The sequence below is a fragment of the Psammomys obesus genome, unplaced genomic scaffold, assembly GCF_907164565.1.
Source record: "Psammomys obesus unplaced genomic scaffold, mPsaObe1.curated_primary_1811, whole genome shotgun sequence".
Lineage (NCBI taxonomy): Eukaryota > Metazoa > Chordata > Mammalia > Rodentia > Muridae > Psammomys > Psammomys obesus.
This window is the reverse complement of record NW_026585644.1, coordinates 48,309,720-48,412,588: the sequence shown is the minus strand read 5'-3', so window position 1 is coordinate 48,412,588 and position 102,869 is coordinate 48,309,720. Positions and strand designations below refer to the sequence as shown.

Sequence of the window (102,869 nt, the reverse complement as noted above, 5' to 3'; positions counted from 1 at the left end):
GCTTCTGCTGAGTGAGGCTTGAAGAACTCCCAGCGGCATAGGTGCCCGCCATCCTGGAATGCACTTACCGTGCACCCCAGGAACAAAGCGGTTCGAGGAAGCTGGGGATGGGAGACACAAACCACCCTCCCCTGGTTAGTCCTGAGCTCGAACACACACCTTTTAGGTCTCCATTCCCATCCTTATCGCTGTCCTTAAAAGACCTCGGGTAGATCTGGTACATGGGACCTGCCTGCCACCAGTCAAGGCATTTTGGAGAGATGGCGATGATGGCTATGGTGGCTCCAATGAGCAGGAACACAGAAACCACGGTGAGCCAGAAGAGGATTTCCCGGGGCACCCGGTAGCGAGCCTGGCCGGAGAACTGGAACAGCACCTCCTTGGGCATCCCTGCATAGGGCCGCACGGCCTCCTGGTGGGGCTCCTCCGGAGCAGGGAAACTAATGGAGTTGGGCTGTGAGGTGTCCCCGGAGCCTGGGTCTGGGTCCTGCTCCAGGATGTCCTCATTTTGGACAAACCCATTATTCGTCCGGCATCCTTTCATACTCATCTGGATGGAGTCTCTCTTGCTCTTGTCCTCATCCATGTCTGCCCTGTGCAGCTCTTCCTGGTGCTTTCTAGCAGGACAGACGTGGAAAAGTGGCTTGCTGAGTGCTGTGGTTTCTTAATGAGCTCTGAATGGTTTATAAATAATCTGGGCTGGACTTTGTCCAACCAAGGATGAAAGGGTAAAGGTAAAGGGGGTCGGGGTGGTGTAAAAATTATCTTTACACAGGGTGACTGACTCAGCTACAGTAATAACACATGGGGGAGGAGATTGGGGAGAAGAGTAGAGACAGGGTTCCAATCGCTGCAAGATGCTACTTGTGTAAGTACCAACTGCCTGTAGCAATACTATCCATAAAACTATAAAGGGGGGAGATGACCCAGAGAAATGGGCAAACAAAATATGAAATGAATATACAGGAGAATATTATTCAGCCTGAAACAAAGTCTGATACTACACCATGGAAAGAACATTATGCTGAGTGGAAATGACCATATCAGAAGACAAAACAGTGGTTGGGACTTTGGGAGGAATTTGAGAAGTTGTTGGTGAATGGGAATAGAATTGCACCTGGAAATTTTGAAGAGTTTTGGAGATGGACAATGGTGGTTGTACAACGATGCAGATGTCCTGAGCCAGATATTAAAGAAATGGGTATAGTGGCAAATGTTAATTAAGCCTGTTTTACAATGTTGGAAACAACGTTTTCTTTCTTTGGCTAGGTCTAAAAATGATACTAAAACTTAGTAAGGGGAAACTGGCTGTCCTTTCTGTTTGAAGTTTTTCCTACAGATCCACCCAGAAGAGCCTCTGGAGGTAGGGAAGCTCACCAGTTTTTATTTAAGTTCATTTTATCTCAGCTCAGGCTGACTCCAGACAGCCCATGCGTATAAGCTCTGTATGTGTGCTCAGCTCAACCTCGGGTCCTTAGATCTTGATTTCATAAAAGAATGTGGCTTGGCATTCTTGTAAGCACTTCCCAGCAGTGTGGGAGAGGGAGTCTAAGCCTTGCAAGTTCAAGTGTTTTACTACAGCCAAATAGTCCTTCATACTGGCACTAAACAGTTGTTTAATCATTGACAAGTGCAGATCACATTTACAAGTCCTGAGAACTGCTGAAAGGCTGGAACACTCAGAGATTCCCCAAGCCTTGAGGGATGAGATGATCAGCTGCCCTTTTGAGGACCTGTTTGATTAGATAGGAGACATTCTATTTTGTTTATTATTGTGCATAGTGTGTGAGGGGGTCGTGTGCACACGAGGTGGCCAGAGGACAACACTGTGACCTTGGTTATCTCCTTCCACCTTCACCTGGGCTCTGGGGTTACACTCAGTAGCAGCCCCCTCCACGTCTCCGCTGCCTTTGCTTTCTTTTAAAAGAGGGAAGTTGTCTGGATGCCTAACATTGCAGGGGCTTCTGTAGAATGACTTGGTGGAGAGGAATGAACTATGTAATCTTGCCTAATATATTCCAATAGTACATTATTAATTATACATGAAACTTCTTTGTAATGAAAGTAGTTTTGTGCTGTTGTTTTGACAAAATCTCCCTATGTGTCCTTGGCTGGCCTTAAATTCAGAGGTGGCTAATGAAGAGTTTAATTTTCATGTTTTAATATTCCTTTATTTGCCAAGTACATAATGACCATTTTCAATACTTTTTTTCCGAGACAGGGTTTCTGTGTAGTTTTGGCTGTCCTGGACTCTGTAGATTGGCCTGCCTCTGCCTCCCCAAGTGCTGGGATTACAGGCATGTCCCACCACGCCTGTTTTGTTTTTTTTTTCAATGCCAAGCCTCTTAACCAGGGTGCAGGGATAAGAACTCAGGCCCTCGTGCTTGCTGACGAAGTATTCCGATCCAGAGAGCCATGTCTCCAGCCCCTTGGCACACAATCTTAAAGGTTCCAGTCTGTGCCGGCCAGTTTTATGGCAACTTGACATAAACTGGAGTCATTTGGGAAGAGGGAACCTTAACTGAGAAAATACCCTTGCCAGAAATGCCTGTGGCGCGTTTTCTTGATAACGGATGTGGAAGGGCTCAGCCATTGTGAGTGGTAGCATCCCTAGGCTAGTGGTCCTGAGTGCTGTCAGAAGGCCACTGTGGTAGAGGATGTGCTCAGTCCTGATACTTCATGTGCTGGGATGGGGAGGGGATGGGGCTCCCCTTTTCTGAGGAGGAAGGGAGTGGGGATACAAGAAGGGAGAGTAGGACCAGGAAGAGGTAGGGGGCTTCGATTGGGATGTACAGTGAACAAATGAAGAATGAAAAAGGAAGGCAGGCAGGAAGGAAAGAAAAAAGTAGGCTGAGCAAGCCAGTAAGTAGCACTACCCCATGGCTTACATTAGCTTCTGCCGTTAGGTTCCTGCCTTAAGTTCCTGCTCCAACTTCCTCAGCAATGGAGTGTGACCTCAGAGTTGTAAAATGAAATAAATCCTTTCCTTTCCAGCTTATAGCCATGGTGCTTTATTACAGCAATAGAAAACTTAAGACACAGTATGGAGCCAATCAGCTCACTGTTTAGTCCTGTGGGGAAACAGCACACACTTTTGGCAGAAGACTTCAGGAGTCAGAAATCAAGAGACAGGAAGGACCAGTATGTCCAAAACAATTCTTGAAATTCAATTACTAGTGGGGGAAGGGGCACTGTGAAGAAATATGGCTTATCTTCCTTCCTCTGCTTCGTAAATTTAGGATTACAGACATTATCACACTGGGCTTAAAATAAATGATGAAAAGTTATTAACACTAAATCTCAGTGTATAATCACAAAAACAGAAAGCTTGATGTCACAGCATTTGCTTCCACCACACAAACACCCGCTTCACCCTCTCTGCATTGTGACTGAGACAACAGCCACAGCCCTTGAGTGTGAAGTATGTGTGAACTGGACTAAATGGCTGGGTCTGGACTGGAGAGCACTTTTAACAATAAAATAAATGATGAGCACACTGCTTGCTTGACCTATTGGCTAATGCCTTTCACAAGGCATAGTCACTGACAGCAAAAGTTGAGGGAAATGCTGACAACAAATACACCAAAGTACTTAACCTTTAAGATGAAAGGATGTATATTCTGGTAGATTTTATGTATATGTACGTATTATGGAATTTCACACTATCAGTTTAAACATTAAATGTCAGCAAAAATGTGGAAAGAGTTTAAATGGTCATTTCACACAGAATGGTTCATTACATCAAAGAATAACCTAACATTTTCCTATCACACTAGCAAACAATTATTGTAAAAAAATAGTCTTTCAGACAAGGGTACAATGTAATTTGACAATATAAGCTTTGACATTTTTCAGGGTAATGAGGCTAGTCCTACTATATTTTGAAAGAGAAACTACACAAAAATAAAGAGTTGGGACTGAGACAAAAGATGTAAAAACAATTGGAATCATTATTATGTGATTATATGTACATATATACATGTATATAAAGTATAAAAGAGGTTCAAGTATAGAAAGACAACATTCAAAACAGAGACAAGAGATTAATAAGTAATGTTGGACCATTTGCTATATATATAAAAAAAAAAGCTATGTAGCTGACCTTATTCCTTAGAACAAAATAATTTATATGTACATAGACTTAAAAAATTTATGTATTTTTAAGAATACACAAAAAGAATCCTGGAATTTAAAAGCTTTCCTAAATACAACATGAAATATAAATCCTAGAGCCTATAAAGGAAAAGTTTTACTTCTTCACAAATAAGATAGCAACATCAAAAAAAAGCACACACCTAGAGAAAAACATTTACTGTAATGCTTCTGACATGTGACATGTAGAAATCTGCAGTACAAATTAACACAGAAAGGTAGAAAAAGAAACAAAAGCAATGAGCAGACAGAGCAGGGAACAAACAACAAGTGGTTAAAAATTTCACTCAAAACTAACAGCTAGACACCTAAGTTAAAAGGTTCGGTCTCTGAGATGCCATAGAGAGCCGTCAGTAACATGCCAGGCAAGAACCTGGACCACATCTCAAGTCCCATTACTCATATATTCTAAAGGTTTGTTTTCTATCTTTCATTTCATGGGTGTTTTGTCCGCACCATGGGCATGTCTGGTACTCATGGAGGACAGGACAGCACGAGAGAGCATCGGATCCTCTGGGACTGGAGTTACTGATGGTTGTAAGCAACCATGTGAGTGCTGGAATTAGAACCATTAGAGCAGCTAGTGGGGTTTTGGACCTTCTTGGTATATGTTTTGAGACAAGGTTTCTCTGTGTAGCTCTGGCTATTCTGGAACTTGCTCTGTAGACGAGGCTAGCCTGTCTCTGCCTCCAGAATGCTGGGACTAAAGGCATGTACCACCACTGCCCAGCTCTAAAATCTTTAAATTACATTAACTATGTGTTGGGTATGCTTGTGTACAAGTGCACCACAGAGCACTGTTGACAAAGGCTAACTTACAGGACTCAGTTCTCACTTTCTACCACATGGGTCCTAGGGATCAAACAGATCAAGATTGGTGAGAGGCAACTTTACCTGTGCCCAATCTTGCTGAGCTTAAAATTAACTGACAAGAAGCATACACAGACTGGCATTACACATGACACCTACAGCTTTACAGTTTCCATTTGACTTTTTCACTGGCTATTTTTGAGCCCTGATAGCTGAAGTAAACCACATTTTTTTTTTTAAAGGAATCCTTTTTCAAAACTTATTTTATACAGCCACCTTGACAACATTTGGCTATAGTGGCTTTATGCTTTTGGCTACCTCTTCCATTCTGAAACATGAAAGGCAGCTAATTCTGATTCTATTTCTGTTTTACTTAAAAGCTGTATCTGGGCACACCAATCAACCAGACTTTCTTGCACTTTTGATCTTGAGAATTCCATCTCTCGGAAAGGGAGGATTATGCTGGGAGTACAACTGTTTACCACCCCCTTACTATAAAGCACACTGAAATGAAATTGTGACAAATGGTATAAGGGAAATATGGGTGTGTTCAGTGGTAGAATGGCTTGCCTAGCACACATGAAGCCTTAGGTTTGAACCCTGATACAATGAAGTGTAAGAGAAAGTTTGGCCATTGTAGACCATTTGCAAGTATACCTACAACACATAACTTGATTGCACAAGCAAATCTCTATTTCTTGCATTCCTCAATACAGGACTTTAATCCTAAAAGGGTCTAAAGTGAAGATTGGTTTTCATATACAAACCTCTTGCTTTCATGTTAAATACAAACACTACCTCCTTTTAAGAGAGAGCTAGGAATGGTTAAAGAAAAAGTCACAAGATGTGTTTCCCTGGTTTGAAAGGTGCATGGGGTGGGGAAGTGAGGGAAGGAAATGGGAATGACAGATTAAAATTTTTACCACTATAGTCCCAGGAATAAAACCACAAATGCTACCAAGAAGCCACAAGAATTTATTGCATGAACATGAAAAAGCAAGGTTTTAAAAGACAAGGTGGGAACTCTCCTTCGCCTTCTCCGATGGGCTAGATTAAAGCTCTTAGCAGAAAAGATACTGTAATGACGTAACGCTGGACTTATTTTTTCTTTCAAGTTTACAAAAACAAAACTTTTGTTCTTCTTTGTAGTTCTGGGCTCTTGGTAGGTTGATCAGCCACTGCTTTGTCACAAGAGTTCTCAGCTGAGTTTACAAATGGACGTGCCCAAGACTGCCATCTGGTGGAAATGATAGACATTGAGACCATATGCTTTTAAGTGACTAATGGCTAAGCCCTATGTTAGGGATAGGAGGATAATCACTGATAACAGCACTAAGGAATATAAAATAAGGAACTGATTTAAGAAAGTAGTCCAGATAAAGGAAGCTGAAACTATGGGGAAGGGGATTGTAAACACTTCCATAACCAGAAAGATGTAGCATCTTTCTGAAATGGACCTTATCTCTGCTCAAAGTATTACCAGCCAGCATTTAAAAACAGCCCACAGGAAAATGTTGCCCAATATCCAAAGCTCATCCTGAGGAGTACACACACTCAACTATTTTTTTTTTTTTGTAAAAGTAGAATGAGGGGCACAGATAATCAACTCTGTAATAAAGCTGATATTCAACATGACACGAAATTGCTACAGTAGAGTGACACAGAATGTCCATAAAATACAACCAAATGCAACAGTAAATATACAGAATGGGAAAAGGCTGGCTTCTGCAACAGCTGGAACCAGTGGGTAATGGAAGCGTTATAGGAATGCTGTATTAGATTACGATCCTTATGTTCCATTTGCATTAAATGTTTGTACCTGTATTTACTAAAAGGGCAAAGTCATAAAGGAAAAACTGCATTTACTTACTCATAATATGAATACATTGTCAGTGTATGCAATTGAAGGCTTGTAAAACTGTTGAAGAAAATGATAACATTCTAAAACTTTTGAATGTAAATGACTCCTTAAAGTTCATCAAGTTTAACATATAAGATCTTTGCAGTTCATGTAAACCACTTCAAAAACTTTACAGTGAAACCAAAGAAACATCAATCAGGCTGTGAGTTTAAAAATCGTATCTCAAGGGTAAGCTTTTGATCATTAAGAATGCTAGAGGACTGTTTAGACCCAAGCCTCCTAGCTCTCTGTAGTACATGTCCCATTACAGCTAAAAGCCCTTAGTCTGCCTGAAGGAAAGCTATCTCCTAGAAGAAAAGCACAGCGTGATCTAAGGATTAGAGGATGCAGCAACACCGTGCTGATTTTAGGAATCCAGTTACTCCTGAATAAGGTAACCTTTGCTCTTAATCCCACCCTCAATACCTAGCACTGACAAACAACAAACCATAAACAGCATCACAGAGGAGGAAATAATTCATGAATACGTAAGACTAATGGTTAATTTCCTAAATGTAAAGAGAAATGAACATTAATCGACTATATAAGCAAACTTTAATAAAAGCTATACTTGGACAAATGAGACTAAAAGTTGACACACTATATAATTAATAACTGGGAATTAAACCAGAAAAAATACCTTGTGATATTCACTCACCAAGCTGGTAAAATAACAAAGTGGAAAAAAATGGGTATTCTTCTATACTACAGGTATATAAATTGACACCATCACTGGAAGACAATTCAGAACCATTTAACTGATTTTCTTTCTATATTTTTTCATTCAAGCCTTATTTAAAAAATTTCAGTACATGGCCAGAAAATTAGATCAAGTTTAAATGAACTGGAGATCTCCCCCCATAGAACTGGGCATCAACAAAGTACAAACTTCTATTGGTAAGTTTCCCAAGGATTTACTGGTACTTGGTTAAAACAGATACCTGACAACATTATATTGAATACATTGTCCCTTCAGTATAAAGCCAGGTAATGGCAACTTGGACTTTTATAATAGAAGTGAAAGGAGTTTTGAAGTAAAAAAAAAAAATTACAGAAAACAACATTCACTCTTTATAATTGCTACCAAAATCTCATAGGTGTTAAATGTTTTAACAACTTCATATATATATATATATATATATATATATATATATATATATATATATACTGGAAAAATTAAAACCTTATTTTCCCCCAATGCCTTTCAAGGAGTAATCACTCTTCTAGCTGGGTCTGGTGGCATACGCCTTAAATTCCAAAACACTGGAGACTGAGGTACAGGTTAAAGATACACAGCAAGTCTGTCTCAAGCAAAGTAGCCAGTCTTCTAAAGTTCACATGCACTGCTTTTGTAGTTATGTACTGTTTTAATGTCCACATAATATACCCAGAGGCTGCACATATACTTCAATGCTAAGACTGCACGTATTCTCTTGTTGTGCATCATAAAGAATAATGACAAATCAACCACAGAACAAGGCTTTACTAAAATTCACTTCATACTATTGTAGGTGTTTTCCACGCCTTAGACTTTCCCTTACATGCTAAATCATGGTAGTCCTCCAGGAATAATTTTAAACAGTTCTTGACTGTAATAAATGTAGTCCGAACAGTCAATAGCACAGTTATGAACTAGAGTAAAAACAAGCCTGGCCAAGTAAGCACTGTACCATTATGCCATGACAGCTTTGCCAATGACAGTTAAAATGCTACTAACAGACGATGCTTCAAAAATTCAGATTATAGAATACTTAAAAAAAAAAAAAGCTTGTATTAAATTTAAGCTTTTAAATAAAAGATACCATTTAATAACATGTTTCTCTCACCTCACCAGCCCTCTACAATCTGGAGAAGCACAGCATTCTGACTGCTTTAACCCAGCCCTAACTCCTCTCAGCTACTCAAGGTCAGTGCTGGAGATATTAGTGTACTACAGAGTTATTCTTCCTTGGTAACATCTGCCTTAAATTAGAAAAGTCTAGAGAAAGTCACTTCAAAGGAACTGACGTATGTATCAACTGCAGTTAGGTGGAACACTTGACCTGAAGACAAGGGGTGGGAATTCAATGCATTAATAGGGATAGTTTTTAAAAGTATAATAAAAAGTCAGAACTTTGAATAATTATTAAGACTGAATTTCCCCTTTGCCCCAGGTTTTAACACAGCCTGGCATGGAATTACTGCTGAGCCTGCATCAGGAAAAAAAAGGGGTCCAGGGGTAGATAAAGTTGAGTGAGTAATATAGCACACTACAGCTCAAAAATGCACAACAGAGGGGCTGGCAAAATGGCTCAGCAGGTAAACAGAAGCTTAAGACTGACAACTTGAGTTTGATCCTGGGACCCACATGGTAAAAGAAGAAAACTTGCTTCTGCATGCTGTCCTGATTTCCTTGTGTATTCTGTGGCATGCAAGCCCATACACATATACACACAAAATAACATATACAAGAGAAACATAGTTATCTTAAAGTACCCATTTTTAGATTAAAAATGGACCTATTAAGAGAGAATACAAATTAATTCCATCTTTATGAAGAACTAAATTCAAGTAAAATGGAGACAACACATGCTGCCAGGAACTGGCCCTCGAAGCTTTAGTAACCAACAGTGTGGTGTTTGTACAAGTTTAGACAAAAGGCAACAGAAATGCCCACATACGGCTGGGTAAACACAACAGCTACATGTCCTTCTACAATCCACTTTCTCATTGTGGTACCCAAGGCTGACTAGAGCAACAGTGACACATGGAGTGAAGCCCTGACCACAGGGAGTACAGGCTGCCCATTCTTGTCACAGAGTGTATCTCTGAAAGCTTATGTGTTAAAACTATGCAATATTCAAGAGCTCGGCAAGCAGTCTACATATCCCCAGCACTTGGGAGGGCTAAGAACTGTTAGGAGCTTGACAATAGCCTGGGCTACAAAGTTCAGTTCTAGACCCACAAAGTAAAACTATGCCTCAACAAACAAAAACCCAACCAAACAATAAAAACATAAAAAACAAACAAAACATTAGAAGTTACACGTGGGATTATTTCACAGAAACTATAAAGGAAAATGTTAAATAAGAGATTCAATGCACAAAGTAATAGACAAAGAAAAAGACCGGAAGAGTTTGAGCTCACAGAACAAAGATTAGTAACCATATTAAAAAGGCAAACGGAAGACGTTGACTCAAAAGAACAATAGCGTGAAAAATGCAAGAACTGAATTCGAGAAGAAACTGAGAAGGCCGACCCATATTTTCATGTTATGAGAAACCCAAACTGCATGAGGTTCTGCAGAATTATCTGGCTCACTGGCAACAAGCTGCACAATCCTGAGACCGGATGAGGACAGGGTGGGGTAGAGACATTCCGAGGCTGCGGTACCTATCTCTGTGTCTTTAGTATCATGCCTGGCACCAACTTGGAGAGGTGAATGCCCAATGACCCAGTCATCTTACTTCTAGAAGCACCAATCTAGAACAATATTAGCACATGCTCAAAGGGCATACATAGGATGCCTGTCACCGCACATTTCAGGATGCTGCAAGTAACTGTTACTTGAATGGGCAAGGTGCTAAATACACTGGTACAGTCACAAAACTAAGCAGTATAGGCCTGTGTTTACTGCTACTTAACCACTCACTTTCTAGAAAAGGAGGACATAGAAGAAGCAAACATTTAAACCTGAGGCTAGGAAGCACTATTTCTTACTATTTCCTCTCCATAATATATATAAACAAGACATGGTGGGTGGATCTACGGGGAAGGAAACGGTTCTGTGTTTGACACAGAGTCTCAACTATGTAGCTCAAGCTGAATTCAAACACTACCAAGCCCAGCAGTGATGGCGTGTGATCATCACTTTCAAGAACTCCGCTCTTCTTTCAACACTTCTATGTACAAGTAAATCACAAGAAACAATCAGGCAAATCAGGGACAGCTCACAATTCAAGCAAGTGCTTTTCCCAAGTGTCTTTCTTATGAGAGTAACCATCTAGTTTCATTGCATAGTCATAACTACTTTCTTAATAGGTCTTTATTCACTTTAATGCTAACTTTCAGCAAAGAGAAGAAAGTGGATCTCTAGTTTGAGGCCAGCCAGGGCTACATAGTGAGACTCAAATAGGAAAAAGCAGAAGCACTCTGTAAGAATGTGTACCCATGAAACATTTTGTGGATGTTTTAACACACTTGGGAAAGTGTGAGCTTATATCTATATCACACTGACATAAACAAATCATCAAAAAGAAGGCAGGGACACAAAAACTGAGCACTAGCTAAAGGAGTAAGCAAGCAGTACAGGTCTTTGTTGTCACACTGAAGACAGTATATAAAAGCAAATAACAAAAAAACCAAAATGCTTACCTCGTCTTTTCTTGTGGGCACAAACAAACAAACAAACAAAAAAAAAAAAAACAACAACTCCAAAAGTAGAATGGGAGAAAAGCCCATAGACACTGAAATAAAATCACTTAAATCCCAGTGCTAATGATCACCACAGGGTCTACCACTGAACTACAAGGCATTTTCTGCATACCTAGGGATCACCTAGTTCCTAAACACCAGTCAGCTCCCTCCACCAAATCTAGCAAATACCTTCTTCTTTAACTAGCATAACTTCAAAATACATTAATGTGGCTTGGTATGGCGTTTTATGCCCGTAATCTCAAATACTTGGGAGGCTGAGGCAAAAAGATTACAGGTTTGAGACCAGCCTGGACTACATTGAGATCTTGTCGCAAGATCTATATAACAACAACTACATAACACAAAAGCAAAAAACTATTTAGATTAAAAGTTATGCTTTTTCCAACTGACTAGTATAATGGCACATGTCTGTAATTACAGCATAGGGTATGGGGAGGAGGCTAAATTTGGGGCCAATCTAGGCTACCTAACAAGATCACCTAAAAACAAAATAACTTCTATTTTTAAGTGTGTATCTTTTTAAAATCTTGTGTGATGAAATGGTTAGTCCTGTGTCCTGAACTACTAAACTAGATAGCCACTTTTCATGAGAAAAACAAAAACAAAAAACCCTTATTAATGTGAAAGAATGACTGACAGGCTATGATTATTCTGGAGACATTTCCTCCACAATAGAAGAAGCAAACACGTCACTTAAGGAAAACTGACAGTTATTTGTTGCCAATGATAAAATTTCACCTTTCAAAAGACTATAAAAATTCTGAAAAATCCCTTCCCATCTCAATGAACTTGATAGCTTCTCCATACTTAAAAAAAAAAATCAACTTTATTGACAAATAAATTTTAACCACTAAATAATACAAATTTCAGCACTCAAAAGAATTATGCAATTCAGCGAACTAGTATTTTCCAAATATGCACAGGTAGAAATCTGACTAAAACAGGAGACACACCCAAATGACTTCACATTAACAGTACACACATAATCTTCTCAAAAGAAAGGCTTTCAACTTCACATTCTTTCTTAGCTAGGTCTGTGTAAGGCGAGATTTCAACAAGCATGTCAAAATGTGACCAACTGTATGCAAAAGAAAAAAGGCATAAAAACAGAAAAATCCAGCCCAATGCTGAAAATGAAAATTAGTGACACATTTTGTCTTTTTTGTTTTCATTTGACAAATTAATTTTCATAAACCTACGTTATGTTTGCTAGCATGAGGTTTTAAAGTTACAGACAAAAATGCCTGCTTTAAATTCTAATGCAATAAATATCAATAGAATCCAAAAAACCAAAAGTTCTTTGGGATATTGAAAATTACAAGTGGGTCCTGAGATCAAATTTTGTACATAACCAGACCGCAAAGTTCACAAGAATAAACAAACATTAAACATGGATTTCACTTGTGAGGTTATAAACACACAGTATTTCTACTTCAAGAGTTGTTTTTCTCAAGTAGTATTAACAGGTGACTTTAGAGCAGAGGAGAGTGTAGTACTGTCTTACATGGTCTGGCTGATACCTCTTTAGAATTAGAATTCATCTATGTTCATATCAATATTTTCACAAGTATGCCAATGTACATATTTAAAACCAATAACCAAAGTTGCATTTTTATTTCTGAAAGTCACACCAAAGAGTAATATATCACACTGATTTAAAATCGATTCTTTATTTAGGTAACAAGGTGGTTCTGCTCACTGCATAGTATGAAACATCACAATACCATACTGGAAAGGTACTATCAGTACAGGGTCAGATCAGAGTGGACAGGTTAAACAATAAATTCTTCATTCCCCATCTTTTTAACAACCCCCCAAACTCCGATAAAGAGACAAGTAGCTTTTAACACCATCATGTAAAGCACTTTAACTTACAAGGCTAAAATCTAAAGAATAAATAAAATATCTTGTGGCAGTAATTCCTTTTAGAGCAAAAATCAGGTGCACAAAAAAAAAAAAAAAAAATCAAGTGATCAGGAAAGCTGTCTATATTCAAATATGTGGCTCCCCAGAAACAGCCTTAGGAAAGCAACACAGTAGAAATACCGTGAGTTCCATTTCACATAGGACCAGATAATGACTCATTTTTAACTACACACAAGGGCAACTACAACCTGCTGGAACACAATTAAAACATATAGGAATATGTTTACAAAGCATCTACATTCATTACTTTTTGGAACTCCAGAAACCTCCTTTTGATAAATATTTTACTCTTCATGTTCAGCACTGAATTTAATACATGCAAAACTTAAAAAAAAAAAAAACAAGAATTCAGAAATTAAGTACCTATGTGACATCCACTCTGTACCGTGCCAAATGCTATAAAATGAAAGATTACTAAACCCATGAAAATATCTCTGTATTTCCTTAGATCTAAAATAGATACTTTTAAATGTATTTATAGTATTTTGATGTGATATTCTAAGCTTTAAAAATAACATGAACAGTTAAAAATTATACCAAATTACATAAAACTTGTATCTTGAAAACTGAAAAAAATTAAAACTACAGAAATCCACATATAAAACAAAAAGAAAATCACAATTTACACTATAAAAGCAAATCTCAATTAAAATAATTCGTAGGAAGATGAAAAAGCAAATTATAAATAGCCATAAATTAATTCATTTGGTTTCAAATATATTCTAATAAGAGTTGAAGGATGGAGTAGACACATGCATAAAATTTCTAAGGGCTTACACTATTGCCAAACACCTTATCTTAAAACAAGGCAACATTACAACGTGAACATTACTGGAGAACCCAGTTTGGTAATACAAGTAAATTGGAAAAAATTTAAATAACAATAATAAATAACATAGCCTATAGTAAATTGCTCAAATGAAATTCCAAGCCATAGAACTACAAAAGGTTTCCAACTTGGTACACTGAAAAATCAGAACTTTTCTTACAATTCTTTATTCTTACATGCTTATATGTTGTGTTTTGTTTTGCTTTAAGAAAAAAAAAATCTCGTACTGTATCTTCAGAGTATAGCTACCTATATTCCCATGCACCTCAGGCGTATTTGTTGATTTGTGGTAAGATATTTCCATTTTTTCCTCTAGGGTCAAAAATTCAATACAGTTGTAACCAGATGCCTAGGTAGGCAAAAAACACTGTAGAGTACAGGCAATGCTTTGAGTGGGAAATACTAGGAAATACAAATATGAACAAATGATAGGAAATGCTAATGGTTTTCTGCTCATATCACAAAACAGTGGTAATCCACAAGAATATTTTCCCTTGTATTGAAGAAAGTGTGAATAAAAGTTTTCCCCCAATTTTCAGAATCAAAAGCATTTTAGAAGGTTATAAGGCTACCAATGAGTCTTCTAGATCTCCAGCGCCCTACAAGAAGAGAAAAGGAAGAATATTGTTATTATGTACCTGTACTACTTCCAAGGTGGAGTGAATTTCAAAAGAAAACAAATTCAGGTGAACAAATTACCTTCCTTCCTTCGTTTGAAAAGGGCATTTTACCAGAGAGGTGTGTGTACTGTATAATGTGTGCATACACGTGTATGTAACATAGACAGCAGCTGAGGTGTTCTCCCTCCCTTGCCGCCTACTGGCCTTCCTTTCTCAAAAACACTTTAAAATATTCTGTCTTGGGAAAAAATGTATCAAAACAAAAAATATCAGCTACAACATCTGAAGATTCCCAACTTTTAAATTATGGTTCCTTAAGCAATTTGAAACACATAATATATAAATATAAGTTAATGTACAGCAAAAAAAACCAACCAACCAAAAACAAACAAACAAACAAACAAAAAAAAACCCCACAACAACAAAACTCCAAAACCAAAAAATTTAAAATTTTCTTGAGTACTTATACCACTCTTCATTTAAAATATCTATTTTAAGAAAGGCAAAAACTCAAAATCTATTTTTAAAATAGCTTAGGATTCTTACACTTGTTAATACCTGATGAATACTTACAACGAATGCTTGTGGGATAACTTTCTCAGATAGCTACATGTGCCTGAAGATGAGTGCTTTGTGAGTAAGCAAGACATATCTTTTTTAATTAAAATTTTTTTCTTTTTTGTTGATGAAAAACAGTTGAGCTGAAGTGTGCCAAATTAATAGGACTATAAATGAACTTTAATGAGTTTTCCAGTATCCCAAACTTGATTGTTAAAATAAGTAAAAACTAAAAAAAGTACAACATGCATAATTATTCCACATCACATGCTTTATTTGGACTTAAACACTGATAATTTCATTCTAAACACTTGGTTGACATACATTTTATAGTATAGTGTATAGTAAGCTATACAGAATATACAAATGAAAGCTTTATCAATAATACACAGTTCTTTAAAAATGTTTCATAAAGAATACAGAGAAAGGAAAATTAACCACACATCCAGTATATCTCAATAATTTCTAAAAATAAAACTACAGAGATGTAAAATATAAACAAATTAAACAGCATATAGATTATCAACTCTGAAAGAAAAGTTACAGGCCAGCACCAGCCATTCTGACTAAAATAATAAGTAAACACAAATGTATTACAAAGCTAACTATGCATGTATGAGAATATAAAATAAGCAGTGTTAAAATTCTATATTAACAAGTTTTTTTTACACAATGTATAGCTGTCTTTCCAATCAGTAAATTCTAATCCTAGCTATTAAGAAACTACTAAATTGAGTAACGACAACCTATTTTCTGGCATACAATGTGAAATGACATATTACTTCATTAAATTCAAAGTACTATAAATAGTCAATCTTAAACTATCATAAAGGTGTATGCAAAGGCCTTTTAAAAAAGCAAGGCTATAGGAATATAAGAAAACTAGTTCTCCAAGATTTCAAATAACAAAATTAGTTATATAAATGCACACATTATACTTCCTAAGTAAAAACTGTCAAATCAAGATCACAAAAATATTACCGAAAAAGGTCATATTTTTTCACCACTCATTTTTGTCCCTGCATCTTCATTACGGCTGTCTAATTCAGCAAGACCACTTTCTGATTCAGTGTGTCTTTCCTGCATTGCCACTGGGTTTCCAGCATCACTGTTCGAAGAAGCAGATGCAGCAGCTGGGTCAGCCGGGCTTTCTTCTCCCTCTACTTTAGCTAGCCTGTAACTAGTCAGCATCTCCTCCAGAAGTTGTCGGTAGTTTCCCCTATGGTTAACTCTCATTTGCCTGAGAGCTTCCACCAATTTCCCCTGGGATCCACCTTCCTCTGCTTCATCGGAGGCCTTTTTTTAAGATTCAAGACCCCAGTGTCAGTAGACAAACTAGGATATCACATGGATTTCATAACACATCACATAAAGCACTACCTTTTCTACCACAAGCAACACAGTTAATAGAACATTTTAAATATCAGTTCTTACCTGTGCAGATTAATGGTAACATCAAGTTATATTTACCCAATTGCCATGAGCTAGTTTATGTCTTATTCCAATTACCATTTGAACTTTAATCTAAAACTTACTTTGCTTTAAAAATTCAACAAGAATATAAACATTTCCTAAAATAATCTACTTTAAAAAATTGCTGGCTAAAATTATTTAGTTCAAAGGGAAAACAGTTATTTTAAAGCGAGGCAAAGGACAGAAGAGCAGCCATCACAATGTTAGTTTCTTCACTTCGGCTAAACCGTGAGTAGGAAAAAAGATACAAATGTAAAACTACAAAAATTTATACTGGATTCTTTCAGAGATTAAAAAACTTTTGAAAGTAATTTTAACTTTGCCTTAAAATACACATTTTAATAAAACCATCGCTAGATTAAACATATTACTTTAAATACTAAATACTAGAGAAATTCCATGGGTTTCTGAAATCATGTCTACTTAAGCTTCTCAGCAGAGAGGATCTCATGATCTGTGCAGAGTTAAGCTGATGAACTGAACTCCAGCCTTACACGGGTGCCCCCTCATGTATACCATCATGATAGCCTTACATATGTGCCTTCAAGTGCACAATCATGACAGGCCTACAAATACTCCCTCACATGCACCATCATGATGGCTTTCTACATACATGCCCTTTACCGTCATGGCAGCCTAACATACACGTCCCCTTTATGTACACCATCATAAATGAGTCACGGCATGCATTCTTTCCAAAATGTGTAATAGGAACCAAATAGCACTGATTCCCTATGTACCAGAAAACAGGGATGAAGATTAAGCTAAAGGACCTCTGAGAAAACAATCACACAAATCTAAGAAGTAGGCTGGATTACAGGAAAGCTGGCTAAGGCTTGTCAAAGTTGGTATCCGGTACAAGAAAATGCAGGCTTGATTACAGTCATGTTCAAGGTACCTGACTAGATTGTTTGAAAAAAACAGTATAGTTATTTCAGGAACAAATAAGAATATGTAAATTTGGTTATTTCACGGCATTATGAAACATTCATTTTTCTAGATATGATTAAGGTATTATTGACATAAAAAAAGATGTTCTTATTCTAAACTCAGCCATGCTCCAAAATGTTAACCTATAAAACATTGTGATATCTTTACTTGTTTTCAAAGGGTAACAAAAATATTTGATATCTGGTTTATTTATGCATAGACATTAAAATAGACAAAGCAACCAGAAAAAAAAGGTAAACAACTGTAATCTCTATAGTTCTCATCCCCAACCATTAGGAAAAAAAAAAAAAAAAATAGGCTATTGATAGAAGTTCTAAGTCCCAATTATCTTTAGAGACATAACATTTAATAAATTTATTTTATTATAATAAATTGTAGTGTTCATGAGAAAAGAAAACAGATATGAGTGCTTAAAAAGTGTCCATATGTCAAGAAGGAATTCTTTATGTGTTTTAGGTTATTTATTTTTATATATTTAAAATGCCAGAAGAGAGGCAAGAGAGATGGATGGCTCATAGGAACACTGACTGTCCACCCAGAGGACTCGGGTCAATTCCCAGAACCCACATGACTGCTCAATATAGCTCCATCCCCAGGAGATCCGAAACCCTCTTAGGCTCCTTACGCACCAAGAAAATAAGTAATGCACAGACATATCTTTTGAAAAAGCATCCATTCACATGAAATAAAAATAATTAAGAGCCAAGTGTGGTAGTGCATGGCTTTAATCCCCGAAGTAGGGAGGCAGAGTTCAAGGACAGCCTGGTTCTATAGGTTCTACAAAGAGAGTCCAGGACAGCCAGACCTAAAACAGAGAAACTCTGTCTCGAAAAACAATACAGAATAATGGGTAGCGGAGTTATGCTTTATTTCTTTCAATTTTCCTATTTTCTACAATCATATTAACTGTTAAATTAACTTTATTCTGCAGAGTAAGTTTTACACAAGATTTTCTTGTATATATTTTTCCCTTTCCCCTTTTACTAAAGAAAGTGTTCCCCTAAGGTTCCCCATCTATCTGTGTCTAGGAAGGGCTATGAATGAATAATATATGTGCATTCCACTCACTGTCAGTCTTTAACCAGATCTTTCAGAAAAGAAATGTTCCATTTAATGGGACACCACAATGACCTTGTCAAAGACCTCACCCTAAAATTCCTAATAAACAAAAGACTTGACAATTATTTTAAAAAATAAATTGCAGGACATCAATAAAACCCTGTTTCAAGTCGGAAACCGACATGCAGAGCAGCTACTCCGGCTGCACTGCACAATCATCTGCAAAGCTTTTCAATTACATAGACGCCAAAGCGGTATGCCAAGATCCATGGGCTCACAGGCTCTAGGTATTTTATAATCTATTTTGTAAAGCTGATATACAGCCACGGCTAACTAAACCCACCTCAAACTGGACTGTAGTAAGGCTGTACTGAAGGCTGTTCTATCTGAGTCCACTGTGCTGGGTTAAAGCATGTCCTTTGCCCTGGCTGTCCAAGAACTGGCTCTGTAGACTAGGGTAGCCTCTGCCTCCCAAGAGCTAGATTAAAGGCATGCACCAACCCTGCCTAGCAAAGGAGTAGTTATCCTCTCAGAAATACAGTAAACCAAACCAGTATATAAAAAACATGACTGCCAGGCAGGCAGGAGTGGCGTACACCTTTAATCTCAATGCTCTGGAGGCAGAAGCATGTGGATCTCTGTGAGTTCAAGGCCGGCCTGGCCTAGACAGTAAGTTCCAGAATAGCCAGGACTACACAGAGAAACCATGTCTCAAAACAAAAACAAAAACAAAAAACAAACAACAAACAAACATAAAGAAAACCAATTAAACAACAAATAGGATATCTGTCATCACAAAGTCAACAAACTAAAATAATGAGTATGTTTAAAAAAATTTAACCATATTTAAAAATCATTTAGTCAGGATGTAAAGTAAACAAATTAATTAATTAAAAATCATTTTATCTGATGAAAAATTTTATGATCCCATTGTTCTGAATAGATGGGCAGCTGAAACATCTTCCCCAGTAGTTAGTTTTCAAAATACTATTATGCCTTTGCTCCTGTCACAAGAAGCTATTACCGAGGTTCTATTTTCTTTACTGGAACTTTGAAAAGTTCATACAGTACACCTATAATGTGCCTATTATAATAATAATCAACTCCACCTTACAGGCTTCCCAAGTCTGATTAGAATAGACTCCCTGCCCCTACTGTTTGCTATAGCCTTCACACCACTCAGGACGAAAAATCAACATCTGTGCCAGGAACTTTATAAGGCACCCTCTGAACTAATACTGTAACAAATGAAGAGATCTGTCCTTTGTGTTAATGATGGGTAGAATTCAGATCTATGCCCACATATACCCAATATCAATCTGAATGTTCCAGGGAATACATTATGGTGAATTAACAGCTTTACATCAAAAATGTCTGATATATCTAGAATATTTAGAATAGATATTTAAGAGGCTGGAGAAATAGCTCAACAGTTAAAGGGAACTGGCTGTTCTTCCAAAGAACTCGGGTTCAATTCCTAGCATCCACATAGAGGCTAATAACCATTTGTAGCTCCAGTCCCCGGAGAGCCAATGTCTTCTTTGGCCTCCTCAGGTACCAGCCATGCATGTGATGCAAAGACATACATGCAGACTAAACATCCATGATTTAAATTTTTAAAAATGTTTAAAATTATTGTTTACAGGGATCTGGAGAAGCAGCTTGGCAGTTAAGAGTAACTGTTATTCTTGCAGAGGGCTGGCATTAAGTTCCTAGCAACCACATGGAGGCTCAGAACCATCTGGAGGTCCAGCTTCAGAGGCTCTGATCTTCTGTTTTTAGAAGAGGTGCACTTACTACACATGCAGGCAAACATCATATACATAAATAAGAGTGAATAAATCTTTATAAAAATTTTATTCTATGCAAAAAATTTAAGACATTGTGAGACAAGAATTAACTTCTCTTAATGGCTGTGTCATCTAGACTAATATAGCTTAATAATCAAATAAATAGTTTAGTGCAAAAAAACATCTTTGGCACTGGAAAGGGCTGAGTGAGTAAGAGCACTAGGTGCTCAGGCCTGATAACCTGAATTCAGATTCCAGTATCCACAGTAGAATATGGCCATGTGCATGTCTGTAACCCCAATGCTGTGACAAGCAGAGAAAGGAAGATAGCTCAGGCTTTTGTTGCCTACCAAGCTAGTCGCTGGATTCATTAGGACACCCTGTTTCAAAGGAACTGACATACTCCTCTGGCTTCTATGAGTACAAACACAAAACATGTGACACCCCCATACTCTTTTCATATCAAATAAAAAATAGTATAAGTAAATCAGTTAAAGCACAAATATGACAATGAAATCTAAGCACATTAAGAATATTTACTGACAGGCTGCTGAGCTGGCTCACTGTTAGGTAGAGGCATTGGCTACAGAGTCTGTCATCCTTTTTCAATCGCCAGAACCTTCACAAAAGGACATGTCTATAATACCAGTGCACCTTTGGAAACGAAAGGCAAAGACTGGAGAACTGCCGGAAGGCTACAGGCCAACTAGCCTGGCACAAATAGTGGAGAGCACAGAGAACTTGTCTCAAACGTGAAAGGCAATGAACACCTGAAGTTGTTCTTTGACTTCCATGTGCCCACATTCTCATTCTTTCATATTCTCCTTCCTTCCCTTACCCTCTACACACCATACACACTCAAGAGAGACTCTCATGTACCCCAGCTCACTATGCAGCCCAGGATCACCTTGAACTTGTAGTCCTCCTGCATCTACCTGCTGAGTGCTGGAATTTCAGTCATGTGACACTGTACCATGTTTATGTGGCAAAAGGGACAGAACCCAGAGATTCAGGCATGCTAGGCAAGTACTCTATCAATTTAGCTATACCCCTCACTCCTTAAAATAAATATTTGAAAAAAAAAAAAAAAACTGGTTAGAGTGCTGGATTGAATATTGAATTTCAGTTACTTTATAAAATATCCTTCCTTAAACTACTGAGAAAATGAAACATGAGATTTATGTAATAATGAAAATGATTTGTCTTTTCCATTTAATGATTTGAATTTTCCAAACAGAAGCAAAACACCTGTAATTTCTAACTATCTGAGAGAGGCATCAAGGGATACACATTAAGTATTAGTCAGTTTCTTTTACTGTGTGCTTCTCAGCTTATATAAAAAGAATAATGTGAAGAATACTTACAACATAAATGCATAATTTGGCACAAGAACTGAGAAATTCAAATTAATACTTCGCTCTTGAAAAATCAATTTAAATAGCTATCTTGGTCAATAGTATACTAATGAACTTTTTTTTAGGAAAGAGCATATAACACTTCTTGTACACAAATAGGAAATTTGGAAAACTACAGACTGAGGAAATGGCTCAATCAGTAATGTATCTGCTGAGCAAACACAAGTACCTGAGTTTGAATCCTCAGAACCCATGTAAAAAGTTGAACATGCTTGATGGGTCTAGCAGGGACATAGATGGATGGACATGGACGGACGGGGACACACACACACACACACACACACACACACACACACACACCCCGACACAAGTGAATTCCTGAAGCTCAATGGCCAGTCAATCTAACCAAATTAAGGTTTAGTGAAAGACTTAAATTTTAAAAGTCTCAAAAAGTAAAGGTGGAAAGCAATTGAGCAAAGTTACCTAAGCACCAACCTTGAGTCTACACAGTATGTACACATATGTATGCACAACTGCACATACCCAAATTAACAAATACATATATCACACACCAATACACAGAAAATATATAATTTAATGTGAATTAGCAATCTTCTTGACATTTTGACTGAGAGCCTGGCCTTTAATTCCTTAACTGTCTCTCTAGCCCAGAAATCTTTCTTGTTGTTGTTGCTGTTGTAGCTTTGTGCAAGACAGAGGTCAACTGCTTGTGTCACTGCTCAGATGCTGTCACTTTATTTAGAAAGGATTTGTCACTTGAACCTGAGACTCACAGGCTATGCTATGCTGGCTAGCTAGTGAGTCCCAGTCATCTTATCTCCAACTCCCCAGGTGTTAGGATTAGAAGCCTGTGACACCACAACTGGATTTTTACACGAATGTTGGGGACTGAACTCAGGTCCTCATGCTTCCGTGGCAATCACTGTACTAACTAAGCTAGCACCTAGCACCTATTATCTCATTATTTTATAAATTTTTTATTTGCATATCTATATCTATATATATGTATGCTTACAGGTAGAAGTCAATACAGCATTTTCTGCAACAACCCTCCACTTAGTTTTTAATCTCTCAATGAAAACAGAGCTCATTAACAGGCTAGTAAGCTCCACGGACCTTCAGGTCTCCACCTCTGTCCCACAGATCAGAACTTAGTTCCTCAGACTCGAATGGCAAGCACTTTACTGGTTAAGCCATTTATCCCAACTAATTTGTAAAGGTTATTTTAAGGAATTTTAAATAGTTAGAAATGAACAAGGCTTTGCCCTACTCAAGAAGGAATTTTGTTGTTATTTATCATGCTGGGGATTGGGGGGGGGGGCTACATACATCCACCAACAAGCATGTACTGAGCTTTTGTTACTGACTGCAGTGGGTGCTGGTTCTAGTCAGAATAACTTAGACTAAGCCCAAATCCTGCAAAAGAAAAAGAAAGGGGGTATACTCTCGGGCCTTGGCTACTTCAAGTACAACTAATACTAAAACGCAGTGTTACATCCAGATTTTATGGTCTAAGGAAGAATCCTTTAGACAATTATTTATGAGGGGATGGGGACACTGGCTCCTTTGAGTAACTGATGAAAACCCCACATATATTCATTAACAAAGAATGTATACATATACAAACATTTTCAAAACTCTGTGCGTATTTGCAAAGCCCCTGATTAGCAGATTCTTTCACATATTTTTGTTTTGGTCAGGAAATTATCAATATTGTGTGTACTAAGACTGAAAAAACTCTGAAACACGGAACTGAAAGAATACCATTTGCAAACAATTTAAGACCCTGTTAAGCCTTCATTAAGCTTTCTGGGTATTTTTAACTTGTTACATTTCTGGCTGTTAACTGGGCTTTTGTACATACACTTACCTATCTTTTAAAACATAACAAAAATGTAGTAAGGTATGATTGTACATGGCTACAGTCCTAGCACTTAGGAGATGAAGAAGGCAGGCAAAATGATCAGAGGCAGCCTCAACTAAACATTTGAGACCAGCCTGGACTACATAAGACCCTGTTACAAATAACAAAAACAAGATAGAAACAAATAAACAAAAACCCAGCCTATATTTTATATTTACACACACACACACACACACACACACACACACACACACACACACACACGGAATCAACACTCATTTCTAACGGTTCTATTTTAAGTTTAAAAAAAAAAACAAACTTAACTCTGAATATCATTCTTTTAACTATAAACATTTTTTTTTACTATTCTAAAAAAAAGAGCTTATCCTTTAAAATAATTTCAAACACACTCTTCTGTATCTCTACAAGACTCTTGCTCCTCTGCATCCTGTCAACATTTTCTACATTTGCAGAGGTCTCAGAAGCATTTATGGAACACAACTGTGCCTACCTGCTGACCGTAATTCAATAATTTCAGGGCTAAAGAGAAATCAAATGCTTAGATTTTGCTTCTCTTTTGCTTCTCTGATCTTTCAGTACCATTTCTAACAGTGGCAACTTGCTCAACACAGGTGTGACTATTCTGAAAAAGTATGGTAAAGTTTTCAAAATTAAGATTCTAGCCTGCAAAGTCAGTTTTTATAGTGAATGAGAAAGTTTCTCTACTCTAATATCTACTAATAATGAGTTCAAAGTAATTATCTTATGTATAAAATTATTTTATAACTATGTGACTCCTAGACTCTACAATCTACTACAGTAAACATTCAAATGACAGAACTGCCACAGATGACCTAAGAATACAGTTCAGTGTTAGAGCTAGGCAGTGGTGGTGCATGCCTTTTCCAGCATTCAGGAGACAGAGTTCTACAAAGTGAGTTCCAAGACAGCCAAGGCTACATAGAGAGACCTTGTCACACTTTAACAACAACAACAACAAAAACAAACAAACCAAAAAACACAAAAACACAGGTTCAGTGTTAAAACCCATACCTAGCATGTATAAATAAAGTTCAAATTCAATATCCAGCACAGGGGTGGAGTGTTTACAGGTAATGGTTTTAGTGTCTCATGCTTGGACTCCTAACATATACTATATTTCTTCACTCAACAGTTCAGTTCAAAAAGCCATGCTATCAACAAGAGTTCTGCAACCATTCCCTTTGCTATTTCTCTTCATAGCAGTTCTCTGTTCTAGCTGATTAAAGCTCATAGGAAACCACCCCCACCCATTTAAAAAACCTTCTACTTTGACCTTGCCTATCTTCTCCATGAGAAATGCCACATTCCTCATCTCATGTTTTCGTGTGTGTGTGTGTGTGTTTCCCCTTCTCCAACTTTTTGAGTATTGGAGACAGAATTCAGAGCCTAACATGTATTAAGTAAAAAAGTTCTTCCCTAGGATTACAGTCCTAGCCTATAAAAATCTGCACTTAAATAGTTATGTAATACTAAATTTATATAGCCATGCAGAATCTTACTAAAGTATTACTGCTTATACATCTACTCTTAAACTCAACGTTCTGTTGCCTATTTATTTATTTTGAAGTAGCTATCATGTATAGTTACTCTTTAAAGATTCAAGCCACCTCTGGAATACGTTAAAAAGAAATGTAGAGATTAACATTTTCCAACACTTATTTGGAGTAAAAGATTTCTTAAGGAATTAAAAAATTCACAATGCAGCCATTCCTGATGAGACCTGATAGGCTAGGGTCAGATGGTTGGGGAGGAAGACCTCCCCTATCAGTGAATTTGGGAAGGGGCATGGGAGGAGATAAGGGAGGGAGGTTAGGATTGGGAGGGGCCAAGAGAGGGAGCTACAGCTGGGAAACAAAGTGAATAAACTGTAATTAATAAAAATAAATAATTTTTAAAAAATTAAAAAAAGAAAATAACAAAAAAATTCAGAAGGATAAAAAAAAAATTTTTAAGGACTTCCCACCAAAGTCACACTCTGAAATACCTGAGAAAATAGGAGTATGTTTATGGCTAACAGTCAGTGACTGAATTCTGAAGGCTTATTTCTGACATTGGTGGATGAATACATACGTTATAGCTGTCACCTCTCAGATACAGCAGACTTTACGCTGTCAACATCCTTTACATACTAGTCTGCGGTTTCTCTGAATTTCTCACATCTGTATTTTTACATTAAGGCTCACTGTTTTGGCTATAATTCTTTAATACTATAAGGTAGCCACAAAAGACAGTCTTAGAATCACTATTACAGAATAAGTATACTTTGTCGTTAACAATGCTGCTTTTATTCAACTCACTAAAACCGCATTAACAGTGAAATATTTTATTACTATTTGTTTTGGTTTTGTTTAGATACAGAGCCTCACCATGTAGCTCTGGCTGGCCTCAAACTCACAGAGATCATCCATTTGCCTCTGCCTCCTGAGTGCTGGGATTTAAGGCATATGCTACTACACTTGATATATTTATTAAGGCACTGTATTTATTCAATAATGAATTCTAGGATAGCAATGCAATGAAAGTAAAAAAAAAAAAATTCTATGTGCTAGCTACTCTCTCTAGATTTACCAAGTGAAGCTACAAATATGGAGGTGATCTGAGTCTATTCTCAAGAAGCTGCATTACCAAGTATGGCTCCCTGAAAGCTTGGAAATACATGTTTTAAATAAAACTAACACCATTCAATTTTAGATAACCCCGATATTGGAAAAAAAAACCTATCAGAAAATATTTTTATTTGATTAACTAGCTTTTATCAGAAAATATTTATATCTGGTTAACTAGCTTTAACATTGAGTCCACTTTTGAGAGGGGGAATGCTTCTTCTTCTGCTCTGAGTAGTAGAAGTTCTGCAGAGCATAGCTGCAACTAGTCATTTCTAGGGCCAGCAGAGTAAGAAGTAAAGGAGTGCAGCTCAGTTCTTCATTCACAGGCCAAAATGCACCGTTATTAGACAAAAACACCTTTCAAATACCTCACCTGGGCACAAAAGCACTGAGAGAATAACTTACTAACCTCTGGTGTTGGTAGCTGGGAGAAAAAAGGTTATTTGAAAGCACATTCTTGCTTCAAAATGAAGGTATGAGGGAGAAAGGAAGAAAGACAGACACATTCAGAGAAAGCAGAGATAGCCCAAACAAAAAAAAAAAAGATCTAACACAAAGATAAATGACAACAAACCTATCCATAAAACAGAATTTTATGTCTCTGCTTTAATGTATTTTTTAGAACTTTAACTGACTCTTGAAAATGGAAAACAGTAGTCAGTTATATAGAGACATCATTATGTGAATTATTCAGTATTATAAAATTACTTAAAATATTTAGGAAATAAACTAAAACTTACCGCGTCACTGTCTCTGTGTGGATTCAGCCTACTATAAACAGCTTCAATAACATTGCGCCTAAAAAGATAGGTTTTTTTTATTATAAACAATTTTAAGCTCATATTTCAAATACTTTGTCCTGACTACAGAAAAAAATTGTTACACTAAATACTTGCAGAGAAAAATTTCCACATTGTACTCATAATAATTTTTTTTTGTTTTGTTTTGTTTTTTTGTTTTTTGAGACAGGGTTTTTCTGTGTAGCCTTGGCTGTCCTAGACTCATTTTTGTAGAACAGGCTGGCCTGGAACTCAGAGATCTGCCTACCTCTCTGAGTGCTGGGATTACAGGTGTATACCACCACACCTGGCTCATAATAATTTTTTTGATCTTACAAAATCCACTTATTCTTATCAAGCAAAAGACTTATCTTCAAGGAATGTATTTCCTTAACTAAAAAAAAAAAAAAATCCTGGGCTAGTGAGATGACTCAGTGGACAAAAGTGCTCTGTGCCAAGTCTGAAGATATGAGTTCAACACCTACAACTCACAGGATGTAAGGAAATACCATTTCTGCCAAGTTTGTGCTGACATACACATAAATGGCCGCACCCAAACCCTGTACAAAATCCCATCTTTTCAGATGTAGTGTTTCACCTCTAGGTAACTGATCTACTCCTGACCTGTTTTCAAATGATTTAATTACTAATTTAAAGTGAATTAAAAATTAGCTCTTTTTGTTCTACTTACTTGCCAGCAAGACCTCCCCCAGGAGGTAAATTTGGGATATTTTCTGCAGACAAAACGCGCATGACATGGGCAAGATCAGGCATTCCATCTTCCCCAGACTTCTCCATAATTTCTGTAAATTTAGGAATAAGACATTAAAAAAAAAAAATCAATGATATAAACATGTTCATTCTAACATTTCCATAAAATATAAACTAGAATTAAATGTGTAATGACAAAAGAACAGTAAATAAAAATAAAGTCAATGAGTGAACTGGTTTATAATCCCAAGAAATGGTTCTCACCAACATAGTAACACATGGAGGAACACTGCGGAGTGTGCAGGGTGTATGCACACAGCCCAGTTTCTTCCTTGATTACTCTCTACCTTATTTTCTGAGCCAAGGTTTTTCATTGAACCTGCCCTCTGTTCTTTCTATTGCTGAGATGCACCACCATGCCTGGCTTTTACATGGGTGCAGGAGGACTTGAACTCAAATCCTTATGTTTTTTGTGATAGGTATATGACCAAATAAGCAATTTTTTCCATCTGAAAATTTTTTAAATTTTACATAAAAATAATATAATGCAATAATACAAGCAGAGAACAGTGGTAAATGCCCAAACACCCAACAGTCAGGAGGCAGTGGAAGGAGAATCAGGATAAAGGCCGAGACTACAAAATGGGTTTCTGACAGCCAGAGCTACAGTGAGGCTTTTGTCTAAAGCCATTAGAGGAAAACAAAAACAATGGTTGTATAAGAATCATGAAAGAGCCAGGTGGCGGTAGCTCACGCCTTTAATCCCAGCATTTTTGGGAGGCAGAGGCAGGCAGATCTTGGTGAGTTTGAGGGCAGCCTGGTCTACAGAGCAAGTTCCAGGACAGCCAGGACTTCATAGAGAAACCCTGTCTAGAAAAAACTGATATAAAAAATTTAACTATTTTATATACATTTATACTTATACACTTATGTTCTATAGCAATTTAAAGAAAATGAATCATGGTAGTTATAAAATGAAACTTTACATTCTCCATTTCTGTATCTAACAGAACAGAACACTTTAAAGCAGATGTGTATGCATGCATGTGCGTGTTTGTATGTGTGGGAGAATATGTACAATGAAGTGTTCTGTAGTTTTGGGAGGGAGTATAGAGGATGGAGAGTAAGAGTAGGACTCTCAGCTGAGCATGAGCCAGCTGATATTGCTAGTCCTGCTGGTTAACTTGCAGGGGAGAGCTCTATCCTGGGGTCACTGGTAGGTAGCCATACACACCCATGCTTCTGAAGCTGAAACATTTAACTGCAGACCCCATTTTCTCAACCCTACTTCTTTTTTTTTTAATCTCTCTTACCCTCCCTCCCTTCCTCTTTCTCTCCCCCCTTTTCTTTCTAGAACTCTTGTTTGTAGCTCAGTCTGTCCTCAAACTTCAAGTAAATCCTCCTGCCTCTGCTCACAGTGATGAGGTCATAGTCTAAGACAAAAGCAAAGTGTCTACACAGGTTATCCACATAGAAGACAAGCTCTGTAGCACTGAGCCACACCCCCAGCTCCAGTAACTCAAAGTATTTAAAGTTCATTTAAAAGATTTTTATTGTGCATGTATGAGTGTCTTACCTCCTGTCCAGAGGTCAGAAAAGGGTGCCAGATCCCCTGGAACAGGAGCTACTTACTGGAAGTTGTGAGCTACCAGGTGGGTCCTGGAAGCTGAACCCAGGCAGGTCCTCTGAAAGAGCAGCAAGTGCACTCAAGTGCTAAGTCACCTTTCCAGACTGTTTATTCTATCCTAAATCACACATGTCCACATGTGGGCACTACTTTTAACACAAGAACCCAGCAACCTACGCAGCCTCTCCAGGTACACATACCACTTTTACAGCATATCACAGATTCTGGCTTTGGTTTCAGCATCTACCACTCCCTTTTAACCTCACCATGACTCCCTGACTTCTACGTCAATCAAACACATTCTCTGCCACCAGCTCTTCACATGTACTCTCTCCTGCAGTTTGAAATGCTTTTCCTGCCAATCCTATTCATGCTGTAGTTGCAACATCAATGTTACCTTTTAAATCCTTCCTTGACCTATACCTTGAATAGCTGAGTGGGTTATCAGAGAGTGATATCTAACTGGAGGAAGCATGACACATGAGGACATACTTTTGAAGGATAAATCTTTCGCTTGGTATACCTGGCCCCCTGCACCCTTGCTTTACAGTCCATAGAAGCATGTTTCTACTTCCCTGACATTCTGCCTTGCTTCATTCAGGTCCAATGGAGCCAGTGGGCCATGGATCAATCCTCCTGAAATTGAACTAAAATATGTATTTTCTTTCTTAAATTGTTTATCTCAGGCATCTTTAGGGAAAAAAAAACAAGCAAACAAACAAAAAACAACCAACTGCTTTTATTCTGGACCAGGCAATTTTGGTTGTGGGACAGTCCTGGGCGCTAGGATAAAAAGTGGTGTCCCCGATCTCTTATGCATTAGATGTCTTTAACACTGCCACATGTTATGTGGAGACAAATCTCCCCAAATGAGAAATGTAGTCTGGTACATTATCAATCAGTTTCCACACCGTCTACTAATGTCACTTCAGTCCAATTCACCACTACTATTTGGCAGTGCATTAATAACACAATAAATAATGAAAATGTCTGTGTGAAGGGAGAGAAGGGATGACAAGAAGATTATTTCAGGTCTATAAGCAGGGCTTACTTTTCTTACAATGAAGAAATTGTACACTGGTTTCCATCCCCTAAACATCTTTAAACATACTGTTTTGAGTATATATCCAGACAGTTACAAGGGCAGGAAACTCATTCTCCTCACAGTGACAACTGATCCAAGAATACTTTCTTTCCTTCCTGGAGAAAACAAAAACAAAACAAAACAAACCTGCCTTACCTTCAACCCGTGATTCCAAGTGCTTATCCAACTCTGAATCTTTTTTCACTGCTTCATCTGACACCTTGGGGGCATTTGAAAAGCAAACTAATACAATACTCATGTTATCTCGACTTCCCTGCATATTAAAGAAAAGAAAAAGGAAAATTTTTTCTATTGTTCAACAATTGTCTATTATTTAGTTCCAGAGTTACTTTAAGCAATTAAAGTTTATTTAGTCATCCAGAATGTATACCTTAGATATTCCTATTTCAAAGAATTATTTAAAATATAACCCTAAAGAACAAGGTGTCTACATATAAGTATAAACGGAGTTATTCTTGGACTTTAAATCTGTGTAACTATTTTTACCCACCAGTTCACAGCCTGAGAGATGAAGACAACTTTATACTTGTTATAGCTTCTAAACAGTTTTTCATTCAAAATTACACAATCCTAAGAGTAACTTAAGCCTAAAACATACTTTTAAACATCTGGAGAAATTTCATGCTAAACAACATAACTCCACTCAACTCTGCTGAAAATTATTGTCATGAACTTAAAAAGCTACATGGTAGAAGGTAAGAGTCATCTCCCAAAAGTTATCCTTTGACATCCCACACACACTCTCTCACAATAAATGAAAATGTAAAAATTTGATGGACATTTTATGTGAAAAAGAAATTCATGTTTTAAATGGTTCATTAAGTTACATTAAACAGTGGGATTTGCTCAGATTGCCAAATTATAAACTTTACCTGGAAACAGGTTTCTTCTCTCTCTCTTTTTAGAAACGGTCTCAAGGATTGCCTTACAATCCTCCTGCCTCAGCCTAAGAAGTGCTGAGATTGTAGGCATGTGCCACCTGGGTTAATACGGACAACTTTTAATTCCAGGGTCTTTGGAGAGCAGTTAAAACAGCTTGTTTTGCTGGGTGGTGGTGCATGCCTTTAATTCCAGCACTCAGCAGGCAGAGGTAGGCAGATCTTTAAGCTCAAGGCCAGCCTGGTCTACAGCACAAGTTCCAGGACATTCATGGCTATACAGAGAAACAGTGTCTTGAAAAACCAAAACAAACAAAACCAGTTTGTTATACATAAGTATAAATTTTACTTGTCCTTTTAATTATGGCCTTACAAATTATATTAAAAAGAAAGTACAGAATACACTATAAATGCCATGACTGGGCAATAAATTAAAATGTTCTAACTTTTCTTTAGGTGTATAAGTATTTTAACATATGAAATTGTTAGAACTGCTTCCATTTTTGACAGTATCAAGCCTTTTGTGTTTTCTCTGAGATGGCCTCACCATGTGATATAGTCTAAGCTGGCCATGCAACTCATGCTCCTCTGCCTCTCCTTCACAAGTGCTGAAGTAACAGGAATGTGCTAAGTCTAAGAAATACTTTCTTTTAAGCTTTTCCCTCCACTTCAGCATTCACCAAGACTCATCAAGGGTGGTTATAGGTTTTGTTTGAGAATGAGGTTTGCCCAGTGAAGTGAAAAAAAGTCAAGGTTACATCCACTGCATACTTCTCAGTGGGTCTGGCCAGAATGTACACTGGCCTTTATGCAGCCCAGACCTGCCACCTTCTGAGAATCCACATGCTATGACCAAAAAGACAGGCAAGCCTTAGAGAATAACTGCTTCTACCTTCCAACGTAAAGAGCAAGTTGGAAGGAGTGAAAGGTCTTTGCTAGACTTTACATTCTCTCTACAGAGTCCTGAGATTTGGTAGATGTGTAACCAGATGCTAAAGTGTCTAGAAAACCGGGGCTCTAATACTAGCCAAAGTAATTTAATTACTTAATGAAACCTACCAACTTTTATGACTATTGAAAATGCTGCATTTGGTTATATGACTATACATTCAACTATAGCATATGAATATAGTTAAAGCAAAAAATTTTAATCTAAAAGATAAACTATAAAATATATTCAAATTAAATATGACTGATTTTTTAAAACAATTTTATGAACAGATGGAAGAGTTGGCAGACACTTAGAATCTTCTAATCATATCCTATTTTGTAACACTAAGAACATTATTTAACAATTCCTAAATAGATATGCTATCTATAAAAGCTCCACTTGATTTTTATAAATTATAAAATACAGACCCTATCATTTATAAAGATTAACTGAAAGAAATTTACACTTAGCCCTCAGTCATGTATAATTTCAACACTGCTTCTATTTCTACAGAAAGACGACTGTCCCTAACACAAAACATAAGTGTTTCAATTTTGCACAGCAACTGAGCGTCTTCCCATTTTATTAGAACAAGCTATCCTTGCATAATTAGTAGTTTTCATTAAGCCCAAGGTTAGAACTTTTCTTTATAAAAAGAACATCTATCCTGAATAACAAAAACAATTAGCTATTTAAAAACTTTATTTCAATACCTTTTCTTTAATACTGCTTCAGCAGATAGCAGTAATACACTCAAGAATTTGAGTATTAATAACTAACAAATTAAGTCAAAGAAGGTATTATCCCGACAAGGGTATCTAAATTTAGGCAAAGAGATTTTGATGTGGTTGGTTCTGAAGATGAATGTTGCATGATTACAAAGAAGGGTCCAGAAGTATGCCTTCACACAGCCTATGTGATGGTTTGGGAGGTTGTTACAATAAAATCAAATCCTCATAATAAATCAGTGCAGTCTAGGAAATGAGGAAGCCATGTCCACTGTCCCCAAGGTTTGAGAGGTTGTACAGTTTACAACAGGAACACATGTCTCAGTAGTAAGTGCATTTTTAAAAGAATGAAATAAAAATATTTTATAATTGTTGTATCTTAATAGGAAGTGTAGATTCATTAAGTTTGAATGAAATCATGTAATAGCTAAAATCGGTTAAAAATTAATCTGGGCTAAGGTGCACTATAAAAAAAATTACAGCAACAGGGCTAAGAAAAGACTGAAATCTCTTTATATATAATTAAGCTATACTGTATGTGTTCAAGCCCTAGAACATATACACAATGGGAGAGAGAGCCAATTAATACACATTTCCCCTAGATCTCACCTGCTGTGGTACATGTGCAAGCAAACACACACGCAAAAAAAAAAAAAGAAAGAAAGAAAAAAAAAACCATTTTAAAAGAAACTGCTAACCACACCCACTCCAATATTCTGTCTACTTTTTTGCCCTTTTTACGAAGCTATTTCCTACAAATTACAATGGAAGTACTGAGTTTAGAACTAAAATTATTTTGGGACACATAAAGTACATTTTCTGGGCTGAAGAGATGGCTCTGTAGTTAGAAGCACTGGCTGCTCTTCCAGAGAAACCTGGGTTCAACTCCCAGCACTCACATGGAAGCTCACACCTGTCTGTAACTCCAGTTTTAGGAGATCAACACCCTCACATAGACATGCATGTAGACAAAACAGCAGTGTACATCAAATAAAAATGTTTTTTACAAAAAGCACATTTTTCCATGTTGCAGGAATAAATCAGAATGACCCTACCTTTCAAAAAAAAAAAAAAAAAAAAACCTTCCTAAATTTTTTCCAATGACTAGATGTTTTAAAAAAAAGTTTCCGATTTATAAAAACTTTGGTATATAACTAAATTTAAGAAAATAAAATATTTTGAAAGAATAATTTCAAGGAATACTGATTTTCTTTTTCTTTCTTTCTTTCTTTTTTTTTGAGACAGGGTTTCTCTGTATAGTCTTGGCTGTCCTGGACTTGCTCTGTAGACCAGGCTAGCATCAAACTCAAGATCCACTTGCCTCTGCCTCCCAAGTGCTGTGATTAAAGGTGTGTACCACCAGGCTAGGCTAAGAATGCTTACTTTTATAATGTAAAATAAAGCAACAAGCATATGATGATTGTTTCTGTAAAGTACAGAAACAAACCCAATTTTTATGCTTGAAAATGCATATTAGTAAATAGAAGCACATGCAGTTGTAAACACCTAAATGCAATGAGACTAGAAAGGAATGGAAAGATGAGTAACTTCTTTGTATTTATTTAAAAAAAAATTTTTTTTTTTACTAATTTTACAACAATTGAGGAAAGAGGAAAAAATCCTCCCACACCAGGGAACAAATTTTCAGACACAAAGTACCAAAATGCATATATACATATGATCAAGCCTTTCTGATAATCAGTACTAAAAATAGCCCAAGAGTCAAAAAATTTAGACTCCAGTCTTTATTCTACATAAATACAATTTATGATTAACAACTAGCTTTTAAGTCAACCTCAATTTCTTGTAAACTAGAAATAATTTCCTTCTCCTGATTACTGTCAAGAGTAAATACGTGACTTATATGTTATAAAATATAACACAAATAGCAGTTATATGTTTATGAAACCTGAATTAGCTGGCAATAAACACCAGGAAGAGCAATAAAATGAGAAGCCTGTTTTCTTAGGGATTAATTTAAGTAGGGCAATACCTGACCAGAATCATCATCTAAGGCCTGTAACTTAACATTGCTAAATGGCAACCTGAAAAAAGATTTACCATTAACAACCCTAATGCTAATGGCCATCATATAGCTGCTGTAAAAATTAACTGGTCAAAAGCAACTGTTAAATACTGAGAACAACAGACTCACAGAAAGACGACAGTTTGCAACACTATGATTCCGACAATTACCACAGCCTTCCAGTTTCCTAAGTGTGGTAGTTTGAATGAAAAGGGCCCCAGAGGCTCACATGGACTGGCACTATTGGGATTTGTCAAATTTACTTGAGTAGGCGTGGCCTTGTTGGAAAAAGTATGTCACTGGGGGAGGGCTCTCATGTCTGAGAAGCTCAAGCCTGGCCAGTGTGTTGTTGTCATTTCCTGTTGCCTGCAAATCCAGATGTAGAACTCTTTGAGTTCCTTCTCCAGTACCATGTCTGCTTCAGGCACCCAGGCTTCCCACCATAACAATAATGGACTAAACCTCTGGGCTTTAGTCTAAGCAAGCCCAGATTAAATGTTTCCTTTATAAAAGCTGTCATATGGGGTCTCTTCACAGCACTAACTAAAACAATACTTTAACACACATAAGCGTGTGTACATTATTAAGACATAATCAGCATAACTGATTTTATCTCAATCTCTTGGGGGAAATACTACTTAATTGTATCTTTTTTGGCTCTCCTCTTAAAGCAGGCATTTACCCACTAAGCATCTCTGCTCTGCATGAAATTAAACATATGTATACAAATTGTATGCTTCTAAATTAAACATATCTATACTTCTACATTTCAAGTAATCATTTCTTCTTTACAATACAGTAACCTGTTTTTATAATACAAACAAGTAGCTTAACAAAATAATGAAATTTAAAAAAGGAAATAAAAGCTTAATTTCATAAATAACTTTCAGATGTTAGGGGAAAAAAATGAGCAAACCTATGATTTCCCCAAACTTATTTTCTCAACATTGATTTAAATCTGAATGCAGACTCATTCAAAGAAACTACGGTGATCAACAGTTTTGCTAAAGTGGAAAGCAGGTAGTGAACTACCTGCTCTAACATCTTATCTGTTACTATTACTCCTCTCTAACAAACACTCCAGGACAGTTGTAATCTTTTAACACCATTGCCACAGATATTAAGTTACATTAAAACTGATAAAGCTATCTTGTAAAGATATATCACCAGCATCAACTCAATCTCATTCCAAGGGTAGTCACAGTTCCTGAGAACTAGCATACTTTTGGGATAGAATACTTTGTACCAAAACTAAACTTTAGTCCAAACACAATGCAGATAAATCTTTCGGCTATTCTCTCATGACCACCTTATTCAAATACTAGAATGCTATGCAGTCATGATAAAAGTTCATAACCCTAAAAACAGAGAACTATCTACAACAGTTTGCTGGAAAAAGTAGGCTTCATAAAAATCACATACTATGAACTTCCCTTTAATAAAAATAATAAACACTTTCAAGCAGGTTAAAAAACAAAACTGTAAAGTTGGCCATTGAGACAGCTCAGCGAGTAAAGGCATTTGCTGGCAAGCCTGACGACCTGAATTTGATTCAAAAGTACATTATCACAAGGTGGAGTGAGCACCAAACTCCATCTGCCACTGTGCACTGGGGGGGTAGGAGGGTAAGTTTGTACCTAAGTAGACATACAAGATGAAATAAATACGTAATAAAAATTTAAAAATGCACATTTTAAAGTCATGGATTAATATGATTACATACACATGTAATACCATAAAGAGGGCAAGGAAAGAACAGGAATATTTTGGAGCTAGCCTGGGTATATGTATGGTGATCTAGTTTCAAAATGAAGTTTATTAAAACAAAAACAAAACCCAATGCTAAATCACACCATAATGGGAAGTACCTAATTTGGGTAGGGAAGTAAGAAAAGGGTACGAGGTAGAGACTCTTTCTATTTAAGAGTTTAAGGAGACATTTTAGAGTTGCTACCTATTTGGTCTTTGAAAGCCATCCATTGATGGCTTTTGTACAAATACACCCTGAGAAGTAGCAATGATACTGTAAGCTAAATTAAATTAAAAATCAGAGAAGTTGAAGTACTGCCATTCAAACCCCATAAGCTGCATAGCATGGTCTTAAAAAGTCTTTTTTGGAAGCTGGCTCTTTTCATTTCATGGTAAAAATGTGTTTCACCGATATCTGGTATTTTCAGGACACTCTCCTTTTCCCCTTCCTCTTCAAATCTTTCGTTTTCTTCATTTCTTGACCAAGATGCATTAAAAAAAACAATTACTGAGGGCAAGGGGGAGGACAGTCACATGTGGGTCAGAGGACAAATTGTGGGAATCAGTTGTCTCTTTACACCATGTGGGGTCTGGAGATTTATTTCCGCACTGAGCCATCTCCCTGGCTACAGACGTCCTTCTTACAGGCTTGCTGACTATGCCTGTACTTGTATACAAGGGTATGGAACACCTAGCAGACAGAATCAAAACTTCAAGCTCTTAACGAGTCACTTTTGCTTCACCAGTTTCAGGCACAGAATTCTTAACTCACACACACACACACACACACACACACACACACACACACACATATACAGTTAACTCAAACTTTACATAATACAGATGCTGCTAAGAGATTCACATAAATGAAAACTGACTTTCTTTTTCTTTTTTCCTTTTATTTTTTTCTTCTTCTTTTGAGATTATAAAGCTCTGGCTAGCCTCAAACTCACAGAAATCCACTGACATCCAGAAGCACCTGTGCATACCATAACACCTGGTAAAGACATTGAATAGAACAGCCTAGTATCTATAAATCTGGATTTTTTTTTTTACTATATTGCATCAAATTAAAATTCAGACACTATAAGAATTCCACAAGAATCTTTCATAGAATCACATTTTCTAAAAGGCTTTAGGTTTTAATCAGAGATAATAACATCTATATGAAAAGAATTTCAATTACCTTCTATGAAATATACTAACCTTATATTCCTTTGCAGTTAGATGTAAACTTATCTTAAATCTCACTGAGAGAAAATAAGAAACAATTCATTCTTTTCAGCTTTGGTCTTAGCTACGATGAAGATCAGAATACAATTCTACTTAGCCTAACTCGTGGTCAATCTCCGGTATTTTCTGACACTCCTGATATTTTAGTTAAGTGTAACAGAATTCTATCACATGCATGTTTTAAAAGCATGAGTAAGATCGCTACTGTCAACATTAAGAACTTGGTCCAAGATGCACACACTTGGGAAGACAGAGGCAGGCGGATCTCTGTGAGTTCAAGGCCAGCCTGATCTACAAAGCGAGTCCAAGGCAGCCAAGTCTACAGGAGAAACCTTGTCTTAAAAAAAAAAAAAAAAAAAAAAATTGGGTCAGAAGCCACCATTCTATATAGCAACTTCTAAATTATCAACAAGCTATAAAACACTCAAGCTGAATAAATTTAAGACATTTGCTGTCACTTAATTTTTAAATTAGACGGTTGGGGCAGATAAAGTTGACAAAAAGGTTTAGTATTCTTGAAGTATCTGAAAATACATGGTTCTTTACAGAAAATAGTAAAAGTTATACAATTTTAGGTTTGCTTAAATTTACTTACCATGTCTTTTTAAAATCAATAGTTGAAATTTAAAAAAAAAAAAGCTTACATACCTTATGTAAACAAGTGTCCACTACCCAATTGCACACACTCTCCAGGTCAGCAGACACTGCAAGCCTAGACTTAACAAATTCACAGAGCTCCTCATTACTCATCACATCCCAGATCCCATCACAAGCCAAGACGACAAATTCATCCTCTTCAGATCTTAAAATCTCATAAACCTCAGGCTCTGGAGAAACAAGTTGTTCTGTTGGGCCCTTGCCATCAACGCACTTGTAATCGTAGTCCCCAAGAGCACGAGATACTGCTAATGAACCATTCACACGCTGTATCATTACACTGCCTCCTGCATTTTGGATGCGCTCCTTTTCCATTGGATTACAAGGTTTGTGATCCTGAGTAGAAAAGCAGACTTCTCCATTCCTACACAAAACAGCTCGGGAGTCACCACAGTTGATAAAGTACATATGTGTAGGTGAAATCATAACGCCCACTGCAGTTGAACCGCTCCTGTCCATCCCATTCCTGAGGTCTGAAAAGTTACGCATATACTCATCAATTTTCAAAAAGCCTGTTCTGATCCCAGTCTTAACGCTTTCCACTGAGGGTTCAAGAGCAGAGCCTAACTTGCCAGCCGCCCTGAAGTCTTCATTAGTAGTGATGTGTTCTAATAAATGCATGGAGCAGTAATTTGCCACTCGGGATCCAGCATGACCATCATAAACTGCAAAAAATGACCAGTTTTCCAAGCCGTGAGGGATGCCCACAACAGCTGTGTGCGCATCTTCCATTTCTACTCTCCATCCTTGCATGCTGCTCAGGCCATAACGCAAACCATTCCCAGCACCATGGGCATTGTGTTTCTCAGTTTTGGGTTTATCCAAAAATGCACCCATGTTTAATAATGAATCTGAAAGAGAAAAAAAAAAAGGGTGTTACATGTTTATAGTTGACATAGTTTATCTGCAGTTCTGGACCACCTCATTTCATATGTATTTTCAGAAGTACCTGACTTACTGGGGTAACAACAGAAGTTCCCTGAAGCTCTTTTTAAGACACAGATTTTTTTTTAATGAAGTAGTTTTATTTTATGTGCATTTATTGGTGTTTTGCTTGAATGTATGTCTGCGTGAAGGTGTTGGAACCCCTGGAACTGGACTTACAGACAGTAAGCTGTCACTTGGGGCTAGGAATTGAACCTGGGTCCTCAGGAAGAGCAGCCAATGTTCCTAACTACTGAGCAATCTCTCCAGCCTTCAAGACACTGATTTTTAAACCCAGCACATAAGACAGAATCCAACGAATTAAATCAGAATCTTTGTAGGTAGACCAAGACATCAGTGGATCAGCGGGGTTTTGTTTGTTTGTTTGTTTGTTTGTTTGTTTTTCTCCCCTTTGCTTTTCTTTCTTTTTTTTAAAGACTGTCTTTCTGTGTCACCCACTGTCCTAGAACTTACTATGTAAACCAGGCTAGTGTAGACTTCACAGAGAAATTTTTACTTGCCTCTGTCTCCCAAGTGCTGGAATTAAAGGTGTGAAACTACCACACAAAGTGGCTATCCGTGTTTCTCAAAAGCGCTCTGATGATGAGAATATACAGGCAAACTGGCTGTGGTGCTGCATGCCTATAATCCCACCACTGCTAGGTGGAAGAGGATCAAAATTTGAGGCCAGCTTGCATTATGCATCTCAAAAAATTGAAAGACTGTGCAGCAGCCAAGCTCAGAGGAAAGAAATTGAGAAATACAACATGGTTAATCCCCCCCCCCCATTCAGCTGGGCATGATAGCATACTTGTGAGGGTAAGGAAGAAAGACCCAGAGTTGTCCCAAAACAAACCAACAAGCACCTGGGCAAGCAGCCTTGACAGCTCCTGTTCCTCACTTCAGTGATTTACAACCTATTTTCTCTCTGAAGTCACTTGATCTAGATTCAAAGTTCTGAATGAGCAGCACCCAACTGACTGAGTTTAAAGCAATATACTTTTTGAGTGTATTTACATTCTCTCACAAATTAACTTTAATAAAGTTCTAAACTGATCTTATTTTAAAGCTGGGATTCTATAAAAATTTTTAAGCATTATAAAATTCCACTATCACTTTATATATAATGTGCACATGTATGGCTGGAGAATAACAAACTATATGATCCATGCATCCAACCACGAAGTTTATCACGGCCAAGAACGCTCCCTTTCTCATCCATGGATGTCTATCCATAGTCAGCAAGACCTCGAGTTTGCACCTAAGTGTTCCTTGTAGTCCAACCATATTCCTGCACAATTCAGTTCCACACCCTTAGGAAGTCACAACGCTACGCAGGATATATCACTGTCTCTTCTTTTCTTGCTCAGCACTATCGTTCTAAGGTTCATGTACACTGGCCCAGCTAAACTCAGTTCATTCATATATGATGCCTAAATCACAACTTAGACTCCCCACTACCAACTAATGTTGGAATTTTTTTGCTTTTTATTGTAGACAACAATGTTTTGGAACAATCCTGTTGTAACGTATGAATTTTCCTACAATATATACCTGTATTTAGGAAATAGCAATATTTTCTACACTATATATCTGCCAACGGGCTTAGAATATATATACAATTGATAGTGAAGAGAATTTTTTCTGGGACAATTTTTTGTCCCAGTAAAAAAATTGTAAAACAAACGTTTCAAACAAGTGTTATCCGAATATTCTCTAATACCACTATCTTTAAATTAATTTATTTTTGGTAGCAAGTAACCTGTAACTTTAAAAAGAAAAAAACTATACACAGCTAAACATTTATATGTTTAGCTCTCAAAGACTAAGAAACCTAACCTTAGATGATTCTTCTTTGTATAGCTGCAAACTGGCCTTTGTCCTTCCTTAGTGTCTCTGAATCCACTTTACTAAGGCAGTGCTCTGTGCTTCTGAGGAAGCACTGTTACTTTTCTGACCAAGGCGGCAGCTTAATGTATCATAAAAAGCTAAGGCGCACTCTTGAAATGTGCACCAGACAGCAATATGTACAATCATCAGGACACATTAAGAACTACAGATCTCCTTTAAGGATGACTTAAATGTAACTGTGGTTTGTTTTTGTTTTTTTGTATGAACAGACTGGGTAGAGAGATGGCTCAAAAGGGTTATGTTTCCAGCAACCTTGTAACTCCAGTTCCAAGGGATCCAATGCCCTTTCTGGCCCTGTCAGCCTTAGGTACCCACACAGCACACTTACATATATGCAGGAAAGACACTCTTATACACAAAAGTGAATCAATCCTTTAAAAAAACAAAGATAGAGGCCGGACTTGTGAGTCAGAGGCAGATGTATCTCTGTGAGTTCTACAGCAGCCAAGACTGCATAAAGAGACCTTATGGGAGGGGAAGGAGAGAGGGAGGGCTGGAGAGATGGGAGGGAGAGAAGGGCAGAAAATATAAAGTTTAAGCCTCCTGACTTGAAGACAAATTTTGGCTGATCTTATCAGTCATGCAGTAAATGGAACACACCTTTGGGTTACAATCACACCCAACTATAGTTCATATTCACTAACATTCACATAAAAATGACAATGTGGAAAATAAAAGGACATCAAAAAGGTTTTTTTTTTTTCCCAAAGAGCAAGTGACTTAAAACATAAAGACAAAAAAATAATATACTAAACATGTGTGTAATTGAATCTTATAGACTCAAAATTAAGAGTGTGACAATTTCTAACACAATTTGTATCTCCATTTTTAACATTTTTGTTTGTTTTTAAGACAGGGCTTCTACACGTAGCCTTGGCTGACCTGGAACTCTGTAGATCAGGCTGGTCTCAGCCTCTGCCTCCGCCTCCCAAGGGCTAGGATTAATGACGTGTATTACCACCACCTGGCTCTGGACCTCCATTTTTTTTAAACTCATGCCTTTCCTCTTTTCTGTCCATCTCTGTCAAGTCGTGGTTCCTGAAACACCAAGTTTGGAGCTTCTGGAACATCTTCTTCCAAACCACTTTACTAAATTCCAGTAAGATTTTAACATCAAGGGTAGCAGAGTAGATTAGGTATTTGATGGTGTACTTTATTTATTTACTTTTAGATATCTTCTACCTTTTACAAAAGTTTTAAAGATCTTATTTTATCTCAATTACTTTGAGTCAAATTAAAGAGGCCTTCCACCTCTGGGTCCCTTACGAGGTAAACAGTAATCAATACAGCTGGGAAAGAAAAGTCTGGACTTCTACAGGCTTGTACCTATACATATATTTTATCTATTATGTATCTATCTATCCATCCATCCATTCATTCATTTTTGTTGGCTAGTCTCTCTGTGTTGCCCAGGCTGGCTTCAAACTCCTAATCCTCTGTGCTTAGTCCTGCTTTAACTGGAGGTACTAGGGTGAGCTGGCACGCCTTAGGGGGGACCCTCTTCACTAAGGATAGGGGAAATGGGAAAAGGGAGACTTGAGGGTGAGACTGGGAGGAGAGGAAAGAGGGGGCTGGTATCAGACAGCAAAATGATTAAAAACAAAACAAACAAACAAAAACCTTCCTGATCCTCCTGGTTTAACATCCTGAACAGCCAGGACTGACTGTGCCATGTTTTTAGGTACATAATAAGGTTTACTCATTTATCAAGAGTCATAAAGTCATTTTAAGCACTGATAGCTTCCATTCATGGTATCATCTATAAGTTTTAGCTATGAAAATTTATAAGAGTTTTTAAAAAGCTTATTGCTGTCAGATTTTACTAAAATGACTCTACAGTTCATGTAATAGGAAGCCCAAAAAACAGAAGTATAGACACACATTTAAACTTCAAAGAATTAAACAAAAGTTTCAAAATATCTACAAAATTTATAGTGCTTATAAAAATTAATAGAAGAAAACTTACTTGTGCCCACAGTATAAACACATATGGTAAGTACACCATCTTATGGCAACCAACTGTGAGAAATAAGGAGAATGTCTGCACACTAAGTTTGATTCTTAGCTCTCTGGAATATGTTTTCCTAGAAAAGAACCACTCTTCCTGTTGTGAAATTCTGGTTTTAGAGTCTGAATGATAATTGCCAATTGCTTCGAACAGTGATGAGAGTACACAACGAGGGTACTGCTCACCAGAAACACATGCAGTTCAACTGGCAGGTATTTCCTAAAAATGGACTACCTCTTTTAAATAAACCATTAAGGGTGTCACCAGATGGCTCTTAGTGCTTGCTTTGTTTTGTTTTCAAGATAGGATCTCATGCTATAGCCCAAGACAGCCTTAATCTTGAAGCAACCCTCCTGTCCTCCTGTTACAAGGGTCCAGCTTACTATGAACTGTGGATGATAGAAAAAAGCAAGGTGTAAAGCCAGGAAGTAGTATTCCTTCATGGTCTATGCCTTCAGTTCCTACCCTAACTTCCTTTGACTGTTTGCTGAAATAAACCTTTCTTATCCAAACTGCTTTTGTTGATGGTACTTTATCACAGTAATAGAAACCCTGAGACAAATACCTCATTGTTTCCAGCCAATATGCCTTAACTGTATGAACACTAAGAAGCCTTTCCAACCATATATACTTAAATTCATCTTACATTGAATAGGAAAGTTTCTCTATCACAATTAACTATTTACTACTTTATTTAGTGGTAAGTAGATTACTTTATTACTAGTGGTAAATAGATTTACTTTAGTGGTAAATAAATTACTTTAGTGTTTATTACTTCATATATATGCTCATGTGACATGAAATCAGATTTCAACTTCAACTTTTTATTCAAACAAATAAATCTATCTTCTTACTGAAACTTATCTTCAATCAAAACTAAACTTGCTTATTACACATAATTATTTACCAGATACAGGTTTTACTTATTTATTTAGAGAAGAAGCTATCAATTTGACATGTTCAATTCAAGAATTTTTAAATTTGTTTTTAGGTTTTTGAGGCAAGACCTTGCCACATTGGCCTCAGACTCCCAATCCTCCTGCCCTGAGTGCAGAGAATAAAGATATGAGCCACCATACCTACCTTAAAGAACTCTCTGATAGCAACACTAAGCAAAAAACAAAACAAAACAAACAAACCACAAAAAATACCCCTAAAGCTCAAAAATTATGTTATCTGATCCAAGCTTGCCTCCCTTTGTTATCTATAAAATCTCATGTAATGAATGGACTTTTAAAGGACTGATCATGACAATGTATTCTGTTGTTCCGAATGCCCAAACTGCGGCATTCTAAATTCACAAGACACAGCAGGAAGAGGCATGCACTCAAAGCAGAATTAGGACCAACACACTACAGAGCACACTCTTTTCACCATAGCCACTTTCTCAAACAAAGAGAACAGACGGACTGATTCAAAGTCTATTCAGAAAATAGGTGGCAGGGCAGGGCATGGTGGCACAGGCCTTTAATCTCAGCACTAAGAAAGCAGAAGCATGTGGATTTCTGGGAATGTGAGGCCCACCTGGTCTTTCAAGCGCCCTAATGCTGAGGATCAAACCAAGACCTCACTCACACCATCTACACAAGGCTCTAGCATTGCTCTAAGACTTATCTTTAGGGTTGCTAAAGAAAAGGAATGCCATCAAGTTAAATACTAAAACACAACCATCTATCAATCAACTAATATTTTAAAACTTACGTGCAGCGGGGCACAGTGGCACACACCTTTAATGCCAGCACTTAGAGAGGCACAGGCAGGTGGATCTCTGTGAGTTCGAGGCCAACATGGTCTACAAAATGAGTCTAGGACAGCCAAGGCTACATAGAGAAACCCTGTCTCGAAAAACCAATAAATTAAATAAATATAAAAATTTACATGCTGACTCACTCCACTCCTATCTAGGTTTTAAAACAGGCTCGGAGATGTAGCCCAGTGTTAGAGCACTCACTTAGCACGTGTGAGGTCTTAGGTTTGAGCCCTGGCACTACAGAAAAAAAAAAAAAAAAAAAAAAAAAAGCAAAAGGTAAATAAATAAATGAAATAAAACAAAACATGGATGCCTGTATACTAGAACACATCTACTGTTTATAAATACATGAAAATCAAGAAGCATCACTCTGTTGTCTCTGCAACGTAACAAAAATGATTAACCCTTTCAAGCTGAAATCAAAATAGAATATGGAAAAAAAATAAACGGCAAGCAGGGTTAAAAAGTATAAAATAGAAATTTAACTCCTCCACTAAAATAATGATTTATAAATACTACTTACAAAAATGGTAACACAGAGGAAAATGAAAAGTTTATATTCCTATCTAATATTGTAAGATTTACCCATATTAAAAAATGCAACAAGGTTCTGTACAACTAGATTTTGAGACTCAAAGTCACTTTCTTCAAATGGGTCTATCTCAGGTAACAGGCACAATAAAGTTCTATAATTTTTAAGTGGATGTCTGTGTGTTAGCATGTACATATGTATGAAAGTACCTGAGGGGGCCAAAAGAGGGCACTGGATCCCATGGAGCTAGAGCTAAAAAAGGTCACTGTGAGCCACCCTATGTGGGTGCTTGAAATCCAACTTGGATTCTCTACAAAAGCAATTTGAGTTCTTAGCCACTGAGCCATCTCTCCAACCCAATGTATTCTATTTGAACCTTACATGTGTCTGAAATTTTCCATAAAAATATCCTTTTACAGTTAATTTAACAACCTCTCAGGATGGCCTATTCTAAGGAGACATTGTGCCTTTAGAACTCAGAATTTCCAGGAGTTCCAATGGAAAAGGCCAGGGTCCTGGAGTCGACTAGAGGGAGAGCCTGTCTCCAGGAAAGAGATTTCACATAGTTCTGACAATTTGTTAGATCACCTTACAGAGACTGAAGGCAATAATATACCCATAATCTATAATCTTGACCAAAACTGTAACTAAATCTCATGTCAGGTCCCTGTGACTCAGTGTCACTGGACCTCTTTATTTGTTCATATTCCCAATGTAGCCACATTGAATAAATCTCCTTTTCTCTAGGTTTACCCAAATCTCCTCTTCCTCAATAACCACACTTGGATACTACAAGACATTGTAAGTGGGGAGGAAGGCGGGGGGAATTCCTTAACAATTTCACTCTCCCTTTATTCCTTAATAATACAAATATTTTACATTTTGTAAATATTTACAAATATTTTTACAAATAATTACAAATTCTCCCACTTTTACCAACATGTGTCTAAAGAGAATTGTCCACTTTTCACAGCATGAGGCAAACTGCAGCAGGTCTGTCTGCTGAGACAACCATGACACTAGCCTAAGAAGGCATTTATGGTCCTTCCACATCTTAAGTTTTGTGCCATATGCTCAAAATAACATGCAGTGCTCACTGTATGGCAGGCATTAATTTATATGCTTGACACCTAGATCTTTTAAATTCGACTCTTTAAAAGTATATTTTAGAAAACCCAAGCAAAGAATTTAATTAAGTATCACTAGACTAATAATAATAATAATCTTTAACAAAAGATATCCAGAAACTGCAAAATTCCCTTCCCTGCAGCTGGCATACTTTTGGTAGAGGAGCATGTGGAGCCTGGCGGGCTGTGCATAAGAATAGCACTTTCTATCAAGTCCATCCCACCAAAAGGATAAAGTGGTGTCAAAGGTCCCTCTGGCTCATGAAAAAAGACTTCTTACAAGGTTCCTGTTCTTTTAACTTGAAAAATCATTAAGTAGCAATAGAGATACTTCCATTCTTATAAATTCTATTAGCCAGACACTAGTATCAAGATCCAGATGTATGTATGATATCATTTAAGCCTAGTACCAACCCAGTATGTTAGCATTTTTTAAAATGGCTGTTTATTATTTTTAATTATGTGTTTCTGTGCGAGTATGTGTCCATGAGTGCCAAGGTCAGAGGCATCAGACCCCCCAAGAGTTGGAGCTACAAGCAGTTCTGTTTGTTTTTTGCTCTTTGAGTCGGGGTTTCTTTGTGTGGCCCTGGCTGTCCTGCTTTTGCCAGGTATACTACAGTAGCATAGAAATGTATCCTAAAAAGTCAAGGTTGTACAATTGTGACTTCTCACTCAATGATAATATTTCTAGGGTATAATACATAGGATTTTTAAAAATGGACAACTTGAAAAATAATACTTGGATTGTATCCCTAAAGATAAAACACATAACTACTAATCAATAGTAATAAAAATAATTGATTATAAATAAATGGGGAAAACAAACAAAAAAAAAATCACAAAACCTTATAACACACTGTCCTCAGAGAAAACAAACACTACATTCCTACCCATCACATGTAGATTAAGTATGGTTAACCGCTTTTCAAAGAGCACAGACTGACGGGAGGGGACAAACTCACCACCAAGCAGACAAGTACTACCATCAGCCAAGTGATCAAGGTGGGCACCAACAGTAATAAATCACACCCATATCAAGTTCATCACTTGGCTACATTTGTGGTCTTCCTCCCTCAAACAAACCTATAGCCTTTAATCTTAAGAAAAGCAGTAGATAAATCACAATATAGGGACATTTTTCAAAATATCCAACCAGTATTCCTCAAAATTGTCACAGGCAAAAGGGGCTTAAAGAGACATGCTGACTAAAATATAATGTGGAACATTTATATAATTTGGCACATTTACATAATGGGGCATATTTACATAATGTAGCACATGTAATAGGGTCCTGGAACAGGAAAAGGAGTTAGGTAAAAATAATAAAATAGGAATAAATGACAGGTTTAAGTTACTAATGTGTCAAGGGGTTGAAGGGACAGCTCAGCAGTTAAGAGCACTTATTACTCCTCTAAGTATCTGGATTCAGTTCCCAGCACCATATCACGCAGCTCACAACAACCTGTTAACTCCAATGTCAGTGAATCAGACAACCCCTGGCCTCCACAGGTACCTGCACAGATACAGTGTACATTAACTTACACAGGCACATGCACACATAAAAAAAAAGTTATCAACATTTGCTCTTTAATAAGTGCAGCTGATTCTCCTGAGTTTTCCCATACTATCAGAAACAGGAAGTGACAAGCAGCCAAGTCAGCTGAAGCTCATTTACATGACTGGTAATGCAAGAGGAGTGTTAGCAGGAATTCACAAGGGACTGTCCCAGGGAGTACCTACATATGGGCTTTGTTTGAAGACCTTGGCGTTGTGAGAATTTTCTCAGGAGACATAGCCACTTACTGTGACTCTCAGCAGTCACTGTCATTTGTACTGCATTCTGTTGATTACAAACAAGTTACCAAGACCCAGTCATATTCAAGGGAAGGGAAGGGAAGTCCCATTCCTTAAAAGAGAAGATTAAAAATTTGCAGGTGTGTCACTCCTTGAGAGAAACATGCTTAACATGCAAGAAGCCCTGTGTTCAACTTCCAACATGGTTTTTAAGAAGAGACAGGGGTGTGTGTGTGTGTGTGTGTGTGTGTGTGTGTGTGTGTGTGTAACAAGAGATACTAACTACAGAGGGTCTCGATTTAGATACAGCACGTTTTGATATGGGCCAAGGTGGGAAGCCTTCCTAAAAGCCTAGTTAGGTTTGCAGTCAAGCAGAGGCACACATGTATAATTTCCACCAGAGGTAGAGGCAAGAGATTAAAATCATCCTCAGCTTCAAAGTGAGTTCAAAACCTGCCTAAGCTACATGAAACACTCTCAAAAAAAAAAAAAAAAAACAAAAAAAGCTATAAGTTTCAATGTGTAACACTGAAATGCTTTTGGCACCTCAATTTCTAGAAATCTTGGAAACCTGAGGAAGGTAACCAACTGCTCTCTGAGGATATTCAGTAATTTCAGATGACTGATTTAGAAACCACTTAAATACAAGAAAACTCTATGAAAGGCTTAGAGCTCCACCATCTCTTCACACAGTAATGAAACCTACTATATGACATCCTTGCTATTACCAATTTAAGTTTCCGTCATGAATAATGGGCATATGACCAATTCACACAATGGAATCACTCACCTTTAAAAAAAAGTTGTTATTTTTGAGAACATGGATAAAGCTTATATCAAGTGAAATATGCCAGGCATAAATAGCTTACAGTAACTAATGTAATTTAATACCATATAGTTACTATGTTGCACTGTGCAGAAAATGCCAAGAAAGACATTCTGGACACATTCAGTACAAATATGACTAACACAGACCACACTGTGCAGCACACAAGAAACAAAGCAACCAATACTAGAAACTGAGGACATAATGTCAACTGGAGGAGGCTCCACAGCATGCCTACAAACCACTGCTGTATATAAAATAAGTACAGAGCGTGGTAAGCAGTAAATCTGAGCACTGATTTTGGAACTTTCTGCATTTTTCCCCTATGGCTATTTCCAATCCAGAGTTGGTTGAATCTACAGATGTAGAACCTGCAGATTACAGAGGGCAAACTGGATAAGGAATCTAAAACTACCAAACTTTGTAGAATGGTAAATAGGGAGTGAAGAGAGAGGACATGGAATCTGGTAGTTTGAATAAAAAGGTATCAGTAGGCATACAGGGAGTGGCATTATTAGGAGGCGGAGCCTTGTTGCAAAAAGTGTGTCACAGTGGGGGTGTGCTTTGAGGTCTCATGCTCAGGCTATGCCCAGTGTGGCACAGTCTCCTGCTACTGCCTGCGGTCAAGATAGAGAACTCTCAGCTCCTCCTTCAGCACCATGTCTACGTGTACACCTCCATGTTTCCTGCCATGTGAAATTGTAAGCCAGCTCAATTAAATGTTTCCCTTCATAAGAATTGCCATGTCATAATGTCTCTTCACAACAATAGAAACTTTAAGACAGGGAGGTGTTGGCAGACGGATATAAACACCCAGAAAGGTGTATCCGGTGTATGTATTTAAACTGACTACAGAAGTGAATGCCCATAATCCCAACACTTGGAAGGCCAAGAAAGAACAACATAACTTTTTGTTTTTCGAGACAGAGTTTCTCTGTTTTTGTTGTTTGTTGTTTGTTTTTGTTTTTAGCTCTGGCTGTCCTGGACTTCACTCTGTAGACCAGGCTGGCCTTGAAGTCACAGAGATTGGCCTGCCTCTGCCTCTTGAGTGCTGGGATTAAGGCGTGTGCCACCACCTTCCAGCTGAAGAACCTAACTTTGAGACTATCCTAAACTACACAGCAAGACCTTCCCTGACAAATAAAGGAGCTTGAGAGCTGGCTCATGAGTGAGAAACACACACTACTCTTGCAGCAGCCAAATTCAGCTCACAGCACCTATGGCAGACAGCTTACCATAGAGGTCAGCTCACCCCTCGCACACCCACTTGCATGTCCACATGCACAGATACATGCCCATGAAGAAGAAAGTAAACCTTTTAAAAAGCAAAATCACTTCAGATTCTTACAAGTATTTTTAGGTAATAAATATTAGCTTAATCCAACTACTTGACATCATATACATACACACGTATGGGAATTAGAGATACAGCAAACACACACAATTTTGAATCTCATAAAAACATACAATTTTAATGTGTAATTTGGGGTGACTAAAAGAAGTTAAAATGATAGACATTGTTTTAAAGAAAGAAAAGGCAGGCTGAGAAAACCATCCCCCAAATGCAAAACTGCAATTCCCCACATTCTGAGAAAGAGACTCAGAGAGAGAGAGAATGAGAATAAAAGTAGGAAAGCTGTCAATTAGATGAGGGTACAATACCTAACTACTACAAAAGAATATAAAAAGGAAGGAAATTTATCAAAGAAATGGTTGAAGTTTCTCTAGCTAAAGAGTACTACAAATAAAGACCGAAAGCAGAACCACAACCAAAAACAAACTTAAGTTTCAAAACACGAGTGTTAAATGATGAAATCCTAAAAATTCCCAGAGAAGGGAAAAAACTAGGTCACACTATTGAACCAGAAACCAAAACAGCATCTGAAATCTCCAGAATATTAGATGGCAAAGTAAACATACAAGTAATTTCCTGCAGAACGGTTGTTTGAATATTCTTTCCAAAGAAATCCTTACAGCTACAAGAAAACACTAACAACATTATACATACTATAACACCCTACAGAAGTTAAAAGTATGGCTAATATTCACATGTATCACTATGGATAAATCTTAAAAACAAAGCCAGAGTGTGATGTTACTATTTCTTAAAAAATTAGAAAACTTACAGCCAACTAGTTTAAAAACTTGAGTATGTGTCAAAACATGTTTGAATAGTGTAAAAATTAAAATTACTATGAAGATGCTCTTGGCAGTTATTACTTCTAGTGAAGAAAAGTAATGGAGAAAGAACGTGGAAGCAAACAGAAAAATGTTACTGTCTATTATTTTGTTGATGGAATCATGGATCATTATTCAACTTAAAACTAGGCTATAGAACTATTCAAATAGCTTGTATACACCAATATAAAGACTTGGTAAAATATCATCTTAGTACTTTATTCAAGTCATTAATATCTGTATCTTTGACAATGTTACAATAATAACCCTCCAAAGGGGTATTTGTTCTGTTTAATTATGGACTGTGAAAATGCTATGTAAACACATATGTAGAACAGAAACTGTTCAGCCAAAATAAATGTCCCTTCTGTTTGAGCAGACGTCTGGTCTAACACTTACAAACAAAAGATCAACTCATTTAAATTTAACTGTTTACTCAATTTTCTGAAAACTCTTTAAAATTACTTTCAAGATGAATGAGAAGAGGCAGTCTGATGGTATATGCCTATAATCTCAGCAAGCAGGAGGCCAAAACAAAAGGTCAGGATGCTCTGGACCAGCCTGAGGTGTATACTGGAACTGTCTTAAAGGGGAAGTGAAGGAGACTTTATGGATAATTTAAGTTTTAGTTTTTTCTGAAAATCAAATAAAAGCAAATTTATAATCAGCACATCCTCACATACAAAAAGCGTATTATAACCTCCTGTCTCCTGACTGCTCCGATTAGAGGCACTCACCAGCACACTCGGCCTAGTTTTGTTTTGTTTCTAAACACAATTCAAAATGTAAGTGCTTTTAAAGATAAAGGGATTACGTGGCTGGGTGTGGTGGGGCACCCCTGTAATCCCAGCACTCAGGAAGGTAGAGGCAGGCAGATCACTGAGTTCAAGGCCAGCCTGGCCTACAAAGCAGGTCCAGGACAGCCAAAAAGCTACCCAGAAACCTTGTCTCAAAAACAAAACAACAACAACAACAAAAAAGGATTACACCTGCCCAAGGCCATATGCATGAGCAGGACACAGCGCTCAAGAGACAGCCCCCGATATGCAAGAGGCCCCAGGCGCCACTAAGGGGAGCTGAAAGTGGTAGAGAAATGAAAGAAAACCAGAAGGATGTGGTCACAATGAAGACGGGCAGAACTGGAGACTCAAGGAGCCTGATGTGAGTAGTCAGTGATGCCACCTGGGACTATGGTGAGGTCCTGGCCTGTGCTGCCAATGGCCCTGCGTCTGTGGCCCTGCAGCAGGGGTCTGTTACCACCAAAGGCCAGGCAGACATCCCTGGTCGTAGCTGCAGCCTGGGGACATGTTAATGTCTGCAGGCTGTGCAAAACTGGCCCCACACCTTCCCTGGGCATCATGGGAGAGCTGGCCCTGGGGGCAGGAGGACTGACCCCTTCTCCCCCACCCCCCAACCCACACACACACTGTTGGATGGCAGGTAAGCTAGCCTGAGCTGATCTTGGATGTGGAGGTTGCAGGTGAGTAAGCACTGCCTCTTGTCTGCTGTGTGGAGGTATCAGCAAGGGAGAGATCCCCTCCACTCCCTAATGTCCTCCCCTCTTGTAGTGGGTAGGAGAGCTAGCCCTGATGACAGGGTCATGAGAGCAGAAGAGCTGTTCTTGTCCTTCACCTAGCCAGCACAGTAGAGCTGACCCTGATAGGGGAGGGGGCCACAGGTGACCTGATCCCAAGGGTCTGAGCATGGGAGAGCTGGGCCCACAATTTGTCTGCCCTCCCCCACCCTTGTCCCTCACTACCTATGGCAGGTGGGAGAAATGGCGCTGGGGTCATAAGAGCAGGAGAGCTGTCTCTGCTCCTCACCTGAGCAGCACAGTAGAGCTGGCCCTGGACATGGGGGTTACAGGTAAGTCTGTCCTGCCTATTGTCTGATCTGTGGTGACATGAATGAGGGAGAGATGCTCCCCTCCCTTCCCTCACCATGTATGGCAGGCGAGACAGACAGCCCCAGGGTCATGAGAGTGGAAGAACACTTGGGAGAAGGGGCCCTGCACCTTGCCTGGGCAGCAGGATAGAGCTGACGATATTTTCAAGGTTTGCTGGTGAGCCAGCATGAGAACATGAGAACCAGTAGGCTGACCAGCTCAGACACCTCTCAGGACGAGATCCAGGTCTTTGAATTGGCCCACCCCATCGATGAACTGTGGGAGTGTATGAAGGGGCCCATCCTACAGATCAAAAACTATAAGATCTCCATGACACAGGGCAATAACAGGATATCCATGAGGAGTCCCAGTGTGGTTCCAGTATTGATAGAGTAACAGAAACAGACTAACAAGTCACTGCAATTAACATTTGCAAGCAAAGAAGTGTGGACAAAAGGGTATACTGCAGAACACAGTGACACACTACAGCTTTCACACAAGATTTTTTTTTTTTTCTCTGCATGCATGTGCTAGAGAGGGAGGTAAGATTACAAGGGTGGAGGGTGGGTATGTGGGGAAGAGGAGATGAGTGGGATGGAGGTGCATGATGTAAAATTCACAAAGAACTAACTAAAAAAAAAAGTATGGGGTTATAATATCCTCTGCACAAAAAGCTGAATCCATACTGCATCTAGGAAGGCTTCATACAGCAAAAGCAAGGAAAACTCACAGCAGAAAACCAAATGATAATTAACTGAAAATTCTTTCAACACTTACATAAACATTTTACTTGGAATAATGGGTGATATAACACAGTGGTAAATCAGAAGCTGATCATAATATATGACCCAGGGCACTGAGTCCCACCTCAAACTCCAGAAAAAGAGCATCAGTTCTAACAGTAATCATATAACATTTAGAAGCCAATGCAAAATAAATTTTAGAACTTGCTAATAATAAATAACTCATTTTTTGAGTTAAAAAATGACAGCACTGAAGCGATGATCAAACTACCTAGAACATTAAAGCAATGTAGGTTAACAGAAACAACTTTTTTCTTTTGTTTATTTCTGTGTGCACATAAACATGTGGGCATGTGAAGTCCAGAGGATAGTCTTGGGTGTTGTTCCTTAAAAACTATCCACTTTGGCTTATAAATCTTTTTTGAGGTAGTGTCTCTCACTGGCTGGGAGTTCACTGATTAGGGTAAGCTAGCTGGACAACAAACCCCTAGGATTGAGAACTCTGCCACCCCAGAACTTGGGTTAAAAGCATGTGCAACAAACACAGCATTTTTTTTTAAACCATGGGTTCTAAGAGATTGACTGAAATCCTGTTGTTTGTGTAACAAGCACTTTACTGATCTATCTTCCCAGCCCAAATTTTATTGTTTGTGGTAGGTCAACAGCCAAATTCAGTAACTTAAGTAAGTTTTTTATTTATAATTTTGTTTGTGTACATGCTACTGAGCATGTATGGTGGTGATAACATTTTAAACATTGTTTGAGGTTAATGTCCATGACTTTTCTGAATCACATAGTAAGAGGTTTTATCAAGTCTGTAAACTTCTCTATCAATACTGCTTAAAATAATTTATCCTCATACCCTACTCATTTGTAGTTAAAAGGAAAACTCTAGGCTCAGTCTGTTTAGACTTGAATACTAGATACAGACAGACTGTCTACCCGCTAAATGACAAGTCTTTCTTTTACCCCAGTTTCTGAAAAAATGAGGGGAACACACCCTCCACATAAGTCAACTAAAGAATCTCATTCTTTTCTCCATTTTTCAAAAAAACTGTATTTTATTTATTATGTGTGTGTATGAGGCTGCACACATAACACAGAGAGCTAGGAAAAATTTTAAACTCTTACAAACTAGTTACAATAGTGGCTTCCTAGTTTCAAAATTTTGAGGACACAGTGCATGAAAGATTATCAAGATACATTTGTATGATCTAGCTCAGTGCCCTTCACTTCCAGCCTGTTGTTAGACAGATTAACACAATTACTATTAGAGTGTTCACAGTGACTGCAACTAATCCTGAACTCGAGTTCTGTCAACTGCTTCAAAGAGCAGAGAAAAAGAGCACAGAGGCCCTACCATCAGTAAACTCACAGAAACTAAACAATTGGTCTCATCCTTTCCTCTGACTTTTAAAAATTATGTTTTGTGTGTATGTGTGTCTCACGTTGCGCTTGTCAAACAAAGGACAACTTGTGGAGGTCGGTTATCCCCCGTTGTGTGGAGCTCAGGACTTAAACTCAGGATGATCAGGCGTGGTGGCATGGGAAGCACTACCCAGTAAGCCAGCCCCTCAGCCCTGCACACCTATTTATTTATTTATTTATTTATTTATTTATTTATTTATTTATTTATTTATTTATTTGCCTATCTATCTATTTATTTATCTATTTATTTATTTATATTGTTTTCTGAGAAAGGTCAACTTGAGGAATGACTCTGAACTCCTGTTTTTCCTGCTTCCCCTTCCCAAGTGCTCGGATTATACAATGGGAGTGAACTATCATAACTTCCTTTCAATTCTTAATGTTTTAGTATTAAAGCATAGGTCATTTCTTCAAAATATCAGCAGGATTACTTAAGATTTTTAAAATAATTATATGAAAGTTCAAAAAATTTGAACTATCAAATAATTAATAAGTTGATTTTATCATTTGTACTGTATTAAGTTAAGCAGACATTGGCTATACCCAGCTAATAAACAATAGGTATTATTCACAGATATAAAAGCCTTTGAAGTCTTAAAAATTCCTCAAAAGTGAAACTTGGGAGTGAAAAAAAAAAAAAAACTCATTAGATCACAATTTTTGTGAAATTAACTTCTATGTGACAGTGATCACAGGAATGACTCCTCCTCTCTTTTCCTAGTCTGAAAGCATAGCCATCATTATCTTCCCCTGGGAATCAGACCTAGAGCTTCACACATGCTAGACAAGTATCTACATGGAGCTACACTATGTTCAAGGGTTTCACATTCAGGGCAAGAACAATGCCTTTTTGACCCCTTCTAAGGAAAACATCAGTTACGCTATAAAAGAGAAGTATAGTGGTACTATGACAGCTGCATTTTGCTTTGCTAGAAATTTTACTTAGAAAAAAAAAAAAAGTCCCATCATTGTTTAACTATGAATAGTATATTCTGAAATGCAAACTATATGCAGATCTGAACTATGAACCGAGTATGTATGTATACAAGCTATACCAAAAACCCAAAAGCCCTCTTTACTTTAAATTAGAACTTCTCAACAGAGGATATTGCACCATATAAAAGAGGAATTAGGTATCGGCACCCTAATCCCAGCATTTGGGAGACCCTGAGGCAAGAGAATTGCTGTGAGTTTAAGGATAACCAGGGCTACAGAGTGAGAATTTCCCCAAAGAATTAACATCACTTGTCCTTTTTCCAGACTGTTGTCTTTATTTTTTAATTATGGGCATATGATCCTAAAACAGGTATAACTGAGAGGAAAGAATAGGAATGAATTTCATTAGCTAAAAGAAAATATAAATCAAAATTATATACTGGAGGCGGGAGAGAAGGGTGGTTGCTAAAGAGCACTGACTGCTCTTCCAGAGTACCAGTGTTCTGACACCCAGCACCCACATGGTGGCTCACTACCATTCCTAACTACAGTTTGAGGGGACCCAATGCCCTCTTTTGGCCTTCACAGTAATGCATGCGTATGTCACACATACACGTAGCTAAAACACTAGCACACATAAAAATAAATTCTTAAACTTTTAATATATACTGTATGATTTAAGTGAGAAATAAAAAGAGGCTAAACTATCACAGTATATGAGATCAGTAGTCAGAAAACCATAAAATGCCTGTGATAATCTGACAAACTCACATGTCTTCTTCATTAACAATGACAGGACCCAGTTGCAGGCTTAATACAGTAACACAACTCTGAAATAGTGGCAATGATTTTGGCAATGTTTTAGGAATCCTCCAATGACTATAACATGATTTAAATGTTAGACTTTAAGAAAATACTAAATTTCAGTTAGAGATTAGAGAAAAATGAAATCCATCCTCTTTATCCTCAGATGGAGGTAAGGGTCGAAAGGCTCCAGTTAAAAAGCCCTGATTTAATCTTTGACACATCAGCAACTTGAAAGAGATGAAGCGTATGTCAGGTGGACATAAGACGATGATATGCAGGGGAAGGATGGGATTTGAAGACATGTTTGGAACCCACTAAAACTAAGTGTATTGTCAAAAAAGAGGAGCGTGAAGAAACAAGCTCTAGACCAGTAGTTCTCAACCCTCCTGACACTTTGACCCTTTAATATACTTTTTCATGTTGTGATGGCACCCAAACATAAAATTATTTTGTTGTTACATAACTATAGTTTTGCTACTGTTATGAATCCATTGTAAATACATAATAATGCAAGATATATGGTATATGACCCCTGGAGGTCACAACCCATAGGTTGAGAATCACTGCTCTAGAGTACTGCAATATCTACTAGTCAAAAGGTGAAAAAAAAAAATGATGTAGAAGTTATTTGAGACTCAGCAAACAGGAATGTGGGGGTGGAACTCAAGAAAGTAGCACCCCTGAAGACCAAAGAAATATTTACAGAGGAAGAAGTGATCAACTGTCAAACTGCTCTAGAACTGTACTTGATCAGACAGAACAACTTAAAGCACTTATGCCCACAACCTTAGAAAAAGATACTATGATAACCACATTGCATATACCTAACGAAGGTAAAGAAATTAGTCAAAGATGAACAGCTATCAAGATACCAAATCAGGCAATCAAAGTCAGACCTCATAGGCTCATTCCTCTGTTGTTTTATAAAAATGAAAATCCCAACCATTTGATTTTACTAATAAAGACTCAGGAGCCAGATGCTGGGGTGAAAACTTGCTAGCTCAGAGAGGCAGAGAAAGCACCCAGCTGACCTTCCTTCTCAGCTCAGGTCCAGATAGAAAAACCCAAAAGGCTCACTAGCTCAGCTGATAGCCCAGGAGGAAAAGGAAAAAAAAAACAAAACACCAAAGCCAAAGGCTTGCTAGCTCAAAGCCCCCAAAATCCCCCAAAACCCTGAGAGCTACAGCTTAAACTAAAACCAAAGAGCTACAGGGCTTGGAGCTCAAAGCTCCTTCTCCTTCTACACAGTCTTAAATAACCCTGAACTCAAAGCCCTGTCAGGTGGTTTCCTGCTCTGCCTCTTGACCTAGTATATTAACTTTGGGTACAGAAAACTCTTGGATTAAAGGTATATGCTAGGGATGGCTGAACCACCTGTTTATAATAAACAAAGTTCTTGGATTAAAGGTATGTGATAGGGCTCAACCACACCAAACAAGAAACAGGGTTCTACAGTTCACAATTTTGGGGTTCACAATGGTATCAAATATCCTTCAACACTCCTCCCACTCTCAACTGGAATAAAAAGTTCTCAAGATAAAGGTTATCACCCTTTTTCTACGGACTAGTAAACATGCCCTTAAACGTATTTAAATGATAATGAAGCAGTAGTTTGAACCAGGCACTCCTACAACTCCAACACAGGGAGGGGAGATGAGATGATTCAACATTAATGTGACAGTTCACAAGTTAGAGGAAACCAATGCAATGTAACAAAGCAAATGCTAAACACTACAAGTCAAGAAAACTTTCCTGAAATAAAACAGCAAAGTAACAATACTGAAAAGGTGGGCCATATTTACTGAGAAAACTAACCCAGTTAAGATAATATTAAAACATGTTCTGGCTAAACTATTGTATTTTCAAAAAAAAAAAAGAAAAGAAAAATCCTTTCTACTTTCAGGAAAGACCAAGTTGTACACATAGGAAAAAAAAATAAAACTGTCATCAAATTTTGACAGCAATGTTCCACACCATATTAAAAGCGATATTTAAGACATGCAATGAAAGAAAATATCTATAACAAACTTTACAAATGATTTGTAAAAAAAAAATTACAAATAACATGAGGACCTACGATGGGTCTACCAAGGGAAAAAAGCTATCCTGTTGGAAGGTCACTACGGCCATCAGCTAAGAATCCCATGTCTACTGCTACTAGCTGTAAAAAGACAAAAATTTCAGATTCTTTCACACCAAAATCCATTTATTGTGGGTCAAAAACCTAAGAGAAATCTTGTTTTTCAGGTTATCACCCTTCCTCTCCTGACCAGGAAACAGACAAATTTACTGGCTGGCTCAACCACTTCTCTGACTCAATTACTTAAATCCTCAGCTTGATATTGCCTTAAAGATGGAGGGTGGGCACAAAACTACAAGCATGGTGACTCACACATGTAATACCAACACTTGGGAGGCTGAGGCAGGTGAGTTACCTCAAGGCTCAGGCCAGCCCAGGCTATGGAGACCCTCTCACAAAAATAAAGGTGGTTATGTACACCTTTAATTCTAGGACTCAGCGGGCAGAGTGAAAAAACAGGTGTGGTGGCTCACACTTTTAATTCCTTCCTCCCTCCTACACTGGAAAGGCAGAGGAAGACAGATCTCTGTGAGTTCAAGACCAGCCTGGTGTACAAAGCCCGGTCTAGTACAGATACACAGAGAAACCCTGTCTCAAAAAAAAAAAAAAAAAAAAAAAGAAAGAAAGAAAGAAAGAAAGAAAGAAAGAAAGAAAGAAAGAAAGAAAGAAAGAAAATGAAATACCTCTGTAATGTTGGTTGGAAGACAAGGAGATGCTGCACATTAACTGCTTAAAGCAGAACTTGATATATAAATCACAACTTAGTAACAACAAAATATCTAATGTTTAAAATGACTAACCTTTTATATATTATTTATTGACCCCTTGAGTGTTTCAAGCTGGGTTCTACTACATCTAACTATTCCTTTAAATTATTTTATTTTTAAAATCTTTTTAATGACTCCTGAAACCAGCAAACCCAGGAAAGAGAAAAATGTATTTAAGCACTGTATCAGAACACTATGGACAGCATGTGCGTGATTCCATTTTTCTGAAATCCCTTCTCTTCCATGTGCTTTACTATTAAAGGGAGTAAGTTTACTATGAGAAGGCAGTCTGTGCAGGTCCATCCACTCTGCTGTCTAGTTTACCCCTGCTGCTGAAGGCCTTGTAGGGCTCTGACTTCTGACATAGAGGATGCATCCACTTTAGGCACAGTTTGATGCGTGCTTACAAATGTGCCCACCATTTGAGAAACAGCATTCCCATCCCTCTGAAGTACTTGCACTCTCTGATGCTCTCCCCATCCAATTTAGGGCAGTCAGTGACCTGCTCTCAATACGAAGCTCTGCTGCTTCTAGAATTCCATGTATGAGATACACACACTCCTTTGTGCCTGGTTTCTTTCACTTCACATGACACATGTGAGATCTATGTATGCTGTTTATCATCTGCTTTTTGTTTCTTTCCTTCATGGCTCTGGGTTTTAAAGAGACTGAAGCAAAGTCTCCAGAAAGTAGTTTAAGGATTCAAGCAAATTGCATGTGTATATTAAAAGCTTATAGTAAGCTTAAAAGCTATGTTTAAAAAAAAAAAAAAATCCTTTCCTTTCCCAGATTTATGATTTTTTTTTTCCAGCTAGTTGTGCTGGAACTAAAGTTGTGTTTGCATTTGTATTTAACCACCTGAATAATAAAACAAAGGCTGGCGCTACTTTGGACTTTGCCATGATTTCATGACCGATTTCAGTGACAGAGATCACCCTTTTAATTTCACCAAGCCCAGAAATAAATAACTGTTCTTCCCTGACACAACAGTTTTCATTTAGGAATGATAGTGAAACAAGTTCAGAGGTGCACTAGCTCGACTTCTAGCTCTTTGTCATCTTCTCCCTTGGATGAAAAGATCCAAATTATAAAAAGCAAATAAGGGGGGAGCCAAGCAAAGGTCTGATAAGTATTTTAGAGAAAATATTATTTGTAGGTCGGACTGCTCATGTGAATGCTATGTTTAAAAGTAGTGAATGAAGAGGGGTAGAATAAGAATCGAGCAATACAGTCACAAATGAATTTACCCTGGAACACAGCCTTATCAGGTCCAGCATGTCTAATGTATTTGGTACCAAGAAAGTTCCTCATTATAAAAATCTCACCCTCTCTAAATCACCAATCTGCCCAGGAAGGTAACTCAGACATTGCCTGTTTACCGATGTGGTCCCAGAGAGGTTTGAAGCCAGATACTGCATAGCACAGCACTTCACAAACTCTTCCTAACTCTCCCTCTGGAAACTAACACTTGTATTCATTCATTTTTATTCATTTTACTTTGGCTTCCTATGCTAAATTGAGAGGTAGACTCCCCCAACCCACGTAACACTTAAGTTTTAGCCTAAATTGCCTTCTACAACCACACTGATTTAGTTGCCCTTACTGACTTCATAGATGTAAATTTTACACATTAAAATCTGCTACATCTGTTCAATTACAGCGTAATAAATAAAATTCTTTCCCAAACAACCTGCTATTCCAATCTACCTACTGGTATTAATGACAAGAACACTTCTTGTAACCAAAAGAAGAAATCTTTTTTTTTTTTTTTAAATACAAATCCAACCACTATTTTTGAACTATGTTCCATTAGTCCATTAGTGCTGTTGGTTAAGTGTCCCTCTCCAGTTACCATTCTAATCTTCAGCATCATCAGCTGATGATGTACCTGCCTCTTCCCTGGACTAACCTGACTGTCATCATCTCACCCTTTCTCTAATCTAACCCACCCATCAGTTTGTTTTCTTAAAACACACTCTAAATTAGATGGGTTCTCATGTCTCCAAAAAAGGAAAAACAAACAAACAACAAACTACCACTAAATACAAAATGCCCAGTCCAGGTTAATCAGAACCTTATCCTCTAAACTGCCAGGCCTCAGCCCTACCCAGGAGTACACTGTACATATCCCCACCTCACAACCTACTTGTTGGATAAAGCCTCTAATGAGCTGACCAATCCTTCAAGGGACCTTGAAGACAAGCATCCCAAACTCTTTATCCCTCCCTCTCACTACTTCTCTTTAGTGATTCACATTTAAAGCAGCCACTGCTTGGAACAGAGGGCACACTAATACATTCCTCTCACCTGCTGTCTTGACTGACGCACATACCACAGCTCCTCCTAGTCCCCCATTAGTCTAGCCTGACTGCTGCTTTTCAGAATGCTCTGGCTCTAGATCAGAATCCATTCAGCCTGGCTCTTCTTAAGGATCCTTAGGTTTTTAGGGCCAAGGAAAGACAATGATACAAGATGAAGAACAAATTAAATAATCTATTTAATGAAAAAGTACATAAAGTTATAACGAAACCACCTTGCCCTCCCCACCCACTACACACTATATTAACATTTAAGTACTATCTTCCTAAACACTCGTTTCAATGAATTTTAAACTGTTAGGGAAGATTTTAAACTATCTTTAGGTTAAAATCTTTAGTTAGCATCGTCACTTTATAGAGACACACATGTAATTAATCCCTAAAATGCATAGCAATAAATACCTGTGTTTTGCAAAGTGCTTCCATGTTAATATACCTACTATCAGTTTTAATCATTTTCTAAAAAACCAACAACAAACAATGTAGAAGAGTCAGACAAATGATAATGACAAACACACGGAAGGGAAATGATATCCAAGAAAACATGAGAATGCTGACTACCCCTGAAGAGGGGGGATGAAAATTCACTAATACGAAAACACAAAATTAAAACTACACTAAAATAATCATTTCACCATGTTGAGAGTGACAAAAGATAGCTGAAATAACAAATATAGACAAGAATACAGAGCTGTGCTATGACCTACAGTAGCCACCAGCCATGTGTGGCTAGCACAAATTTGAAATGGGGTTAATCCAAATGGAGATTTACTGTAAAATCCTCCTGGTCGTTTAAAAAAATAAAGGACAATATGATTCCAGTCGCTCTTCCTAATTAACTAGTCAACTCTAATCTAAATTTGAAATATGTAATACTTGACTCCCATAATTTGTCCATACACTGTAATTCTGAAAAGACACTAATTTCTTTCTATACACTGATCATAATGTCTGAAAACTGATTATTTTTAAATACCCTTTAATAATCATAAATAAACTATTATATAGGCATCTGTGTGTCCAAATTTGGTGATCACCTGTATTTAAAATCAAGTTGAGCTGGAAAGATGGCTCAGTGGTTAAGAACACTGTACTTGTGTTCAAATCTCAGCACCCACAGAAAAGCTAACAATCATCCAAACTCCAACACCCTCTTCTGGCTTCCCCAGGTTCTGCATGCATGCGATACACATATATGCAGACAACACCATACACATAAAACAAAACAAACAAAAAACCCTTGCAGTACAGCATAAATGCAGATGAGAAGATGACCTCTGCTACAGACAGACTTATCTTAGAAAGGAGTCAAGATATACATTAAGAGCAATAAAGTAAAATCTAAGTCATTACTGACCCCTGAAAATATTTACTTACCCTAACTAGATACTGTTTATAAAGCAAAATTAAAAACTATTATATGCTAAGCTAAAATTTGTTCTTACACTTTACAATTTGATTCAAGATACAGTTGACCCAATTAAAAGCCCATTTCCCCAAGTTTAGGCTCACCAACCATTAAAGCTTTAAATTAAATTAACCAAACAAACTGTAAATGGCTAGATGTGCAGCTCAATACTAAAATGTAAGCGTAAGGCCTTGTACTATAGTCATTACCCACTCCCCAAAACAGGGAATGTAAAGGTTTACTTGGATGAAATTAACATGGCCTCTTATGTCATAAATGGAACGAATGTTCATTTTTATATTGTAAATAAATACAAGTAAATTCAATTTAATGTAAAAACCTAATCTCGATTCACTGCAACAATGAGGATCACAAAATCTCACTCTCAAATGAAACGATCATGATGGATCAAAATAAAAACAAAGACTCAGATCTTTCCAGGTTAATATGCAATGCTTGTGTAATCTCAAGAAAAACATCTTTACACACTGTATCAGTACACAGAAAGCTACGGTCGGTCCTGTAGCCACAAAAGGCAGGAAGCAAGCACCTGCTTCACAGGCAAGCAGGAGTGGGGCAACCTCAAGCAGAAATCAGCAATGCAGAAAAGCAAAGACACCTCAGACAATATTCCACATCACAGAATTATGGGAGCAATGATAAACAAGCAATCTGAGCACGTGAAACTAAAAACAAATTGGCCTTAGAAGCCAGAGAACAAAAGTAGAAATGACAGTATTGCCAGACACCATTGGCCAGCCATTAATCACTAAGCTATCTTCAACTAAGAACAGAAAGAGAACCAGGTCTTTCCCAACACAAATAACAGCATGCATTTTACAGACATTCCCAAGCTACTGGTTTATCTTTTGTGGTGCTGAAGATCAAACCTAGGGTCCTACTATCAAGCTATGAAACTCTCCCCATCCCTGGTTATCTATCAACAGACACACTCAAGTACTGTTCCTCTTCTCAGACCCTACCTACCCTTTCTAGGAACTCACCTCTCAAATGTGACCATAAGTGGAAATACCTATGTTCCTAGTTTAAGGATTGCTTTTCTCTGGGTCTCATTCTAAACTGAAATCAGTGTCTCTCAAGTACAATTTCCCTTTTCTTAACACACTCCAACTTTTTTAAACTAGTGAAGCTCAGCAAGAGATGGTAGCACAAACCTGTAATCCCAGCTACTTGAAAGACTGAGGCAGGGGATCATGTGAGCCCAGGAGTTCTAAAGCAGCCTAGGCAACAAGTGAGAACAAACAAAAACATTCAGTGAAGTTCTAATCAGTTCTTAAATGTGTGTAGAAAGCATACACATCCTGGAAGGTCACTGAATGTCTGAAACCAGCCCAAAAGGAAGTTCAACTGTACAATCAACTGAAGACTCATTGGCTGGCTTGACTATAAGGTCTATGGGGGCATATTTTTCTTTTTTGTTCATTCCAGCCTGAAATGGTACCTTGCATGCATACTCCTTGAACCCAAGAGCAACAAGAGAGCTGCATTTTAAATACTTTACACTGTGAACTTTTTACATCTCTGTAGGTTTTAGCCTAGAATAAATGAAAATAACAGAGAACATCCCAAATATTAAACTTGTATCATTTGGGGTTATTTTTTACTCATTTATAGGACACTATAAAGAGCTACCAAGATGCAGGAGATACACCAGGTCCTCACCTCAGAGGTGAACATTTATTTGGGGTAGGAGGACCTACACCACACAGAAAGGTTAGGTATCTTCAAGTGACAGATTAGGTCATATGTTCTCCAATTCATAAGAACATACATTAACTATCCCTTATCAGTGCTTAGAGCACTTCACACCTAATCAAGAAAATAAAATACAATTCCATTTAAGAGCCAGTGATAGTACTCTCAAGCTTAAAAGTACTTTGAAATCCTCCTCTCTTCTCTCCTCCCTGCCCCCAAGACAGGGTTTCTCTGTATAGCCTTGGCTGTCCCAGAACTTGATCTGTAGACCAGACTGACTTCAGAGATCCACCCATTAGATTAAAGGCCTGTGCCACTACTGCCCATGAAATCCTCCAAATGTTTAAATTCATCTATGGATTTTTTGTCAATCCTACTTCTTTTCAGGTGCCCACCATGTATCAAAACACAAACTACCCACTTGCCTTATTTCCTGTTATATTACAAATTTTACTCTATAAACCTGAGAATTTAACTGCCTTTTTAGTTTTTCATTAAAATTAATGTTACCTGTTCCTATGATACAGTGTATTTTTTCAGTGACAATCTATTTTGTAGTGAAGGTCATTCTAAATAAACAAAAACCACAAAGCTATTAGTGGCAGATGTTATCCTCCCTTTCTCTCTCAGTAATTGGTTCCATCCCTAGAAGCTCCTTCAACAGTAGACAGCTTCCAGAAAGCATATCCTCTGCACCTAGGTCTGCACAGAGATACAGAGTTTTATAAGTTTTATAAGTAGTGATGGCTCCGAAGTCAAGATTTTTAATTTTCAAAGTTAATGTAAAGTTAAAACTCAACCTTGATGACACTCTCTTTTCTTCAATTTGGTTGTTTTGTTTTAAAATAGAGTCTTAGTATGTACCCAGACTGGCCTTGACACCTGACACTTCAAAATTCTCCAAAAGAAGACTTTGAATGTATTTTAATCTTAACAAGTTAATAATAAGGTAATTAGCATTTTAGGGCCCAGAATGCGCTCCCTGTTAGAGTACACTGGTGCAAGGACAGTGTTCAATCCCTGCACTACACACGCACGCGCGCGCACACACACACACACACACACACACACAAAATTTAGCAAGTCATAAAAGCTTCAAACTGGTAAACGTCTTTAAATAATACAAACCTTAGTATTAAATGAAGTCTAGTGTGTGAAATACAAATGATCGAGCTATTGAGTTACTGAAGTTAAATCATTAAAAGTAACATTTTAAAATATCTACTGTTGCAGGGCCTGGTGGTCTACATCCTTTAATCCCAGCTCTTGGGAGATGGAGGCAAAGGCAGAAATTTCTCTGTGAGTCTGAGGATAGCCTGGTCTGCAAGCAGTCAGGGAAAGAGCTCTCTCTCCCTGTGAGACTCCTGGAAGGAAGAAAACCACAAAAAAACAAACAAAGGTACATGTTATGCCAAGATAGTGTAGATAGGAACACTTCAGAAGTATTTTGAAGCATGACAATAATGCAGAAGCAACATGTTTCTATTAAAATTAAATTGTATTGGCAATCTGAAATATGGAGAAAAAAAGGTATGGGCTGGGCAGGTAGCTCAGTAACAGATGGTTTGACTATCATGCATGAGACCTTGGGTTCAATCTCACCTCAAAACAAACAAACAAAAACCCACAAACAGTGACTTATTCACATTTTCTAGGATACTAGGGGTTATTAAAAGTTTTGAATAATTAATTAATAATTAAATCTCCAACACAATATTACATAAAAATTTGGAAGCGTTATAATCAAGAAGTTAGTAAAAGATTCTTTTATCCTCACTGACTTAATCGCCTGATCACACTACTGAAAACTACTGTAAAAGGTGTTCTTTCTGGGAGCATCAGATGGATGCTGGACAGATCAGTCTTCTCAACTGAAGCTACATAAAGACATGAACTAGAAATGTTTTACTTGTAGAAGACTTGGAAACACACTCTAGCTCAGTAATAAGAGTACTTTCTAGTATTTTTAAGGTCTTAGGTTCCACACCATGAACACAGAAAAACAGGGAGACAGGGAGGGAGAAGGTGATCAGGGTGATTTCAAAATGACTTCCTAAAGATACTGCTACCGTGAGTTGAGAACACCAAAAGTAAACAGCAACCAAAACATAGGTAAGAAGCTAGGAAGATCACTCAGCAAACACCTGCCTAGCAGCAGCAACATATCTCACAAACTAGACAGGACAGAGAGGCAGAGAAGTTCAATAGCCTGAGATTTGAGACCAGCCTGGAATAAAGGAGAGCCTGTTTCATAACCAAAAAGGAAAGTACAGATTACGAAGCTTTTGTAACTTTTTCATGTGTACTCGTTAAATTAACTGCTAGAAACTGTTAACAAGTTCTGTCAATTTATTATATTTTACACTCATCAAGTATAATTTTTTTAAAAAAATCCAAACAGTCCCCAAATTTATTTTATCTTAACTTCACTGAGTTTAGAGAGCAATAGTCTAAATCACATATCTGGCTGGGGTCTGCCCAAAATTTCAAGAATCTGCTAACATTCTTGGTTATATTCTACAACATAAATTGAATCAGCAGTATTCAGGATCATTCTAATTCTAAAATTAGTTCACTAAAATAAAATATAAGCGCTGAAGAGATACCTTGGGGAGTAAATGTGGCTTGGCACCAAGTCTAACAACCTAAGTTTGATTCTCAGAACCCACATGGTAGAGAACCAGGTCTGACCTCCACTCACACACCATGGCAAGTGGCACCAAGATAAGTACACACCTCTTTTCCCCTCCCCCCTACCCCACCCACCCACACCCACACACTCACTTATAAAATAAAAAAGGAAAATAAGAATCACTGAAAACCCAAAACTCACATTTTTCCAAATCTCTTTTTCTTTTTCTTTCTTTTTTTTTTTTTTTTTTTTTTTTGGCTTTTTGAGACAGGGTTCCTCTGTGTAGCCTTGGCTATCCTAGACTCACTTTGTACACCAGGTTGGCCTCAAACTCAAAGAAATCCACCTGCCTCTGCCTCCCAGAGTGCTAAGATTACAGGCGTGAGATTACAGGAATATGCTGGGCCATCTTCCAAATCTGTTACTATTAATCATACCTTAAATTACTGTATGAATAAATTCTATTAAATTTTAAACTTAAAAAAATAAAAATAAAAACCACTACCAAAAGTCCTTGTATGAGTCTGGTAGCATTTGGTGTTTTCCTAATTTCTCTTTTTAAAGAATCCAATAAATCATCAAAATTGTATTTTGCATAAAACAGAAAATAAAAAAGTTAATTTTATTAACTTAGCTAATATTTTTTAAGAGCAAGGTAGCCTTGCTCTGTAGCCTCTGGAGCTTGCAAATTATCTTGCCTCAACTTCCTGAGTGCTAGGAGAATAGAGTACTATTAGAATTATATTATTTTACTACTTTCCATGCAAGGTAAGGTTGCAATATACTTTTAACTATAGTGTAACACATAACACATAAATACTCATGAAATATAAATTACGTATGTTATAGCATCAATAGTGGGAGGGGAAGAACATTCACTCCCAGTATCATATACAATAATAGAAATATACCATTAAAGAAATATGTACAAGGATGTGGGCCTTCCAACTCTTGGCTCAGCTAATTTTTAATAAATCTCCATATCTAAGTGATACTATGGCAAACTGCCAAAACACTGTTAATCCACACTACAGTTGAACTGAAAGGTTTCCACTAACAAATCCACATCATAAGAAACATGGTAACTTTCAAGAGCTAGTTTTTCTGCCTATAACAACTTAAAAATCAACTGTTCTTAGAAGCATAGCTATTTAAACACTATCCCATTCTTTTTGATGATATAATCTTAGAGGATTTGGTAATTATGTGTCTACTAACATAAAACTGTTTACTGACATGACCATCACAGAAACTAGATACCAGACATTAGAACACAGTTCTGACTATCACTTTTTTAAGAGACTATCAACAAAACAAGTTCAAGAGCCATGGCCAAGAAAGTGGAGAAATACTAATTAAAATATGAAAGGTCAAGTGAAAATATATAATGCTACATGAACACAACAAGGTACCAAACAGAAACTGTTTTACGACTTTATGAGAGAAAACAACAAATGGAGAGAAAACACAACCATTATAAACTAGCAAAAACCTACAAGAAGATTTAAACTTGTGAGAGAGAGAGAGTTCAGGAGCTAGAAAGCACTTGCAGCATGCTCTTTGGAGGACCTGGGCTCGGTTCCCAACACCACAATGGCACATCACAGCTGCCTGAAACTTCTGTTGCAAGAGATCTTGTGCCCTCTCACTCTCTTTTGGCCTCCACCACCAGGCACACCCGCGGTGGTACATGTGGAGTATTTACAAAATGTATGAGTGTAAGCAAACACTCGTAATACAAAACAATATGAGAAATCAATCTGTTTAAAATTTGAAAACAGAGAAGAGTGGCAAGTATGGTGGCACACTATAATCCCAAGAATCTGAAACAGGAGGATCACTGAGAACAGCCTAGGTTACCACAGTGAGCCCAAGGCCAACATGAGTTAAATTGTGAAATACTGTCTCAAAGAAACAAAACACAACAAAACAAAAAACCCCCTAACACTCTTAGGAAGAAGAGGGAAGAGGGATTTCAGCACTAAATATTAAACAAATTTAAACATTCACTGTCCATTTGGAAGGACCACAAAAGCATTTCTTTAAAAAAAAAAATAAAAAAAAAATTCACCATTTTGCTGGGTATGGTGGTTCACACCTTTTCAAGCTCAGCACTTGGGGAGAAGAGAGACCAGCATATCTCTCTGAGTTCAAGGCTAGCGTGGTCTACACAGTGAGTTTCAGGACAGCCAGGATTACACAATAAGCCCCCATGCCCCGGTCTTAAATAAAAGATTACCATCTAGATATTATTGCAAGTTATGTGTCTTTTTAAGCCTATGCTCTTGGGAAATTCTAAAATAATCAGAATAAGCTCCATACTTAAGAGATGGTGTATTTCAACGCAGGCCTACAAAAGGAGCTCTGTGATTGCACAACACAGTAAATGAAACAATATCTATTAACACTCAGTGGCCACGGCATGTTTCTGCAATTGCCCAGAACATACTGTGACTTCGCCTGCTCACTGCACAGCCTACCACTTCTCCATCCATGTAGTCGCTCCGATATAAGGAGTTCCTGTACTAATCCTACAATAGGCCTCAGTAATTCCCACACCTCAGTAGCTGTAAACCTTTGTTAACAGAAAAAGAATGTTTTTCCCAAAATAGCCACATCACAAGAGGACAACTCAAATTCCTTAATAATCCCTTTACAAGACTCCTGCCAGCTTTATTTTGATACATTAAACATGTGGGGCCTATTTTAAAAGTTCTCTGTGACTTACCAAAACAGCTTCGTAGTTGTTTTTAAGTTTCCAAGTTGTTTTTAGAAGCGCTTGAATACTGATGAATTTGGGCTGCTATCAAATGCTTAAGAGGCATTTATTTGCCAAATAAGATGGGCAAACTTCCTAGAGGTGCTAAAACTGGTATTAGAAGTCACGCAACTTTAAAAAAAAAATGAAAAAAAAAAATGGCTCCAACTTTGACCAAGCCCTTCATTTAGAAATTTACTTCAGGGTTATTTTCACTTGTGCTTAATCGGACTTTTTTTTTTCCTTAAAGGCTCTTTACAATTAATGGGCCTCCAGTAAATTTGGGACGGAGTTGGTAATAATTTCATTTAGAAAGTCCACTGTGAGGCACGACACCCGAAATTTTCCGACGGTGGATGGGGGCAGGCGGACAGACCCAGAGACACGAGCCGCGTCTGGTTGCAGGAGAGAAACGGACCCGGGCACGAGAGGAGGGAGGAGGCCAGGAGCGGCACAGACAGAAAGGCCAGCAAGTTTTCACAAGGAAGTGAAGCGGAGCGCGGAGGGCAGAAGGCGCCCCGGGGAGCAGGGCGGGAAGGTGCTGACCAGCGCGGCGTCCGGGGCCGGGGGAGCCGCGGCCGGGGCGGCCCGCGCGCCCGGGGCGCTGCCTGCTCGGGAGCCGCCGACCTGCGCGCGAGCCGGCGGACTGGTCCCTCGCCGCGCTCCCCGGAGCCCCGCGCGCCCGCGGAGGCGGCGGCCCGGGCCGGGCCTACGCCCGGGCCTCCGAGCGCAGGCTGGCCGGGCGGCCGTTCCCCGCTCCGCCGGGCGCCCAGCGGCCTTACCTGAGGCGAAGGCGGGAGGCGAGGTCTCGCGGGCTCGCCCGCCACACAGCCGCCCGCGGCCCCCGGCTTCCTCCCGAGGAGCGACACCGCCTCAGCCGCCGCTTCGCCCTCGGGGGCTCGGCCACCGCCGCCCGGGCTGTTTACACCGTCCGGCCCCTCACGCCGCCGCCGCCGCCTTCTCTCCAACCCAATGCCGCTGCCGACTCGGCCGCCGCCGCCACCTCCGCCGCAGCCTGATCTCTCTGGAGCATCTTCCAGCCACCGGACACGGAGAAACAGAGACTCCAGCCGCGCCGGCAGGAAACTCCCCCGCAACTGCCAGGGGAGGACCAGGCGGTCAGAGCACCGGCGGCTTTTCCGCCATTGAGCAGCGGCCGCTCCGCTCCTCCTGCAACCCCCTCCCCGCACCGCCGTCTTTCCCCGCCCCTACTCGGGCTCCGCCCTCCACGGACACCCATTGGGGCGCCGCGCGTGTCGCCGCGGCCTCCGGTTTGCTGAGAGGCCTGTCAATCTCCATCCTCCCGCCCCGCCTGGCTCGCAGTACCCTCTGTGCTCCGCTTGCCCCGCCCACGCGGCCCCGCCTCCGAGTCTTTAATTGCCCATTGGGCGTCGGTGCCCACCTTTAATTGGCAAGGTCAAGTATCCATCAAACACCGCCCACCATTGAGGCCCAACCCTTCATTAGCATTTACTTTATTCAGCCCCGCCTCCGCGCCGCTCTCCCTCCCGACGTCACCGGCCTGCCCACTCTAGTAGCCATAGGTACAGCCCTCCGTCAATCAAATTATGCCTGCTTGGAGACCGGCCCCCTTGTCTGATTGGTCCAAGTGGAGGCCTGACCCTCCGTTTATTGGTTTCCTCGGCTTGTCCGCCCCTAAACCAATTTCCGAGTCCGGCACTCCGGCTTTTTTTAAAATGAACGCGCAAAAGTATCCTAAAAGCGATTGGCTAGTCTTCGGGGATGGCCAAGCCTAGAGTCTGCGGACCCTACAGTGCCGTGACCTCTAAGCCTCGCGGAAAACGAACGCCATCAAGGAACCAACGGGCAGTCCAGTTATAGGTGGACGCTGGTCCCGCCCTGGACTGGGGAGACCCGGCTCCTGATTGGCTAAAAAAGTGTCCCTAGGCCCCCATTGGAGCAGATGGACGCCTCTCTTTTGGCGTCGAGACCTGAAGGGAGAGCACAGACCCGGTCGAGAAATGGCCTGGAGAGAGGCGTTGTTTTGTTTTAGCCAGGGGTGGGGCGCCGCACGCGGGAGTGGAAAACTGGAGGCGTAGGGCCCTGGGGAGGTGTTGTTGGGAGGGAAAAAGCCCGGATGTTCCCTAACAATGAAATCATCTCCGGCCAATCAGAACCTCATTGTTGGGATACCTGCAGGACCTGTCTCTAGCTGGGGAGAGTGGGCGGAAAGTTGAGGAGGCTGAAAAGCCACTTGAGAAAAAGGGACAGGCGATCCCTTCGGGATGATCTTGTGATGGTTCAAATTGTTTTTATGTCTTCTTTACCCACCGCCTGCCCCTGAGCTCTTGGCAATTCTGTGTTTTGTTTCTCAGCGCTGATTTTTAAAACTTCCCGTCTAGGCTCTTGACATTGACTAGGACATTCCTCTCTTAGAGCACCTGCTGTTTGATAGGCACGGTGGGCAGAAGTGGAGATACAAAAGTAAAGCTGGCAGGCAGTCCCAGACCGGGCTGGTAGCTGATCACTGAAACGTGTGAAAGGGTAGTGATGACATAAAGGATTTCCCTCTGGCTGTGATTACTAGGAAGGCTTCATAAAGACCGGGATGAATCCAGAATAAACTGCAGGAGTTCTACAAGGCAAAGGAAGGAAATCGTCCTCTATCAAGCAGATTTGGCTAGAAAGTGAAATAGGTTAATTCCTCCAAATGAAAGTGTAACGGAGCATTTAAACGTTTGCCCTAAGAGATTTTATAGACGCACATGCTGGTATTTACACAAGTCTTTGAAAGACTTTTGAAACCTCATTCATACCTAGATAATAAGTTAGCTGGGACAGTTTAAGCTTAGATTCAAGGAATGATAACTCGGCTTTAGAGAGAAGGTTTTAGTTCTGAAGCAACTGCCACGGCGAGAGGGGCAGAAATAAATGCTTGATTGCAGTTCAGATTCTTCTGAAACTTTAAGCTTAAGGACGGCGTCTTAGGGTTTCTATTGCTACGATGAAACACCATGACCAGGAGGGAAGATGGAGAGGAAAGGGTTTATTGGGCTTACACATCCACAATGTAGTCCATCACTGAAGGAAGCCAGAACAGGAACTCAAACAGGTCAGGAACCTGGAGAGGAGAGCTGAACCAAAGGCCATGGAGGGGTGCTGCTAACGGGCTTGGCCACAGGACCTGTTCAGCTTGCCTTCTTATAGAACCCAAGACCACCTGCCAGAGGGCAGCGTCACCAACAATGGGCAGGACCCTCCCCCATCAATCACTAAGAAAATGTTGTAGAGGCTGGCCAACAGCCAGACCTCAGGGAGGCATTTCCTCAATAGAGGTCTTCTCCTCTCAGATGACTATGGTTTGTGTCAAGTTGACATAAATCTAGCCAGCACAGATGGTATTTCCACAGGCTAATGGTCAGAGCCACCTGAGATCCAAAGGTTCATTCATGCCTACAAAATCCTGAAATCTGGGGCTAAAACTCAGAAAGGTGAATTTTTATTTATTGTGATTCTGGGGATTGAACTTCGAAAGGTAATTTTAAAAATAATTCTTCATGTGCTGGGTTTGGTTTTGGTTTTTGTTGTTTTGGGTTTTTTGTTTGTTTGGGAGTTTTTGTTTGCTTTTTAGTTTTGTTTTGTTTTGTTTTGGTTTTTTGGCACACCAACTCTTAGACCCTATGGCAGTGAGGATTGGAGACAGCCATAAAAAGCCTTCTCTGTTTTTGCATACTGTAGGGTGAGCAATAAGGAAAAGGAAGTAAGCCCAATTTAGTATTCACTATCCCTTCAAGGGTCCTCACTATGGAATCAAAAGGTTTTATTTTAATTACAGTGTGTGTGTGTGTGTGCGCGTGCGTGCGTGCGTGTATATGAGTGTTTGGAATGGAGGTCCAAGGACCACAGAGTCAGTTCTTACCATCATGTAGGTCCCAGAGAAGAACTCAGCTTATCAGCTTGATTGCCTGCTCTTCTACCTGCTGAGCCATCTTTGCCAGCCCAGCAAGTGTTGTTTAAATGTAGAATATATTTCTTTAAATCACACCTTGCTTAGGACACCTTATATAAGGAGACCGGAGTCTGGGACCTCACCTTTCAAAACAGGGACCATTCTAAAGGTAAAAAAAAATAAAATAAAATAAAGACCTTGGATACCCTCGTCTTCAGGATCCAGGCAAGCACAGATGTCAGAGCACTTTCTTGCCCTGCTTGCTTTCCTCGCTGTCCTTTGGCAGACCCTACAAAGTGATCTGAGGTTCAGTAATGTAACTGGGCTGATGACTGCATACAGCTCATTCTTTAATTGTTAAAAAGAAAATATGCTGAGTTTTTAATGTCTAAGAATACAATGAGCTCATAGACAAAAACAATTAGGCTCACTTTCTCCTAAGAGTTACTCAGGTTTAACACTAAACCCTTAGGGAGCACATGCCTGTAATCCCAGCACACGGAGACAGAGGCAAGTGGAGTTCTGTGAGTTCAAGACCAGCCTGGTCTACAAAGCGAGAGAAATCCTGTCTTGGGTCAAAAGAAAACATTAAACCCTTAAAGTAGGCCCCAAAAGATTCATAAGTTTAAACAGTAGTGTGTATCATTGTAGATATGTGATTCGTCATGTGCAAAGAGTACTGTCATAATATTAGGCCCTGCAACTACCTGGTATTGTGATGATTCAGTAACTGCATGCTGAGCCTTGATTTGTCCAGTCTTAATACCTTTCTCTAGAACCACATGAAGAGTATAGAGACTCCTATAATAGAAAGTACTCTCCAATATGTCATTTAAAATTAAAATAATGCTAAGTGTAAAGTAGAAAATCATTCTGATTTAGAGGCCCTTTTATGTTTGGGGGGTTTGCTTTTATTTGTTGGGAGACAAGGTCTCTTTATGTAGCCCTGGCTGTCCCGAAACTCCCTATACATAGGACATGCTATGCATGTCATGCACATGCTGACCTCAAACTCACCAAGATCCCTGTTAAGTTTCAAACCTAGGACACGTGGCTGAGGTGCCTATTTGACATATCAAAGCAGACCTGGCCTCCAGGTTCTCCCAGCATCCTTCAGTCTTTACCTGGTATGGCTGGCATATTATGCCCTCTATGCTAAAGTCTCCAGCTCCAGGACTGGGCTGCCCTTCCTCTAGAGGCTTTTTCCTATTGGACCCAGATGTTTTGGTTACTCACTCCTTTTTGTGCCTTTTGTACCGTTGGTGTCCTGGCTGCTCTACTGGGTACCTCTTTCTCCCTTCCCCTGTCTCAACATGGTTAAAGGTCAAGACCACTCACTCTCCCACATATCTACAATAAACTTTCTCTTCCGCCATTCATGGGCGCAGCCATATCCTTTCCTTTTTATTTCCTTTTTCATTCAGTTGCTTTGTCTCTGCCTCCTGGGTGCCTCTGTTAAAAGTTTGCACCATCACTCCAGCTCTGGGGTTCTTTTTAAAATAAGACATCAGGGTTGGGAAGATGCCTTCAGTCATAAAGAGCTAGCCTTGCAAGCACTACAGTCTGAGTTCCATCCCCGGAACTTACATAATAAAAAGCTGAGGGTGGCATAGGATTGTATCCAAGCACTGGAGAATCGGAGACAGGTTCATTGACCAACCATATACATACATACATACATACATACATACATACATACATACATACATACATATATACATATTTGGTTATATATATATGTACACACATATATATGTATGTATGTATATAACCATCCCGGGGCCGGAGGAATAAGTCAGTGGGTAAAATGCTTGCTTCTTGATGCATGAAGTCTCAGGTTCAGCCCCTAGCAACACAGAAACCATGTGTGGAGGTACACCCCTCAAATATTAGCACCTGGGAGGAGGAAGCAAGATCAGTAGTTGAAGGCTATTCTTGGCTGCACATGAAGAATACGCTGAAGCCAGGTAGGGTGGTACACACCTTTAATCCTAGCACTCAGGTATGCAGAGGCAGCCAGATCTCTCTGAATTCGAGGCCAGCCTTGTCTACAGAGTAAGTGCCAGAACAGCCAGGGCTACACACAAAGAAACACTTTCTAGAAGAGAGAGAGAGAGAGAGAGAGAGAGAGAAATCACTGAGTCCAATATTATGACAGGCATTTCTGGCCTTTAGACAGGGTCTTATTGTGTAGCTCAGGTTGGAACTTACTTCGTAGCCAAGGCTGGCCTCAAACTCAGCAACCCCACTGCTTTGTCCATGTGCAGTGCTCGCAGATAATGACCCATCATAAGTGGGGGCTGTTCTATCTTCTTAGAAATGTTCAACCTTCACTTTCCTAAGATGACATTTTTTTCCTTTAAAAAAAATTCAGCATTTCCAGAGGGAAACCACTTAAGGTTGGGGGATGTATGTCTAGATGCGTGGACCTTCAGCAAGCAGTGGGCTATCCTGTCAAAACATTACCTTAAATGTGCCTCAGAGGACAGCCAGGCAGTAGTGGTACACACCTTTAAGCCCAGCACTCGGGAGGCAGAGGCAGGCAGATATCTGTGAGTTGAGGCTAGCCTGGTCTACAGAGTGATTCCAGGACAGCCAGGGCTACACAGAGGAACCCTGTCTCAAAAAAAAAAAAGTATAAAAGGAGGATGGAGAAATGGCTTTTCCAGTGAACCAGAGTTGGATTCCTAGCACCCACACGACAACTCACAGTCTCTCCAGTTTCTGGGTATCCAGTATCCTCTTCCAGCCTTGGGACAGAACAGCATCCAGACAAAAACCCACACACATTAAATACATTTTGAATGGTCTATTTTTTTTTTAAACCATAAGAAGCTGGTGCTTTGCCCTACATATGTCAGTGTTTATTACAATATTAAAATCATATTTAAATTCTTGCCATCATGAGAAATGTCTTTTTAAACTTTTAACCATGCTATATTAGAAGTATTTTGAATATTGGTCAAAGCATTCACTGTATTTGGCTGTCACAGAAAGCCTGCACAGTGGCTGAAAAGCTCTAGAGCAGCGGATCCCAGCCTGTGTGTCACAACCCCAAAGGGGTCACATACCAGATATCCTGCACATCAGATATTTACATTACAATTCACGACAGTATCAAAATTATAAAGCAGCAATGAAATGATTTAACGGTTGGGGGTCACCACAATATAAGGAACCATATATTAAAGGGTCTCAGCATCAGGAAGGTGGGGACTGCTGCTGTGCAGGGTAGGAATTGATACAGGTGGCCAGTGATGTCACAGCAGTAAAGGCACTACATGATGCTTCATGAAGATTCAGTTACAGTACCCAAATTCAGGGCAGTGAGGTGAGGAAGTCACATGACCATCCTTAACTGCAAGGGAAATGGGAAGTCTGGGAAGTGTTAGGTCACATACTGCAACAGAGTATATCATATATATAATATATATACATATATATATTATATATATATCATAGAATATGTGTATGTAGTATATATAGAATATATATTCTATATATTCTAGATTACCCTGACCAATACATCTTGGGACCACATTTTAGACACTTCCTGATTGGGCTGAGGATTTAGTTCAGTGGTAGAGAATTTGTCTAGCATGCATGAGGCCAAAGTTTCCATCTCTAGCACAGCGCTAGCTTGGGCTACTCAGGATTCATGGCCTGCTTTTAATATGTCAGTACTAGGGACATGGCCCCATTGGCATCTATAAGCAGCCTTACAACTGTACTTCTACTTTAGCTATGCATAAATGAAAATAAACCCAAACAGAGGCAGAACCAAGATGGCTGACTGTACAGACAACAGTAGGTCTTCAATGTACCCAGCCCTCTCTTTCCAGGACCATTAATTGCCTCAGGCTCTGAGGCTTCATGCTGTCTAAATTCCATTAAAAGCAAGTGGATCCAGTGCTGCAGATAATGCTTTTACTAAACTGTATGTAATTCATTCTCTCAGCCTAGCAGGAAATGAAGAGTACAGTCAGATTTGGAATGTTAGGCAGATTTTAATAAAGGGCTATTTCCAAGCAAGGCAGAGGTCAATCATAAATCTAGACCCAAGTGTTACTTGCAGAACTACGCGTCAGCCTTCCTTCAGATGCCCAAAGGGGTGAGAGGAGGAAGAGGCTACGGAAACCCGGATGGAAGGGAACTTGTGTAGCCAGTAGCAGCGGTCCATGTCTCCCGGCCTTTATTTGGGAGGCCAAGGTAGGAAGACTCGTGATTTCAAAAAGTAAAAACAGGTGAGAAAAAAAGGGAGGAAAGGAGCTGTGAGCTCAGATGGTCTCCTCACAGGAACTCTGATTTGTGGATGAGAAACAAAACAAACCCTCTTCAACTGGAAAGTAAGTTTCCCTGTCTCACCTTTTCCTGCCCCATAATCTCCTGCTAGAGCTACCCACTGGCCCAAACTACCTGGAAACCAGAGGACCAGTGTGATGGTGCATAGTGACTGCTAACTCTACAGGGTCAGGAGATTGCTGGGTGTGTCTGTGAGGGATTATCTGTGTTAGGACAAGTGAGGTGGGAAAACCCATCCTACTTGTGGGCAACACTGCTCTTGGACTAAGATCCTCGGCTGCATGTAAAGGAGAAAGCTGAATGGGCACCAGTGTTCTCTACTCTCTGGTTCCTGGCTGTGAATCATCGTGACCAGGTACCTCCTGCTCCCATCACCATACCTTCCCTGCCACGATGGATCTGTGAGCCAAAAGGAGTACTTCCTACAGAGCTTTTGTCAGGTGTTTTACAGCAATGAGGTAACTAGTCCAACAGGAAGGCTCATGATATTATTCTAACAGATCACAGAGCAAGATGGAATGGCCTCAGGACAAATGGGGGGGGGGGGACAAGAAATGCCCAGCGTATATACATTGAATTTGTAAAATATTTACCTTTATCAAATTGGTCCTTTTTCCACAGTTAAAGAACATAAAAGTTGTAACAGCAACAAGTATTTGGGGAAAACTGCTAAACCAGAAATCTGAGAAAATGGTCTGGAGGGCTGGGACCACAAGGTTTTCAAACTCTCTGGCTCACAAGTATGATCTACAAAAGTCTAGTCCCCTAGGGCTTCCTAACATGGTTAATGTAACATAATGAATGCAGAAACATACCCAAGTGTTTTCTATTAAGCCAGCTGTCAAAGAAAGTTTCGAGATTTAAACGTCTCTTTCCTCACTGTTCCTCCCTTCCCCCCACCCCCCAAGGAAATACAGTTCTGAGTGGGGGTTGGGGGAGAAATCTAATTTTCCACAGACTCCAAGTTCTAATCAGTTAATCAACCTTCTAGAACTTTTAACAAAGGCGGGGCTTTCCCCCATCCCCCAATTTCTACAATCTGAAAGTGTAGACTCTGTTAGATCTACCACTAGTTCTTCTTCTTTTCTGTGTTAACAGAGAAGGTTGGTGCTTGGGGTGGAGCTCAGTGGTGGAGCATTTGCCTAGCATGTGCAAGGCTGTGGGTCTCAGCCCAGCGCTGGAAAAAAAGTAACCCTACCCCCGCCAATAAATGTTCAAGCATAAATAAATATATACATTTAATTATATCATAAATGTGCAATTTAGTGCAGTCAGTAGTTTTCTTGGTACTCTTACTTTAGGTATTTAACAATTCTGAGAAGGAATCCACTAAGTCTCTGCAGCAGAATGAAACCAAAAAGCCCGGGTTGGGTAGTACTGCGCACAGTAATGTGCAGTTTCGTAACCACAGTTTCTTTTGCTGTGCAAACACAATAGGTGCACAGCAGCCGTTGATTGAACTGCATCTGAAGGAGTTCAGGGAGTCTGCTTAGAGGCTTTCCCCTCCCTCAAAAGCCCCCATCCAAGGCTGGGTGCACCCGCCACACACACACACACACACACACACACACACACACACACACCACACCACACCACACCATGCTACTTCCTCCTAAGACAGGAAGTTGATCAAGCTATCTCCATCCTGCATGCAGTCCACATAGCTTGAGAGGCCAAAAGCAGTTACCCCAGAGCCAGCCCCTCCTTGTGTTTTAGAGTTCATGTCATGCATGTGAGACGATTGAGATCATGATTACAACACCGTGGGTGGTATCAGAAAGACATGGTGCCCGACTGTAAAAGCTGTAAACTACAGAATGTTTAAATGTGCCTGGCAATGGAAAACTCTAACAGCCACTCATGTAAACAGTTTAACATTTATGCCCAAGTTCATTTACATTACTCACAGCAAAGCTTTGCTATGAGTTGTTTTCATTTACAATAAATGCTTTCTTTCTGCTAACTCTCCATCCTTCCTTTCTTAGCTCCAAATCCAAAAGGAAACATCTAAACCTACTTTCCTCTTATTTTCCTTCTTTATCTGCAACCTCTCTTTTACTGTATACTTGTCTTTCTCTCCCAAGGTCGAGGCTGGCTTGACTCCTGATTTTGAGAATCTAAGCAGACTTGAGGACCAGGCAGACACAAAGGTGATCAACCTGAGCATCAGATCCTAGGTAGATTCATCCAGAACAAGCAAGGGAAAGGGATGTAAGAAAACAAACCAATAAAAAATTTATGGTGAGAGAGAAATACAGGACTTTAATGCTATTAGTCTAAAAGATTTCTTAATAAGGGCCTCATCTCTGCTTCTTTAGATAAAAACCTAGTGTTTCTGGCAAATAGTGGAGTCCCAGGCAGTTAGGTAATGGGTCGAAAGACAGTGTCTCAGTGGTACCTGGCCACAGGATGGCTGGACGTCACATGTAACAAATTCAGGCTCTGGGACGGAGTAGATCTCCTGGAAGATTCCCAGATCAACAGCGGAGAAGATGGGTGGTAGGCACAGTTGGAAAATGAACCCATGGCAGCTGAGAAGTCTCACGTTCTCGCTGCCACAGAGTAATTCATGGACCATATTGGGGAGTGGGAGGAGGATCCATGTGTTATTCCAGAGTTAAGTTAGAAGCTGCATCATGGGATTGGGACTGTGGTGTGCTTTTAATCATCAACTTGACCTGATCCAGAATCACTTGGGAAAAGCGTTTCAATGGGTGGCCTGTGGGCGTGTGGGGCCCTTGATTACATCAATTGAGATGGAAAGACATGACCTAAACTGGGCAGCCCCGCTCTCTAGATGTGGATCCTGAACTATATAAAAAGGAGAAAGCAGGTTGAGCCCTAGCACCCACCAGGTGGTTCTCTCTCTGCCCTTGTCTGAAGATACGATGTGCAAGCCACTTCAGTTCCTGTTGCCTTGGTTTCCTCAGGATGGCAGGCTGTAACTTGAAACTGTGAGCTGAAATGAGCCCTTTTGCTCCTAAGTTTCTCTGTCAGGCTATTTTATCACAGTAACAGAAACAAGTAAGAAAGAAATCGGAGACTTTCCTTGGTGAGATTTTCCAAAGGCTTTTGGGGATTGTTTTGTTTGTCTGAAACACTGTTTTTCTATTTGTTTGTTTGTTTTGTTTTGTTTTGTTTTGTTTTGTTTTGTTTTTTGAGGTGAACAGTTACTATGTTGCCCAATAAGTCTTGAGCTCCTGGAAACTATTCTCCTATCTCAGTCTTAGTAGCTGAAGTGGTAAATTCACATCACTGTGCCTGCCTCAAACTTCTCTATTAGGAAAACTTTAAACACACAAAAATAGAGCCAGTGTATATAATGGACCCCCCACATAGACTATTTAATCCTCCATATGTCTGCTATATCTCTCCAATCCTTTCTCCTAACCAGGATTTTCAAAGTTCCATTTCTAGCCCTCTGGTCTTTCTCAGAAACGTGCCCAGTATTGAGCTGGGCTGCATAATGAGTTCCAGGCCTACTAGGACTACAGAATAAAACCCTGCCTCAAATTAATTAATTAATTAATTAAATACTTGAACAAACTTAGCTCTCTGGTGCTCCCATTACCTAATAAGTAAACCACTGGTCTATTTTAATTCTAAATAGAAATCGAAGAGATACATAATATGTAACATTCTAATTTCTGAAAAAGTAATTAAAAGCTAATTGATTATCTTTGAAGTGAAAAGATCAAAGACACTAAAGATTAAAAGAAAATTATTTTTTTTTCCAGGCACCATTTTAAAAAGCATGCAAAATTGATAGGATGTGTGTGAAAATCCTCCAGTTGGGTTTCTTTTATTCTTCACTTTAAATCTGAATTTGCCACAGGAAATGGCTGTATCAAGGGAAGGGTCAGCCATCTGTTAAAACATCATTTTCATTTTTTTTTTTTTACACAATTGATAACAAAACCATATAACCACAAAAAACAACTACTTCATAGCTTCTGATAAAAGTTTATAGGGCCATGGTAAGATATCACCAAATAAAGGTCCTTGCTAATAATTATATGGATCAATTCTACATTTATAATAATAACAGAACAATAAACTGTAAAAGAATACATTTTTGTTTCATTCTCCTGGCTGTAGTGTGTGTTGGAGGATTATGTGCATCAGCTATGATAAATTTCTTTTACTGTAACCTTCAAAGATTACTTCTGTTTGCTTGGTAGAAGGTGATTAGGTTATAAATCAAGCACATTGATATGAACATTTGTTCATATCTAAGTGACTGTGTTTCTGTTCTTTTGCTGTCAGTCAGGACACTATACAAGACAACACAGACCAGTCAACATTAGGAATAAGATGGTATTGTTAATGTCTGCTTCAAAGTTCCTCATGAATAGGACAAATAGCTGATGGGACCCAGGACACCCTACACTCCCAACATCAAGATGCTACTATGGAAAAAAAAAAAAAAAGCAGACTTTGTTGAAAGTCCATAAGGTTACAGAAAACACTTTCAATTAAACTATCTCTTGTTTCTCACCATTACAATAGGACCCAGCATTAACTAGAGTAATCAGAGCCAAAACAACTATTTTTTAAAGGAATTTTTACCAACTAGCAACTGAACTTCTTTGGTGTACATTGATCTTCCCTTCTCTCTGCCCATTCCTTTTTTTGTTTGTTTGTTTTGTTTTGTGTTTCAAGACAGGGTATCTCTGTGTAGCTCTGGCTGTCCTGGAACTCAATATGTAGACAGACTGGCCTCGAACTCACAGAGATCCTCTTGCCTCTGCCTCCCAAGTCTCTCTGTCCATTGCATTCTTAAGGATGTAATGCTCTTTCCAGAAACATGGTTGCAATGATTCTGTGCTGCGCAATTGATAAAGGTTTCATTTGGGCTTTTTTGCATATTGGATGTGTGGCAATTGTGCATTGTGTTCACAGGTATGTGCGTGTGCGTGTAGAGGCCACCAGAGGCTGCTATCAGGTTGTCGTCCTCCATAGCTTTCTGTCTTATCTATTGAGGCAAGGGCTCTCCCTGACCCTGGAGCTTGCTGTTCTGGATAGTCTGTCAAGACACTTTGTTTCAGGGGTTCCTTGGCTCTGCCCTCCTTGAGCTTGGATTACAGGCTGGTGCCACCTGGGGATTTGAACTCCAGTACAGCAAATGCTTTACCCATTGAGCCAGTGCCCCAGCCCTTTGTTCTGCACAGTGTAATGTTATTATACACTGTTTTAGACCAGTCTTTAATTGTTTTAGATACGTTATATATTTTCTTCTCAGCAGGACTGTAGTCTCAGACACTAAGCCCATGTATATAACATATCTGGTACTGTTTTTGTGTTGAACATGATGGCATTGTCCTGTCTTCTTGATTATTTATAGGAAAATCTAAAAAGAAAACTGGTTTTGTATATGTGGCTAGAACTCAGACTTCGTTCGGGTAATGGGAGGAGGGTGAGAGGGACTCTCACTATTTTTTTTTTTTTAATTCTCTCTGATCTTCTGGCTACAGTGAACATAAATCCACTTAAGTCCGTTTAGCTCGATGGGCAGCCATAGTTAGCAAACAGGAGGCTTTCATGGCTCCCAATTGCAGGTTTGCCGTTCAAACCACGTGAGACTAAGTTGGGGAGTGGGAGGTTAGAGACCAGTCAGTGTCTCTTCAGAGAGTGGCATGGTCTCATCTTTCTCCCTCTGTTCAGCTGCTTCGTTCTCACTGTGTTAGTGGGGGTGAGTTTCTCTTAACCTATTCTCATGGTTACATGAAAGGTAATAACCTTTCCTGGCCTAGAATATAGCCCCCCCCCCCCCCCCCGCCACATGGGAAACTGACCCAGGCATCACCTCCCACTTTTAAATTTCTAGGAGAAGAAACATGGTTGGTTTAACCACTGGCCCGGCTGGCTGGATAGCAATAATGATGTGCTGTTCTGGGTAGGGTTGTAGACACAAGAGGCAAGCACCGGGACTGGCGCAGGAACTGCTGTAATCCTCATGCTGGGAAAAATGTCCAAGGACATTTTCACACACAGGAGAATGTCCAAGGACGCCTTGGTCTTGAGTTCCAGGCCAGCCAAGGCTGCACAGTGGACTCTAGGTCATCATTACTTCTTATCTTCCACCTCCCACCCCCACAAAAACTGTAAGAATAAGAATGCTGGGATTCACATGTATAGTACCAGCCAAATGGAAGCTGAGACAGAAATATCACTTGAGTGCAAGGGTTATAGGCTAGCCTGGGCTACATGGAGAAGCTCTCAAAAAGAAAAGAAAAGGGTGTAGGGATATAGCTCAATTGTAGAGTGCTTGGTTAACAAGCATGAAGCCCTAGGTTTGCTCCCCAGCACCTCATAAACTTGGTACAGTGGTGCCTATGATCCCAACACTTAGCAAGTAAAGATAGTGGGATCAGGAATTTGAGGTCACCTAGACTACAAGTCAAGCTCAAAACCAGCCTATCTTTAAAGACCCTATCTTTAAAAAAAAAAAAAAAATGAAGAAGGGGCTGGAGAGATGTCTCAAAGGTTAAGAGCACTAGCTGTTCTTCCAAAGGTCCTGAGTTCAATTCCCAGAAACTACATTGTGGCTCACGACCATCTCTAGTGAGTTCTGGTGCCTTTTTCTGGTGTGTATAGGCATACATGCAGATAGAATACTGTATAAATAATAAATAAATAAATAAATCTTTTTTTAAATGGAGGAAGAGGAGAAAATAATAATTTAAAGTTAAATATATATGTGAGTAAAATTGAAATAATAGCTTTTATGAGTGTCTACATAACTCACACTTATTTATTTACTTTTTTCTTACACCAGATATGAACCCATCATAAAACCCACTTTCTCTTTCTGCCCCCTTGACCAGGCCAAGGTGCCATTCTTCCCAAGACATTCCAAACTGTTTTGCTCTTAAAGTATTTGCTTCAAAACTGAGAAAATGCCCATCTGATTGGACTAGTCTTTTGAGAGGAGAGGCTGCAAGTTGGATCTGTTTCAGGACTACCAGTTCCCATGCTGTGCCTAGGGAAAGAGGGAGAGTCAACCTGTGGAGAGAAGAAAGCTTCAGACTTTGGGGGAGGAGTTGAAGGAAAGAAGGAAGCAGGTTCTGGATTCTTCAAGGCTGAGTTGTCTCTGATTCCTAGAGCCCACCAGCATTATTGCCTTGACTCCAGTAAGCTGTCTCCACATTCTTTTTTTGCTTAAATTAGTGTGTCTTGGTTTCTATTTGCAACAAAAATAGTTGTAACTGAGACATCCAGATTAAAAGTAAGGAAAAAAGCTTTCCTATAATTGTCCATTGAGACACAGTGGTTATACTGAGATGCCACTATTTCATTGCCATGAAAGGCTTCTAAATTTATCTTGTAGACTCACATATCTGTGTGGCTATCAAGTACATCTGTTGGTGACTCATGAAGATTAAATAGTATGAGAGGCCTCTGTTTCCTGACTGTCACTTGGGAGTTGGCTCTTTCTCCCTCTTTCTCTCTCCTTTTCTTTCTACAGTATTAGGAATTGAACCCAGGGCCTCATGAATGCTAGATGATTTCCTGGAAACACAATCTATACAATAAAATCCACTTCTTTTTGTCATCTAGTATATTTGTTATTACAACTTATATTTTCAAAGCATTTACACATATTCTATCACTTAACACTGCATGTTTGTTTATGAACGTAAACTTCCCACCCCATTGAGATAGAAAATTATAGCTTTTTCACTACCTTATCAATGTTAGCCATTCTGCTGTGTGTGCAACAGATAGCTCACTGCTGTCTTCACTGCTCTGTGTGCCACGTATAGCTCACAGCAGTCTTAATGTGTTTTCTCTGATAACAGATTAGCTTGAATACATTTTTATTTATGTTGATCATTTGAACAGCTCCTTTTATGAGGGGCCTAAGACTCCACCCCCCATTTCTCTGATTTTTTTAATGAATTCCTTATACATTCTAAATATAAGCCCTTTATGCTGTCCATTTCAAGTTTCTTCTCTCCCTTTATACACATTTAATGTTTTCATCTCCAAATTTTTTACACAGAAGAAATTGTGATGCATTATTTCCACCTGTATGCTTCTCTTAAAAACATAGTATTTCAGTTATTTGGGATGCAATCCAATGAAACAAGACACTTCAAATGGCACTTGTCTGTGTCTGTTTTAGAAGCAACCCCAAAAAGAAGCTGACACAGTGGGTGGTGGTCCTTCTGGATCTACAAAGGGCTTGCAAACACTCGGGCAAATATGAAGCCCAGACTGACTTTATAAAATAGGAAGCTTGTGGGAGGGAAGACTGGGAATGGGGATTTCTTTGGAAAACACGTTCTCTTACCTTCACTTTTTTTGCATGGGGGGTGGCAGGTCAGGAGGAAATGGTTTATTCAGTTTACACTTCCAGATTACAATCCATCATTGGAGGAAGTCAGGACATGAACTCAAACAGGATCCTGGAGGCAGGAGCTGATGCAGATGCCATGGAGGGGTGCTGCTTACTGGCTTGCTCAGCCCGATTTCTTATAGACCCCGGGACCAGCCCAGGGATGGCACCACCCACCATGGGCTGGGCCCTCCCCCAATGATCACTAATTGAGAAAATGCCTTACAGCTGGATCTCATGGAGGTATTTCCTCAACTGAAGCTCCTTCCTGTCTAAGGACTCCAGCTTGTGTCAAGTTGACACACGCAACCAGCCAGTACAACAGACCCCTTGTCAACTTGACACACAAACACATCACTATTAAGCCACAACCCTTCCTTTCTTATTCATCCCCAAAATCTCACATGAAAAACATAACTTTAAAAGTCCCCCAGTCTTTACAAATGAAAACACATTAAAATTTCAGTCCCTTTAAAATATCTAATATCTCTAAAAATCCAAAATCTCTTTTAAAAGTTCAAGGTCTTTCAGCTGTCGGCTCCTGTAGAAATAAAAGTCATATTAAATGCCTCTTCAAGAGGGAACAACCAGGGCACAGTCACCAAACAAAACCAAATTCCAACAGTAAATAACTCAGTTTCCAATGTCTGGGACCTACCCCCACTCTTCTGGGCTCCTTCACATGGCTTGGGTCGATTCTCCAGCCCCGCCCTCTGCAGCACACACAGCTGGTCTTCTAGGCTGCTGCCAGCTCCACCGCTGCTGCTGTTCTTGGTGGTCATCCCATGGTGCACTGGCATCTCCAAAATCGCTCAGGTCCCTTGCTGCAGCCGGGCTACACTTTCACCTAGAGCCTGTTGTAGGCTCTCTTCATGGTGTCAAACCTCAACTTCTCTGCATGACCCTGAGTCCTGGGCCTTCACCTTCATCAGTGGCCTCTCCTGGCCTCTCACAGTGCCAAGCCTCAGCTGCTCTCCATGACCCCTTCATGTTTTCAAAACCAGTACCATCTGCACGGCTCTTACACATTACCAAGTCCAGCAACCGTGGCTGCCTCTGGAACACAGCTTCTCCATGCTCTCATTAAACACTTCCCAGAAGATTTCATCTCAGTGATGCTGGTCTTCCCCCCCCCCTTTTTTTATTGATTCTTTGTGAGTTTCCCATTATGCACCCCAGTACCACTTTGATGGTTTGAATAGGCATGGCCCCCATAGAGTCATGTGTTTGAGTGTGTGCCCAGAGCAAGCAGCATTATTAGGAGGTGTGGCCTTGTTGTTGGAGGATGTGTGTCACTGTGGGGGTGGGCTACACCCAGTGTGGCACACAGTCTCCTGCTGCCTGTGGATCAAGATGTAGAACCCTCAGCTCCTTCTCCAGCACCATGTCTGCCTCTGTGCCCCTATGTTCCAGACATAACAATCATGGACTAAACCTCTGAAACTGTAAGCCAGCTTCAAATGTTGTTTTTATAAAATTTGCCATGGTCATAGTGTCTCTTCACAGCAATAAAATCCTAAGATACCCACTCATCTCCCCATCTCCTTGTATCTGCCTTCCACCTTTGCAACCTCCCCCCATAAGAAAATAAAAAACACACAACAAAAGAAAATTTAAAAAGCCTAGAAAACATCTTCTTGAGAGCTGTAGTGTGTCACAGTGTGTCCCACAGTATACGCCTTAGTCTATACATTGTTGTAGAAAATAAAAATTGAGTGTTGAGCTATAATGTTTATTATTTGCCTTAAGATTATCATAGCAGTATTATTTAACCCACTATCAGAAACAATAAGACATAGACACCTGTTAGAGTTATAATTGCCTTATTTGCCTTGGGCTGGGCAGAACTTTCACCTACACTGTCTCAGTATCCTCACCACCCATCTCCCAACCCCATCCAATGCCATCTGCCTTAATCTTCCTCATCTGGTCTATCTTCCATCCATAATCCCATGATACTTCCTTGTATTCTCCATCTGGACATTTTCATGCCATTATTGGAGTCCTTCCTCCCAGCCTGTGTGGTTTCTTCTCCATGTTATCCCATCATGGCGTCCTTCTTCTTCCTCTCTTTCCAACAGTCTTTCTCTTACCTTCACTTTTACATGGGACTGGTAGGGCACCCCCTCACCACCTCAAACCAAACGGAAGGATCTTGAGGTTTGCTCAGGTGACTGAGTTGCTTGCCTATCGTGCACTGGGATCAGGGAGAGAGAGTCTAGAAAATGGCATCTGGGGTTTGAGGAATGGCTTGAATGGGAGCCTCAGTGAGTCCAAAGTGTAGGCATGTGGCTAAAGTGTCACTGAATGCCCAGGGGCTGTTGAGCATGAACAGGACTCTCATAACAATAGGCAAAGGTGGCTATGTCCCAAGGAATGATGGGGAATCCATACAGAATGTTGCCCTGGGGTTTTCTGGAAAGGAACCTTGCGGGTAAAAGAAGCAGTAGAATCCCAGGGTGAGAGGAGCATGAAGAGCAGATAGCCAGAGAAGTGTTGCATGGCAGCGATCATCAGAGCAGATGAGTGAGAAAGGGAACCTCTGAGAAAGCTTCTTAGAGAAAAGGGCAGCTTTGAACATTCTCCATGCCCAGGGCACACTCGTGCCTGATGATCCAGGAGCAGGCACACAAGCCTGCTTCCCTTTTGCTCCGGTCCTCTTTTGCTTTGCTACATGGAGCAATTAGGAGCAGAGGTAGGGGAATGGAGAGGAGGAGCTGACCCAGTAGTGCCTCCACTTGGGCCTCCTGGACCAAAGCAGGCCTGAGCTGAGGCAAGAAGACTGGGCTCTGAACATGTGTGGAATTTAGAAACAGCCTTAACAAAGGGGCGGCTTTCTTCCTCAGCTGTGTCTGTTTTCACACTTGGTCTGCCTTTTAGTCTTCAAGTACAGTGTTTGACATTTATATCTCTAAAAATACTTTCGGTTTTTCATATTCAGTTGGTATGTATTGCAGTGTGTGTTATCTGTGTGTGTGTGTGTGTATCTGTGTGTAAGCAGGTGAACATGCAGACATGTGGAGGCCTGAGGTCCACCTCAGGTGCTTCCTTGATCACTTTCCACTTTATTTTTTTTTTTGAAACAGGGTCTCCCAGTGAACCTGGACCTCAGCCTATCAGGCTAGGCTGATTGGGCAGCAAGCCCCCCAATCCTCCTGATTCTAACCTTCGAGCCCTTCCCCACCACAGCTGACTTTTACATGGCTGCTAGGAGTCCAAACCCAAGCAGTGCCCAGTGAGCTGTCTCCCACCCCATCTTCATCATGTTGTAATATAGTTTTATAGCCTTTTTGTCCTTCACTCATATTTTCAGGCCTGTGGCTTTTTTTTTTTTTTTTTTTTTTTAATTTCAGTATGTTAAACATAACAAGTTTTTCTTTCTCCTCCCTCCCCCACCAACCCCTCACAGCGGGTTTGGAAAACTAGACTTCAACACAGGACAGGCAAGCTTTCTGGAACCGAGTTACTGCTAGCCCTAAACTTAGATGACTGACAGCTGCAGTGTCTTCGATCTTGACTGATCTGGTCACACTGTTTTCTTTTTGCTGGACCTTGTCCTAAGTGCCTCGTTTGTTTTGTGTTGTTGGGGTTTTGTTGTTGTTGTTGTCTACTCTCTGCCTGCTTGCCTTTCTCACCCTCTCTCTCTCACACTCACATTCACACACACACACAAAGACAGAAAGAGACAGAGCTGAGTGGCTAGCCTTGGTGTTTGATCTGTGGGGTTTCCTTGAGGTCCAGGTTGAAGCTGCCCTTCCCTATGGCCTAAGAGACTCACTGATCTGGGAGGACTCCAGTTCTCTGATCGGCTGAGGGTTCACACCCCCAGGGAACATGCTTTCCAGCTGAGCGTGAACCTAGGGCCAGCTTGTGTAACAGACCTTTGGGAGATTTTTTTTTTTTATCTTAATTTTTGTTACTCTGGGCAAGACATGCAAGTTTTTGTTGCTGTTTTGTTTTGCTGTCTATTTCTGAGTGATGAGTTTATCTCTGTTTGGGGACTTTGGTAGGGTCAGCTCTGCGGGACTCCTTGCGTGGATTCTACTTGCGTGGGCCCTAGGTATTATTTCACCTCATTTACATTCCGCCATCAAAGTGGAAGCTCAGGATGCCCCGAGCGCTTGAACACTCTCAGCCCCAGGATGTCCTCAGTGACTGTCTTATGATTCTGCTTTTGCTTTATTTGAGCTCTTGTTGGACTCCCTGAAACATGTCAGTCACAGATGTTTCTGCCTCAACTCCCCAGTAGAAATTTGCCAAAACTCTTACAGGCCTTTGGCTATTCCTTGGAACTCTGTCCCTTTTCTCCCAGGCACATATACCCTGACACTCTAGACTCCACTCCTTCAGAGTAATAAAGTCCAGTGAATTTTTGGTCACCTATGAGGAACTGAGTAGAATGTCAGTTTTTTTGTTTTTGTTTTTTTCCAGACAGGGTTTTACTGTGTAGCCCTAACTGCCCTGGAACTTGATGTGTAGACCATGCCAGCCTCCAACTTACAGGATAATGCTGGGATTAAAGGCATGCACCACCACATCCTGAGGAATGTATATATATAATTTTATGTGTATGTGTGCGTGCCTGAGTGTGTAAATGTGTACAACAAATGGATGCAAGAACCCATGGCGAACCAGGCGTTATAGTGCATGCCTGTGAGCCCAGTACTCTGGGAGGTGGGAGGTAGGCAGATCTCTCGGAGTCTGCGGCTCGAGGCCAGCCTGGTCTACAAAGTAAGTTCAGGACAGCCAAGACTACACAGAGAAATCCTGCCTCGAAAAACCAAAACCAAAACAAAACAAAAACTATGGCGGTCAGAAGAGGGCATTGGGTCCCCTGGTAAGCTGGGAACCAAATTTAGGTCTTCTGTGAGAGCAGTAAGTGCTCCTAACTGCTGAGCCATCTCTTCAGCACCCTGCTTAGGTTTCTGAGATTGGGTCTCATTATACATCCCTGGCTGGCAGTGAGCTTTCCAAGGCCTGCGTCCGGTTTTTTGAGTGCTGGGATCACAGACATGACTCTCTGTTGGGAACAAAGCCCTGGGACCCTTCCTAAGGGCCCGACCTGCCAGATAAGCACCGGGAGCCAGCAGGCCATAGCTTCTTACAACCCATTGTTCCCAAAACTGTTTGCTTTGGGACACATCCGTGACCACCGATGTGACCACCGATGTTATCTTCGGGCCTTGTAACTCTTTAACCCACCTTCTTAGCCTTGGGAACTTCCCACCAAGGGCCTTGGTATTTTTCCACTATTACTTCCCTTTCTCGCCCCTCTCCCCCGCCCTGCCAAAACCACGTTTTAAAAGAAACACCAAAGTTCAATAAAAGAGACACTTGACCGGCAACCGTCTGCTTGTGTCCTTTCTCTCTCTCCCCCATCTTTTTCAGGATTCGCCCCCACGAATAACTGAGTCCCGCAGGACGGGACAACTCTCCACACCGAGCTTTCTTATAACCTGAAACCAATCAGAGAGAAACAAATCGACTTTAGGTTATGGGCCATCTACAACAGGTTTACTTATAATCTTTAAAAATATTAGTGTCATATGGTTTCATTAATACCACAATGAAACCCATTATTTTACATGCTAACATTTAAAAAGTAGCTGGGCAGTGGTGGTACACACCTTCAATCCCACCACTCGGGAGGAAGAGGCAGGAGGCTCTCAGAGTCAGCCTCCCAGGCTGAGTTCCGGGACAACCAGGGTTGTCCAGAAACCTCTCTTGGGGGGGTGGGGGTGGATAAAAACAAAAAAGGAAAAAAATATATTAGTATCATTTAAAAAACACGGAGGGTAAATCAAATGACTTTTATAAATTAAATAAGCCTAGACAGATATGAACTTCAATTAAATTCTAAGTTAGAGGGGAAATAGTTTTAAAAGTCATTTGAAGAACAACTTTTAAAGTTTGAGTATGTGTTAAATAATTCTCTTTTCATGTTGTTTTTTGTTTTGTTTTTTTGAGTCAGGGTTTTCACATGTAGCCTTAGCTGTCCTGGACTTGCTTAGTAGATCAGGCTGGCCTCGAACTCACATTGATCATCCTGCCTCCCTGAGTGCTGAGATTACAGGCATTCGCCACTGTGCTTGGCTGTGTTTGACAATTCTAATAAAGTTCCTGTAGGAAGAACAATTTTTGTAGTTTTATAACATCGTTCTTGGTCTTAGAAGATGCATATTAAGTGTTGAAGGATAAAGTTTCATGATATATAGAACTTGATATTTAAGTGATTTAATAAAAAAAATAACAGAGGCAGACAGGAAGAGGAAACAAAGTTATAGAAATTAAAGACAGGAACTTGGGTGAAAGATGCACTTTATTGTACTACTTTTTCAAGGTTTTCTAAGTTTGGTTTCCACTCCTAACCCCCACTTTGAGGCAAGGTTTCACATAGCCCAGGCTGGCCCCAGAATCTACCACATAAGCAAGAATGATGGACACATGATCCTTCTGCCCCTACCTCCACAGAGCTGAGGCTGCAGCCACGCATGCCATACCCACTTAAATTGAATAGTTTTCAAAGTAACAGTTTTAGAAAAAGTTGGGCTGGGAGAGCTAACAGCTCAGCAGTGAACACTTACTGGGCATGAAAAGGCCCTGAGTTCAGTCGCCAGCATCACAATAGTGTGCCTGTGAATTCACAACACACATATAGGCCTGGAGAGATGGTTCAGCAATTTTGAGCACTTGTTGCGATTGCAGAGGCCCTGGTTTCCATTCCCAGTTCTCAGGGAAGCTCATGAATATCCATAACTCCAGATCCAGGGATCCAACACCCTCTGCTGGCCTCCCTGGGCACCTGGCACACATGTGGTACATATACATAGTATACGGGCAAAATACCCATACATATAAAATGAAATAAATAAATAAAAAAAAAAATTATACTGCAGCAGTTTATATTGGCCTCTGATAAAATTCAGGTAGTCTTTTGTAAGTATTGTATAATTATTCTAGGTGAGTATTTTACCTTGAGCTCCACCCTAAGCCCAAATTAAATATAAACAAATAAAATATTTTGGGGGAAGGGAGAAGGTCTCACAGCTTCCTAGTTAGTGATAGGATGGGAATGAAAACTCCCAGGCACATGCTCCTTTCTCCTGTGGAGAGAAAAACAGCCTCAGGCTTGCAGTGTTCTGGAATCTAATAACCTATTTCCTGATTTCACAGAGGGCTGACCTCGGCAATAATTTCTAAATAATTCCAAGGTGCTGGACGTTGTCTCCGGAAGAAAGGAAGAGAATGTTCCAGAAATACTGTTATCTCCAGTCAAGTTTGAAAATGTGTTTTAAGGATTTGAAGGAGCAGCAATTTAAAAACAAGAGAGCAAGAGTCTCCTTGATATAAAGTTACTGAGAGTTTAAGCAGTTAGGAGAGATCTTGAGGTGCTCTAGTTAACAGGACCGATCTGGAGGTGGGAATTAGTGTCTAAAATGCAGCAATACTCTGAAAAATTACAGGATTTTTACCAAAATCACCGTCTTACAAAAGCAGAGCTCTGTAAATCCCCAGTCCTCACCTGCTCAGGCTCTTCCTCAGCACCCTCATGCACATCCTTGTCTTAGCCACACACACAGTGCAAAGCTCCCCGAACTCTCTCTCACCAGCCCCTACAAACATATTTTATTTATTACATATTATCTGTTGTTCAATGTAGAGGCACAAACTCACAATCTTTCTCCCTTTGACTCTTGTGTGCTTAGATTAAAGACTGAACACACACAGAGACACACACATGCAAACACACACACCTACAAGTTTTCACTTGCTTCTGGCGATGTACTGAGGTATCCAGTTCCCATGCTCTGACATCTCTGTTCTTCATCCCGACACGGTGGAATTGCTTCGTTGTAAGCCATATTCTACCTTGCCTACCTGTTTCCAAACTCTTGCGTGTTCTACTTCCCTAGTGCTGCACTGTCTGGCCGTTCTGTCCTGCTTATGATCTTTTCTCATTACCTCAAATCCATATTTGCTTCATCAGGCTACGCTGGCATTTTAAATGAGATAATGCTTTGTGATGGTGCTGGCCTGTGATCTCATGATATTTTCCTAGGGTCTTTGGCCTCCACCCACTATTTAATTGCACCCTAATATCATTACTTAAAAAACAAACAAACAAACAAACAAAAAACCCTTTTTTTGGTCTTGTGACCTAATACCATACAGAAGCAACTTCTCTGCTGTGGATGTAAACATGTTTTGTTTTAATCCCAGGAATGGGAAGTGGGACTGATTCAGATGGTCACAGCAGCAGACTATTTGCTTCATGCAGGCACTGAGAGGAACACTTTGCCAACTCAGAATTTAAATCTGAGGACTCTGGAGAGAGAATAAATGCCAGAGCCCAGAGAGTGTTGGGGAGCTCTGAGAAAGAAAACAGCTGCTGCTGCTTCCCCCCTGGGGATCCTGGTCGATGCTGTGAGACAAGATGTTGGAGATCTCCTGAAACAAGGACTGGACCGGTTCCAAGGAACCTGATGACCCTGACCAGCAGGAAGAAGTTAAGAGAACTGTACCCCCTCTCCCAAAAACCCTTTCTCTCTCCTACCTGGTATTGGGGTGTTGGAAGGGATTGGGGTTGAGTAGGGAGAAAGAGATATAAAAAAAAATGTAAATAAAGGAGGTTTTTTTTTTTGTTTTGTTTTTGTTTTTGTTTTTTTTTTTTTAAGTACACCAACAGTTCTCAGAATTTGAAAGATAACGGTTTTTTTTTTGGGGGTTTTTTTTTTTTTTTTTTTTTTTTTTGTGGCAGGGAAGGTATGGTAGAGTTCCTGCCTGGAGTTTGGAGTGTATGTTTGAAATACATTTGTGCAGACCAGGAAGCAGAGAACCTGGAGCTAGAAGCAGGCTTGGGCAAATCTCCTCAAGGCCCACCCTCCAGTGACCCACTTCTTCAGGCTAGTCCCTCATCCCAGAAGAGCAACACTAGGTGGGGATTAGGTGTTCAAACCCTGGAGCCTGTGGGGGACAATTATAACCAAACCACAATGCATCCCCTCAGTTGTGAAAGTCAGGTGTGTCCAGATGTCACCAGTTGTTGCAGAAGGACAGACTCATTGGTGCTGGGAACTTCTGGTTTCTCTTCTCACTCTCCCTTCAGTACTAGGAACCCAAGCATGTCAAGGAAGCGCTGTAGAGCTGAGCTGTCCCAGCCCCACTTCATTTTCACATGCAAGCTCAGTGCTCCAAGAAGGTCAGAATCCTCGTGAATGAGCCTCACTACAGTGCCTGTCTCCAGAAGATGGGAAGAAGTGAATCAGTGAGCACAGCAAGCACGCATGCTCCTTCTGAGGCAAAACCAAGCTAAAGAGATGGGCTGTTGGCCTTGATACTGAAGAGGCCAGCCTGGTCTTCAAAGTGAGTTCCAAGGCTACATGGAGAAAACCTGTCTCAATTTTTTTTTTAAATTTTAAATAGAGCGCCGGAAGGAAGAAAACCAGATGCCAAGTAAGCCATGTACTGTCTCCACCTACAGTACTCTTGTGTGGGGGTCCCTCTTGTCTTTCCTTTCCCCACTCTCCTCCACCTTGGACTCCTCTCCAGTCCTTAAACTTTTCCAGGCTGCTCTCACACGTCCTGCTTGCTATTTCCTTAGCCTAGAGTGCTATTCTTGATACTTTCTCCAAGTGAGGTTTATTTCCTCAATTTCTCCTCATTGAACACTACCTTCTCACTGAAGCCCTCCCTGGCCACTCTACTAAGATAGCACCTCCCTGTAGCTCTATCCCCTCCCTCTTCTGGATGTTTCTTTTCAGCTCTTTTCACTACTGTATGTGTTACCTGTTTGCTTGCCGCCTTCCACCCTGCATTAGAGTGTAATATCCCTTAGGTTTTCATCTATGTTATTTATTGTATATGGCCCCATAATTTATCACGGCATCTACAGGAGGTTTGTGGGTGTTCTGAATCATAGCTGAGGTGGCTTGTTCATGGGACCATCAGTTTCTTGATCCCAGGTACCCAGGTTATTACTGAGGTAGTGTGACTCTGGACTACAGGCTGGGAAACAGGTTCTTAACTTCCCAGCATCATCTCTGAGTTGATTCTCAACAGATGTCAGTTAAATTACTAAATAAATTACTTTTCTGGATACCTCTAGACTTTTCTTACCTTCACTCCATCATAATATTTTTCATAATTAAGATTCATATTTGCCTTGGGGCTGAAAGTACGGCTCACTGGTTAGCTCTTGCCTAGTATGCATAGTGCTCTGGATTTGGTCCCTGGGGGAAAAATGAGGGGCAGAAATGCAGACATTTATAAGGAGTATACCAAATAGGCTAAGAGATGAAGATGAGGAAACAGATGTGGTTTATACAGTTACTGAAAGAGCAGCTCCAACACTGGGGAGTTGAAGTGTAGAGAAAATAGGAATGATAATTTATGCTATAAATGATAAGAAATGGATAAATAAGCCAGGTATGATGGCACAAACACTTAAAACTAGCACTCTGGAAGTAGAAGAATCATGAGCTAAAATCCAACCTTGACTACAGTGGGTCCTAAGTTAGCTTTAGAGACTGTAATGTCTCCAAAAATAAAAGGAGAGAAGAATAAAAGGAAAAGAGACATAAAAGAGGAGCAAGGAGGAGAGGAGCAGGAGGAGCAGGAAGGTGTAGAGGAATTTTAATCCAGCAACATGGCTGCTCTGGCAAGGGAGGGATTATATCCAAAGGCCTTCTAGATCTGTATGATCCAGCTGGAATGACACACCTTTAACCCCTCTGACTGGAATACAGACAGACACGCCTTTAGTATACACATTTAATACCTAAAAATAAAGGTAAAGTTAGTTTGTAGAAGGAAGCAGCCATATTTGAAAGTGACATCTAGTTGAGGGGCAGACAAAGTAATGAATTGGAGAAAGATTTGACAGAATAGGTTACACCCAACTTTTAGGAGAGCAGACAGCAAAGAGAAACTACTTAAAAGCAGTAAGTAGAGTTGAAACAGGTTAGGCTACAGTAGAGAGAAAGTAGAGAAGACAATACAGTAGAGTGAAGTACAGTAGAGGGCTTGGGAGCAAACAGTACAATAGAGTTCAGTATAGTACAGTACAGTACAGGCAGCTCAGTGCAATTCAGTCCAGTGCCATTGTGGAGTGCAGTTGAATTCGTGGAATTCAGAAGCAGAGCAATTCAGGAGAAGCCAAAAGAAGTCAGTTTGAATCAGTCAGCTTGGAAAGGAATTTTGAGCCAGAACAGCTGAGTTGAACCAGCCAGCCAGAGTTCAGAAAGAACTAAATAAAAAGGACCGGTTATTCAGCAGTAAGCCTCTGAGACAACAATTACATCAGGAGAATAGAAGTTACTTTTTTAGGACAGTCAATGAAAGGGTGTGAAGTAACAAGATACATACAGATACTCACAAAACATATGAAAAGATCCTGAGTCATGACAAAAGATAAATGCAAATTTAAAAGACAGTGTATCTTTGGCCTTTCCAATTAGCAACAACTGCAATGAGTGATACTGAGTATTAGTAATGTTATAAAAAACTAATATCTGTTCATATATTTTTTGTGGATGTGTGAACTAGGCAGCCATTTTCAATTACTCCTCCTTGGAAACTAAAACAGGAGGATGCTTCTCCAAGAGCATGCACAACATGGTGTAAATGAGGTCAAGTTTGGAAACAATACAATAGTTAGTGGAAAATGGTTAAATAAATCAGGGAATGGTTTTGTTACTAGGTACTGAATAACCATTAAAAATAAAATCAAATCATATTGTCTGACATGATGTGTATTGTTAGCTCTCATGCAGCAAACAGATAAGCATATGTAAGATATGATCCTAGTGGGAGAAAATCTAAGCTTATCTGTTCAGAAAAATACAGAATAATGTTAATCTCTAGTGCTGGGTTAACAAAAAGATCCCTCTGCTACTTTAATAATAAGGTAAAAAGGAAAAAAATGAAAAACTTGTTTCTACTTCTAATTTTCTCTATGGTGGTTTGACTAAGAATGGTTCTCATAGGCTCATATATTTGAACCCTTAGTCATGAGGGAGTGATACTACTTGAGAAGGATTAAAAGGTGTGGCATTGTTGGAGGAAGTGTGTTTTTCAGGTTTTTAAGGTCTGTTGGAAGAAGTGTGTTTTTAAGGTTTCAAAAGCCCAAGCCAGGCCCAGTGTCTCTCTCTTCCTGCTGCTGTGGATCCTGTTATAGAACTCTGAGCTCCTTCTCCAGCACCATGTCTGCCTGAATGCTGCCATGCTCCATGCCGTGATGAGAATGGGCTAAACCTCTAAATTGTAAGCTAGTCCCAATTAAATGTTTTCCATTATAAGAGTTGCTGTGGTCACGGTGTCTCTTCACAGCGATAGAACCCTGACTGAGACACCATCACACAATCCTCTGTTATTACTTGAAGTGGAGAGGATTAATGGTTTTGTTGAAAACTGCTTAGCATGGATGCGTCAGCTGTAGAAATGTCAGCCCATTGTAGTGTTGGGAAAACATAATTAAAAACAAAATCTTCCAACCCAGAAAAATCTTTGCCTGAGAAGGGGGGGAACTATCCTATTATTGAATAAGCATTAAGTCAGACTATGAGACACAAACTCACAACTCACTTGAAAAGTTTGTAGAAAGAGAAAAGAACCTGATGCTTTTTATGTGGATAAGCTAAGTGGACAGCCCAAGACCAGTGTTAGGTAGGTTCCCCGGTTTGGAGGCCGATGGTAAGGCAGGCAAGCCCAGCCATCCCTCAGGACCTGGTGGGTGGGAAGGAGCGTCATCATCTTTGGTGATTAGGTTTCAGGGAGAGCTCCCCGGTCCTCAGACAACATTCCTGACTGTGGACACTGGCCAGAGGTTTAGTTTGCCATTAAAAAGATTTACAGCCTTTTGAAAAGGACAGAAATAAATCATGAAGGGAAAGAGAGAAGTGGAGTCTCTTTCCTTCTCTTCTCTAGGTGGAATGTTGCTTTTACTCTTGCTTTTCCACCAGATCGGCTCTTCCGATTACCCAGCAGCCTCAGACTCACTGCATCTATTCCCCTCCTCTTTTGTTTTTAATGTGAGCACGGGGTGTAGCTCTCTGACAGAATGTTTGATGACATGTGCGGCGCTTGGGTTTCATTATCTCTCCCATGTTTACATTTACACAGTGCAGACACAGATTTAACTGTATGGTTTTTCACTGGCCGTGGTGGGGCACACTTTTAGTTTCAGCACTTGGGAAGTAGAAGCAGGTAGATCTCTGCGAGTTCTCAGCCAGCCCTAGTCTACCTAGAGTTCCAGACCAGCCAGGGCTACATGGTGAGACCCTGTCTCATAAAATGAAGCAAAACAATCCCGAACACAATATATATGTTTATATTTAATGGTGCAGCTATGGGGTTCTGTTTTCACATTTTATTTTTTTATGTATGCATTCGAGTGTGTGTGTGTGTGTGTGTGTGAGAGAGAGAGAGAGAGAGAGAGGGCGCACACAGTGTACACACATGTTCATGTGAAGGACGACTTGCATGATGTCGCTCTCAGTAGGAACCAAACATAAGCTTGCCAGCAAGAGTCTAAACTCCCTGAGCCATCTTGCCAGTCCTGATACTATGGTTTTAAATTGTCTCCCAAAGTTCCGTGTAAGAAGCTCATTCTTAATGCCATAATGTTGAAAGGAGGAACCTTTGGTTTGTTTGGGGTTTTGGTGGTGGTGGTGGTGGTTGGTTGGTTGGTTGGTTGGTTGGTTGGTTGGTTGGTTGGTTTTGGTTTGAGACAGAATCTCACTAGGTAGCTCTGGCTTCCAGACTCTGAAACACAGTGTGACAGGTGTGGCCCAGCCCAGAGATGGAACATTTAAGAGCTCGTCAGATTAAAGTCGAAGCAGAATCTAGTTACTGCCCAGCCTGCTGCTTCTGTGCAATGTGCTCTTCAAGCTTTCCTTCCTCACCACAGCAAAGAAATTACCAGGTCTCGGGAGCACTGTACTAGGCTGTCACTCTTAAAAGTTCCAGCGTGCCCCAGTATTGTCACCCTGAACACCAAGCTCTCAACACACAAACTCTGGAAAGATAAACTCAGACTATCCCCAGATGACTGCAGAGGCTTGGGGCAGAGCCTTAATGGAGGTACAACTTACAGATCGGCAATGCGCTCAGCCTTCTGAGCCTTCCAGACTCCTGTGTCAACATGCAGATATGAGATGGTGGGGTGAGCTGAGAGACCGGCAGAAACACACAAACTGCGTGAGCTTAGAGGTCGTGCAGCCACAGAGCTGTAGTCTGGCAGGATGTCATGTGACCACTCCAACCATAAAAACTCAAGGCCTCTCAACACTGGTGGCTCAGTGTTCTTTTCATCATTACAACCGCAACTCCCATCAACAGCCTTGCAAAGCTGCATGCTCCCATCACACAGCTTATACCAAGTCACACCTGGAGAAACCTATTATTAAGATAGGAAGAGGCACAAACCCTGCACCAAGGAAGATCCTGTCTTCTGCTTCCCACTCTACACTCGTGAATATACTCCCCTCATCAAAGTCTGCCTGTTCACTGAGCCATCCTAAATCCCATCTGTGAATTACTCTCTTGAGAAACCCACACTCACCCCTGAGTACCCAGTAATAAACTTCCTCCAACTTCCTTACTTTGCCTTTGTCTTATCCCTAAATTATCATATTATCATTATCATCATCATCATCATTATTATTATTATTATTAGGGTTTTTGTTTGTTTGTTTTTCAAGACAGGATTTCTCTTTGTAGCCCCAGCTGTCCTGAAACTCACTATTGTAGACCAGGCTGACCTTGAACTCACAGAGATCTGCCTGTTCCTGCCTCCTGGAGTGCTGGGATCAAAGGTGTGAGCCACCACACCCAACTAAATTACTGTGGATACAATACAGTCTGAGACCTTCCCAACCGACACCACTTGCAGCATTGGGAACTCACTGTAAGTCTTTATTTTGTCTTTGTCCTATTGTGTATGTATGTATGTATGTATGTATGTATGTATGTATGTATGTATGTATGTATGTAT

General features: G+C 39.7%; 2 protein-coding genes across 6 annotated transcripts in view; both read right to left on the bottom strand.

Annotated features, from left to right (window-relative positions):
• The window catches only part of Slc3a1 (solute carrier family 3 member 1), a 35,668-nt gene extending 35,015 nt beyond the window's left edge, over window positions 1–653 (bottom strand). The window contains exon 1 of the mRNA XM_055619112.1: window positions 160–653. Coding sequence (XP_055475087.1) covers window positions 160–586 — 427 coding nt within the window. The 5' untranslated portion in view covers window positions 587–653. The remainder of the gene's footprint in view (window positions 1–159) is intronic.
• A 5,264-nt stretch (window positions 654–5,917) lies between these two features.
• Window positions 5,918–72,490, bottom strand: Ppm1b (protein phosphatase, Mg2+/Mn2+ dependent 1B). Of its 5 annotated transcripts, XM_055619063.1 has the most exons (7): window positions 72,107–72,488; window positions 38,788–39,647; window positions 30,730–30,847; window positions 27,843–27,954; window positions 27,113–27,170; window positions 6,833–6,880; window positions 5,918–6,199 (listed from the first exon to the last, which is right to left on the bottom strand). In XM_055619063.1, the coding sequence occupies exons 2-6, from the start codon at window positions 39,631–39,633 to the stop codon at window positions 6,833–6,835; spliced, it is 1,182 nt and encodes a 393-aa protein (XP_055475038.1). In that variant the 5' UTR covers window positions 39,634–39,647; window positions 72,107–72,488; the 3' UTR covers window positions 5,918–6,199. The 5 variants fall into 5 exon arrangements, with proteins under 5 accessions (XP_055475038.1, XP_055475053.1, XP_055475046.1 ...); XM_055619078.1 differs by lacking the exon at window positions 6,833–6,880; XM_055619071.1 differs by lacking the exons at window positions 5,918–6,199; window positions 6,833–6,880 and adding an exon at window positions 12,933–14,632.
• Window positions 72,491–102,869: the final 30,379 nt, after the last annotated feature.

Coding starts and splice junctions, on each gene's coding strand:
- Ppm1b (XM_055619055.1), bottom strand. CDS start 39,633: ATGGGTGCATTTTTGGATAAACCCAAAACTGAGAAACACAATGCCCAT. Junction 27,955..30,729: donor CTTGGAATCACGGGTTGAAG/GTAAGGCAGGTT, acceptor CTAAATTTACAG/AAATTATGGAGAAGTCTGGG. Junction 27,171..27,842: donor GGGGGAGGTCTTGCTGGCAA/GTAAGTAGAACA, acceptor CTATCTTTTTAG/GCGCAATGTTATTGAAGCTG.